At 41.7% G+C, this 144179-nt stretch overlaps 4 protein-coding genes and 1 non-coding gene across 18 annotated transcripts; 3 read left to right on the top strand and 2 right to left on the bottom strand.

Moving 5' to 3' along the window:
• Positions 1 to 3437: 3437 nt before the first annotated feature.
• On the top strand, positions 3438 to 18962 carry U2AF1 (U2 small nuclear RNA auxiliary factor 1). 4 transcript variants are annotated; one of them, XM_033147105.1, is made up of 9 exons: positions 3438 to 3564; positions 5340 to 5427; positions 8109 to 8139; positions 8706 to 8772; positions 12252 to 12301; positions 13589 to 13687; positions 15154 to 15287; positions 15894 to 15986; positions 18693 to 18962. In XM_033147105.1, the coding sequence occupies exons 2-9, from the start codon at positions 5381 to 5383 to the stop codon at positions 18841 to 18843; spliced, it is 672 nt and encodes a 223-aa protein (XP_033002996.1). In that variant the 5' UTR covers positions 3438 to 3564; positions 5340 to 5380; the 3' UTR covers positions 18844 to 18962. The 4 variants fall into 4 exon arrangements, with proteins under 4 accessions (XP_033002996.1, XP_033002994.1, XP_033002995.1 ...); XM_033147103.1 differs by lacking the exons at positions 8109 to 8139; positions 8706 to 8772 and adding an exon at positions 9520 to 9586; XM_033147104.1 differs by lacking the exon at positions 8109 to 8139.
• Positions 18963 to 22142: 3180 nt separating this feature from the next.
• LOC117045746 (cystathionine beta-synthase-like protein) lies at positions 22143 to 60009 on the top strand. 4 transcript variants are annotated; one of them, XM_033147099.1, is made up of 18 exons: positions 22143 to 22263; positions 35303 to 35514; positions 35693 to 35799; positions 36415 to 36549; positions 38917 to 38996; positions 39164 to 39298; positions 40750 to 40819; positions 42770 to 42861; positions 44346 to 44471; positions 45392 to 45476; positions 46724 to 46829; positions 48053 to 48130; positions 50277 to 50411; positions 51709 to 51817; positions 54262 to 54297; positions 56927 to 57011; positions 57121 to 57162; positions 58375 to 60009. In XM_033147099.1, exons 2-18 carry the CDS (start codon positions 35309 to 35311, stop codon positions 58482 to 58484), a joined length of 1737 nt encoding a protein of 578 aa, XP_033002990.1. In that variant the 5' UTR covers positions 22143 to 22263; positions 35303 to 35308; the 3' UTR covers positions 58485 to 60009. The 4 variants fall into 4 exon arrangements, with proteins under 4 accessions (XP_033002990.1, XP_033002991.1, XP_033002992.1 ...); XM_033147100.1 differs by lacking the exon at positions 54262 to 54297 and having other exon boundaries at positions 58375 to 60008; XM_033147101.1 differs by lacking the exon at positions 57121 to 57162 and having other exon boundaries at positions 58375 to 60008.
• Positions 60010 to 65074: 5065 nt separating this feature from the next.
• LOC117045745 (cystathionine beta-synthase-like) lies at positions 65075 to 96626 on the top strand. 3 transcript variants are annotated; one of them, XM_033147096.1, is made up of 16 exons: positions 65075 to 65095; positions 75398 to 75585; positions 80502 to 80608; positions 81290 to 81424; positions 84366 to 84445; positions 85511 to 85642; positions 86456 to 86525; positions 87482 to 87573; positions 87986 to 88117; positions 89356 to 89440; positions 90206 to 90311; positions 91696 to 91770; positions 92771 to 92905; positions 93588 to 93696; positions 94435 to 94519; positions 96044 to 96626. In XM_033147096.1, the coding sequence occupies exons 1-16, from the start codon at positions 65090 to 65092 to the stop codon at positions 96214 to 96216; spliced, it is 1710 nt and encodes a 569-aa protein (XP_033002987.1). In that variant the 5' UTR covers positions 65075 to 65089; the 3' UTR covers positions 96217 to 96626. The 3 variants fall into 3 exon arrangements, with proteins under 3 accessions (XP_033002987.1, XP_033002988.1, XP_033002989.1); XM_033147097.1 differs by lacking the exon at positions 65075 to 65095 and adding an exon at positions 66265 to 66487; XM_033147098.1 differs by lacking the exon at positions 65075 to 65095 and adding an exon at positions 72956 to 72984.
• On the bottom strand, positions 93840 to 93912 carry TRNAK-CUU. The gene has a single exon. It is a non-coding gene; the product is annotated as a tRNA-Lys (tRNA).
• Positions 96627 to 108874: 12248 nt separating the features above from the next.
• PKNOX1 (PBX/knotted 1 homeobox 1) lies at positions 108875 to 135423 on the bottom strand. Of its 6 annotated transcripts, none has more exons than XM_033147091.1 (13): positions 135284 to 135423; positions 126358 to 126448; positions 124283 to 124370; positions 120939 to 121066; positions 119868 to 120039; positions 117232 to 117402; positions 116836 to 116913; positions 114708 to 114807; positions 113813 to 113910; positions 113581 to 113709; positions 111194 to 111270; positions 110403 to 110575; positions 108875 to 109336 (listed from the first exon to the last, which is right to left on the bottom strand). In XM_033147091.1, the coding sequence occupies exons 3-13, from the start codon at positions 124331 to 124333 to the stop codon at positions 109125 to 109127; spliced, it is 1389 nt and encodes a 462-aa protein (XP_033002982.1). In that variant the 5' UTR covers positions 124334 to 124370; positions 126358 to 126448; positions 135284 to 135423; the 3' UTR covers positions 108875 to 109124. The 6 variants fall into 6 exon arrangements, with proteins under 6 accessions (XP_033002982.1, XP_033002980.1, XP_033002983.1 ...); XM_033147089.1 differs by having other exon boundaries at positions 120939 to 121069; positions 135284 to 135420; XM_033147092.1 differs by lacking the exon at positions 126358 to 126448.
• Positions 135424 to 144179: the final 8756 nt, after the last annotated feature.

Raw genomic sequence — 144179 nt, 5'->3', positions numbered from 1 at the left:
GCTTTGGCTGACCCGCATAGGCTTTTACACTTCACTAAACCTATCACTATTCTAAGCTTTTCCTAAGCTATCAGACCCTGCACTGCCAAATCTTCCGCAATGCTAAGGCTAACTAAATCTATACGCGCCAAATCTTCCGCAATCGAAGCCTATGCTAAACTAAAACTATCTAAACCTTTACCGATAGATCTTCCGCAAACTAAAACCTAGCTAAATCTGCACACGCTTCCAACCCGTCCAACCCTTCCAACCCGTTCCCCAAAAATCCCTTAAACTAAACTGAACTAATAGAACTAATATTAGAAAGACCCTAATAATACTGAACTGAATTGAATGCCTAAGGCGGGGAGCCGCAGCCTTTTATTGACAACCAAGTGCAACGTCACGATCGATATATTTACCAATAGAAACGCTGTTGCTGCCCCCAAAAAAAGGCGGGAAGCAGAATAAACGATCATTGACAAATTCAAACCTCTGGAACTAAACTTTTAGGCGGAGTAATCTCAGTGGCAAAATGCCCACTGAGTCTTACTTTTACTTTCACTTTAAAACGGAAGGATACGTAAAATAGTACATAAATAACATCAACTTAAAACAAATAATCATGGGTTCAAAGGAACCCACGAAGTGTATTCCCACACTGTACTGCATTTATTTTAAGACAGTGAATTCCACAAGATAACTATGGTTTGTATGAAGAAACCATCTGTGCTTTGTGATGGTTTTTCCTTTTATATCTTAAAAAAGCAGGAAATTGGGGTGCAGTAGTGGAGGAAGCAGCTCAAAGCATGACATACCATGGAACACAGCAAGGTTTGGTGCTCAGGATATGTCTTCCGCCTCCACAGTCTGAGGGCTCATCCACACCTAGCTTTTGCCCTATGCTTTCTAGGCACGGAACCATGCTTTCCCAGTCCATGTCTGAGCACTTATTTCCCCAGGAAAACCCGCTTTCACGCTAAATCAGAACAACTGGCAATCTGGGTTTTTTTTTTGTTTTTTTGCAGAATTGCTTTCAATGGTAAAGAGCAGGTTTTGTGGAGTAAGCACAGGGGCAAAAAAATAAAAAGCACTTGGATAAGCCCAGGCACAGTATGCCTCTGAATGCCACTGGCTGGGAATCACAAGTGGAGAGAGTGCTTTTGCACTCAGGTCCTGTTCTAGCCTAGTGCCAGGTTGATAAAGGCTGCTGCATTCATTACAGCCCATCTAAAACTCTTGATTTCCTGCCTGCACATACAGTACTTCTCCGGGAGAAGTTGCTTCTTTTTACCACTGGAGGGAGTAACAGTCATATAAATGTAACACTGAGTTAAATTTTACTTCTCAGCAGTTATGGTGCACCTTTTTATCTCCACCCACCCCTCAACTTAAATTCTCGCTTAAGACTGAAATTCCACATACACTTACACAGGAGGAAGTCCAACTGAATTTAATAGAATGGGTTACTTCTGATCAGCATGCACATGATTTTATGGTCAAAACAAAATATAAAATCAAAAAAATCCTTCCAGTAGCACCTTAGAGACCAACTAAGTTTGTTCTTGATCTCTAAGGTGCTACTGGAAGGATTTTTTGATCTTATATTTTGTTTTGAGTATGGCAGACCAACACGGCTACCTACCTGTAAATGATTTTATGGTGTAACTTACTGAATTACTTCTTGGTTCAGGAGTTTTGTGGGTTCCTCCCTTCTCAATGTGGCAATTCCTTGTGATCGCATATCCCGTCATACTACAATAGTTTTACACAAATTCAGCATGAGAGTCATATTTATGCCAATTAGGAAAGAACACTGTAGCTTGACAAAAGCATGTTCCCTGATAACAGTAATGTGAATGCAAGGTATGTGGGTGGGCTGGTTAGCTCTCCTGCTCCCATTTTCCTCTCTGTAGATGTGCACCCAAGATTATGTTCTTCCAACCTGCCAGACTGTGGGTATTTATTGTCAGATGTTTCTCATGCATTCAAGTTTTTTGGCAGTGTCCTCACAACATCATCAAAATGCCAGCCCTTATTTCCCCACCAAATTTAATCCAGATTTGCAATTTCTGGAGGAAATCCAGCAGCAGCCAGCATGGTCCTGTATCAGTCACAAAGCCACCTTGTTGGAGTGGGTTTTGTTTAAAAAAACCTGGTTGCAAAACTGCTGAAGAAAGTTTTGAGCTGATAAAACAACAGGCTGCCCATACATTTTATCCTGTCCAGCTGATGTTTCCATGGATGATCAAGCCCCCAAAGTGTTAATCTGACTTGACCCTGTTAGGTGAGATTTGTGATCTCACTATAACAAGAGTGGTCCCTCCTCACCCAGGATGGATGAACTCGGGAAGAGGCAGGGTCTGTACTAGGAAAGAGTAGTGTCTGCTCTCACCTGCTTAAGACTATCATTAGCAGACGGAGGTCATGCTTCCGGCATGTGGCAAAGTATGACAGTTAAGAATGTCCTTGGAAGACATTCTTGGGGGGGGGGGTCAACAGAAGGTTACAGGGACCCTTTGTCAAACAGAAGCAGCTTTTGGTATTAGCTTACTGAACCCTCTTGGCAGATTGGCAGGATAAGTGTTGTGCAAATCGGCTTTCAATTGTTTTACCGAACCCCACTCTCTGGCACAATGATTAAGTAAACATAATTTCATTTTTTGTTCACTGTCTGTATAAAATCCCTCCTGCTGCCATCACCTACCATTTGTAGAGAGATCAGTAGGAGTGAAACCAGAGATGAGCCAAAAATCTTACATTAAAAAGCAACTTTTTTTTTTAATTCTTCGGGACCACCTTCCCACATATCATGTAAGGATAGCTAAGATGATTTACCTTACAGAGCTGCTGGAAAGATTACATCTAAAGGCAGATTACCCTCCGTTTCTGGTAGATCACCCCCTCCCTTGCGCAGAACCGCATGCTATTAGCTTCTTCACCAGCCTGTGTCCACCCAAAAAAAGTCCCCCCCCCCCAACCGCACTGCGGATCTCAAAATGCAGTTCAGGCTAACGAAATTTTAAAGTATTTCTATCGTCACCTTCACACAACGCATTCTAGGGCTTTTTCCTGCCCGGTTTCAAATGCAAATACAGACATTTCCTTGAAACGGGGTACAGTTGCAGCAGCAAAGACCGGAGTCTAATCTGATTCCTTCCCAAATAAACTTTTATTTAATAATGGAACCAAGTACTGTATGGAGGAATGAGTGACAAACCGAGACACGGCAGCTAGGAGCGACTGCACCTATTGCGAAATCTCCGGTGGTGGGCGTATCCTGAATGGCGATGGAAGAAGAACCAAGGGGGGAGGGGGAGAAGCCAAGTCACCCCGCGCTGGCGCATGGCGGAGACAGCTGCACCAGGCGCGTGCGCGAAGCCTTTCCCCGCAGCCCCTGCTTTTCGCGCTGATTGGTCACCGGCGCTTGAGCGTTGCAGCGGCTGGCGGGCGGCGAGGCCGTTTCCGGCGCGGGGTTGTGACGTCTTAAGCGGGGTGCCGAGGTGTCCGCCGGGCGGCCGGGCAGGGCAGCTTGTGGGAGATGGCGGAGTATCTGGCCTCCATCTTCGGTACCGAGAAAGACAAGTGAGTGGGTTCTTCCTCCCCCTGGCCTGCCCTCTCTCTCTCTCCAAGGGTGGGGTCCGGCCTACGTGAACGCCCGTCGCTTGCGGGGTGGGTGAGGAGGGTGACGGGGCCTGTGTCAGCGCCCTGGCGGGGGCCATTCCTAACAATGGTTTCCCACGAGGAGCCCTTTTTTTCTCGCTCTCTCGTGCGCGTGCGCGGTTCTTGGCCGTAGAAGCCTCGAGCGCGCGAAACCTTCAGCCCTTGTTCCGTTGCTGGTGCTGCAAAGTGGCTGCCTCGTGCAAGCCGAAGAGGCGCTCCCTATTGGACCTTGGCGGGCGGCAGGGCGCGCCACTTCCTTCCCTCACGACCCGAGGGAGGGAGAGCGCGCGCGTCTGCCCGCCCGCCAACAGCCTAGGGGGGCGCGCTCCTTTCCGGAAAAGACCTGATGGCGGGCTCACGACTGCGAGGAATCCCCAGATATGGTCCCGTCCCCCCGCCGCTCTCCTCTCCTCTTGGTTTTCCTCATGAGTTGAATGGGGAAGGGGGTTGGGGATGGGGAAGGGCCGGCGCTGCCAAAATGGTCGGTCAGGATCGCCGCTGAAGATCTCGTGGGGGAAATCCCCCCTGAGTGTCTCCGAGACGTAGCGCTTTCTCATCACGCCTAAGGAGTTTTGAAGGGGCGCAGAGTTTGTTTTGTTAGTGCAGCTACAGCCTCAGTAGAATTGTTCAAGCTGGCTTTCATGATCACACTCAAATAAATAAATAAATAAATAAACAAACATATTTTTTTTAAAAAAGGTACACGAGGTAGAAAACTAGACATAATATTTTAAAGGAGGAGGGTTGTAGCCCTTTGAGCTGGGGACATCTGCCTTCCACTCCACTTTTTTGTTCACAGGGAGAGGAGGAAAGCAGGTCTCTATCTAAGCGGAAGAAGCTACTTTGCTCACTACTAAACTTCATGTCCATGCGCTGATACTGGGAGGAGGCAGTAAATTTGAATTTCCTAATTGGGCAGAAACAGTAAAAACCAGACCATGCAGCATGTTCTATTTTACTCTGATTGAAAGCCATTTGTGGGAGCAGCTTATTACTATGCTACCGAAGTTAGTGCAGCACTGAGCAACCGAATGTCTCCAACTTGCAGACAACAGTGCAGAAAACTCATTATCATATGTATACAAGTGTTGTCACATGCCTGCCAAAACTGCTTTTTTTCAACTTTTCTATGGTGTGGAAATAAAGCAGCTGATATTATCTGCATTTCACAGCTATGATATGAATGTTCCCACCCCATCTACTATCCAACATGCCCTAGTAGTGGACAAATGGAGGGAGGAGAAAGTGCCATAGGTTGAGGCAGAGCACCTGCTTGTTTTATAGATGGTCCCAGGTTCAATCCCTAGCCTAGCATGTCCAGATTGGGCTGGGAAAAGACTACTGAGTGAAGACAATGGTGAACTCTAGTAATTGACAAGGATGCACATCTGCCCTCAGACCCCAACTTAAAGCATTCACCATCCTCAATTTTAGTGAAGGCGATACTTTGAAACAGCCAATATCAATTGTAGTTGAATCATTGCTAAAATAGATACGAACTAGCACAGGAACGGAGAACACCTCTTCTAGACCCCAGGACTCCACTGGCCATGCCTTGGCTGGCTCTGCTTCACAATTCAAGTGCTTTTGCCTGGCCAGAGTGTATTCTTTTGATTAATAAGCTTAGCTATAACTCCATAACTAGTTTGTATAGAAATTGTTTCAATTGATACAATTTTTGTTTCTTTTGGTTTTAGAGTCAACTGTTCTTTTTACTTCAAAATCGGAGCATGCCGTCATGGAGACCGGTGTTCTCGCTTGCACAATAAACCAACATTCAGCCAGGTTGGTGTAATTTTTTTTGGTAGAAGTCTTACATCCAATGCAGCCATGACTTTCAGAGCTCCAATCTGTGATTGTTAAATCTGAGAAACTATAAAAGGTATCATGTATATATTTGTTGATTTGTCCTTGAGTTGCTATTCATTTCTTTTACCAGCCCTTTGAAATTTGAAATATTTTTTTTAAAACTTTAATGGTTGCAGAATTTTTTCCATAATTTTTCCAATATTAGATGTCAGCCAGTGGTAACCTCCTGGGAAATATTTAGCAACTATATAGCTGGGGTTTTTATTTTAAAAATGGGCCAAATTCTCTCTTGTAAACCAGGGATAGCCAAAATGGTGTACTCCATGTGTTGTAGTGCGACTGCCATAGTCCTTGAGCACTGGGCACTACTTCCTTGGCAGGAGTAATGGGAGTTGAAATCTATAACAACTTGGAGGACACCATGTTGATTGCCCCTTGATGTAAGTGTGCATGTTTTCAAATTTAACCAAAATGCCCTGACGAGGCGATTCTGTGAAATAGAAAAAATGCACATATCCTTACATTCTAAGAGACAATGGCATTTGCAGATGTCTTCTCTACTAATTTATATTTCCAAATATGGCATGTGTGGAATTAAGAGCAGTCCCTATAAAATGAATGGGGGTTGTGTAACAGTATAAGAGCAGCATAATCAGTTTTAAAAAATTTAAAGTACCGGGTAGTTTGAGAATATAAGGGTTCCCAAACTGTTGTTCACAAACCATCAGTGATCCATAAGCTTCATTCAGGTGGTCCATGGTGTGCCTGTAAAAAGACAATGAAAAATCATGCCGCATTTAGCCCAGTGCGTTATAATTGCTACAGTGGGCAGAGAAAAGGTTAAGTGGTCCACCAAGACCCTAAGCCATTTTCATGTGGTCTTTGAACCACTGGGTTAGCCTGTACAGATTAAAGCTGGTTGGGATGCTCACATTCAGTTTGGTTGCTACAGTTTTGTTTAATTTATTTTTGAACTCTAATTTTATTTTTAAAAATATCCAAGCTCCCTTATATCTTACCCTGCTCATCTACTTTCAAATAGTTAAGACTGACATAGTCAAAATACAAAACAAATAACTTCACCAACTTTAATTATTAAGCATGAAGTAAAGTAGGAACAGGCAGTAAGGGAGAATGTGTTCACAGAATGACTGCTTGGGCAGCTCTTAAAGCTAAACTCATAGCATGCTGTTGAATGTAGTAAGACTTTTATGAGAGTACATGTAGAAGAGCAGACTGGAATAGTTTGGAACAATAGCTTGTTTTATACTTTGATCCACCTAGTACATTGGTACCTCGGGTTACAGATGCTTCAGGTTACAGGCTCCGCTAACCCCGAAATAGTACCTTGGGTTAAAAACTGCTTCAGGATGAGAACAGAAATCGGGCAGCGGTGGCGTGGCGGCAGCGGGAGGCCCCATTAGCTAAAGTGGTGCTTCGGGTTAAGAATGATTTCAGGTTAAGAACGGACCTCTGGAACGAATTAAGTATATAACCAGAAGTACCACTGTATATGTGCCATAATATTGTTGTGATCCACCAATATAACACCATAGTTTTATGCTCCACTGATGCCAAGAATTTGCATGTCCTCTCCTGAATATTTAATTGTAGTAAATCAGGAGCTGAATTGAGCTGTGGTATCTGCATTTATTTGAACTTTGTAATAAGAATGCCAGAGCAGATGATTAAATGTGGCAAGCTTTTGTGGATTGTAGTTTAGGGTGAATTCCAATAGCTTCTGTGAATGGAATCAACTTAACATGATTTTAGCATCCTGCCTTCTGTGCAGCCCTCCTTGTGCCCTCATAATCTGCTCCAGAGTGTTGGTGAGGGGACCTGGAGTGAAGCTGGGGTTATGGGGAAGAAGAGGAAGCAGGGACCCTGTTGTGCACTTGCACAGTGTTGAATTTCACCTTCAGTCAGGGGTTTTTACATCTTTAGTAATGACTGATAGAACAGTTAAGAAATCGTTATTGGGAATCCAGGATTTGCTTGGAAGATTTTAACTTGCATCTTCTAGATGTGGAGGGACAATTTCTGTATCTTGCTTTTTCAATAGAATTTTGATCTTTGACCCTCCATTATGCACACCCCATTTATATATGTGCATTCAAATACTATTTTGCAAATAGGTCAGCTAATCTGATCTGTGACTTAAATTTAAGAGTCTTCTTTCCTGCTTACTTAAACCAAATAATTTGGCTTAATAAATTAATGTCATGTGTTAGGTACTGAACAAACAGTGAATATATATTGTGTTCCTACTGCTACTACTGAAATTGTTTAGTATTTCTATGTGGTTTAAAAGACTACCATGCTGGTTCCTGCCCAGCTTGCACTAAAATAGAATGTTGCAGGTGAGAGAAAGTTGCAAGTACTCTCAATTTGAAATAGGCTAAAAACAGTCAACAAATGTAGATGTATTTTGTCTCTACTGTGGCTAGGGACCAGAGGTTAACACTGGCTGGTTCTATAAAAAACAAAAAAGCTCTGAAAACAATGTTTTCTTTAAATACAATTCATTATATTAAATTTGAATGAAAGCTCATGAAAACTAACATTTTAATTAAGTAACACTGAGCTACTTACACTAATATGGACATTAAAACTCTGAGATATTAGATTACTAACTTAAACATGGTTTGTTTTTTCAGACAACTTGATTTTAAGAAGAACGATACAAATGTAAGGTTTCAAGTCTGCCTGGGCAAATCCTTCAAGTAGAAAGCACAAAGGCTGAAAGGATATTCTTTCTTTAAAGATCTGCAAACTGAACATTTAGAAACTCATATTATTTAAACAGAAGTTCCACCAAGGAAATGCTTGTTTAGAGAAAGTGAAGAATCCTGTTCCTTGTGGCAGTGGCCTTTTGTTAGAAAGGCACTGCATATTGGGGGCACCATGTAACATTTTTATGGCCCTCCATATTTGATAGGATTAAATTCGGACTAAATTTAGGCCCATGCTAATAAGTTACTAAAATAGTATATTGCTAATTCTCCTTCTGGGAGCTGGGCTGAGGATGCCTCCCTTGATAAGCTAATAGTGCAACTTCTTGGTGAAATTAAAACTTGTTTACATAATATGACTGAGCGATATTTCAAAACATGGTGCAAATACAAAAGAAAATAGTGTACCATTTGAATATAATTATATATTAAGCTGTTCGCAAAAAAGTTGTCTCTTTGCAATTGTCTATTATATGCACAGCAGCCAGTAGAATTCCCCTTTTTATTTTTTTTTCCCCGCAGACCATCTTGATTCAAAACATCTATCGTAATCCCCAAAACAGTGCACAGACGGCTGACGGCTCACACTGTAAGTCCCACAGTTGGAGAAATTTTTTTTAAGAATGGTGTTAAAGAGCCCATTCCTAAATATGAGAAAATCATGTTGGCTTCTGAGCTGCTGACATAAAGCTGTTGCAAACAGGACAAGTGACGGAACTCTTACATAATGATCAAGCATTTGTCAAATGCCTATGTTATGTGCAAAAAAAAAAAGATGGTTAAAAATGATTGGGTTTTTTGGTTCAAAACTTCCCATATAAGGACATGAGCATTAAGACATGTTCTTTGTTTATAGTACATCTTAGGCATTTATCAAATGACTTGATATTTTAAAATCTGAAAACATAGGCTTTTTTGCCATATACGGTAAGTGATACTTGGGGATTTTTGGTTCACCTTAACATTCTTAGGCAATAGAGATTTCATAACAGCCTTATTATTGTGTGTTGCAGTGGAATCTAGTTCCTGACAATTTTCAACCTTTCCATATGTTAAGGCTATTTATTGCTTCAGGTTCAAGATTTATGATAATAAAATGCCATTAGATGCATTTTAAATAAATGCAATAATAAGTGTTGTGAGATCTCTATTTTTTTCCTCAATACTAGGGTGGTTCAGAAGGGTCGCAAGTCAAATGGCGCATATTTCCCTCGGGAGAAAATAACATTCTCTCTTTCAGCACTGAGACTCAACTAAAAGTGATCACCACAAGGAAACCAGTTTCTTGTTAAAACTTATTTTCCATAATATAAAGTTGTTGCGTTTTGTATTTCAGACCATTGCCCTCTTGAACATTTACCGTAACCCTCAAAACTCTTCCCAGTCTGCTGACGGTTTGCGCTGTAAGTTCATACAAGTTCCTTCACTGGTTCCCTGGGCTTGATTGTCAGAGCTCAGTGTCAACTGAAGCTGGTCTACCATTTTTAGTTTAATGGAGCAAACTGATCACATTTTATTAAATGTGCCTGAAATTTTTGGTCCTTCACATATCCCATGCCCACCCCACCCACCCCCAAAAACTTGTTTCCTCTGAAACTTTGGCTACCTGCCCATTTTATGAATTTTTTTAAGGGACACATTTTAAAGCTTTCTTGAGCAATGGCGCTCTCTACTCCATCCTTGCCATTGGCCTCCATCATTTTAATGTGCCCTTGATTATATTTAATGTCACATATTACTGTTATCCAAAGGCTAGGTCAACAGCTTATTAACTTAACTCAAGCACTTATCCATCTGTTTACAGATGTTAAAATCACTTTAATTTGATCTCTCTGCATAGGTACGGTTAAAATTCCTTCCTTGCTTTAAAATCTGAAATTATGAACTGATATTCATTTATGGGAAAGTGTGGAGATTGTCTTGAACTAATTCTTAACACTTGTGTAGTTATAAAACTGTGAAAATCTATTTGCCTACTGTACATCAGTAGAATAAGTGATTTCAATGGGTAAATATTTGAGCTAATCTGCAATTTGCTCTTGAAGCAGTTAAACAATGCAATAATTAAATAAATAGTTAAGCACAGTCTGGTATTTACAACACTATTTCTACTAGCACTGCTAAATGATATTTAGTGTAAGGTTCGTATCTGGGCATGTGCTAAAATTTCCACCAATCTGGTATAAGTAATTCATGCTGTAGCTGCATGGTTTGCTGTGAAGCTCTTTTTATTTGTCCAGAATTTACTGGCTGAACAAACACAGCGGCAAGTCTCTTTAAAATGATAGTTCAAATGTAATGTTTAAAATTTGGTGTCAGTTGAGTAATGCTGCTTGAGAAATCAACAGCCTTTTGCTGTTTTAGGAATTGCATGGTTTGTTATAGTTACCTAGCAATTATGTACATTGTTTAACTATTCTGCTCTCCATATATGTCATATAGCATTATCAGTTGTGTCTAGTAGTCGAATTCTGGTGGTGTACTTGTTCAACCTAGTAAAACACCATCACTTAATTTGGTTTGTTTTAGTGTTATGTCTTACAGGGAAATGGTTTTACCAAGTTTTAAAAAATCACATATGGCAACAATTGATATGTGTTGAAAAACCAAAGTAGATTTAAAAAATCTTGTTCATGACTTTCTATTTCTGCTGACAACTGAGAAAACAGTTAGCTACTAAGCTATGTTGATACTTTGGTTTGGGACAGTTTAATCCATTTTTATCAAGCTCATAGTGTATTTTAAATGGGATTTGACATCTGTCAGTCAACATTTAGTTCCTAATTCAATAGTGTCCCTTTAAACTTAACGTAGAGTTATATATGTGGTCATAGTTTAATTGAAAATAGATCCCAGAGTGGATCTCAGCTACTTTTTCTATTCATTAATGGTGGTGGGAAACTGAATTTTGAAAATACCACAGAATTTTCCCATCCTTAAGTATTTTAGATTTATATTTGAAAGGGTAAGATGCTTTCTAGCACTACAGACCACTTAGGGTCAGATAGATATACATATAAAGTTTTAAATGTGCTTAATATTTGCTAAAATGCTATATCCATCAGTTTTTGCCATACATACTGGTTTGAAATTCATATTTATTTAAAACCTCCCCTGTTTATGAACAGGTGGCCTAGATGCCTGCAAATGCATACTTAAGGGCATGGAAATAATATAGCATGACTTACTTTAAGTATTCTGAAAAATGTGAAGACTGAATTAGCTTTTGGAGCAAATTTGGGTTCCTTTCCCCCATCAGTAAGCCTAGTTTTGCTAATTTGAAGGAAGTAGAAACATATTAACTTAATACTGCGTTCAGTAAAGCATATGAATTGTGAACAGCTTAAATTAGCAAACTAATTATAGTGTATGTGGCCAGACTCCAAGGGATGATGCTCTGCTGTTGTAAGGTATTCAGCAACAGAAGTGGGGGGCATTTTTTGTAGTTCCTTTTACCCACTAAAATCCCTACCCCCAAAAAAATCCTGCACCAGAGGATTGGGGAACCCTCAAGCACATTTGAAGGGAGGGAAGCCTGCTTGAGAAAGGAGGATTTGCTGAAAATTTCCTTCTTCCCTGTTCTGTTCAGAGATGCCTTCTGTCAGTAGAGCAACACCTGTTGGATTCCACTGTTTGCTTTTAGAATAATTTTTAAAATGAAATTCCCTTATACAGTATTTTATTTCTCCCCTTATTTGAATCCTAGTACATTCTTCAAAGGCTGTTCATGAAAATCTGGTGCACTAAAATTAAGATAGTTGGAGCTGGGGGAAGTTGCATTTTATATCAGATCAGTTTCCTTAGATTTAAACCATTCTCCATGGAAGTGTGTTATCTATCAGGTTATTGATTAAAACTATTAAGAGATTGTTGTGATTGTTTTTTCTTTAGGGGCTTGGCAGAACTGTTTATGGTCTACTCCTATTGGTTAGCTACATATTATGTATTTTTTACTCCAGTAGACGGCTTCTACTTACTTTTCTACTTACATAAATTATTTTTAATGTGCTCAGAGTCCTTTGCATTGTTTGAGATTAGATTCTAATTGGTATGACTTGGTATTTGCAGGTGCTGTGAGCGATGTTGAAATGCAGGAACATTATGATGAATTCTTTGAGGTATGTTACACTGAGTAATGCTTTGAAAATTTTATATAAATGAGAACATCAAGCACAGTTAACATTATAAGCTTTGAAGTTTATCTTAGAGCAAAAGAAGAACAAAATTATGCCAGATACTCTTCTTCAGCAAGAGGGGAGTATTTGAAATTCTTTGTTCCATAGATTGATTTTAGTAAAGTGTTTCTGCCCAAGTAATGATTCCCTGTAACAAACAATAGATTATGGGAAAACGTAATGAGCAATAGCCACACACCACACAAACCATACACCAAGATTGTATGACACCAGGCATCCAAAAGTTCAAGCTGTGGTTGCAAAGGAAGAATTGGGAAAGTACTTAAACCAGATGTTTTCAACCTTTTTGAGTCCATGGGTCCCTTGAGCAACTACCTTCTTTTTGTGGCACCCCTGTGGGGCTCAGGAGCCCAGTTATGTCACCCCTTGGCTGCAGAGCCAGCAGCCTCTCACCATTTTTCAAACACTCTCCCTTCTGGGGTGTGTCCTCAGTCTCCTCTCTCCTTTATTTGGGAGTCATCCAGGCAGCTGCTGCCACCGCCCTTGTTCTCTGAGCTGCCCCACCCCACCCCAAAGAGAGGTGCCTCCTCACATCACCCCACAGGGGCCTGGGCAGAGGATGCCCCCAGCCTTAGTGGCCCAACGGAGAGTGGCCAAAGGTGAACATGCACCTTACCTTGGGAGGCAGCAGTGGCAGCGGGAGAATTCCCCACCGCTGAACAAAGTCAGGGTAGACCCCTTGAAAGAAATGGGCTTAAATTACTTAATTTTAATTCATTGAATCTGCTCTGAGTGTTAATGACACAGGATATCACCCATTTTATTTTTCAGTCTTCAGTTATTTTAGTTTCAGATGTGTAGTTTAATTTTGAATTCTTACTTGTTAAAAGCTATTTATGTCCTGTCTTTCTGGATACAAATGCTTCCAAAGTGGCTTACAAGTAACATCAAGATGCAGTCTTTGAAGCCGTCATAAACAATATCAACATATAAAATTGTCACGATTTCCCCTACAGGGCAGTTGGTGGTAGATGGGGAAGAGAGCAGTTAGGTCAAACAGGCTCTCAGGTCTGCACCTTCCTGCTTTCTTCTGGAATCCTCCTCATCAAGACAGCTAGTGGTAGATGGCCCTGTGGGGGGAATAGGGATAGAGCCATTGCCAAACCTTATGTTGCCAATAAAAACAGATTAAATGCCAAGTTGGTGATGTATAGGCTTGCTAATTCATTTAGTTTAGATCAAATTAACACCCATTTTTTCTTCATTTAGGAGGTCTTTACAGAGATGGAAGAAAAGTATGGTGAAGTAGAAGAGATGAATGTCTGTGATAATCTTGGAGATCATCTGGTTGGAAATGTATATGTAAAGGTAAGATATAAAAAGTTATAAAAACTGCTGATCAAAATCCTTAAATGTCTTGCTTTGTATATATGAAAAGTAACTATAGGTCTTGAATAGGTAGGCTATGTGTATAGCATAAATATTAATGAATACTTTCAAATGAAACCTGTTAAGCCCAGCAAGAAATGTAAATAAAGAAATGTGGTGAATGAACTAAAATGCTATCTCCCTTTATCTGACTGTCTGCTTCGTTTCTATTTCCCCCCAATATCACATTCCCCATGTCTGTAGACACTTAATCCACTTAATTGTAAAGTGCTACAACAGAGAGACAGTTGTTTGGAACAACTTTTCAGATTGAGATTGAGTTATGGAACTTCTGTACATGTACTGTCCCTTCCCTGAATTTTAGCATTACAAAGTAATTGTGCATAGCTATTTGTTCTTGTATCTTTTTTCCTTTTTTTATTCTCAAAAGTATACACTTAACACCAGGCATTGGTCAGCAGTATAGCTACTTAAACTGGTTGTTAAATTGTGTAATTCTGTCTAGGATTTTCCAACAAGGAGAATGTAGTTTACTAAAATTATTACTGTGACATAGGAAACTATTAGGCAAATCTATGGAACATCTAAGAAAAAAACTAGAAAAAGCAAAATAAAAATAGCCACAAAAGTGCAGTTGGATAGTGAAGTAATGCTGCAAAAAATGACCTAAGTGTTGCTGGTGTATATCTTGGAATAGTAGCTGTCACATCCACTTGAATAAGCAGGGTTTATTCAAATCTTTTCAATTAACACTGGTGAAAACATTTCTCAATTCATTCTTTTCTCGGACAGGCAAAACTAGACACAGATGTGTGCCCCTCTATTTATAAATGTGCTGCTACTCGGACCAATTTTTTTGCTTTTTTTTTTTTTTTTTGCTTTCATATTCCCTTCCCTGACCAATACATTTGGGTCCAAGATACTTTGGTTATTGTTGTCAGAATACAGTACAGTGAAACTGTTTAACTGTATTGTATTGTCAGTCAACTAATGTCAACATTGAATACTGTATCTAACTTTACTACAAACAACTGATACATTTCTATAATGGACAGACTACATTCAGTTTACTTCATATGAACATATATTGGTTCTTTTTTTCCTTTTTAGAAATTTAACAGAGGATTTTTAAAAAAAAGGATTATCAATAAAATTGTAAACATGACAAAAAATGAATGATGTATGAAGAATAATAATACCTTTCAGGGACACATTAAGGATATAATCTTGATTCTAATAAAAGTATATCATGTTCTGAAAGAATTCTGCCCTTATGCTATTGATGTGCTGCTTGTGTCCCCCCCGAAACATGCTTCCTTACTATTCCGCTAAATGAATCTTTTGTGATTTCCTAATTTTCATGTTGGCACTGAGAATCAAGTCAGTTCCTAGTAATATGTAAAAGTGGAGACTTCATTTTTGTAAACTTAACCTTCTTTTTCCAGTTTCGACGTGAAGAAGATGCAGAAAAGGCAGTGATTGACCTGAACAACCGCTGGTTTAATGGGCAGCCGATACATGCAGAGCTCTCTCCTGTGACAGATTTCAGAGAAGCTTGCTGCCGCCAGTATGAAATGGGGTGAGTAAACTGTTTTCTCCTGTCTTCACTTTTGAGTTTATTTTGAAATGCTTTTTTGTGTTAAAAAATCATGAGTGATAGGACACTGCTGCATGGTTTTGAATCCTGATTTGCCCTCTGTGAATGGACATATTCCCTCCATTCACAGAGGGACCTGGGATCCAGCAGAACAAGCTTCCTCAAACTGCCCTCCAGATGTTTTTGACCTACAACTCCCATGATCCTTAGCTAGCAGGACCAGTGGTCAGGGATGATGGGAATTGTAGTCTCAAAATATCTGGAGGTCTGAGTTTGAGGAAGCCTGCAGTAGAGGCTTCTGCTGTAATACAGGATGGGAAGAGCATTTTTTTTAAAAAATTCCCCAGCCCCCTGCAATGCCTCTCAGTTGCTGTCAAGGTTCACCAGCTCAACATAGCAGATTTTAAAGGGGCTGCATGAGGATTAGGAGATCAGCAAGAAAAGCTGCCTTCTTCTGGCAGGAGCATCCTGTTAGTGGAACACCACTCATAGAACGGTCTTGCCAGCAGAAACTTTGTTAGAATGTAAGCCAATAGCATTTCCTTAATCATCATCAAAACCTTGCGTTGTTGTTTTTCCCCCCTCAAGGGAGTGTACACGAGGAGGTTTCTGTAACTTTATGCATTTGAAACCCATTTCTCGAGAATTGCGACGTGAGCTGTATGGCCGCCGCCGCAAGAAGTAAGTGCTTGTTGTTCTTTTATATAAAAAAACTTCAATTTTTAAAAATGTGTGTTTTTCTAAAATGGGAGAACTTGTAGGTAAGCTAGGTGATGCAATACTACCAAATTTGTCACAGCTTATGGAGATGAAGACTGATGCATGTACCAGCAATTCATGGTTTTCAGGTTACTTCCTAACCCATTTCAGTTGACTTTGATCCAAGTAACTAGCAAACAGAAAACTGAATGCAGTGGCTGACAAGCTGAGCTATTAAATGTTGGAGTAATAAATGTGCACTTGTTAAATTACTGATACTGTCCTTTTTCATAAGAATTGTACCTTAGCGCTGATAATGTTGGGCAATAGGGCTTATTTCATGCAGAATACATAAATGTTGCAGTAAGGAGTCTCTTACTGTGTATGGGTGATAGCATGAATTGCTATTGTTATATCCCACCTTTTCCCCTGACAGGGACTCAATGGTGGCTTATGGATAAAAATAAGAATAGCTAAAACATAGGGGGAAATCATTTTAAAAAACAACTAAACATTGACAGAAATATATATAATCTATTACAGTCATACAGATATATTTATTTAATACTGATGTGCAGGTTAGCAAGGCTGGAGGTGATTGATTTTGCAATACAGCACTAGTAAAAAGATTGCATTGGGTTGTAAAGGTGTGAGTTCAAGACTAAAATAAGACAGACTGGTAAAAATGTTGATTTATCAGGACTTCATGCAACTTTAACCACAGGTTGAAGCAGTTCATTCATTAACTTAATTAAAGTGTTCCTGTTCTCCCATCAACACTTCTAAATATATTTGCAAGAGTCTGGTATGCAGTTGCTTTCTCTTAGAGTTGTAAATATGGTATGCATCGGTTGCCTACATATGCTAGCTCTCATAATTCCAGCTGAGGTGGCCTTTTCCCTCCCCAAACTACGACCACAGGGCTAAGGAACATCTTGAGCTAGTGTTGTAACTTGTGTTGAACAGTTTGTTACATAATCCTAATTGGTGCTTATTGTTTAAATATTTCTATGTAAGCAGCTATGTGAGGTTTGGCTAGAAAAGTGATACATAAAGTATCTTTCAATGTTTATTTATTATGCAAGTTTCATTTGAAATCAGTGCTTCATTCTGAAAAAATATATCAGTGAACTTTTTAATCTTTTATTTTCTATCGCCACCTACCGCTGTTTAAAACCAAAAAGCAATCACAAGTGATATCCAAGTATGACTCATTGAAATCAATGGCCTTAAGTTATTGTTATTATTTATTAAATTTCTATACCACCTAAGCTACCATTGAGCAACATCCAGTGTCACACTAGCAGATGCAACATGAGTCCTGTTCCTCCCTTCCTGCTGCAGATCCCATGGGGGGTGGGGGAACAAGTCTCATTTGTGCAAGCAGAAGTGTTGCACAAGCGTGACTCCACAATTGGAAATCAGCCATTGACATCAATGGGTCTGTTCAGAGTTTGACTGACATTGGATAGCACCCGTTTTGTCAACGAAAAGTTAGTCAGTCCCCCAAAGAAATTCCAGGGATTTCTCTGGAATGAGTTTGCACATCTTCCCCATAATGCAAGAGGAAGCTCTATCTGCTTTTCCCAAGTTTAGCTTTATCCACAGCTCTAAAAATACTACTTTTGGGGGATTGGCTCTATTATATAATTATGCCAGAACATGCTGGTTTAAAACCTGAATGGGGCATGGTAGTAGTACATAATTGGGAACTACTTTTTGTCACCTGCTACATGTGCTTGGTAAAATGCTCCTCTCAAGGATAATTCATAATTGAATTTAGGATGTAGTTGCATAAGTTTTGAAATGTTAGAAAAGGATGTTGCAGAATATCACAGCACACAAATTCTGTATTTTCCTAACATCTGGTTACCCTCCTCTACGTGGGACCACTTCCATGAGCTGCTAAATACACAGTAGTATTGATATATAGCATATGCACAGGTTCTTAGATGTGAATCCGATTCTAGCACACAGCATATTGGGACAAAAGTTGTTGGGTCTAGCACTGCTGCCTCTGATGTAGCTCAGCTGGATGATGGCAGGGCCTGGGGGAAGGTAGGAGCCAGGAATGGAAACCAGCAAGGTCTGTGCTGGCACAGCCATTTTAATTATGCTTTCCCTGCAATTAATTGGTGTATGCTGGGGGGCAGGGCTGTAACAATCATGTTTGATATTGTACTTGTATCCTGCCCTAGGGCCTAATGCTGAAATGCAGAAAAGAAATTTTATAAAGAATAAGAATTAGGAAGTGGCAAGAAGGGGGCCACTGAGGGCAGTTAGCTTATTTACATGTTGTTTTCCCAAAGGGTGAAGACATTTACTAAATATTGAAATACTATTTGACCTGTTAAAATTGCCTTTTTATAAATGCCTAATGTATGTGTTCTGTTGTTGCCCTATTCTAATGCAGCTATATTTGGCTGCAAACAAGAGACTCCACGCCCTTCACCTCCAGCCATTTGGAAGAGGGCAATTACTTACCAGGACCAAAGCTCTGGTCTCATAGGTTACTAACAAAAAGTATGGGCAGCAGTTTTAGTATTCAAAAAAGCAGACTCTTGTGTAAAAACCTTGAACAAGTATACATTTTTTTAAGGTTGTATTTGAGCAGTTGTTGCTTACATAGTCTTGATGTAAGGATAAACGTGAGAAAATTTTTCACGGTGCTCATTTTTTTTCTACCAGGCATAGATCCAGGTCAAGGTCCCGTGAACGTCGCTCTAGATCCAGAGATCGTGGTCGTGGAGGTGGAGGAGGCGGTGGTGGTGGTGGTGGTGGTGGCCGAGAGCGTGATAGAAGGCGGTCAAGAGATCGTGAAAGATCTGGACGATTCTGAGCCATGCCATTTCTACCTTATCTGTTAGAAAGTGTTGTAGTTGATTGACCAAACAAGTTCATAATGAAAACTTTTTTTAAAAGATGGGCTTCTGAATAAAAATTTGTAGTGATACAGTTTTCTTTGCGTAACTGATTTCTTATGAAAAAAAATATTTCTTTGACCTTGATGAATGATTTGGGTGGGGCAGGGATTGCTATGTACTGCAGAAGAGCTGGTTTTTATATTTGGATATGCATTAAATTGTTCATGTATATAATACAAAATATTATATACATTAAATTGTGCATAAGCAGTTACTCATTTAAGTTTCCCTCTTTTGTTATGCTGTCTGCTTATTTAGGTTAGCGTAGGCACCTCTCAATGAAAGCTGTGAAGGAGCATTTCTTTACTCTGACAAGATGCTTAGTTATATAAATCTGTATGTTTCTTTGTTACTAAGAAATCTGTGCTCTGTGAATGTGGCATTTACAATAAATCCAGTTTTTGAACTAAAAAATTAAAGCCTATTCTCTAAGCACTCCTGAGTAGTTGCTACTCCAGGCTGTGCCAAAATTCATAGAGTGGAAGCCTATTTCATGGAAGCCTATTTTAGTTAAAGTGTCATATGAAAGCTGAGCTTGGGGGTTTTCTTTATTATAACAAGCTCACAATGAGTTTTAATCTGCAGCTTGGTTGTAAAAGTGCTGAGGCAAATGTGACTTGCAAAGTAGGCTTTTTGTCCAGCCTCAGGAAGAAGTCCGTGAGAGCTGCCAGTTCACCTAAAACAAATGCCACCTTTAGTCATATTTATGAAATTGCATACTGCCCTTAAATTAATTTGTATGCTTCCCCTCAGTCAATTGCTTCCTAAGATCATGAACAATAATATGATGGTTCTAGGACCCAGCAAAGATGTCTGAAAAACAAGTCATGCCAGACCAAACTCCTTTCTTTTGATACGAGTTACAAGCTTGGTGGATCTGGGGAATGCTGTGGATGTAGTGTATCTTGATTTCAATAAGTCTTTTGACAAAGTTGATATGGGCTGGATGAGGTAACTGTTAGGTGGATTTGTAGCTGGCTGGCTGGCCAAACCCAGAGGGCTCACTAATGGTTCCTCGTCAGCCTGGAAAAATGACGTGTGGGGTACCCATAGGGTTCTGTTCTGGGTCTGTTGCTCAACATCTTGAGGGGATGTTCATCAAATTTGCAGGTAACACCAAACTGGGAGGGGTAGCTAATGCTACAGAAGACAGAATCTGATTCAAGATGGCCTTAACAGGTTGAATTTCAGTAGGGAAAAATGTAAGGTTCTACTCTTAGGCAGGAAGAAATATAGGGGTGGGGCACAAATATAAGATGGATGCCTGGCTTGCAGGTCAAAAAAACAAAGGGGCCCACAGATGCCATCCAGACTAAACGCCCACAACATAAACCGGTCAACTGCTTGAATGTACTCTTGAAACTTTGCCTTGCTTTTTAAACACTTTCTTTAAAGCAAAAAATGGTGCTCAATGTGGTTTGTCCATTGACTGTGTGCATTACTATTGCAACTCAATCAGAAAATGCATCTTCACGCTGGGTGCAGATGAAAATCTTCACCAGGGTATCCATTTCACAACGTGTGAAATGTCCCTCGATCCTGCAAGGGCATGTTTCATGGGAAGAGGCGACGCCAATCGACGGGACTCGCAGCAAGAAACGAGCCTACGATGATGAGTCAGCAGTGGCGCTGGTGGCTCCCTCGGCAACGCAGGCTCGCGATGGAGGGGCGCTGCCTCAGGCTTGCTTTTAGCTGCGGCGCAGTGGCTCCGTATCCTCCTTCCCGCGGGAGCCAAAGCGCATCGCCGGGCAACGTAGTCCTGCGTAGGCGCTGATTGCAGCCACGCAGCCCGGCACCCGCGCATCTTGCGCGCCGCGCCGCCGGCTTGAGCTATAGGGAGGAAGCGCGGACTAGCACGCACGCCTCGAGACTTCCGGTGTGATTCGACACCTTCGACTGGCGGCTGCGCAATATGCCTATTCCTTGAAGGGGAAGGCCAGACGCCAGCAGAGTTGTGACTGTTTACAGGAGAGGCGGGCAAGGGCAAGGCGATCGTTTTTTTACTGCTGCTTTTAGTGTGCAAATGTGTGAGAGAGCAGGCTGGAGCAGTGGGAGAGATGAGAAGCAGGGCCCTTTGCATCGCTGCTAAAGCAGCAGCTCCGCCAAGCTCTTCCTGTCTACGAACTCTTCATGCCAGTTCGCCATCATATATATTTTTTAAACAGTATTTAACGTTAAGAGCAAATGTCTGAGTTTGCTTCCCACTCTTTCCTCACCATCACGTTTTGCTTTTGTGTCGTGTCTTTCAGGTTATATAGGCCTGCAGGCTTGAACTAATTTGGTTGTATGTAAACCACTTGAGAGTTTTTTTTGACTGAAGTGTGGGGCACAAATGCTCTAAATAAACAACAATAGGTAATAGCTGCTCTTATTGCAACAGAGATAGCAATTTTAAAACCATACAATCCTGCCACGTGTTAGCATCTCTGCTGAATGTTAGCAGTGTGGTGTTGGAGTAATAAAACTGGTAGCACATTTGCAAAGCTAAGCAGGTTTCGGTATGATATTAAACTGGATGGGGGGGCACTTGTTGAGATTCCTATTGCAGAGGGTTGGACTAATGACCTGTAGGGTCCCTGAGGAGGAACAGTGAATATATATGTGCACTGTCCAAGTCAAGGTGCTTAGTACTCAAGGCTGGGCAGGTTATTTTAGTAGCTGAGGCAAAAAAATCTCACAAGTGCCTCTCCCTGTCAGTAAAAATACAATAAATTAAATTACAAGTTGGTGATTGTTCATGATACCCAGAATTAGCTCCCTACTTAAGCTCCTTTTGTCAGTTGAAGATGCCAGAGGCACGTATCTAAAATCAACGACACATAAGATTCAGAGCTAATTTTAAAAACAAAACACCTAAAGAGAGGGTAGGTTCACATTCACACAGGGGTTGCATTTCAAGCCACATTTACATGGTATATTATTATGAGCAGCTGTGTCTAACTCGAGAGTGTGTGTGTGTGTGTGCGCCAAGGCATCAAAAATAACCCGGAAAGCCAGACTTCAAGCAAAAGAACTGCCGCCCTACAACCTAGCTGAGTTCCCTGTGTCGTAATATTTCCCTTTGCCATGCAGCTCGGAGAAACCATCTGCGCAGGCTGCAGGACTGACACGCCGCCTTCTCATTGGCGGGGTGTGTCCCCCCCTACGCCCCCGCCCTAGCCAATCACCGCCCGCTCTCTTTCCAAAAGATAATGTAGGCTGGGAAAGGCTGCTTGCACACGCCGAGGAACCCACTGCGCGGCTGCATCGGGCGCTGCTTCTCTGCTCTGCTCGGGGGCAGCGTTTCCCATCCACGCAGCTAGCCCGCTGCCCTTTTCTTTCTTTCAGGCACCCAGGTAAGTCTTGGTTTTATCCTCTCCCCGCGATTAGTAAGGAGCGGGATGCGCATCTGATCTAGCGGCAATCAGTGGGGCGAGGAAAGGACGAGGTGCAGGCAGCGCCAGTTCTGACCGCCCCAATCGCTAGAGGACTTCTTTGTTAAGGGTGTGTTTGCCTTGGGCACTTTTTCTCCCCCCCCCCACTCCCCGCCCCGGAGCCTTGGGGGCAGCGCCTGTTTCTTCTCATTCACCTTCCGGTTGCATCATCTAGTTCTCAACAGGTGAACTGGAAGCAGCGCAAAACGGCAGATGATGGGTTTTAATTTATTCTTTCTTGCTTTAGTGAAGGTTGCTTCTGAACGAACTTTATTTCTTTAATTTTTCTTGGTTGGGGGCCAGCCTTCCCTTTCTCTCTCTCCAAGAAACAGCAAAACCCCATTAGGCAATGGAGGGGAAATGCTTACTAGGACAGAGGCAATAATCTATGGTGATGATGATGATGATGATGTTTGTTTAGTCGTGTCCGACTCTTCATGACCCCATGGACCAGAGCACGCCAGGCACTCCTGTCTTCCACTGCCTCCCGCAGTTTGGTCAGACTCATGTTGGTAGCTTCGAGAACCCTGTCCAACCATCTCGTCCTCTGTCGTCCCCTTCTCCTTGTGTCCTCAGTCTTTCCCAACATATACTTCTCATGAAATCCTTTCCCTAGGCTGTGTACATAACCATGCATTTAAAGCACACATGCACAGTCTTGGGAACTGTAGTTTACCCTTCAAAGAGCTACAGTTTCCAATATTCTTTTTTGGGGGGTGATTTAATGTATGGTGTGTACTCACATGGGCATAGCAAGGATTTTTGTTGGGGGAGGGGCAGGCATTTTGTTAGGGAAGGCAGAACCTCAGTTAGCTATGCATTTCTATTGATTTTTATTTATTTAGTTAGTGGGGGCAGCTGCCCCTCCCTGCCTCCTTTTGGCTAAGCCCGTGTGTACACAACCTGTTTCAGTTATTAAAGCAAAATCAATCTGTTTCAGTTATTAAAGCAAAAACAAACCACAAAAATTGGGCAAGGACTATTATAATTTGTGTCCCATTTATGGCCTTGATTGATCATGGTGTGGGATAGGCCTTTGCTCTGCTCCAGCAATCCTCTTTTTATATATTCTAGAAATAGATTTCTTAGGGTGGTACTGACAGTGTGACCCTAAGTAATTTTGCTCTGAAATGAGCTGCACTGAATTCTGTTGGGCTTACTCCCAGGTAGGTGAACGTAAAATGTTCTTAGAGCCGTTTGCACTCCCTATCAGGTGCAGATGTTATGAGTTTCAAAATGCAGTTGCAACATTCATATTGCAGGCCTCCTTAAGCAAAACCCAATTCCAGCCTTATAAGTGAAAATGTGATTGATCTGAAATGCATCATTTAGATGGAGAACATTAACGCTGGATAGAGAATGAGTGTAGTTCTCAGTTCAGTTCTACATTCTGGCCACTATGTAGGAAATGCAAAGCTGAACTTAACTCAAAAGTATAGGACACATTTGAGTCTACATCTTGCTTGAAATGCTTGCTGTTCATGCATGGACATTAGAAACAGGATCTGCCTTGGTTGGGCATCTTGTGCAAACTCAAGTTACAAATGCCTTTTGCAGATACGATGGTTGGAGAGCTTTTCTGAAAGAGTTCAGAGGTCAAAAGATACTGGATATGGTTCTAGTCTGGCAAAATTCCAGAAATTTCTGTGGTTTCCTTTTTCTTAAAGGGATCCGTTCCTACAGTGTTTTTTTCCATTATGCCTGCAAATTCATGATACGAGACTGAATGCTTTACCTTGTGTTGCAGGTATAACCTTTTTGCCCTGGTGAAGCAGTGATCTTAGATACTGCACGTGCTTGATTAGACCAGGATATTTTTGTTGAAATGGGGCAGGCATATTTAGAAGCAATAAGGTACAAAATGTTCCTCAGGGTCCTTTCCAACTATACAATTCTGTGATTCTATGAGCATAAAACAGATGTCCCTGAGGCTTGAAATTCTGTGACTGATTTACAGAGCATTTGTACTTGGCAGTAAGTCCCACTATGTTCTATAGGGGTTGTACCCATATAAGTGTGTCTTAAAAATCATTTGTATGCAGTTACTATAAGTGTAGGGACCCAGGTGTGGGTTAAACCACTGAGCCTAGGGCTTGCCGATCAGAAGGTCGGCAGTTCGAATCCCTGCCACGGGGTGAGCTCCCGTTGCTTGGTCCCAGCTCCTGCCCACCTAGCAGTTCGAAAGCACGTCAAAGTGCAAGTAGATAAATAGGGACCGCTCCAGCGGGAAGGTAAACGGCGTTTCCGTGCGCTGCCCTGGTTCGCCAGAAGCAGCTTTGTCATGCTGGCCACATGACCCGGAAGCTGTCTATGGACAAACGCCGGCTCCCTCGGCCTATAGAGCGAGATGAGCGCCGCAACCCCAGAGTCGGACACGACTGGACCTGATGGTCAGGGGTCTCTTTACCTTTACTATAAGTGTGGGTAAACAAATACTTATGTGGAGGGGAAAACATTTTTAAAGTTTCACACTGTCTTAGAAGTAAAACAGTGAACAGTGCTTTTCCTATACCTGGTTTATTCTTCTGAAGTCTTATTCAGTTTAAAAGATGCACTATCTGAGATAGTGTTTACTCTTGCTAATTATTAAGTTGTTGATGTAATATAGGCAGATTGTATATAACTCTCACATGGATCTTTGAAGATGCAGTTTGGTGAGCATGTGCCTCAGGGAATGACAAAATGAGCTTTCTTGACACACCCATCTCAACTGCATCATTGGAAATGTCCTAAAGACTGAAACTGAAGCTTTGTTCACACCTTCATAATCACACATTCGTTGAACATGTGGAGGGGAAGTGGGATCATCATGCTTGCTAGTTTTGCCACTGGCTGTGCTGAAGGTAAGAATGTGCTCTGAGTGCATGCAACTGGAGGGTCTTCATTTGAAACTCCTGATCTTCAATTCAGATCCTACATTCACACAGAGCTTGTTCTTACCTGTGGGTAAAGGCTGGGGATAAGGCAAGCAGAAACAATCCCGGTCCCTTCTTGTGCATTCAGTGAATGTGTAAATATAAAATGACAGGGCTCATGCACTTTGGGGATAGTCAATTGAAAAAATAGGTGCAGAATATAATAAAAAAAATATTTTGAATACAGATGGGATGGAAATGACTGGAATATTAGTTTGAACATGCTTGTGAATTCTCAGTTTTCAAACAGCACAGGAGCCATGTATGTCAGAATTTTCCACGCTTTTAACATCTCTTCTGTACTTGGGATGAAAGAGAGCCCAGGTGTGTGTGTTTGTGTGGTAATGATAGGTACCTATATTCCAGGCATGTCCAACAGGTAGATCGTGATCTACCAGTAGATCACTCGACATCTGTGGTAGATCAGTGGTAGATCATTGGCTCCCCCCAAAGAAGCTGAACAACTGTGGCTCCCCTAAAAAAACGCAATGTTTTACCTCCTCCCTGAAACAACTCAACAACTTTGACTTGAAACCCCCTCCCCCATGGGCCTTCCTCCTTCCTAAAAAAAAAAGCTCAATATTTTACCTCCTCCCTGAAAAAACTCAACAACTTTGACCTGAATTTCCAAAAAGGGGGTAGATCACTGCCAGTTTTTAACTCTGTGAGTAGATCGCAGTCTCTTGGGAGTTGGCCACCCCTGCTTCAATCTCAAAATCTTTTGATTCCTCTCAAACAAAATGAAAATCCCAGTCTGAGTGGAAGGGATGATAGGTATTCTGTGAAATGGTTTCATGAGTTGCTAGAACATGTTTGTATGATTATTGTAGGTGTTTAAGGGAATTCTATCTTGGGCATAACTTTCCAAATGTGGGTTTAATTGCCTATACCAGTAGATGCAGCGATAGACAAGACACCTTAGCTCAAATACTTTATTAATAGGTTGTGCATGTCCAAAGATTTTTGTGTTGTGGTTTTTGTTCTGTGGTAACTCACTTTCTGGCAAGAGCGTGTAATTGCTGTCTTTATGCCAACAAGCATTCACATGTGTAAGGTAATATAACTGCCATCTTTAACATTGTAAAGATAACAGACATAGATATAACAAGGTTTGAAGATGAAGATGAAAAAACAAGGTTGAACAGGATTTGTTTCTTTTTTGATAATTTAAATCCTTTGATAAGTAATATGGCTTGCTGGTGAGATGCTTTAGGGTGTGTTTGGCTTTTGTTTGGGCCCCTCCAGACTGCTGTTTGTTTATTTTATGGGTGTTTTCTGCAATGTGACATCAACACAATAGTACATTCATAGTGGATTTATCCTGGGCCATCCACAGATCATTCTGCTTCATTAGTTGTTCTGCAGTTCTTCCCCAATGTTACTGCATTATTGCCTTCTGGAGGAGCTATAACAACAACAAAGCCCCCAGAACATGTGTGCTATGAAAAGTCACAGGATTTTAGCAGGAAATGTAATAGGGGCATGCACCTATTACAAATGCAGCAGTGTGGTCACTTCAGAGCTTTGTGGGCACAAATGGTATTCATAGAACCATAGCTTTAAATTGTGGTACCCAGAACTGGACACAGTATTCCAGGTGTGGTCTGACCAAGGCAGAATAGAGTGGTACTGTACTATTACTTCCCTTGATCTGGACACCATACTTCTCTTGATGTAGCTAAATAGCATTAGCTTGTCTTGCTGTTACATCACATTGTTGACTCAGGTTAAGCTTGAGTATAAAAGCCCTGATAACATCATGAAAACCCCATCATAAGGTATGCTCAACATCTGTTGAGGCCGTTTTTATGAAACTTCACTGCTGAGTAAAGTCAGACTTCGGCTTTCAAGATAGTCACTAGTTTGTCAGTTCATGATTTCACTACAAACTGATTGAACTGTTTCTTTATTTTGGAAGTAGTTTATGTGTGCCAAAAGATCAGAGTTCTTTCTACTGTTGCAGCATTACACTGTAAAAGTCACTTATGGCCCCGTCTTTTCAATAACTGTTCCAAAATGGACTGCACTGAATTTCTGACTTTTCTCTCCGTCCATACATATATCAAAGTGGGTAGGTGGGTGGGCTGCCTCATTCAGTTCAATATAGAAGGGAGGTAAGCTTTTTTGAATACCCATCAGAGCATGTCTGTTGTCCCTTTTCTCACCCAGAATTGCTCCCTCCATAAAATGAGATAAGCTTTGTGGGTGGTGTACCTGCATGAAAGTGTGAGAGTACGCGCACAGGCTTTTTGCACTTGAAATTGCTGGTTCATATTTGAAAAGATAGAGTGGCTGGGGCAATCCATTCAGATGGACGGGGGCGGGGTATAAATACAATTATCATTATTAAACTAATTATTAAGCATGTTTTCGTTTTCTGTTGGTTTTAATTTTACATGCTACTTTGGTTTTGTATGTCACTTTGAGTTCTATTTTATAAAAAAAGGAAAGACTAAAAAGTGCAAATAATAATAATGTTGTTCAGAGTGTAAATATAAACCTTCTGATTACTTTCTGTAGTAATCCTGTTTCCCTCTCAATTCCCTGATAGCTTAGCAAACTAGTAAACAAGTCATCAAGATAGGGATTGCCTTGTGATGTTTGAGAATGTCAGGATGTTGCTTAATATATTGATTCTGCAAATTCCAGTTATGTCAATACACCATACCCTGGCTCTGTATTTTTTAAAATATTGGCATCAAGTGCTTGCAGCACTACTGCTATCCTGGAGATTTATTAACAGTTACTTGGAGCACACAAGTCATGCTCAAGGTGGCATGTAGCAATGGGAAAATCAATATTTATGCAAATGCATACAAAGACAATTAAAACACCTGTTAAAATATCACTTTTTCAGTTTCTCTGCCAGAAAAATAAACCCGAATGATACAAGTTTTTAAAAACCTGATGAAGTAGATAGAATCTAGGCATCGGGGTTCCAGACACTTGAAGGTTTAGTGGCCTACCTAAAGACAATATTGTAGTTTTTGACACTGCAATGGAGAAATCTCTATCCAAAATGTTGATAAACACAACTTTGCTAAGAGCAGGTTTCTAGTTCAGTTCACCTCCTAGGAAGGAAGGAACATAGAATCGAACTGCAAAGTGACAGTGATGGAGTCCATATCACTGACCTCATTCGCATCTGAGGAGAGTTAAAGTACTATTGAGATTATTATTTTTTTAAAGGATTTGCTGTTATTTGGAGTCTGTTTTGAAATGTGTGGCTTAATCTGAGGACCTTATTAATGTGAAATATCTGAAGTTGCTAAAGGGCCATTAGATTTTTGGCATCAAATTCCCCACCTTTTCTGACAACCCTCATAATGGGCAGGCCAGGAACATCGAGAGGTAACGTAGAAGCAGGCCCATGCAGAGCTTGCTTGAAGCCTGGGGCTGGAGTCTTGTTCAAATAAAGAACAGAACAAAAAAGCAGCTGATTCCTGGCAGGAGGCCCTGCCAGACCCGGGTGCCCCCACCCCTCTTCATGGAAGAGTCACGAAATTCCATCCTTTCGGCGCCATATAATTGAATCTTCCACCCCAAAATGTTCCTGGCAGCAGGCTTGGTGGTTCTTTTCACATTTCCATGGCCCACTAGTGCTAACTTGCCTTGCCCTGCCTCTTGAAGCCCAGCTTCCCACCCAATTAGCATCTTTGCTACGTGATGTGTGATCTGGGGGTTTCCCCACAAAAGTATCTTAAAAGCTTTTATTCTCATCTTACTTATATTAGGGAAGTGAACCTCCAGGGGTAACAGGAAATAAATAAAAACCTAAAATATTCTACAAAGATAGGCCAAGGCTGGGCAAAGTTCAGGCTTGTATCAGATATACCGTATCCCCCCCCCCCCCCGTGTATAACACAAGCCCATGCATAAGTCGACCCTTATTTTTGGTAGCCCAAAATCAAGAGATTTTAAAAAAGGTGGTTGAGGTTTTTTGGAGGAAGTTGCAAGAACAGTTGTTGAGCTTCTTTTGTAAGTTCACTGAGCTGTTTTTCGACGATCCCCCGCTCTGGCTGACGGAACTGGTGCCGTAACTCGCCGCGTACCGACACTCACCACATACTCTTCCTAAGCCAGGAAGAGCGGGGGAGTGGCTTCCTTGCCGACATTTCCCACCCACCTGCCAAAGTTGGCCCATAAGGGGTGAGGGAGATAGGAATCTGGCCAACCCCTGCTTTAGGAGATGAAGAACACATAATTTATTGAGAAGAAGAGAGGTTTGGATTTGATATCCCGCTTTATCACTACCCGAAGGAGTCTCAAAACGGCTAACATTCTCCTTTCCCTTCTTCCCCCACAACAAACACTCTGTGAGGTGAGTGGGGCTGAGAGACTTCAAAGAAGTGTGACTAGCCCAAGGTCACCCAGCAGCTGCATGTGGAGGAGTGGAGACATGAACCCGGTTCACCAGATTGCGAGACTACCACTCTTAACCACTACACCACACTGGCTTTTGTGCATTTGTGCATTAAAAAAGTGTGAACACTAGGAAGATTTAAGGTAAACAACCTGCAAAAGATTCCAGAATGCAGTGTTCCATCTTGTTATTTTCTTTAGGAGATTTGTGTGTAAAGCTTTTCTTCTGGGCACACCCTCTCCAGTCATTACAGAGCCCAATATTGTTTTCAGAGTTTGAGATTTCCTTTTCTCAAACTACCAAACAGAGTTACATCTGTGAGTCAACAGTGGGCTAGCTTTGACTTGAGACTTTATCTAGAAATGGAAAGCAGGCGATTTTCTTCCACGATGAACTGGATTTGTGACGCACCACTTAATCAAATAAATACAGCCACACAAGGCAAATTCCATTTCCGAGAAGGAGTGGTTGGTACATAAGCATTTCTGCCAAAGTATGCTCCACCCCAAGGTTTAAAGCAGAGCTTTCCAATCTTTTCATGACGGTGACTTTTTTAGAAGTTCATGAAGGTGACACTTTTTAGACATGCATCATTTCACCATGCAGTAATTCAGTTTTGCTTCATTTTGCGACACAGTAGTTCAGTTTTTCTAGCAAACCAGAGGTTAAACTATTCCCTTTCCAACCCCTAGAGGAGCGTGGGGCATGTTCGCATGACGCACCTACACACTAACATGCCGCAACACACAGTTCGGAAAGTTTAAAGGGATACACAATTCAAGCTGTACCGTTCCAAGATGCAAAATGGGAAATCACATCTTGGGATGGTCTCCAACAATGAAGTTTTGAAAATCCCAGCACATAAAACTAGCACATCAGAGCAAGTCCTACCTATCACTTTTGTCTCAGATGCAATACTTTCCTACAAGCAGGGACAGGCCTGTTAAACTACTCACCTACTAATTTTTAACATGCGCCTTGTGCTGAATTTAGCATAGACTGAAGGTCCTGTAAAATTGTGCCATCTTGCTGCCTTGCTGCCACACACACCTAAAGCCTTAGGCTGATCCCTAGTGTGATCAGCAAGAGGCTTTTGTTCAGCCCTTCCCTATTAAAGCCCCTCAGCTACTTGTTACGATTTGCTTGTCTTTCTATGATTCTCCTCTCTGTGCTAGACACACACAGTTCCTTTCTGATAGACACTTGTTTTCTGTACTCCTGACCATCTTTGTTCTCCTTGTCTGAACCCATCCCATCATTTTTTAAATGCATCACTCAGAACTAGACAGTTCTCCAGGCGAAGTTTGACTAGTGCAGAATAAACAAAATAAAAAAAATTCCTTCCAGTAGCACCTTAGAGACCAACTAAGTTTGTTCTTGGTATGAGCTTTCGTGTGCATGCACACTTCTTCAGATACACTGAAGTGCAGAATAAAATGCAGCTATTACTTTCTGTTTCCTGGAAACAATCTGTTAACCCAGCCTGCTGTGGCATTAGCCGCTTTGCAGCTGTGTCACGCTGCTGACTCATGTTCAGCACTGACCACCCTGAGATAATTTTCACATGTCAAGACACTATACCCAATCCTATACCTATGTATCTTATTTCGAAATCATTTACAGTAATTACCTCAGTGAAGATATTTGCATTGGACACATATTTTTAAAGGAATTCAATTATATATATTTAAAATCCCACTTTTTTAGCCAAGAAAGACTCCCAAAACAGCTAAGGATTCTCGCACAGACAGAGATAGATGGTGCCCTCAGGATTACAATCTTAAAAGACACAGAACAAAGTGAAAATGGATTGGGAGGCAGGAGGAAATAATTGAACAGTTTCAAGTTCTTAGTTACAGTTTTTTCTAACAGAGCATGTACCCAAGATGTGAGATGGAACAGTTCAAAGAGAGGAGGCACTAAAAGTTGCTGCAATCTTAGCTGCATCAATAGGTAGATTCTGCAATGCTGCTCCATCCTCCTCCTCCAGTCTGATGTTAATCATAGAGCTGGTAGGGACCACCCGGGTCATCTAGTCCAACCCCCTGCAATGCAGGAATATTTTGCTCGAATCCACAACCCTGAGATTCATGCTGAGTGAGTTGTCCTGGGAGCCCAGCAGTCAGGTAACAGTTTTGCGGGCTGTTTCTTTTCATTTTTCCTGTACAGTTTCACGCTTTTCTATATATCGGGCCCCAGGACAGTGGAGGGCAGGGAAATGCTTTAATTTCTCATCTCTCTCTCCTCCCCGCCCAGCCCAGTTTATTTCTCTCCCCTGCTTCCACGTTGCTACTTCTTGCTGCAGAGCGTTGCATGCAGTGCCAGGATAATATCGTAAATACCAACAAGATTTTGGAACGACTCCCAGGCTCCTTAATATAACTGATTAACCTTAGGAAATAGATATCCCAAATCTGTTTGGCAAGACCCATGCTTTTAGTGGAGCTGAGATCACACACCCTTAAGGCTATAAATGTCATGCAAAGTGTGATGACCGGCTTCTGTACACTGATTATTGAATGCCACTCAAGTGGGTGTTGCATAATCTTGGCACGCATAAGGCATTACTATGAAGTAACTGAGATCCTCCTAGTATCATTTGCAACTGCAATGGAAGTCATAGGGCATAAACAGAAGATGGATATAGAAGGGTCTATATCAGGGACAGGGAACCCGGTGCCCTCCAGGTATTGCTGGAGCCCAGTTGCCATTACCTCCAGCCATCATGGCTAGTGGTTGGGGATGATGGGAGCTGGAATCCAACAAAATCTGGAGAGCTACAGGTATATATAGAAGTACACTGTCCTGACCTGCACCTGGACCAATGAGGGCAAACAACTGGGTTTTAATTATATACAGCAATACTCCCCACTAACTATGACTTCTGTTCTGTGCTTGTCTTCACCCGTTTGGAGCAATGTGATATATCTACCCCCCATTCCTCCTTAAAAACCTTTGACTGATGCTTTGTATTCAAAATGAGCCAGGTGCCAGGCACATTTTGCACCTATCAGCCACTTGCAACCAAGTGAAGATACCTGGGTGCCAGGATGGTGTCTGACATCTCCATCACCTGGAGGTGCATTCCTGGGGATCCTTAGATCTAGACCAGGGGTCCCCAAACTAACACCCAGGGGCTGGATGTGGCCCAATCGCCTTCTAAATGCGGCCCACGGACGTTCTGGGAATCAGCGTGTTTTTACATGAGTAGAATGTGTCCTTTTATTTAAAATGCATCTCTGGGTTATTTGTGGGGCATAGGAATTCTGAGGGACAGTGGACCGGCCCCCGGCTGAAAAAGTTTGCTGACCCCTGTTCTAGACTGTTTTCACACACTCATACCACATCTTGTATAATTCTATCAGTTACATTTTATCTGCATAATCGGAATGAATTTCAGGAACCAAAATGTTTTTTCTGTGCAGCAGGAACAGAGAAACACCATGATAGTGGTAATTGTTGTCGCTTGTCTCCACCTACCCCACCCCACTGCCCTGCTCACAGTTGTGAAGAATAGTCCTACGTTATGAATAGTCCGTGCTACCATTAAGAAAAAGAAATGGGAATAGGCCAATATATATGTGGACGGTCCCTGGGTCAAGGGACTTACCTTCTTTAAGTGCTCAGAGCTCTTAACCTAGCTCAAGGTTGCCATCTGAACTAGCCAGATGTTTAACTCATAATCAGTCACAGCCAGTGATTGCAAAATAAGACTTTTCACAAATGTTGAAATACGATTCAACTTGCCAATCCAGTGGGCTTCTGTATAGAGAGAATATGATGGGGTGAGGTGTGTCTTGCCACAGGCAACAGAATGTCTTGTGCCAGTTTAAACTGTCTCAGTATTCTTTTGGCAACTGGCAAGTTAATGTTACCCAAGGTGTGGAGCATCAGGTGTGGGCCCTGAATGTGCCTCTTTCTCTCTGGCCCTCTGAACACTACCCAGACCACACCCCCACTGGATCCTTTTCGCACCCTGGTGTTTTATGCTTGGCTAGAGTGTGGCCTTGAACTTGGGTGATGTCTCGTGCTTCTCTGGATGGAAGATACAGAGGTGTGTGTAAACTAACCTGCTGTTCAGAGGAAAAATTTACATCAGTTGTTCCATCTACGGTTTCCTCTGACCCTGCCCTGCCACTAGAGTCTGGCCCGCAGATATTTGCCCAGAAGGAAATGTGACCATCATGTTGGAAAAGGTCTCTTCCCTCCCCTCCTTACTCTAGAAGAGTTGTGCACTTTTTTATTCAAAGCAAGCTCAAGGTCTTTCACAACAGCTTTAATCTAGAGCTCTGGTTTTGGAATTGGCAACTGTTACGTGGGAAAATGCGGAAGCTTTTTAGTGGATCTGGAATTTAGGAATTTGTAGGCTCACCCATCCTGTTGCTTGTCGCTCTAAGACTTGGGTCTGCAAATATCTATTCAGGTAAAATTTGTTCTTAAGGTTGCAACTTCTCCTTGGCAGAAGGGGGCCCTTTTATGACAGAAGGATACTAGCCGCCTGTGATCTTGCTTCTGAATCAGCGCAAATGGGCGTTGAGAGGTAGCGAGAAGAGGATGCTGCCAAATTATCAATGTCTGCTGAAAATTATGGAGTCAATCTCTAGAAATACACCAATTCTAGAAGACTCCAGTTAATGTCTTGTTTGGGAGTACGGTATTTTGTGCACTTTATTATTTGTCCAGGGGCAGCATTTCCTGATACACTTGAAGTTTCTAGTTCTAGATTTTCCGGCCTTTCAGGCTTTGATGTTGCTGCTGATTGTTTATTGATATAACTGGGCCTTTTAACCTCTTGTTTCCTGAGATCTTGGAGAAAAACATTGCCTGCTGCGTGTAGTATAATAAGGGAAATAACATTTTCTTTCAGGTCACATATTATAGGACAATTTGCAAGATGATCATGGTTGCTGGAAGGCAAGGTTACAACACTTGGCCATTTTTAGGGCAAGTAAGGAGGCTGGGGGTCATGGTAGAGATACAAAACTCTACCTGGTGTGGAGAAAGTGAATAGAGAGACATTTTACTCCATCGTACTGTTACACCTGAGAAAATCCAATGAAGCTGAAGGTCAGAGGTTTGGGGACAGACAAAAATAAATACTTTTTCACGCAGTCCGTAGTTATCTATGTAACTCACTGTCACAAGATGTAGTAAGGGGATTAGACAAGTTCATGGGGCTTAAGGTGATCATGGCTCCTTGTTATGATGGCTATGCACTACATCCACTGCTGGGGCTCCGGGGAGATTGCTGTTTGTGCCCAGGTTCTGCTTTGGAGCTTCTAGTTTTGGCATCTAGTTAACCATGGTGAGAACAAGATGGTGGACTACACGAGCCATTGGCCTGATCCATCAGGGCTCTTCTTCTGTTCTGTTCAATATTGGGAACTATGTGATCAGAACCAAGGTATGGAAATGAATTCCAGATGAACTAGTCTAGAATTTTTAAGAGCTGTGGAAGCTGCTTCCCTCCCCCTTAATTTACTGAGATGTTCCTGATGCCGCTTCTCGGAATGGATTCCATTCGACTTCCAAGTACGACTAACTAGTACTGGGCTAGATGAATCAATTGTCTCACATACAGTAAGGGCATGTCATTTTAGGTGGTAAAACTTAATTTTTTGACAATTACTGTATTTTGCCTAATGGCGAGTGAAAATTTCATTAGTCCCTTTCTTCCCTTGAGGTCGCAATGCCATCGTTTCCCACAGAAGCTGGGATGGACACCTTGGCTTGCTCTCACTTCTCAGCCAGCTGCACACCCAATGGAATTCCGGAGAAGGAGCCTTGCAACTCCCCAGAGAAGGAGAGGAAGTGGATCAGGCCTGACATTCCAAGCAAGTGTACCTGGGAGCTTGGGAAATCTCCTTCTGAGTCGCCCCATCGCCATGTTGCAAGGTAAGCTGCCATTCAATAGAACCACAAACTGAGGTCTGATTAGCTTTGGTAGTTAGAATCCAGTGCCCTCGTTTGGTTTGATACTTTGCAAGCCATGTTCAGGTGCTGTTGGATATGGCTGTGGGGTTTACAGTTGTTTCCCATCCCTGCCCTATGCTCCTGTGTCTTTCTGGTTTAGATCCGAGACTCCAAAAATTATGCCAGACATCCTCAAGAAGATTGGCGATACTCCCTTGGTGCGAATCAACAAAATTGGGAAGCTCTTTGGACTTAAATGTGAACTTTGTAAGTATCTTCTGGTTAGTTGGAGTTGTAAATGCAAACATTTGTGCCATCGCCATTATCAAGAAGGACCAGTTTAACCAGGAATTTGGTTGTGTTTGCTGTAAACGTGGCTTGACTGTAATGCCACTGGTCGGTTCAAAAGAGAAATACAGCATTGGGCTGATTCAGAGCTGACTTCAGAGCTGATATCTCAAAAGCCTTTTGTTTTGTCACCTTCTGTGTTAAATTATATTTCTTTAATTTTACTTCTGTCATTTGTAGACTGCCCAATTGACAATGTCCTCTGAATTCACATAAACCAGAAACAATAAAAAGAAGCCCAGGAAAATAAAATGTAAATAAGCACAGTAGAGAACTAACTAATTAAATAAACTAGTAGTGTCAAAATGATACCAAATGAATAGTTAGTGGGTGTTGTCTTCAACGGGGTGTCAAGGAAGTGGGGAGCTATTGCTCCACCATGTGTGTATTTGTGCACCCAGTGAGGCTATAAATTGGCCAGGTGCATTTCCCCCCTGAAAGATGGATAGACATTAAAAGCTGATGTGTTCCCTCTTTTTGATAAACAGAAAAAAAAATAAAACCTAGTTGAAACATAGTCTTTGTGCTTTCCAGTGGCAAAATGTGAGTTTTTCAATGCTGGAGGGAGTGTGAAAGACCGAATCAGCCTAAGGATGGTAGAAGATGCTGAAAGGGATGGGATTCTGAAACCTGGAGATACCATTATCGAACCAACATCAGGAAACACAGGTATGGTTGCTTGGGAATGAGAGCAATTGTAGTGTGACTCTGGGCTGTGTTGATGGGCATAGCAGTAATGCAGACAAGAGGATAATAGGACATGGATTGCTGAACAGTTATCTGGGGAGCTTTATTTCTCCCCAAAATGGAAGCATCATGATGGATATGAGAACATTAAGGATGTACTTAATGCTCTCCCATTGAAGTCAGTGAGATAATAAAGCAGTATCTCTGGTGTAAAGTCATGGAGCTCTTTGTGTTTACCAAGCTGAAGGAGAAACACTGTCGGAGCTAGTTTTTCCAACAGTTTACCTTTTAGAATCTATGTTCTCTTGCCTTTTTTTTATTTTAAGGAAACTCATCCTTCTTTTAACAATTTCCAGTCCTCTATTAGATTATGCTTTCAACAGAGCTGTGGAACATTACTCATTCATATAGACACAATGTGATATCACATCCAGAGGAGAAAACAAGTCTGGGGGAAAGCTTTAGTTGTCCTTATATGCTGGTACAGTATAATGGTTAAGAGCATGAACTATGAGCTGGAAGGTCCCTTGTGTGAATCACATTAATTCAGCCTTGAATTTACTTGATAGCTTTTACTGAGTCTCTGTCAGGCACACACACACACCCCATCATCATGTTATATAAACAGCAAATGTCGCCTGTTCCTTTTCACTGAAAGCCTTGGAAGCTGTTACATCAAAGTGTTGTTTGAAAGTCCAAGGACTGATGATGCGGTTTAATTGATCAGAAGTTGTTCAAGCGCCTTTGAATTCTTAAGTTCCTTGATGCTCCGCTTAACACTCAGCAGTCAAGTCCCATTGTGATGTCAGAGAAGCTAAACCAATGGTAGCCAGAGCTGCCATGACACCCCTGGCTGCCGAGACACACTGTCAAATCAGAGCTGATTGGCATCAAGAAATGAGGGTCATGCAGAGAGGAAGAAATGGATTGGGCGGTTGCAAGACTGAAGAAATCAGTGAACACAGAGAAGCTTTTAAAGGGGAACAGAACCATGATCTGTTGTAATGATGGGGCCTAAACTAATCTGTAACACTGGAGCATTGTAAGGATTACTGAGCAATGTATATGAACAGATAGCTTTTCCTACCTAAATGGTAAGCAGTCTTATTGGATTAGCTTTTCACTCTTCTCTTGGGAAGAGTCTTGCATTATTTCGCAAACATATTAGAACATCAAGACTGCTATTGTTAAGAGATGCCAAAGATCACACTGTTCTTTTTAAGTTCTAAACTGTACCTCTTGCTCTCCTACACTCTCAGAAAACACAGACCGCTCTGTTGTGGTTCTGTTCTGCACAGGCCAAGTTTAGAGTGTTATCATGATTGTTGTTACGTACAAGTGGACACAAAACTTCACAGCAGGCAGTTGTCCTTGTAGTTGAAACAGCCTTAGTTTTTACAGTGAATGTATTGAATGCTTTCTCGCCAATCTCTGAAATAGTACCTTCCAGTGGTTAGTGATATTGCCCCCTGGTGTCTGGGGGAAAATATGAAGCAGGATGTAATCCTAAACTGCCATGTGTGTTGGGAGAGAAGCATACAGTGGTACCTCAGGTTACAGACACTTCAGGTTACAGATTCTGCTAACCCAGAAATAACGTTTCAGGTTAAGAACTTTGCTTCAGGATAAGAACAGAAATCGTGCTCTGGTGGCGCATCGGGAGGTCCCATTAGCTAAAGTGGTGTTTATATGCCAATAAAGGTGTTGAATTGAATTGAAGCTAAAGTGATGCTTCAGGTTAAGAACAGTTTCAGGTTAAGAACGGACCCCCAGAACGAATTAAGTTCTTAATCTGAGGTACCACTGTACATACAACTAGAAGTGTCTTGAAAGCTTTTTAAACTACAACCAGAAACTTGGCTAAACAGGCAGTCTTCTTGTTAATATAAAAATGGCTTGTTCTGTCTATCAGTATGAGTACCCTGTTGGTCCAGAATGCCAGGGCATACGTTTCAGGTATGTCATAACTCAGTGGTGCTCTGACTACAGAAGGTCTCAGGTTCAATCCATGGCATCTCTAGAAAAGACTGGAAAAGGTTCCTTTCTGAATACCTGGAGAAACATATCAGTTGGTGTAGACCTGCCTTCCCCAAACTGGTACCCTCTCTGATGTTTTGAACCACAACTCCCATTATCTTTGACCATTGACCATGGTGGCTGGGACTGTTAGTAACTCTAGTCAAAAACATCTGCAGACCACTAGCTTGAGGAAGACCGATATAGACAGTACTATACGAGATAGGAAACTAGTTGGACTCTGTATAAGGCTGGTTTCTATGGTCCTGCAAGTAAAGAGTTTTAAAATATAAATGTGTGGCTTCCTTCAGTGATGCATTTCCTTGGTTCCAGGGATCGGACTGGCTTTGGCAGCTGCAGTGAAAGGCTACCGCTGTATCATCGTCATGCCAGAGAAAATGAGCATGGAGAAGGTCAGAGCTGCTTGTCATTTCAGATGCTTACAGATCGTCACATGTTGTGTAATTGGTTAACTGGGACATCGTTAATACATAGTGAAAGCCACTCAAAGTCTTACAGCTTAAAGTTTAATTTCCCCATTGCATTTCACAAATTTTCTCCCTCTTTTTTTTGAAATCAGGTGGATGTTCTGCGAGCTCTTGGGGCAGAAATTGTGAGGACTCCAACTACTGCTAGATTTGACTCTCCAGAATCTCATGTTGGCGTGGCGTGGAGACTGAAAAATGAAATCCCTAATTCCCACATATTGGATCAGGTAAAGAGGCAGAAGGAGAGAAGTACTTCAGTGGAATACAGTCCTTTTCATTCATCCTTCTAATATCTCAATGAAGCTGATAAGTTATGATTCCCAATTCTCAGACAAAGGGATGGAAAGGTCTCTGCCTGAAACCCAGGAACAATATAGACCAGTCTTCCCTGATTTGGTGCCTTCCAAGTATTTTGGACTACTCATCCCATCAACATCAGTTGGCATGACTAATGGTCAGTTATGATTGGAGCTGTAGTCCAAAACGTTTGGAGTGGCACAGGTTGGGAAAGGCTGAAGTAGACAATACTGAGCTAATAGAACCAATGGCTTGTTTCATTATAAGTCAGCTTCCTATATAATCTTAAGTCAATTGGACTAAAGTTAATTGCACTTAACTTGTCCTCCAACTCACACACAATTGTCATCCTGTGGGTGGGGCTGTGTTGTGGGCTAGTTAGCCACTGAAGAGGAGCAATCATTGGTGGTACGTAAGGAGCATGAACACCTCTATACAGTAGTAGTAGTAGTAAAAATAATAATTAAGTGGTGCTGAGATCATAATTGGAACTCCCTTCCTATTGCTATCTGATAGGTGCCTTCACTGTATTCTTTTCGATGCCTGCTGAAGACATTTTTATTTAGACAAGTCTTCCCAGGTGTTTAGAAAGTGTGTATGAGTTCTACTTTGTTTTAGTCTATTCTGTTGTGGGTTGAACTTTTGGTATGTTTTGAATTATGGTTATGAACTTTTTAGTGAGAATTTTATTTTATCTTTTTTGTAAACCACTTTACAAAGTCAAGCAGTATATAAATTTTATGAAATAAATAAAATATTAGTACTTTGGCAAAGAAATGCCCCATGTTCTACTCTGGGGGGGGGGGGGTATATCAAGGAACAGGGCCTTCTCAGCAGTGGCCCAAAATTCCAGAAACCAGATCCATGGAAGATCAGGCAGGTGCTATATGTAGAGATTTTCAAGTGGGCTTTGAAGACTTTCGCTCCCTCTCTGTAACTTTCTGGGGATGAGGTAAATTAGACTGTCAAGGTAATGTCCTAAATTGAAACATAGGAAACTCACTTCTACTGAGTCAAGCCACTGGTCATCTAGACCAGTTTTGTCTACTGGCAGCTGTTCTCCATGGTTTCAGGCAGTTTACCCCAGCCCTGTCTCAAAACACCAGGAATTGAACCTGGCTCCTTTTGCATGTGCTCTGTCATTGAGGATTTGGGGTGGTGGGTTGTGTTTACTTTTTAGATTATTATTAAATAGGCTTGCTTTTAATGGTACTTGTAATAGCTGCTTTTTGCTATTGCATACTGCTTTGTGGAAAATGCTTCCTTTAAAAATCGGCTTATAGATTAAACATTTAAGTCCACGTGTGTTCCAGCAACATCCCTCTTTGTAAACTTGCCAGATTGTTGTTTTTCTACATTTTCCTTTCATTTTGCAACATAGTACCGCAACGCCAGCAACCCACTGGCCCATTACGATTCCACGGCTGAGGAGATCCTGCAGCAGTGTGATGGTATGTTGTTAATAATAATAATTTATTATTTATACCCCACGAGAGATAACTAGAGCATGTACCACTCTGGCGAGACAGTCCGCGGGCAGGTAGAGTCTCAGCCTGCGTACCAGATGGAGCTGGAAGACAGCTGCCCTTGATACAGAATTAACCTGCGCCTCCATGGACAGCTGTGAGTCCAAAATGACTCCCAGGCTGCGCACCTGGTCCTTCAGGGGCACAGTTACCTCAGCCGGTGGGTAACCCTTGGGCCGTTCATCCTAGATGCTTTGAGAAAAGAGGGATTCTGGGAAATTGTAGGGCTACTATAGGGCCAGGATGCATAGAGACGTGGCATCAGTGGGTGTCCAACAGCCCTCAAGCTACTTTTCTCCTGCAAGTTTGCCATGCCTGAGAATCATAGAATCATGGAGTTGGAAGGTACCCCAAGGGTCATCTAATCCAGCCCCCTGCAATGCAGGAATCTCAACTAAAGCATCCATGACAGATGGCCATGCAACCTCTACTTAAAAACCTCCAAGGAAGGAGAGTCCACAACCTCCCGAGAAGTGATGTGACATATTTTAATTTGCGTAGTGTTCTAATGGCTGGAACCAAGATGAGGCTTCAACATTGCTATAACTTAGCAAATCCACAGCACATCCCGGTGTATAAAGTATTTTACAACTCTTATCTCAAATTATTCTCACAATAGCTCTCTGTGGCTGGTTAGGCTCAGTGCCAATTAACACGTTGCAGCAAAGCAGATGTACTACCATGTACAGTGGTGCCTCGCAAGACGAAATTAATTCGTTCTGCGAGTCGTTTCGTATTGCGAAAAATTCGTCTTGCAAAGCACGACCATAGGAATGCATAGGAATTTAATTCCCATAGGAATGCATTGAAATTTTCGTCTTGCGAAGCACGACCATAGAAAAATTTGTCTTGCGAGTCACCCTTTCGTTAGCGAATGCCTTTCGTCTAGCGAGTTTTTCATTGTGCGAGGCATTCGTCTTGCGACGTACCACTGTATTTGTGTCACTGGGTAAAATAGAGACATGTCTGCTTCACACATTATCAAGTATATCCTAAATGGAGCATTGCATGAGTGTGGGGTGGACCTGCCACATCCACAACATGTGAACCAGTAGTTGAAGACAGTGCTTTACCTAAAACCATTGCTGGAGCTTTGTGCCAGATCAAAGATTTAGATAATGGTTTCCCATCTTGAAAGCCCGTATCTATAGCTGTAAATGAAAATCTAATAGATCCATAGATAAAGGATTATTGTTTCATTTGTTTATGTATTACATGCCCTAGGCTTTCAGGACCTGGCAGGCCAGACAGATTAGTAAATAAATAAATATCTGGCATTTGCATTCACATAATCCTTGGATTCTCTTATGTTTTTGTAATTAATCTGGGCTCCAGTTGATGTTTTGGGGAACAATTCTATGAGATTTCTGTATTGTATGGGGTTGGAGTAGGTCATGTTCACAGTACAGTCATACCTTAGATCCCGAACGCCCTGGAACTTTGACGTTTTGGCTCCCGAACGCCACAACCCCGGAAGTGATTGTTCCGGTTTGTGAATGTTCTTTTGGAACACGAACGTCCGACGGGGCTTCTGCGGCTTCTGATTGGCTGCAGGACCTTCCTGCAGCCAATCAGAAGCCACGCTTTGGTTTCCGAATGTTTTGGAAGTCGAACGGACCTCTGGAACGGATTTCATTTGACTTCCAAGGTACGACTGTGTAACCTATTGCATTTTTTGCATTTGCTGCCTTAAGGGCCAGTAGAGGGAGCTCCCACATAGCATTTTTGTTTTATTAAATGTTTGTCTTCTGCCTGTGCCATACTGAGGCAAAACCCTTATACTAGAATTGGCTAAAAGACTGTATCCATTCAGATTTGTGTCTTTCATTCTTTTTGGCCACTTCAACTGTACATATGTTTCTGCTTCTCTGATAGGTAATGTAGACATGATTGTAGCTGGAGCGGGTACGGGAGGCACCATCACTGGCATTGCCCGAAAACTAAAGGAGAAATGCCCAGAATGCAAAGTAAGTCTCCCAGGCTAGGGCATCTCAATCACTGCTTCATCGTTTTTCATTGTTTATGGGTTTGTGTGATCCCGAGCCTTATTGGGGTATAGGGAGTCTCATGAGCCTTGTGTTTTCTTCACCCTGTTGCATTATCTCTGTTTGTCAAGCCTTCTGTTCTCGTGTTCCAGGATGGGCCCAGGCAGACAGGCATTTCTGCCCTTAAAGCAGGCACTGGGACCTGTGAGACAGAGTTCTCACGACCAGAGTTTGCTTCCATTCTGTTCCACGGCTTCAGGGGTGACAGCCTTCACCATGCACACAGATCTGCCCCCAAAATGGAGCTCATTAACAGTCATGGTGCCTGGGAAAAGCACTGTTGTTGCCATGATGACATGGATTGCCACCAGCTATATCACTGATTGCTGCCTGTTCACTTGCTGTTTGCATTTTTATCCTCATTTGTGTATGTCTAAGGGAAGTTGGGGCTACTTGCACGGGCAGAACGTTCTTATGTAGACCAGCTCATTATGTTCACGTTAAGCATTCTTGATGCAAGAGTGTCCTTTGTACTGTTGCACACCTTGTGTACAGCAGTCTGGTCATCACTTATTCCTTATCCTTAACTATGCACCTGGAAGCCCATAAGGGAAAAGAAGTTCGGGAACGATTCTGAGCAGAAAACCAGCTGTCAAGGATAGGGTCGGGTACACTCTAGAGCCAGTCGCCTTGGCATGGATGTTGAAATCATCCAAAACCAACAGTCCAGGGGGTCCTCAACACCAGCCCTTAGACCAGCTGTCAGTTCAGGCAGGGAGATTGTAGCTAGGTGGGCAGTAAACCAACAGAATCCCTAGTTTATTCTGATTGCCCAAAGCCAGGAGCACAAACTCTAAATCAACCCCCCGAACTAGACAGAAATTCTTATACTTTTAAAAATTTGGACAGAATTGTGTGAAATTTGCCAGCTAGGTCACCCCTTTGGAGACTGTGAATACTACCAATTTTCAGAAAGATATTTCAAAGAATCTAATAATTTTATTGTGTCCAACATAGGCATTTCATCCTCACAGGAAACAGAATACTTAGCAGAATCTTAAGAGTAATAAAACACGCTGGACATCTTGTATCCTGTACTGTGATTCCTTACAAAATTATTTGAGTGATAGAGATGTATGTCACTGAGCACATAATATCATGTTTCCATCTGTATCACCTGTTGGGGTTATATATATGTAATGAGAGCCAGCATCTGAATGGGATCCAGAGCATACTTGTTGACATTCACCCTTTTACTAAGCCAAACGAAAGCAGTGTAGGAGCAAGCAAGTTTTTTTTCATGTGCTTTAAAAGCAATGATTGACATCAGGTTTGGTGTTTTCCAAGTTTTAATGACGGGAAAAACATCTCTGCGATGCCACAACAATTTTGATTTGCCATGACTGATTTAAAAATGCTGTTTTTGATAGCCAAACACTGACTCAATGCTAAAAACTCTCTTCCAGATTATAGGTGTTGATCCCGAAGGATCCATTCTTGCAGAGCCTGAAGGACTAAATAATACAGACACGACAACTTATGAAGTGGAAGGGATTGGATACGACTTCATCCCCACTGTTCTGGACAGATCAGTAAGTCAGGCTCCTTACTCCCTTTTCCTTTCCCCTCATGTGCAGGCCTTGCAGTCCCTTTACTGCTGAACACATCTTGCTGCCGTGTCCATAATTCTTATGTCTTTGTGAAACGCCGTTTTTGCATCTGATTTCCTGCTGTGAACTTAATCATGCTTCCTCAGGAAATGCATAGACACTGTGTGTTTAGCTTTGCTTTCCAAGTTTTCCTATGACCTTTTTCATAGCTCCTCATCAATCTTTGTCCTTATTTCCCTGTGGCTACATTCCTTGCAGGCAGAGCAAATAATAGAGCTCAGAAATGCATATGCAAATGTGCCTAATTTTTTCCCATTGAGCAGTAGAAAATCTGTGGATGTAGTCGGCTGCCTTCTGCTGACTCAGACCATTGGTCTATCTAGTTCAGGCACCCCCAAACTCGGCCCTCCATATGTTTTGGGACTACAACTCCCATCATCCCTAGCTAACAAGATCAGTGGTCAGGGATGATGGGAACTGTAGTCCCAAAACATCTGGAGGGCCAATTTTGAGGGTGCCTGATCTAGTTCAATATAGTCTACACTGGCAATTGCTCTCCAGGGTTTTTGGGCAGGAGTGTTTAGTAGCTGTACCCAAAGATGCGAAGGATTAAATATAAACACCCACCATTGAAATGCACAACAAAACAACCCCATTAATACATCACGGCAGTTGAAACAGGAGACTGAGGAGATTAAGGGGATGCCTTTATATGTGGGCAGCAGGAAGACAGTTTCCAGACTTCTTCCAATTTTGTGGCAGTGGACCCAAGAATCTGCCACTAGAATCCATGTCTTCTCTCCCACACTGAATTTCTTGGGCTTAGTATTGACTTAAGGGCCCAAGTGGAGAGACAGGTTCAAGGCTTCATGTTGTTTTTGTTTCCTCGCCCTTTCTTTCAGTTGGTGGACAAATGGTACAAGTGTAATGATGAAGAATCTTTTGCCTGTGCGCGCATGTTAATCAGAGATGAAGGATTGCTGTGTGGTAAGTGCTTTCTGAGGGGTATATTTGTATTTGTGGAGAATTCAGTACTCAAGGTGACAGTAACAGTTGAGAAGGAACCTCTTTGCTCTCGAGACCAAGTCATACTTTCCTATTTGTCACACTAGTGGATCACCGGTATATGAGTACCAGTTTGGTAGCTTTTGAAAAAATAAAAACAGCAGCAGACCGTTGTGAGGGGAGTATTCTTAATTGCCTGCATAGGCCTGGCAGAATAGAAAAGTTTTCCGCAGGCATTCAAAAGTTGGCACAGAAGGCACCCGTTGTTCAGACATTAGAAGACAATGTCACTTCTTTTAGAATATATATCCAATTAAGCACCTGCAACTGTACCTGTAGTTGCTTCTCGGCTTCAGCACACAATAAAGGCAGCTCTAGTTATAGAGCCCTTTTTCATTTTAAATTTTTTATTTAAAACAAAGATAAAACAACTACATACAGTCAGAGAATCATCTCTGGATACTCCACAGAGCTTTGTCAAAGCGTTTATGCTAAAATCATCACAATCTTAACAAACACAAAAAGATGCATTGTAACCTCCATGGCTTGGTGGTTCCAACTGAACATTTCCATGAAAGGAATGAGTCTTTGCTGCTATTTGCTGGCTCTTGCAGGACACCAAGCTTTTCTGAACAGAAAGAATGATGAAATGACTGCTTGGGTTGTTTTCTTCCCTCCAACACCGCTGTTGCCTGTATGATACACATACCAGTCTTGGTTATAATATGGCAGTAACAGAAAGGCAATCTTGAGAAGGAAAGGCAAAAGATTCAGTTAGAAATGTCAGCTCAAAGGTGCTGATTTTTTTTTTGCCAACATTTTTACATAACTCCATTACACCATTTAACAAGATTGAATGCATTTCTGGGAACAAGTTGTGAGATAGTGGCTTGCACCAGGCTGGTCTATTTAATGATACTCATCTTATCCTGGGGCGAGTAGGGATATGTCCTTTTTAGTTATTGATAGATGAGCACTTTGGGGCACTTCTGTTGTTTGAATACTTGTTGTGCTGTATGTATTTTATGAATTGTAAGTCACTTTGAGGCAACTTTTTATGGGAAAATTTATGAGATGATGATGATGATAATGATAATGAGTACTTTGTTAATGATCAGGTTGCTAGGACCTCCGGCTCTCCCACCATTCTTTGTCTCCTTTTACATCTGCATTTTCAAAATGGCTTCCATGCCATTTTGATGGTGTCTGTGTCCTCTGTCTTCTGTCAGGTGGCAGCTCAGGCAGTGCTATGTCTGTTGCCGTCAAGGCTGCCAAAGAGCTGAAAGAAGGCCAGCGCTGTGTTGTCATCCTTCCGGATTCTGTCAGGAATTACATGTAAGTAGGTGTCTTATTTCTCTGTTCCTGACGCTGACTGTGAGGTAGGGGACCCTGCCTGCACAACTAGCACTGCCCATTTGGCATTTCACCTCTGAATGTGATGGTGGCAGCTGCATGGCTAACTGGCTCCAGCACCGCTGCTGTAGTGTATGAAGGGAAGCTAACTTGCAAATAATAATAATGATGATGATGGTGATGATGAATAATTTATACCCTGCCCATCTGGTGGCTGGGTTTCCCCAGCCACTCTGAGCGGCTCCCGACAGAATAGTAAAAACACAATAAAACATCAAACATTAAAAACTTTGCTAAACTTCAGATGTCTTCTAAAAGTCAGACAGTTGTTTATTTCCTTGACATCTGATAGGAGGGCGTTCCATACGGTGGGTGCCACTACAGAGAAGGCCCTCTGCCTGGTTCCCTGTAACCTCACTTCTCTCAGTGAGGGAACTGCCAGAAGGCCCTCGGTGCTAGACCTCAGTGTCTGGGCTGAACGATGGGGGTGGAGATGCTCCTTCAGGAATACTGGGCCGAGGCCGTTTAGGGCTTTAAAGGTCAGCACCAACACTTTGAATTGTGCTCGGAAACATACTGGGAGTCAATGTATGTCTTTCAGGTCCAGTGTTATATGGTCTCGGTGGCCACTCCCAGTCACCAGTCTCGCTGCCGCATTCTGGATTCATTGTAGTTTCCAGGTCACCTTCAAAGGTAGCCCCACGTAGAGAGCATTGCAGTAGTTCAAGTGGGAGATAACAGAGGATGGGCACTTGAAGTTACGGCATCTCAGATGAGGCCCGCCCTCTCACACTCACTGCCATTGCCCCTGTGCTCCCCACCCTCCTCAAGCTCACTCACTCTGAGAGACTGTCACTGTTTCAGTGACTTTCTTGGGTCTGGACCCACCTCTGCCAGTTTTTTACCCATCCTTCCCACTGCCACTTTCATGCCCTAGCCCAGCCATGTTGACTTCTCCCTTGCAGGACTGGTGCCTGTGTCACAGCCCAGTTTGACCTGTGGGTGAGCCAGTCTGATTATATTCTCCTTATGTAGACTTTTACAACTGTCTCACTGAGAACCAAGCATATTAAAAGAGAGGTGTTGATTCTACGTGCAAGCTATGAAATGTTATGCCGCGTCATCCTTTACAGCTTATTTGCTTTTAAGGCAGGTATAACCTAAATTGCTACTTGTGACTTGTTTCGTTTCTTGATTGCTTCCAGGTCCAAGTTTTTGAATGACAAATGGATGACCCAAAAAGGCTTCATGAAAGAAGAAGATGACATTATTAACAAGCCCTGGTGAGGTGACCATGCCTAAGGCTTAGTAAAAAAAAACCACCCTTAAGTTAAAATATTTTTTCTAATAATGATAGTTAAGTCTGCACAAGCTAACTTCATAGATATGTCCAGAATTAATGTTGCTTTGGATAATTGCTGCTGTTAAAGTTATCTGCCCCTCCCCCTGCAAACACCTACCTCTACCTCAGTCATAAATATTAAAATGGCATCCTAGTGCCTTGTTGGCATTACTCAGCTTTAACTAGGGAGTTTATAGGGCAATGTTTATTGGGTACTAGTTCTAGTATAATCCATTTGCAAATTGTGGGGGGAAATTAAGGGTACATTTCTTGCCAGTGTGGTGTAGTGGTTAAGACCAGTGGACTCGTAATCTGGTGAACCAGGTTCGTTTCCCTGCTCTTCCACATGCAGCTGCTGGGTGACCTTGGGCTAGTCACACTTTTTTGAAGTCTAAACAAAATAAAATAGAAAATAGAAAATCCTTCCAGTAGCACCTTCGGGACCAACTAAGTTTGTTATTGGTATGAGCTTTCATGTGCATGCACACTTCTTCAGACTACCGCAGACCAACACGGCTACCTACTTCTCTGAAGTCTCTCAGCCTCACTCACCTCACAGAGTGTTGTGGAGGAAGAAGGGAAAGGAGATTGTTAGCCGCTTTGAGACTCCTTAGGGTAGTGATAAAGCGGGATATCAAATCTAAACTCTTCTTCTTCTTCTTCTTCTTCTTCTTCTTTTCTTAAATTCTCTTAATTTTCCCTCTACTTTTGCTGTGATCATTATGCATGGAGGAAGTGAAATTGAGAAGAATGTCAGTGACTTGGCAAAGTCTGAACACAGGTCTCCAAGATGCAGTAACATTACAACTCATATTGTCCACACTGACCCTCTCTAGGCTCTGGAAATATGTTCGTATTTAAGATACAATTCCAGCTGTACTAAACTAGGCATCAGATTTTGATTTCCAGAGGAATGGCCATGTTAATCTGTTGTAGCAAAAAAGGTGCTTTTGGCACCATATAGGCCAACGGGTTTATTGTGGCATAAGCTTTCATGGACTCAGCCCTACTTTATCAAATCCATGAAGTGCTAACCACAGTTGGCAGGTGTGTGTGTGAGAGAGGCACGCAAACAAACACACAGCGACTGTGAAGAGTACTGGCTATGGAAATTCTAAGTCAGGCTTAAGACACACAGTGACCCTTCACAACAGCAGTAGTTTGTGATAACCCGATAATCCAGATTTTATTATTGTGGTAGGATTGCTGTGTTATTGTCAGCTACTGCTGTTGTGAATGGCCACTTTGCTTAAACTGCATAGGATTGTCACAGGCTGTCCTTTTTGCATTCCATGGCTGCTACTTCTATTTCTCTTTTTCCCTATGTCCACCTGCGTATATTCATATAGTCGTATCTCCGTTTACGTAACCCTCTGGTTACGTAAACTTCGGGATGTGTGGGTGGCAAACCAGGAAGCATTATACCAGTTTTGCCACACATGCGCAGAAGCGGTCCTCAGGTTGCGAAAAGCTTGGGATCCGACCGGACCTCCAGAACAGATCCCGTCCGCAACCGGAGGTACCAGTGTGTGTGTGTGTGTGTGTGTGTGTGTACACACACAGACACACACATTGCTAACTGAGGATAACTCTGTGTGTGTCTAATACAGGTAGACTATAATCACAAGAGCTTGTGTAATTAAAAAAAAAAACTCGATAAGTCATTCAGGTGGCACAAGACTCTTTAAAATGTTGATGGTTAACTCTTTTCAAATAGGGAGAGTTTTTTTGTTTTGTTTTTTTACTATTTGTCCTGGCTCTGAGCATCCATACAGTCTCATTTGAGCCAAAACACATCATGTGGTGAAAGGTTACTCCAGCCAGCATGGCCAGTCATCAGGAATGATGAAAGTTGCATGCTGTAAACATCAATCCATCCTAAAGACAAGCACGTGCTCCCTGAACAACCTTTTCTGTTAGTAGGACAGAGGGCACTTAAATACAGTAATTGGCTCCTTGAGCATTTTCAGGAAAAGCTGACATTAAGGTACAAACTACTAATATGCAACTGTTTCTCAGTCCTTGAATTGCTTGTGTAAAATCCTGGGTGGAGAGTGATTTTATATTTGTTTTGTTTATTTTCCTAGGTGGTGGCACTTGAAAGTTCAGGAATTGTGTCTCTCTGCTCCCCTGACAGTACTACCAAGCGTTACCTGTGAAAAGACCATTGAAATACTCAGAGAAAAGGGATTTGACCAAGTACCTGTTGTTGATGAATCTGGGTATGTGTAGATTTTCATCCCTTCCAAGTATACCCAGTTTCTAAATGTATATTTAGTATCTAGGTGCACACACATAGTCATTCCTGCCATTTGGTTTCATCCACCCCATTTCATGATCCCATCTAGTTTGCTTCTCTGAATTTTCAACTATGAGCCTTTGCCTACATTTTGCTCACCAGAATCAATCCCCTGGTACAAAAAGTCTCCTGAAATTAGTTGGATGAATGATCAGGCCCCTGATTAGAGACCAATTTGGAGCGAAACCTCCCACCTTCTCTTTTGTTTTTCTATCCCTGTGTTATATAGGACATCAACAAAGATTTTTGATTGTCACTTCCGTCACAGGTGTGGCTTTTTAAAATCCTCTCTTAAAATCATGGTATGGTTTATTACCTTTTGAGGGCCTGAGTCATCTGCTTCAAATGACCCATAAAAGAATTAACTGAGCCTAAATTGCATCTTAGTCCTGAAGTCACCAGGTATGAAATAGGCCAGTGGGATGGTCAGCATTGCAGGTGGGTCAGACAGGGACAAGTTGCAATGCAGGCAGGATGTTCACTCCCAAAGGTTCATCCCAGTTAACAAACGGAAGCTAAACGAGGTTTATTCTGTGAGTCTCACATCATTTGCATTGAAGGCAGTGCAGGCAAAAGAAAGGCCAACTTTATCTAACACACAATTTTATCCAAATTGTACAGACTGGGAAACTGGGGAAGTGATGACTGAGAAAGACGCATCATCTTTGAACTTTCTGTTTATAGCAACAAGGCTTTTTACGTTATCCGAAAGCAACTGTGCATAACTAGTTCATCATAAGTCTTTGTCTAAGCATATAGCTTTGCAAGAAAATCCAGCAAAGCAAGTTGCTCTGGGTGTTGTACATAAATGGAAAAATGACTCAAATTTAATAATAATAAAATGACGATAAGATAATAATTATAATAATCTATACTGTGGTACGCATTCCTGCAGTGTATTATTATTATTATTAATTATTATTCCTCTTCAGGGTTTATAGCACACATTTTTTGGAAGGGGAGCAATTAGGAAAGGGAAGACGGTAAGCAGGGAAAGTTCCTCATCCCTTCCATGCCAGTTCTCCACAATTAAACTCCTTCCTCCAGTGGTTTATAAAGAAAATGGTGTTGGGGTGCTATTAAATAGAACCCATAAGGATTCCGCACGCCCCTGAATTCAAATTGAGAGGGATTCTGTAAATATTGGCCTAAAACATTAAACATAAAAAAGGAAAGAACCCACAACTCGAAAACTGTGTCTGATACCTTCTTCTTTTCAGATTGATTTTGGGAATGGTTACCCTTGGCAACATGCTTTCTTCACTGCTTGCTGGTAAAGTGCAGCCATCAGACCAAGTCAGCAAAGTAATCTACAAGCAGTTCAAAAAGGTATCAAAGTCTTCTGGTGTCTCTTGTCCCTTTCCCCCAATCCGCACCATTGCTGGCGGGCGGAAAGAGTTTTTTTGACAAGGGGGAGGTCGTTTGACTAAAATGTATGATGCACATTAAGGAAATTATACACAGTTGCACACGGTTTTAGATGCTGTTTTGCTGTAGGGTTTTTCACATGCTACACGGAACACACAGGCACAGGCAATCTCTACACGTTTGCAAGGGCATGTGTGAAAAAGTGAACGCAGCTCAACTGCTATGTACTCTTCGAACATTACATGTGAACAGTGGTACATATACTGATCAACTTCTGCGTAACACGATACTGTACCTATGAACACCCCTTATGAAATCCGGATATGCATATTTTGTGAGAAAACACATGTATTTAAAATGCAAATGTTAATGTTTTTAAAATATTTTACCTATTTGTGAAAACCCAGGGGTAATTTGTATGCCGCTGAATAGCATTTGCTGGAAATCACAGCTGGGAAGAGTGTTGCGGCCTCCAGGCCCTGCTTGCAGGCTTCCCACAGGCATCTTATTGGCTACTGTGAGAACAGGATGCTGGACTAGATGGGCCATTGGCCTGATCCAGCAGGCTCCTCTTATGTTCTTAACAGGCTCCATCTGTACTATACAGTTAAAGCACCATACACACCACTTTAATCAGTCTTAGCTTCCCCCAAAGCAATTTGGAAACTGTACAGCACCTTGGTTCTCGAATGTAATCCATTCCGGAAGTCCGTTCGACTTCCAAAAGCATTTGAAAACCAAGGCGTGGCTTCCGATTGGCTGCAGGAGATTCCTGCACTCAGTCGGAAGCCGCGTCAGACGTTTGGTTTCCAAAAGACGTTCGCAAACCAGAACACTCACTTTGGGGTTTGCGGCATATTTGGGGTTTACAAGTACCAAGGCGTTTGAGAACCAAGGTACGACTGTGGTTTGTTAAGGATGTTGAGAGTTGTTAAGAGACTTCCATTCCCCCTCACAGCTACAATTACCAGAGTGGTTTAACAGTCATTCCCTCTTCCCAGGGAACTGGGAATTGTCGCTCTGTGAGGGAACTAAGGATCTCCTAACAACAGGGTAAAAAGATACTCTACATTTTCTTTTAAAAATCTGATAAAAACGTAAGACACAGAGCAGTATGTTAGCACAGCAGCTGTCAGGATACATTTAGCCCACTCCAAGTCAAACAATTTAGCCTATACACGCGTACCTTGGATCCTGAACTCCTTGGCACTTGGACATTTGGGCTCCCAAATGCCGCAAACCCGGAGGTGAGTGTTCCAGTTTGCGAACGTTTTTTGGAATCCAAATGTCCAACGGGGCTTCCATGGCTTCCAATTGGCTGCTTTAGTTTCCAAACGTTTTGGAAGTCGAACGGACTTCCAGAACAGATTCTGTTCAACTTCCAAGGTACAACTGTACAGGCCTGGGGGAAATGACTGAACCCTGAAGAAGGGCAAACATGCCTAGCAATTCATGCTAGTAATATTTTAACACAACACTGATAAATAGGGACAGTTGGAGAGTATGTTAGTCCCATTTTGATTTTGGTCTCAAGAGTTTGAGTCTTCCCGGTGGATAATGAGACTCTTGGCATCTGGTGTTGTAATTTTTTTGCAGGCACAATAGTTTCCTGCAGGATTTTGGCAGCTGTTTCATGAGCAGTATTAGGATGGCTGGATCCACAGAGCCTTGTTTGGAGGCGAATGCAAACTATGTTAAAGTAAAACCAAGATGCAACACTTTGGGTAAAATTACCATTAAAAGCTTGTTTGCAGCACACAGCTGAAATAGACAGCTACATACTCTGTGAAACTGCAGCTGCAATCTTGTGCACGTTTACTCGGGGGTGGGGAGCATAAATCCAATTAAACTAGTGACAGTATTGTAGTTTACTTTGGTCAATGTCAGTGAAATGTTCTGCCTCTTCTCTAAATAGGAAGCATGGACATCCATGGGGGGCAGCCCTCCCCCCCGGATGAACCATAACCCTCAGATTCTGGGCTTTTATTTTTGTAAAAAGCATTTGTAGCAGCTGAGATGAGAGGCAAATTGTGCCGGCACAATTCTCAAAATATATTGTGAGAAACTGCTCTTGAATCTCTGTTTTTTACTTTGCCTCACCCTGAAAAGTATCCTGCAGACGCACATAACGGGAAGAGCTGCACTTTACAGCTTGTCACAATCCTAAGCAAATCTGCCCAGAAGCTGGTCTCCACTGAGTTCCTTAAGACTTACTTGAAACCTAAGAGAACTTACATGCAAACCAATGTGTACCTTAAGAGACACTTCTACTTTGCTTCAAACTAATGTTTTAGCAAATATATTTTCTAATTGTTAAAATTCTGAGGCTAAAACGGCACCTAACCACTTCATGTTTTCGACTAATGCTTCATGGTCACATTAAATGAATTTAATTTCTTCCCTAGCTATCAATTGAATCATCGTGCAAAATGTATAATCTGGTGCGTAATTAAGCAATGTAGCTTCTCTCCTCTCTTATGTGTAGCTGGTGTTCTTACGGTGGAGGGGCCCATGTTGCCTAGTGGCAAATAGCAAGGTCACATAACCTGTCTGCAGTCAACTACCACACTAAAAAAAAGAGAGAGAGCTTCTGACGCTGGGAGAAAATGGTCCTTTTGGACTGGAGGCCAGCTGCTTCTGCAGCCAAACATTCATCCCAAGGTTGAGGGATTGGGGGAGAAGGATGCAACTGGGTTTAAAGATGTTATGCTGTTTGCCTCTGGATGAAAAATTCAAACCCTGTATTGTTTGTTCCTTTTTGTGGCTAAAGCCAGGGCTGTGGGCGTTCTGCCCTTGTGCCATACAAACTTGGCAAAATAAACAGATGTTACATGAATTGCAGAATTTATTCAGGTTGCAGAATTTTTGCCTTTGCATGGAATGTTGAAACAAAATTAAAAAAAAATTCCTTCCAGTAGCACCTTAGAGACCAACTAAGTTTGTTCTTGGTATGAGCTTTCGTGTGCATGCACACTCCTTCAGATACACCCAACACCTTCAACATGGAATGTTGATTATCCTGGCACAGAATTTTAATCTGTACTGTTACTTTTTAGAAAGTACAGAGTAAACTCAGCCCTGGCTGTAGTTCCTGGTTCTTTAGTGACAATTTCTGGGGACTGTCTTCCTTTCTTCTCTGTGCTCAAACATTGTTGCCTGGAGTGACCCTCTTTCATACAATTCCTTTACTCTGTAACCAACATTACCACTAATAATTTTATTCTTTTTTAAAAGATTGCTAACATGCTATAAAGAAATGTGATAAAATGGCTTTCTTTTTAAAATTTTGAACCATAGACTCTGTCAATCTACTTTAGATGTTTTGTCACTGAAAGAGAAAATCTTGAACAGCCTTATTATAGAAGAAAATTATTGGGTATGCTTACTGTTCATTCGGTTGGTTTGATTGGGACACTGAGTTGTTCCAGTAAACCAAGAAAGGGTTCTTTCCATTAAGTTAAGATACAATCGCTCCTAAATTTATAGTATTATATTACATTTAAAGTTACGAAATCCTGATGGCCTTTTGTAAGCATAGATCATGATTGATTGCCATAATGGTATTGGTGATTAAAGAGTGCAGGAAGGCTCCTGTGAGTATAAATTGAAAGCAACTGAATTAAAACACAGCGCTGTTGTGCTTAGTGCCTCTATTCTTGCTCTGTCAGCTTCCCTCTCTTAGACTTAAAAAATCTTATTTCCTACTGAATTGACAAGTACCAGCATTCTTGGCTCACAAGCCTAGAATCTAGGACAATAATGATGATGGGCAGAAAACGTAGATTTTGTGTGCCTAAAAGAGTGTTTCGGAGGACATTGTTTCAAGCCAAGTTGGTGTGGATAAAATTGCCAGCTTTATAGACTACAGCGATAAGTCCCTGGTTTCTATTATGTGAGACTGAAGAAAGGCCAAAGGAGTACCACAGCCTCCTGTCCTCTTCTCCTGTTGTACCTGAGCAGCCTTATTTTGAGGACTGGACTAATCTCAGTTGTGTTTCACAGGTTCACAGTTATAATGAGTTGGCTCCAAAGAACTGTAAGTGGAAGGGAAATGCCTGCTAGTGACCTTCCAGAAAAGCCTGTACAGGAGTTTGTGTGCTTCTGTGATAGGTTTTGTGGCACAAGAGATTGCACAAGCTCTTGTTCAAGTGGAACAATGTGTTCACTTTTCTCACATGGTGCTCTTAAGCTTAAAGCTTGGTGAAAAGCTGGGATGGGGAGACTGTGGCCCTCCAGGTGTTTCGGGTGGCAGCTCCCATCTGCCACCATTATGGCCAATGGTGAAGGATGATGGGCGTTGTCAGTCACAGGTTCCCCATTTCTGGTGTAAAGCAATAATTTCATTTGGATGTTGGCCACAAAATACAGGCAGCTTAGATAGCGCCTTTTTTCATTCTGCAGGTTTCTTTTGATGGATAATACAGGAGCCATAGTATTTTCTGTTTTCCCACAGCTCACATCAATAGCAATGCATTTATATCACAACTCTTGAAGTCCAACTCCCTGTCAAAGTGAGATATCTGCTACTGCAGCGTCTGTGATACTTGGCCATCATCTAGACTTTACTTAAGTTGCCTGGGTATTCATTGTTTTGCTGGCCTATATTGCTAGGAATGAAAAGCAATATCCCCGTGGGGAAATTCAGTTCTGGAATATGGACTTGCACTTTGTTTCTACTGAATGGCTTTTTATAGTTTTTCTCACACCTCTTATTTTGTCCCAAATCGCCTCCTTATTGCCAGAGTTGGAAAATAAACCACTAGTAAAGGTGTGTGTTTCTGAACCTGCAGTTGCTGTGCTTAAGCAGAGAGAACACGTGGCTCTCATTGGGTTTTTAAATTACCATGCTCTACAGAAATTTTTTTCTTTCATTCCACTTCTCTTTAAAACGCCAACATTTAACATGAGCACACACACACTGGAAAATAAAGATTCATACGATAACTGGCATATCACGATACAAATACTACTTTCAAAAGCTTGTTGGAAAAGCACTGGGATTGGGGTGCTTATCTATCAATACTTGTAAGGCTATATGCAATTGCTTTTAAAGGCTGTTTCTCTTTGCAGATTCGTCTGCAGGACAACTTGGGGAAGCTCTCCCATATTTTGGAAATCGATCATTTTGCTCTGGTGGTGCACGAACAGATTCAGTGTAAGTAGAAGACCTGGCATGAATCCCACTGTCTCTGTCACACTCCCCGTTGGCAACATAGCATATAATAGCCGTTAATGTCAGTGAGAATCTTCTGTGTCTTATATAGGGCACATGAAGGGGCCACAGGATTTTCTCCACACATATGAGGGTAAGAAATAAGGTATGCTAGTGGAGGCTAAGATTTTCACTATGCCAGTTCTGGGTTAGGCAGGGGAAGTACCCAGTATATACATACCCTGACCTCCAATTTCTTTGGTGCGTCTCCAAGAGTACAATGTTTCATGATACGAGTAAGTGTTTGCAGAATCCAGCCTCATATGCTGTTGCATTGCTAACTTAGTTGCAATCTTCCCTGAGGTGAAAATCAACAATTTCTCACCTGCTGGAGTCCTCCTTTTGTAATTTGGGTTGCCTTTCTCCAACAGAGCCCTTGGTCTGTTGGTGCCTTAGTTGGTGAATGTAGACCGGGGGATAGTGGTTTTTATTTTAACTGAGGTGTAAGGAGACAGAGGACTTCAACTATAAAACTCCTGCATTTGAAATAGGACTAGGCAGAGCACAATGGCTCTATCCAGGGACACCTCTTGTGTTTGTGCTCTGAAGGACTTAGTTCGAAGATGACAGGCTTGGAGGCCCAACCCTACTTACCTAGCACTAAGCCCCATTGAATTTAGTAGGATTTACTTCTGAGTGAATGTGAGCAAGCATGATGGTTAGACATGTAGCTATGCCTCTGTCAACATAAAAAGCTTTAAAAAAAATATGCTGTGGAACAAGCAGAAAGGCTGGTGCCTCAACAACTGAAAAATACACTTCATGCAAGGCAAAAGCTACAGTGCCTTGCTCCATTTAGCTATGAAATGCTCCTTGCTTAGTGCTCTTTGTGTAGAACATTGGGTTGGGGTTAAGATGACGGGGTCAGGCAAATTGCTCTTAGGAGGTGATAGCAATCCCATATTCTTCTTTCGCTTCCTCAAAAATGCCTGTTGTTTGGTGCACTGACACCATATTGACTTTAACTGAGTGCTAACACTGCAGTGCCAACAGCGTAGGCAGGACCAGTTACCAGGAGCAGAAGGAAGGAAGCCATCCTCTCCCCTTGTACTGATCTTGAGAATGCCTTGTGTCAATGGCAAGCTAGGATCTGCCTACTATACTTTAATTTCGGTTGCTTTTTTTGGTTTTGTAGTTTTTAATTAGTTTTATAGAGGGAAAAGTACATATATTTTCAATAACCAAAACATACACAGTGCAAGAGAAGATACTCATGCCTTGAGACACAAGTAGTAGTTTGAAAATTGTGTATGTTAGGGTTTGGTTCCTCAACTCATGCCTTGTCATGTTCTTCTCCCCTCTGTAGATCACAGCAATGGCCAATCCAGCAAAAAGCAAATGGTCTTTGGTGTTGTCACAGCAATCGACTTACTCAACTTTGTGACTGCCCAGGAACGACTAAGAAAGGCAACCTAATTTCAAGAAGCACATTGGTGGCAGCTGCTTCAGTAGCTTTTAGGGTTTTAAGTATCTATTTTTTTTTCCTTCCCGTTTTTGTTAAGACAATCTCCATTTGATTATTATTTTTTATCTAACCAAATAAACCAAACATCATTAGTGGAACCACATGGGTTGTAAGCAAGGCTCTGCAGTCATAACTTCCAGTATATTAAGGAGCACACTGAAAAAAGTAATCCAAACTGAATTTATAGTAGTCACCAGGATCGCTGCTGTTCAGTGAGAGGTTGTCTCCTCCACAAAGATTGGTTCTCTTTTGCTATGATACAGCTGAGCTGGAGAACCCAGAACTGAGGAACTAGCAATAATGGCTGGGGTGACCAAACCGTTAATATCTCTGATAGTGGCCACATGGGGTTCTCCCCAAAGCACACCGTTCCTGCTTTCATGAGTGCAATGTACCTTCAAACTCTTCCTCACTAGTGTTGCAGGCTTGGGAGGCCTAGGTGCAACCTTAGTCATCTCATTCACATTACAAACCACCTAGGTGTCGAGGCTGCTGTCTTCTGTACCGAAAACACACAAAATAACATCCAGGCCTTCAGTCCTCCCTTACTAGATGTTTGATATCTTCTTCCACACTCTGGGTAAATTGTGAAGATGGGGCAGGGCAAGGAAATAATTCGACACTGCTTTTTCACTTGTAAGTGGGTACAGCGTTTTTTCAGCTGCACTGCAAATTATCTCTTTGTGTTGCCAATTTACAGTCTGGATTATTGTCTGCACATCGCTCGTAAGGTAAACAGATGTACAGCAGCAACATCAAAGAACATTAAATTCTCCGTTGCTTTAGGTCATTGACTCCGCCAGGTGTAATACGGAGAGTGTTTATTTCCATTAATTTATTTCCTTGGCCAGTTTGGCTAATAGACTATTGAACACCAAAATTATTCTATAATTGCCGCCCTTTGTAGGCCAAAGAAAGTTTAACAAATTCCCTAATCTTTCATGGAAAGTTTTAATGATGATTCTTAGCTAGACGTATGTCTGCATTTGTTACATTGTGTTGCTTTATGCCAGCTTCCGTTCTACTTTGCACATGAGTAAGCTAATGTTGTGTTGTGTTTGGTTTGGGGTGTTTCATGTCACACCCCTTACTGGAAACACATTTGGCTCTTCATTTACTCAGGTGAATTTGTTTAATTGAATTGATGTCGTTTTCCCTTCTGCAACTTCCTCTAATTTTCACTGGAAATTTTTAAGAAACATGATACAGATACTGTGATTTATTTGGGGTTTTTTTTGCCGTTCTATCTATACTTGTGTTTTATGTCAGAAAACCCTCTTGCTACAATCAAACATTCAGTGAAATGTGCATAACAACATTGGTTTCATGTAGAAAACTTGGATTTATATATAAAACTTAACTCTAGATGCTTTCATAAGTGTAAATTAAGTTTGGTCCAGTTTATAGCAGATGAAATATCCATTGTCCAATATTTTGTTCAGTATTGTAATCAGCAAGCATTAGCATTTCAGCATTCTAAAAAATTTGTTCCAAAAAAGCTAAATAAAAATTATTTCATTTCTGACAAACTAACTAGACTGCATAGTTTGTTATTATCGTTATCATCATTTATTTTCTTGTCTTTGAAGTACTTCTGACTGCAGACTCCAGAGGGAGTGAATCACAGTCATCCTTTGTTGAGGGGCAGGGATGCATGGATCCAGTGTCCCCTCCCTATTCTCCTACTGGTCAGCAGCAGTGTAAGAGATCATGGCACCAATCGTATTTTTGGAGGCAGTTTTCAGTCCGGCACAAACTTCAACCAGGCCCTGTGTCTGGTTTGTGCTGGAGTCTTTAACAACAAGCAGGGTTGGGTATCCAGAAAAGGATATCCATATGCCCATATACATGAAATCTGAAATGGAAGCTAATTCTTGCTTGTGCGGTTATAATACTGGTTGTAGCAATGTCTGGTCTGCCAAGTTGGGAGTACATTACTGTGAAGGTGGGTTTTTTTTTTTAAATTAAATTAGTCCAAGTCTTTAGAAATTGATCCTGGAGCCCTTAATCTGGTGGGATTGACAGAGGTACATATGGTATTGCCTCTATCTTTGGCGGATGTGCATCATGCTCCTAATGTATTTGCACTAATGCAGATCACTCAGCTTGGGTGGGTGTTAAATGGTGCATCCTTGGAGGAGGATGTACACCAGACCATGAATTGTTCCCAAAGTGACCTTGATCTTCATGTTTACAAAACCAGAGAGGAGGCCGGCTTTATAAACTGTTGTACCACAGCATCTCTGCACTCTAACTGGATTTCTTCATGCAGTATTTCCTTCCGTTTCTTGAACATCTCCACGAGGGGGATGTTGGAACTGCTTGCAGCCACAAATTGGTTTTGTGGGTCAGGAGTAGTGGGCAGACTTCAGGATTGTTTAGGGCTACTTTACTTTTTTTTTAAAAAAAGTAGAACCCGAAGATTGGCCAACCTGAGCCATATCTAAGAAACATGCAGTCAGAATGAAATAAGATAATGCATTGGAGTTCATTCTGAACCTAGGAATTAGTTTTCAGTACTGGACTTAAGGTCTTTTCACGTGTAAATCCACTCCTGATTAACTTTTGCAGCAGCCTAGTTTATTTCTTTTGTTAAGACAGCTGACTCAGTAACACTTTGCTGATTGCTTGAAAATTCACCAGGTATCGACCAGCAGACCCTGATCTACATTCTGCCCCCTCCCTATCTTAGGTGCACTGAGATTTTAAAATGGTTGGTTTATCCTTTCCTTTTTAGGAAAATAGGGTCCAGTTGGATGGAGATGGGGCCAGATGGGGCCTTTTTTTTTTTAATCAGTCAGCACATCAGCTGACTGATTAAAAACGAGGCTGCCCTCATTCACCCTATTGCAGGTAGGTGAAACAATAGGGTTAAGTTGAGCACAGTGTGTTCTGTGCTGTACTTGTTCTGTAGATAAATAGAGGACTTCAGTCCACAGCATTACTTTCATAAGTAATAAATATCCCCTTAGAAAAATAGTTCTGTGTCTTTACCTTTCAATTACTGGGTTGCCTGAGGAGACAAAGTTTAAAAAGATTACAAGTCTTTCCCCAAACCACCAGGAGTTCTTTCAATAGAGGTGCAATTAATGGAGAAAAATATATTTAAATTTTGTAACTGAATGCCACAATGATTAATATGGCAAGCCTTTTCAAAACCACCACCACCACCTACCTATATTTGTGGCACAGTTGCTGGGAAAGTTTCATCTACATGAGGAAAAGAGGGTGGGCGCGATTCTTTTAAAAGTGAAGCGCCATTCTGCCCTCCCATCGAAGATTTCCCCTTCTGCCACCATACCACCTAGCAAATCAACTGATGGCTTCAAGGAGCTCCCCATGGTGTGCAATATATATTGTTACACGCCACCCCAATCTCCAAAACTGCAAGATTCCAGACACTTACCCAGGGTTCATGTTTACTTTTGGAAGTGAGGCACAGTGGAGACTATGATGTCTTTAGGACATAGAATTTATTTATGCATATATACAACCTGAGCCTATGATGGAGGAGTTCACAGCATTAGCAAACCAAGAGATCTGGCATGGCTCTCCCTCTGCCTGCTGCTTTGCTTCTAGGTCACATCACTCCTCGACTCTGGTTTTTGTCCTCACTATCTGGGAGTTGAGGGAGGAGCCCCACCCATTTGCCATCTCCTACAGAGACACTTAATTCCCCTTAATGGCACATTATCACCTCAGAGGAAGCTAGCCTGGCTTGACTGGATTTTAACATTTGCTGGATCCAGCGATTGGAGGGGACTAGCACCCACAAACTCCTAACAACCAAGACATCTGTACCCAGATGTACAAACAAACAGCAAAATACAGTTTCCTTGTAGAAAATTAACAGACAAGTTAGAAAAGACATTGGGACACACACAATCATAAACAGATAATAAAACACAATTACACGTTTAACCCCCTTAATGGTATACCACCCAGGGTATCACCTCACTGGAAGCTACCTTGGCTTGATTAGATTTTAACACTTGCTGGATCCAGGGATTAGAGGGGTATGGCGCCTGTCTTAACACCCCAAACCTTGATTAAATTCTAACATTTGCTAGATACGCAGATTGGAGAGATCAGGCACCCACAAATTCAGAACACTATATATCAGCCTACCAGTAGGTGACATTTATTTGTACAATAAAAACAGATCTCTTGTCATTCAGTTCCAAAATTAATTCAAAACTGATAGGGTTCGAAGCTTATGAAGGTGGTTAAGTGCACAGAGTATAGCAGTGTGTGTGCGTTTGTGTGTGTGTGTGTGTGTGTGTGTGTGCATGCGCCCTTGGACTCTAATCTGTACCTTAACTGTAGTTTTATGGCTTATGGTCTAAGAGCCTTGAAGAATCAAAAGGAAAGAAGCAATTACACAGGGCATGTGCAAAAAGTCCACCTGAAGCCTGTCCTCTTTGGATTTAATCTAGAATAAGACAGCAAAAGGGGTAGTAAAAATTCACAGGCATAAAATGTGGCCATTATTAGCCATGAGACTAAACAGAACTTCCAGGCAGTATCCAAAGCTCCCATTCTTGTTAAAAAGAAATAAGGTGGCATTATCATCACAACAAATCTGAAAAGTTGCCCTTCTTGCTCATTAGCTAGCATATGTTTGAGTAGCAGCCTTCTAACAGCCTACAGTTTTACTGTATATTGTCTGTTTCCGCCCACTGTTCCCACACTCAAGGTGATATGCCAGTTGTGGTAAGTGGTATTTCTTATTCTATCTTAGGTTACATTAGCAGCATCGCACTATCTATACTGAATGGCTCAGGCCACACGCAAAGTACTGTTCTCACTTCTAAGTTCCGTATTTTGTGAACGATTTTGACAAACTAAGGTGTCCAGAAGTGGATGACTAGCATGGTCTGGAAATCAAGTCCTATATGGAACAGTTGAAAGAGCTGGATATGTTTAGCGTGAAGAGAAGAGAAGATCAAGGGGAAACATGACAGCAGTCCTCTGATATCTGAAGCATTGTTAAAGATGCAGAAGATATGTTGCTTCACAGGGCAGGACTAAAGCCCATGGGTGGGAACTGCAAGAAAGTGAAGTGCAGTTTGACATTGGGGGGGAAAGCTATTTGGCGAAGGAACAGACTACATTGAGAAGTGCTCTCTATGCAAGGAAAATGGTTATAATTTTCATTAGACTACTTGGGAGGCAAGTCATTACACACAATGACAAAAACAAGATCAGTGTCCCGTAATGGGTTAGAACTGGTTGTGTGTGTTTTCAAGGAACGAGCTCTAGATGGCCTAATGCAGACATCCTTAAAGTAGCCTTACATTCTGTCTTCTCTGTTCGTGAGAGGTGATCCTTCCCAAACTTTTTAAATTCAGGTTGTCCCCATGTCTCCTGGCAGAGGCTCTGTGCCTTGAACAATAGGCCAAAATGCAAGAGGTGAGGCTTTGCCACCCCAGCAATTCCCTAGAGAGCCAGTGTGGTGTAGTGGTTAAGAGCAGTAGACTCGTAATCTGGTGAACCAGGTTTGCATCTCCGCTCCTCCACATGCAGCTGCTGGGTGACCTTGAGCCAGTCACACTTCTTTGAAGTCTCTCAGCCTCACTCACCTCACAGTGTTTGTTGTGGGGGAGGAAGGGAAAGGAGAATGTTAGCCGCTTTGAGACTCCTTTGGGTAGTGATAAAGCGGGATATCAAATCCAAACTCCTCCTCCTCCTCCTCCTCCTCTTCTTCTGTTAGGAGTTTTTGCCTGCCTGTTAAAGGCTTGCCAGAAAGAGGTGGCTGTCCTGTTCATAATGCAGTCTTCTCGAGACTTGGGTACCCAGATGTTGCAGGATTACAGTCACCATCAGCTCTAGCCCACATGGCCATTAGTCAAAGATGATGGAACTTAAATATTGAAGGACTTAAAGTTGGGGAGGAGTATTCCAATGCATGAAACACCCCAACAGTTAGTTTTCTTTCTGGCAGCTTTGATGCCAGTGGAAGTTCTGAACACACCCAACCCTCCAGGGAACAGAAATGACAACACGATTGCAAATGTTAAATGACATGCTAGTTATATTCACATGATCTTGCTTCTCCCTTGCCATCAATTCTGGGCTGTTTGCATTTTACAGCTTGTTGGTTATGTAAAAGAAAGATAAGGGTTATATAACCTTACAACACAATTTTTACTGTTATGCATAAAAATACCTTGTGGGAGGTGTGTATGAACCTATGAACTCCACGCCCTACATACTTCCTTTAGACATACGGTATTTCCACCGACATAAAGTGGAATGGATAGTAGCAATCAACAGCCCTCTCTTTTAAAGTCATCTTGGTAGGGGCACATCACTGCCTCCTGTGGAAGTGAGTTCCACAGTTTAACGGTGTGCTCTGTGAAGAAGTACAATAACACTTTTATCATCTTCACAGTATGCTGCAGGTTCCTGTTATTCTGGTGGAAGGGAGGGGCTACATGGCAGCAGCTGGGGGAACCAGAACCCAAAGACTACATGGGAGACAAGCCACTATACATAAACTCATAGATCTGCAAAGCTGGGAGGAATCCCAAGGGTCATCTAGCCCAACCCCACAATGCAGGTATCACAGCTAAAGAATCCGTGACAGAATCTGTTTAAAAAATCTCCACTGACGGAGAGTCAACCACCTTCCATAGTAGTCTGTTCTCAATGTCAGAAAGTTCTTCCCAATGTTTAATTGGAATCTCCTCTCCTGCAATTTGAATCCATGATGCTGTATAGTCTCTACACAATTTTTGTGTTAACCCTTCAGGATGAATGCTCAGTAAAAAGGCTATCTGGAAGAGAGCACTATCAAGACGCTACCTTTTAAAAGTTAACAGAAATTGGCTTTGTTGTTCAGTCGTTCAGTCGTGTCCGACTCTTCGTGACGCCATGGACCAGAGCATGCCAGACACGCCTATCCTCCATTGCCTCCCGCAGTTTGGCCAAACTCATGCCAGTCGCTTCGAGAACACTGTCCAACCATCTCATCTTCCGTCATCCCCTTCTCCTCGTGCCTTCCATCTTTCCCAAATCAGGGTCTTTTCCAGGGAGTCTTCTCATGAGGTGGCCAAAGTACTGGAGCCTCAACTTCAGGATCTGCCCTTCCAGTGAGCACTCAGGGCTGATTTCTTTAAGGATGGATAAGTTTGATCTTTTTGCAGTCCATGGAACTCTCAAGAGTCTCCTCCAGCACCATAATTCAAAAGCATCAATTCTTTGGCGATCAGCCTTCTTTATGGTCCAGCTCTCACTTCCATACATTACTACTGGGGAAATTGGCTAAAACAAAATAAAAAAATAACGAAAGCTCATACCAAGAACAAACTTAGTTGGTCTCTAAGGTGCTACTGGAAGGATTTTTTCATTTTTTCATTATTATTTTTTACTATGGCAGACCACACAGCTACCTACCTGTAACAGAAATTGGCTAGTCTTGGTTGTTTCTCATGTTATCTGAAGCACATTCACTTGAACAGAGATGGTTCTAACACAGGGCTTTTTTCAGCTGGAACTCAGTTCTGTCACCTCTCAGGCGGCAACTGCCGTTATGAGCGAACAAGGGCAGTGTTCATGGTGAGCTCCAGCACTTTTTCTAGACATATAACACTGGTTCTACAATGTCAGGGAGCGAAACAGGCAAACGGGGGCTGCTGAGTAGAGCAGTATGGATAGGGTTCTCTCTCTTCTAGAACTTTTGTGTTCTCTCGCAATCAAGATTGACTGAACTTAAGTATGAGAACGAGTGCTGGGAAAATATTCATATCCCACTTGCAGCTTGATCCTCAGTGCAACCTGGAGTGTAATTGTACTTTGAATACGAATAAACAGATGTGGGTCAAGAGGAGCCAATCATTGTCCTTTGAGCAGTGTTCTTAGCAGGCTTATCAGCTTCCTGGATCATAGACACAGATATAACTGAGCAGTCCAAAGCATTAAAGGCTCTCACAGCAAGCAAGCTGACAGACAGGTGAGTCGTCCTTTCTGATAACTCAGTGCTTAGGTTCACCCTTTTAATGGATTTAGTATCATTTGTGCTGATTCACTTATGTCTGTGGCTTTTTCCTTTTCTTGCTTGATTGATGTTAACCGATTATCTGACATTTGAAGAGGTGGATGAGATTGCAAAATGAGCATTTTTTATGCAAGTTACTGAAAAGTAATCTAGAAGTTCCAGGATTTTCATTTACAGGTAGGTAGCTGTGTTCGTCTGCCATAGTCAAAACAAAATAAAAAAATTCCTTCCAGTAGCACCTTAGAGACCAACTAAGTTAGTTCTTGGTATGAGCTTTCGTGTGCATGCACACTTCTTCATATTAGGACTACCAGATGAGGAAACTAGGAAAGTTTGCCAAATCCCCTTTATTATGCTAAACCCTTCTTTATTATTTTACTTGAAATAACTTGGGGGATTTCTGCAGAAAATAAATAAATATTATTGCTCCTCAAAGTTGTTATCACATATCCCTATAATTAAAATAATCAGTTTATTACCTCTAAAGCTACCGGTACTTAAACATTAACAAAGGCTTCCTGTGAAACTATTTGAATCTTTTAACTGCCTTCCAAGTGTCTTCCATATCTGTTAATATAATATAGCACTCTTCCCATCACCTCCACCTTGTAATTTCTTATCATTTCATTCTTTGCTATGAAGAAATTGCATTGTGTATTTGCACATGGATCTGTACCTTAAATATCTAAACGTAGGAGACGATAGACAAATTTTGGAAAACACAAGAGTTGTTTAAAACCACCAAACCATTGCAAACATGGGGAAAGGATGCGTGCTGTACAGAAACCAGCTAACAAAATCAGAGGGAGACAGGCTGTTTATTGTAAATAGTTGCCATTGCAAGATGCCACAAGCAAATTTATCAGATTATTTAGGCAACTCAGCCCAAACATGGCAGCCATCAGATATCAAGTTGCAATGCATTATTTTAAAAATGAAGTGTTATTAAATTTTACTTCAAAAATATTTCCATTGAGGAAGTATACAAAGAGCAACAAACAATGTATAGTGTACAAAACTGTCCAATTCTTCCTGGGAGCAAATTTGTGCTACAAGGAAATTAAGTGGATCTTCTCTGGTAAGTATGGGGAAGGCATTCTTTGAAAGTAGAAGGTGGCAGTGTCTCCCAGACAGATAACTCAGAGAAATAATCAGGGAGGCTAAAACTTATCTTAAGATAGTGGTAAAACTGAGAAAACTCTGTGGCCTATGTAGCACATAGCTGTCCCAAGACCCTTTGGTTTGTCTTTTTAATACAGTACACTGCCTTGTTTCACTACAAGAAACAGCTTCTAAAACCTTAAGGGAGAAGGACCTCACACTTATTTTTCACTTGTTCCAAAAAACTTTTTTTTTTTTAGCGGGAGTGAGGTTTACATTTTTGTAAGGTGTACAAAAAATGCATGTACTGAAGCAAAATGTTCATAAAAATGCACATATTAGTGGCAATAGCGTGCAATAATTCATTATATTAGGGGAAATGGTTTGGCAAAAATGAGTGTATTAGAGGAAATGGCATACAAACTTGTGTACGTTAGGATAAATTCACGCTACAAGCCTGATAAGCTTTTATAAGGAGTTTTTGTATTACAAAAGGAATTATGAGCTGATGTGGAAATGTGGCGAACTGAACTTAAAATGGGAAATGGTGAGAAACGGAGGGAATCAGAAATGGACAGATTTGCCCATACCTATTTGCCAGAGGCGAGACTGTGGAAGACTTTCTTAGTGGCTGGTTATTTGCTACCCACTGCAGGTTGGATGGGAATAGGTAGCCAGTTTGTTCAATAGGTGGCCAGACTTCTGCATGTGATGAAGCTGTGGCATTCCATGTGCTTAGTTGTGAGTTACCAATTGCAATGTGGACAATTACAAACTTGAACAAATTAACTGACTCGCCTTCCAAACTACGTTTGCCCTTAAGCATACCATATGCTTGTGCATCTGCTTTGTTGTTGTTCAGTTGTTCAGTCGTGTCCGACTCTTCGTGACCCCATGGACCAGAGCATGCCAGGCACGCCTATCTTTCACTGCCTCCCGCAGTTTGGCTAAACTCATGCTAGTCGCTTCAAGAACACTGTCCACTGTTATTATACAAATAACCCTAAGCATCTGCTTAGGGTTATTTATATAATTGTACCCTCAATGTGAACAATGGAATGAACTTTCATTGGTAGATATTTTTTTTAAAAAAGTATTTACATTGATTCGGAGTTGTTTTTTGTTTTGTAAAAAGTATTTAGCACATGCCTTAAAAGTTTGGCTCAAGTTTTATGAAATCACATGTCCTGGATTGGGTAATAGACCAATAATATTCAAATATTTCAGACCCACAACTCACCTTTAACTTCTACCTACAAGATGAGGCACAATTTTAATTTTTTTTTTTTTTTACTATTTATGTCCATCTTTTCCCTAGTTTGTGTGAGCTGTTCTGACCAAATTCACACCGCCACCATGCGATTTCTGTTCTCATCCTGGGGCAAGGTTCTTAACCAGAGGCACTACCGTGTTTCCCCAAAAATAAGACACTGTCTTATATTTTTTTCCCCTCAAGAAAGCACACTATGGCTTATTTTCAGGGGATGTCTTATTTTAACCGCTCTGCGTCAGTACACTGCATAGCCACGCCTATCTAGGCCGTCTTAAGGGAGGCGCCGCATCACTATGTCTTATTTTTGGGATATGTCTTATTTTCAGGGTATGGCTTATATTGCGCAAATGCATAGAAATCCCGCTACGGCTTATTTTATGGGTATGGCTTAATTTCGGGGAAACACGGTACTTCCGGATTAGCAGAGTCTGTAACCCGAAGTGTTTGTAACCCGAGATACCACTGTCATATATGCTGCTGCAAAGCCTCCCCTCCCCTCTCCCCACCCCATCATGGCATACCCAATGCTTTACTCCCCCCCCCCCCAAAGATAAATGATTCTGGCCTTCTCAACCCTCCCAGGCCCAGCACAACTTTGTTTGCAAACATTCTGCTTTGTGTCCCCTGTGGTTAGTTTTCTGGTTAAGAAAGCCAGCTACTGAGAATACTTAAGCTTATCTCTGCTTTGTGCATAAGTAGTGACTTTGCTCACAGCTCCCCTGGATTAATTTTCTACATTAGGCAGCCACTAGTTTCCACCAAGAAAGCTGATAGATCCAAAATGAGAACAGCCACTTCCAAACTATTTTAAAAGCATCCTTCAAGGTGCAAATCTAGGATCGCCTCTTGGCGCTGCATTTAGCTACTTGTGTAACACACCAAGAAATTATCCAGAGGATCAAATGCTGAGGTTGTACTGCTTTGTTATGACTGGGGTGAGGTAAGAGGCATCTTGAAGATGCAGTATTCAACTAAGGAAAGCTTACCTTTGAGTAGACATGCATAAGATAGCAGAACTCTGGAAAATTACCAGACGTCTTGCAAAGGTTGGATGTAATCCTCACCTTTGACCATTGCCCATTGCAGAGAGGTGTGTCTCCAGCCATTTCCTGGTTGCTTGAGCTGTTTCTGGCTGCTACACCTTTAAAAAAATGTGACTAATATAATGTCAACATTAGTTATCAGACCTAGTATTGCAAGAAGTCAGTCTTGGGTGGATATTTTTAGCTCTCTCTCTCTCTTTTAAACCAAGGGCTTGCTGACAAGAACATGCTCATAATCTGGTTTGTATCACATATGAAAATTAAAAACAACAACAACTATATCTTTTACTTGGAGAGATATGTAATTTTAAATGAGGGATAGCTCAGACTTCACAACCTATGCTGGTCATAATTGGTCCTGACAGCTATGTAGAATGAGGAAGGAACTGCCCAAGCACACAGGAGCAATCTCCGAAACAGAGGCAACTGGAAGATGGAACATGTACTTGGTGATAACATGCTATCTGCAAAGAGAATTGCAAAGTAGGCTGATGGCTGCTGCAGGTGACTGTGAGGGGTGTGTCAAATACACCTGTGACTTGCTCTGTAGAGCAAAGGGTTGTATCTGCTGCACCTTTCACTACATTAGTTCTGAGAGGTCAGGATCTGAGAGAGAGAGAGAGAGAGAGAGAGAGAATGTGTGTGTTCCGGAGTGCGTTGCACTTTGAAAACCAGGGAACAGCGCCAAATGTCATAAACACCAGCATACCGGTACTTACTGTGCCATTATGCAGTGTCACTCCCATGCCCTGATTGTGCTTTTGATATGTGGCAAATACACAACTGATACAGCATTTAAACACACAGACTGGTTTTCCCCAGTGCACAGTCAATGTTCATCTGATGCCTGAATTTCCAGCAGTTAATTTAGTTTAATTTGATCTTGCAAAGATGTGGCATATTTTGGATATAGTAGACGCCTTTCCTTTTAGTGCTATCCTATGCATGTTTACTCAGAAACAAGTCCCACTTCAAAAGGAGTTATTCCCCGATAAATGCACATCAATATCACTGCAATCCCAGCCAGGCTTCACCTATCCTTATTGTCTGGATAAACCAGTGGTTAAAATAAATTGAAAGATAGTTTACTTATATTACACTAGTAGCCTTGTACCTGACATTGTTTGGGAACTCTGGTAAACAAAAATATTGGAGCAGTTTAGCAAGGTTCAGTCTGCCATCTTGATTAAAAATAGCATCCAGCTGCATCCAAACAGAGACAAAAACCAGTTCCTTGATCTCAGGAACCATTGTGCAAAATTTTGTTATGACATCTTCAGAGGTGTCCAGCTGCATAGCAAATAAACAGAAACAACTTTCTAAAATATATAGTAAATTATTTTTTAGAACTATCCTCAATACTGAACTGGGTTCTTTGGAGACGATTCCTTTAGTGATGGTGCCACCACAGCAGAAGGCCCTACTCATCGTTGTTCCCAATCTGACCACTGAGCCTTTGGAGCAAGGCTCCCTCATATAACCTTGGTACTGTATATGAATGCTCACTTTGGAGAAGCTGTTCACTAAAGTAATCTGGGCCATGACCATATACCGTATGTCTTTAGATGTTAAAGCCAGCACCTTGAGGCAGAGGGCCAGAGCTGTCAACCTTCCTTTTTTTTGCATTGGGAAACGGCCATAGCTGTCAACTTGCCCTTTTTTGCAATGGGAAATGGCGCTGGAATAAGGGAATTTCTCACAAAAAAGGGGAAGTTGACAGCAATGCAGAGGGCCTGCCCTGTGGAATGCCCTCCCATCAGATGTCAAGGAAATAAACAACTATCTAACCTTTAGAAGGAAGTTTTTAATGTTTGATGTTCTATTGTGCTTTTAATTCTGTTGGGAGCCACCCAGAGTGGCTGGGGAAACCCAGCCAGATAGGCGGGGTATAAATAATTTATTATTATTATTATTATTATTATTATTATTATTATTATTATTACTATTATTATTATCAGGAACAAAGGGAAAGCCATTGTAATTCTTTTGACACAATTGCTACATTGCTCCCATTGGCTCATTTCCACCAGGTAGTGTGCGGCCACACTTTGCACTAATTGAAATTTCCAAATGCTCTTCAAAGGCAGCCTTATGTAAAACAGCAAGTAGGCCAGGGAGATTGCCAAGGCATGAATCACAGAAGCAAGCAGCAAAAGGAAGATAGGCTTTGTATAGCCAGGCAACCCCCATACTAGTATACTTCCGTGTTCCTATAGAGTTCCTCAAATGACATCACTCACAATCGGCTTCATGATCACAGACCTGTGATAATCAAAATTGACTGAGTCCTATACATGTTGTGGCAGTTGTGCCACCTGGCAAACTGCCGAGCAATTATCACTTGGCAGAGTTTCGGTGGCGTTTTACACCTGTGATCCCAAGTTAGGATTCGAAAAGAGGGCAATGACTTCGCACCTGAGTTCATTAAAGGCGTATGAGGTATAATCTGCCTTCTGTTTCTCACATGGGCTTCTGCATGGACTCTGCGCCTCGCTAAAAGCCTCAGTAGCACTGCGAGGCGGAAGTATGGGGAAATGAAGGATGACGCCATTGCGAAAAAGTGGTGTCAATGGGATTTCCCATCCGACTCCCCCGGAAGCAAATACTAGCTTCAAAGGAGGGATGCCCCAGGACCAAGGACCATGATAAGAGAAGAAAGGGTTAAACTCCCCTTCCATGCCTGCCAAAGTTCCCATCAATTATTAGTTCCCAGCTGACACAAACTGCCTTTGGATGGAAAAGCTGCATATTAAATCCTAAAATACACTAAAGTCTTTGGCCCTTAGTTTATTGGACCCAAAGGCTTTTTTTTTTCTTTGATAGACACAGTTAAAATGTTGAGCTAAGTAAAGTAAGACACTTTTTCCAGAAGTGGGAAGGTGGGGTAACCTTTTTCCTAAATTACAAATAATAACATTTTTTGGGGAAAAAATAGCAAGAGGTATGACTCTTAGGAAATTGCTCAAGCAAAATCAAGCTTGGTTGTACACAGGTTTGCTTGTTCCCTGGATTAGCATGACCAGCCAAAAGTCAGGGTAAGTATCCAAAATGGAAGCTGCATTCTTAGATTTCAGGCCTTGGCAGCCTTCTTTCTAAATGCAACAGATGTGAAGAATGGGATGGAATTGCTCTATTGAAAGAATTGCTCCTTGGCATGTCAAAACCTTCACGAAAGGGTGAACTATCCCTTATTTTCAAGCTTTTGAAGCACCTTCAAATTGTATAGCTTTTAAGCAATTAAGGTTGTTGATACCCTGTAAATATGCCGTTGGTTGTACCTTGGTCCTGTTGAAGTCAATAACCTGCATTTACTTCAGATTTAACCGTAGTCTGACCCTTTTAGATATTTCTTAATCAAACCTTTGAACTCAGGATGAAGTGAATTGTGGAAAACACAAGATAATCTTGAAGACGTCTCTCAGAGCATTGCAGCTCTCTATCTAGCCGGTCACTCAGGACCATGGAACCTGGTTGAATTCACAAGTGTTTGCAGTTGAGAATGGCATTCTTGGTAGAGATTATTTCCAGGAGGGCAGCTGTATTAGTCTGTTGCAGCACAAAGCAAGAAACAGTCCTGTGGCAGTTTAAAGATGAACACATTTACTATGGCATAAACTTTGTGTGGACTACAGTCCACTAGATCTGATGCATAAATTGTTTTGCTGAGTAAACATACATAGTTGTTTGTTTTGTTTTGTTTTTGAGATGGGGGCAAGATCAGTTGTGAAGTCATAAGGAAAGGAAATGCAGAAAGTGCAGAGGCAATTCATTTACACCAGTAACTGCAATACTGTATTAAAAAACCAGCAGGATAACTTTTTAACTGTAGCTGAAAGTGGCAAAACCTAGAACAAAGGAAGTTCTCTGGAAAGTTGCAATGTGAAAGTACGAAATTGCAATTCATTAAGAGGGACAGTTGTGGGGTTTATTGGTTTGTTAGTTATTTAGTTAGCTAGTTTTCAAAAAAAAATATCATGCTACACATGTTAATTTGCTTACTAATGCTAGGTTATCTAGATTATCAACAACTGTTTTGTGAATAATTAGTGTTAATTATGTAATTATGACCATCCTGTTACTTTCTGCATTCACTTCTCTTTGGCCTCACTGTTAGTGTTTACAATCTCTGCCCCCCCCCCAAAAAAAAACCAGAGTTTGTGCTTCTGGGATATCATCATCATCATTCTTTATTCGACCGTCAGTCAGGGGGGGGAAACATTTATCCATACAAAATTAAAACATCTAGAGGAACTTTAGAGTAAAACATAGCCAACACTAACATGAAGCTATACAGATAAACCCATGTCAATGCAATCAATTTTAGTCTTATGATGCTTAAGAGCTAGAAAAAGAAATTTGGCCACCGATGAAGCTGTTTTCCCCGTAACATTATTCAACAAATATAAAACCTGTCTTTCACTGGATAGAGAGCTAAGTTGAGATAAGAGTGGGGCTAGAAGATTTTGCCTGAAATCTGTATAGAAAGGGCAGCTCAAGAGAATATGTTCGGTGGACTCTACCTCTCCCAGGGCACAATGACAAGTTCTCTGGGCGTATGGGACTCCCCTATACCTTCCCCACAATACTGCAGATTCGAGGACAATTATTCTAGCCGCTGTGAGGGATCTACGGTATTCCACATAGTGGATTTCCACAAATAAGGAGCTGGTGTAACCTGATAGATCTGCTCCCCCAGGAACATCCCTGGTTTCACAAGGGCTATGTCCTCTTGTCCAGCAATATCACTCAGTCTCTGGGAGATCACAGCTCTGGCTTGACTATATGTCATAGACTCCAGGTAAAGATGTGACAATCCACAGGCCTGTACTTCATTTATGATCTCCCTTTCCCACGATGTTTGGAAATCATCCCTCAGTATCAAGGGGGCCATACCCACTGGTTTAAAGCATAATTTGAGTCATAGCCAAAGCTTCGCCTTCAAGGCCACATACCGAAAAGCTTGGCAGCCAACCTCTAATCTCATGACCGCACCCGCTACGGAAGGGGGGACTTCTGGGATATCACTTAATGAATTTGATGAAGTCGATTGTAGTCTGCAGAAGCTTATACACAATAAATTTGTTCATCTTTAAGATGCCACAGGGCTCTGTATTGTAAAGAGGAAACTCATAGCAAATGTGAAGAACTGAAGTGATTTGACAGGATGGCAATTCACTGTGGCTGCCATGCAATTGAGTTCCATAGAGTTTTGCCAGAGTCTAGGCTTGAATTTCTGGCTTGTGAGATTATTGGGCCTGGTCACATTCATTAATGTTCAGCTGTTTTAGAAAAATAATAATTTACTACTTTCTTTTTCAAAGGCGGCATGCCAGAAATTGTAACAAATACATTAATAAGCACATATCTGACACTTCACCCCCCCCATTAGAGTTGAAGAACTGAACTTATTTATTCATATGCTTCCCCCACTTTCCTCTCTTTCTGTAGGTGATGATGGCTTCTGTGTTCACATCCAATAAAACCATCAGGGTTTGCCCTTTCCTCAATGGAGATATCGAAAACCCAGAGACCAAAACTAACAACAGCAACACATGGATTCGTCCCAATTTGCCCAGCAGATGTACATGGAAACCAGGAAAATCCATCTCAGAGTCACCTCACAGCTGTGTACCTATGTAAGTAGCATTTAGAATTTTAAAAAATTCCTCTCAATGTCCACTCCCACCTTGAGTGGTTCCTGCTAAATATATAATGTAAGAATCACAAAGCAGATATTTATAAGTAGTCTTGTGAGCATATTAAAGTATACTTTAGTCTCAGCTCAGAGATTCAACATGGTGTGGTTTTCCTGCTTTCCCCCCAATCTAGTTTATTTGGATTTTCACACTATTACTAGCGAATAGTACAGTCCCTTATTCCCACTCCCCACTCCTAGATTCCCTCCCTCCCACTCCCCACTCTCTTTTTTTAGCTACAATATTTTCATCATTGATATTCAATTGTTCAACATGCTATACAGTACTTAAGCTGCATACATATATTCTATACCTGTATATGTACATGTACATCTGGTTACACACCTGAGTAAACCAAATACAAAATCACCTATATAAGCCTTTGGCAACCTGGTGCCCTCCAGATGTTTTGGACTATCATTTGCATCACAGTTTAAAAACATCTGGAGGGCACCAGGTTGGTACTATACTAATGTTCTGGTCATTTCCTTCTGAGCCTAATTTGTCCACACGATGGCTTCTTATTCTTAGTTGGTTCTCAGCTTTTGAATGACAAAATGAAGACATTGTGAAGTGTACCATGAACCTTTTTCAGATTCCCATGATGAGCATACATGCTTTCCATTGCATGTTGGTCCCCCAAGGCTTTCTTCAGATTTGAGGGGCCCTGGTCAGAGTATCTTTGGGTGGGCCTACTCCTCTGTCAGTGAACCCAGGTCAGGCTTAACTGCCAGTGGTAGCAGTTTCCCAAGTATTCCTGTGTTGACTGGGCCTAGCTACTCTTTCAATTCCTCACTCTGCTCCAAGGTGGTGCTGGGTCAAGGACATTGTGGGGAATTAAAAAGGTGATGAGATCCCGCAGCCTGGTGCTGCTTGGAGTTCTGGTCCCTTCCCCCCCCCAAAAAAATTGAGGGGCAGACATCTGCAGTGTGATCTGCCAGGGTGCTGGAACCCCAGAAGTCACTCAAGAATGGGAGGTGTTGATGGCAACCCCCTGTGAACCACATTTATTATGATGGGGAAAGCAAGAAAAAACACCCTACGTCTCTAGACTGGGAGACTTGGAAATGCTGAGATGACCACCCAAGTCACTGAAACCAGAGCTTTTATGGTTGTGTTCGTGCTCCCATTTACTGTGCATTCACTGCATTTCCATTGCTGGAGTTTTATTCCACGTTCACACAACTCTTCAGAATGCATACCTGTCCTGCACTTTGTTGTGAAATACTGCTGTTCAAAGCATTGTATCTCAAGCCAGCTTTACATCGTTTGGAGTCCTTAAGCAGTTCCTAATTCATCTCCAGCCAAGGTGTGAATACCTTTGCATAAGGTAAATACACCTCCTTCCCCTCAGCAAACATCAACGAAGCCACACTAACATGAACAGCTGGGAGGGGGTGCTCTAAGGCAGTAATGTGGACAAGTCCCACATTTGAAAGAGATTTAGAAGAGCAGCTGCAGTGTGGCACAGACTCATTCTCATCTGAGTTGCAAAATGCAAACAGTAATGAGTGGCACCCTTAAGGCTTCCCTCTAATCTGTCTTTCATGGTAGCTGGTTTGTGTGAAATGATAATGGCTATTCACTGCGTAAGCAAAAGAGCAGTAAATCTGTTTTGAAATTGCTCGGGGAGGTGATCTGTCTGAGAGCAGAGCTGCGGCGTCCCCTATCACAGAACCACCTGCACCAGCAGTTTGGAAGTAGTGCTTAGTTCAGCTTTTCCACAGATGAAAAAGGCTGTTAGAAGTAGTTCTCAAAGGCCAGAAGCACTTCTGGGGGTCCTGTTTGTTTCATAACAAAGGGAATTGGAGAAAACAGCATTTTGGGCAAAAGGGCTGATTTATCCTCTCAATCTGACATAAATGAATTAATTACATTTTGGAACAATTATGAAGAGGCTTTATAAATAAAAGAAGACATTCCTTCCATGTCAACAGATAAGGTAGCATCGGTTGTTGCAATGTGCTCTTTTCACAATATAACTGGTGCACCTTCTTGCAACTGCCCAGTTCGCCAAAGAGCAGTAGCTTATTTCCATCTCACAACTCAAACAAAACCAAAGCAAATTGTTGGGGGGGGGGTATGAAATCCTCTTGCTTCTGCCAAGCTCTACAAACCACCATCAAATTTAGCAACACCAAAGTATTACCTAGCTGTCCATTGTAAGGATTTTTTTATTTAAAAAATCATTAAACTATAAGAGAGGAAGGCCGAAGAAAGAAACCCTGTTCTTCTTTATTAAATGTGTAGGGTGTTCAAGAACTCTATGCGTCACCAAGTAAAACAGTTTTCTGCTCGAACCTGTGTAAGATAACATAGATCTGTAACCGAATGCTTCCTGTAGTAAAATGAGTTAATGATAAGCAGAAGGATTTAGAAGTCATTGGGGATATCCTGGTGACTTGTTTGTTTAAAATGTTGGCTCTATCTCTTTTAAGTACTATATGTCCTGTTAAAGCATCATAAATCTCCAGACATACCTACCTAGCTCTGGTGGGGGGCGGGGGGGGGGGGGCGGGCGATTCTCTCAAGGAAGCACTTCTCTTTTGGATGATCACTTTTCACTGCTAAGCAATATATCATTGCTGGGGAAAGTGGAATTATTTCACCATGATGAAGGGATATTGTGATCTGAAGCAGTTTGTGGGATGTGAGAGTTGCATGAGAACCATAAGCACTTGGGGGAATATCTCAGGTACGATTAATATCAGTTTAAAACATTGTTCATTTTTCTTGATAATTTTGCCAATTAGAAAACTATTTTGTCCAAGAGTTCACTTTGCGTTCTTCTCTGTCTGGAAAACTCGTCACCGCTGAATGTTGCTCCTTTCTCATACATAAATGAAAACTACATGTAGCTGAGGCAGTTTCAAAGTAAATTCCAGTCCCTTAAGAATATTCCAAAGCGTTGAATTCAAAGAAAAGCCCCTAGAGGGAGCTCTTTTACCTATTCTCTAAGAAGCTGTGCAGTGCCAAATTTATGGGATTGGAAAACTCTAAAAAAGGCCTGATGATCCACACCTCTTGGATTAATTTGCTGTCCACCCAATCTTGCATTTCTCCAGATGTTCAACCAGAGCTTACACAGATCAAAATGGTCATTTTCAACCTGTATTTTGAGAGGAAAGTACTTATCTAAATACCCATGAAAGGGTTGTAGCTGAGCAGTAGAGCATTATTATTATTATTATTATTATTATTATTATTATTATTATTATTATTAAATTACATTTGCATACTAGGCAGCCCATACTATGCAGACCAGCTTCCTGTGTTCTTATAATAAGCATTTAAGTGTAGCCAGTGTGGTGTAGTGGTTAAGAGTGGTAGACTCATAATCTGGTGAACCGGGTTCGCGTCTCAGCTGCTGGATGACTTTGGGCTAGTCACACTTCTTTGAAGTCTCTCAGCCCCACTCACCTCACAGAGTGTTTGTTTAGGGGGAGGAAGGGAAAGGAGAATGTTAGCTGCTTTGAGACTCCTTCGGGTAGTGATAAAATGGGATATCAAATCCAAACTCCTCCTCCTCCTCCTCCTCTTCTTCTATTTAAGTACACAGAATCACAGAATTGTAAAGTTGGAAGGGAACCAAAGGGTCATTTAGGCCAACCCTCTGCAATACATATTTTGAGAGCATTAAAAAAAAAAAAGATTCATGTGGAACTAGAACTGGAAAAGCTATGAGTAAAAACATGCAAATGTTGCGTGGAATTGAAATAACTATAGTCACCTATCCCTATCCTGAAGTCCAGCCTAGCAGTGAGACTGTGCGTTCTCTGTAGAGGCCAGCTCCATTCTGAGCTGCTCACATGTGCCTGCCACATAACCCATTGATCAGGTGCTCCATAGGCACACATTGCTACCCTGCATGCAGCCAGGTGTACATGCTTTGAGCTCCTCTGTTCAACAGAAGGATCCTGATTGGGCCAGGATCCCTTTTCATCTAGAGGAGCTCTATAGGTGTCTTTACCTACGGATGCTTAACTCCAGTGCTTTTTTTCTGATGGGACGCAGGGGTATGCATACCCCTAAACATTTTGTGAATCTAAGTATTTCAATAAGAGTAGGAAAATGAAAGTACCCCTAAACTTTTTTTATATATATAGAAAAAAAGCACTGCTTAACCCTTTTCAGCCAGCAGCAGGGATGCTGCTCACACACATATACACACACTCTTAGGGATGGGGAAGAAATTCAGTTTGGTTCACATTTAAAGTGGAACCTACGTCACACCTTAGTTTCTGAAACAGTGCACAACTTGAAAAATAGCCATCCTTCAAAATTCGCACCTAGCCAAATTTTTCAATTCCACACTACAGCCAAGGAATGTGTACAAAAATGCATTATACAAAGGGAAATTGCTGTTTTAAAATGTGTATATTAGACAAAAACTACATGCCAAAATGTGTACATTAGGATATTTTTTTCACAAAAACACTGGTGAATTTTCATGAGGATTTTTTTTAAACCACAATTGTTGTGGAAATGTGGAAAATGGAAGATGGGGGGGGGGATTAAGAGAAACTAAAACTGACAGGTTCTCCCATCCCTATCCACCACACATACTGTACTCATAATGCACACACAAATGTATTTTGAAGACCATAAAATCATCGTGAATGATGATCAGTATAGTATTATCTCTTTCTAGATGTAACCTGCCCTGAGACCTTATGGTGAACAGAGATTTTTGAAATTTTAAATGTTATAGAAATGCTGAAACAAATAAACAAACAAGTTCCTCAAATGTTGCCGTGTGGCTCTTAGTCGTTAATCTATAAAAATATTTATTTTGAAACTCCACAAAAAAAGAACATTCCTTAAATTCTTCCATTTTGTTCTTTCTCCTAATGCAGTCCAAAAGAACCAAAGATTCTGTCATCTATTTTGGAGAAAATTGGACACACCCCTCTGGTCCGTGTCAACAAGATTTCAAAAGCCCATGGGCTGAAGTGTGAGCTCTGTGAGTGTCCTTTTGCTTCCATTCCACTTGACAGATTTATTTTCACATTGCTGTGTTACAGGAGTTCAAAGTGTCAGTGATGAAAAAAGGGGTTATTTAAGCATGATAGACCCTACTAAGGAATGATTTGTGCAGAATGCTGGGAAATGGAGGTAAATGGGTACTTCTGGAGCTGCTGAAAGTGGGCTTTGAGCCCTTTCAGTTAAGACCTACCCTTACTTGTATGACATCAAGTGAAGGCTGAGTGGGTGTGGATTCCCCCCCCCCCAAAAAGGCTCATGGACCAAATGAGGAAGCCTGGAGGTCCAAGATTGGCACACAAGCTAGAGGGCCCCTGCTCTTGATTTACACATAACAATATTTTGCAGTGCTAACTGAGATCAGAGGTAAATGAATCTAGAGAAGGGAATCAAAGCCTTATTACAAATAGTTTATTTTTAGCCACAATAAGGGCTATTGGCTGCTTTGGGAATTGTTATGGGTCTCCCAAAACTTCTCAGCACCCTTAACAAACTGCGCTTCCCAGGGTACTTAGGGGGTTCTTAGTGCTATGATACTGCTCTAGGGGACCAGTGTCTTAAAAAACAAAAAACAAAATTACTTCTTAGAAAACGTGATAACAATAGTAATAAGGGATCTTCAGTCCATGTTCTCATGTGTGAGCTTGATGTGAAATTCCAGTGGCCAAGTGTGAGTATTTCAATGCTGGAGGAAGTGTCAAAGACCGAATGTCCTTGAGGATGATAGAAGATGCAGAAAAAGCTGGTACTCTGAAACCAGGAGACACACTCATTGAGCCTACTTCAGGAAACACAGGTGAGGAGAAGCAAATAGCTTTTGTGCTATTTAAAACAGCCTTTCCACACGATAAAATACAACCTTTGTTTTATCTTTAACATTACATTTTGTGCCAGTACTAGGATCATCCACCTCCATAGAATGGATGCAGGGTGGGGTGGGGGAGCAGCTCTGCTACATGAATCCCCTTGACACAAATGCCCTGCTTGTCTTTGCTCATTTTCTCCCATTATTATTATTATTGAAATATGTGCGCTTTGGAGCTGGTGAAGTGGTGCACACATTTCTACAACAGCTTTAAAGGACATTTTAAAATAACCACAAATTTAAAAATAGGAAAGGTTCACAAATGGAGATTTCTCCATGGGACAAGGTCTGCAATGCTTTAAGAGCCGTATGAAGATGTCTGTGAGTTGTCACTGCTGCATATACAGGCAGCAGGTTCATTTAGGCTTTATGTAGCAAAGAATTAGGTAAACCAGAATTAAACTTTTTTCTTAAGTTCACCCCAAAGTGATTTTTAAATATGCACACATAATATATACATGCATGCATACATAATTATATGAATACTGTATATGCATTCTGGGTAAATGCACCCAAAGGATCTATTCTCCAGTTCTTCAGTCTAAAGTGTGAGAAGACCCAGTTGGCAGGTCAGTGTGTCTCCTCGTGCTTCCCAAAGGGATTACGTTCTCAATCCTATTCATTTTGTTCTGCCCTGGCATGCTGAATGAGATCACTGTGAGGAGGAGGAGGAGGAGGAGGCACAAGATGGAGCCTCCCCTTGTGATCTCTGTGCACTTCAGCAGGTCTCTCACTTCACCCAGTGGAAATCAGTGTGTGTTGCTCCTGTGCTTGGTGTTGTATTCCTGAACGTTTCTTTGATCTTGGTCAAATATAGCAGCCGTTTCTATAAAACTCCATTGAGGACAGGATATGGAAACTCCAGGGTGGTGGGCAAATCTACCCCCATTATTCCCCATAGCAGAGAAATCCATGGTTCATTTCTGAATCCGCTTTGCTTCTCCTCTTGCACTGACACCTAATGCTAAAGCCCCAGTCGGCCTCCTCATCTCAATGAGCGACAGCTGCCTCCACCACTCGTTCCCAATGAAACCTGAGTGCACAGCAGAAGCACACTGCAAACTAGTCATGGGAAGGGCTTAACATCTGTGCCGTTTTTGTTCTGCGCGCACACAGATTAGGTGCAATTTGCTTTCATGTCCAATACTATAGGAAACACAATTATCCCCTTTGTTTCTGCTTTGCTTGTTAGAAAGAGACTACTCCAATCTCCCCCCCCCACCCCGTAAGCATGCAGCAAGGCTTTATGATCTCATCAACCTTACTCCACCGAGTCTTGAAAAACATAAACCGTTCTTTTATGCTTCTCAGGGTTCCAATTTATTCAGATCAAAGAGCTACAGAAGTCTCTGTGCAGTCATAGGGTGGACCGGTGGCCATCTTGAAAAGTGTAATTGAGCAACCCCTATGGCTCTAGTCAACAATTTTCTGGTATTAGAAATCATACCAGACCCTGCTTAGCTTTGCAAATGCGCTAGCAGTTTTATTGCTGTGCCACAACTTGTCTATCTAAAAGTAAGGGCTTGAAATGGACCAAGATCTTGCCTAGGACTTGGGCACTGCTCTGCTTCCCCTCTGTCGTTATGTTCTTCTCTCATAGGGAAGACAGGAGGGGGCATGATGTCTGAACAATTGCCTCCTTCCCTACAGACCTCTCCATGTGTTAAGGTCAACAGAGGGGGACCCATTTGTTAGTTCCACCAGTTCCACCTCCTTCAGAAGTCCATGAAGTGGTGGTCTGGGAGGGGGCATTCTCTGTGGCAGCCCCTTAGTTGTGGAATTCCCTCCCCACAGAGGTGTTTGTGGCTTTTTCACTATACAGTTGTACCTTGGTGCTGAATGCCTTGGAACTTGTACGTTTCGGCTCCTGAACAATGGAAAACCAGAAGTGAGTGTTCCGGTTTTTGAACCATTTTCAGAAGCCGAAGGTCCGGCGCAGCTTCTGCAGCTTCCGATTGGCTGCAGGACACTCCTGCAGCCAATCGGAAGCCACGCCTTGGTTTTCGAACAGTTCTGGGAGTCAAACAGACTCCCAGAATGCATTCTGTTTGAGAACCAAGGTACGATTGTACATCTTTCAGTGAATGCTGAAGACCTACCTCTTTACCCTGACCTTTGACACTTGAGATGTGTGCTTTCAGAACCTACCCTATTTTGTAATCTGTTTTAATTCTCGTAACTTGACTTGGGACCTGCTGGTGAAGAGCAGGTAATAAAGTTGATGATAATAATGATAATGATGGTAGAATAATAATGATGATGATGATGATGATGATGATGATGTCTTTCGAGGAAACCCAGTGGGGTGGCTTTAACTAAGCAGTCAGCAGGGCAGATGGGAGAAAGGGCAACTGAACTTCTTGTGTTCTGATTTGCTTCAGAACTCACTGCACCTTCTTCCTGCCCGATCCACTCTGCTCAGGTTTACTTTCACACCCACACCATACATTCAAAGCACACGGCTTCCCAAAAAGAATCCTGGGAAGTACAGTGTATCCCTCACAGAATACAATACCTAGTGCTCTTAAACTACAACCCCCAGGTTTCTTTTTGCTACAAATGCACGTGGAATGTGCTTTCAATGTATGGTGTGGGTCTAGATCCAGTGTCGCATCATGTTGATGCTATACTGGTGCAAAAGCCAGCTTGCTTCATCCTGTCTTAATGTTCTCCGGCTACAAATATCAAAGATCCTCAATGGGATACTTTCAAGACCTGTTCCCTGATTTCATTTCTTCAAAAAGTGAAGAGTTGAAAGTTGCTCAGTTTAGAAGTGGGAAAGAGAGGAGGTTGGAAACATCTGCTTATCTTGCTACTGTTGAATAACTCCTCTATTTGTCTTGTTTTTGTTTCCTTCATACTTATCCACCAGGGATTGGAATTGCCCTGGCAGCTGCAGTGAAGGGCTATCGCTGCATCATTGTAATGCCAGAGAAAATGAGCATGGAGAAGGTGAGAGAGAGAGAGAGAGGAGAGAGAGAGAGAGAGAGAGAGAGTCCTCCTGACTGATTAAACATAAGTGGCCCCAGCCATGGTCAAAGTCTGTTTTGATTTGAGCTGTCATGGTTTCTTCCATCCTAATGCTTCATAAAAGGAAAACTAGCCAACCCTGTGTGTTTGAGGGGCTGTTGCAAGTGGTTATCTGCTGATCCTTAGCGCCTCACAGAACATAGTGAAGCCGCTGCCGGGTTAGAGTATCACCATTACAGATAACTTGAAATTATTAGATGTAAAAAGCTGCCATGTACTATGTCAAAGGTTGCACTCCAAATACCAGTTATACCAGAGTGCAGGAGGAATCGCACTCATGGGTTTCCTTGAGCTCCAGGGCAAACAGATGGTTCAGAGTTTATTTTCATGCTGGGCGCAGTAGCTTCATGTGTTGCACATCTCCATGATGCCCACACAACTGCCCCCAATGTGGAAGTCAGTGGGGAAGCAAGTGTCGCCCTCGTGGAGCTGGGAAATGAGGCCCAGTGATTTCTTATGGTGTCGATTATGCTGAATTTATCAGTGTAATTTCAATGATGTTGTAGCAGAACTGTGTGGTCGTTTCTTTGCATGTGCAGAATTGAACTCCTTGTTTGAAATGAATGGAAAAGCCTCCACAAAGAAGAGCTTTGTGAGGATGTTGGGATGCATTTGGGACCTTGGATCTGAGTAGTTATCTTCAGGGAAACTCATGCTGCAGTCCCATTCACATTTTCTGGAAATCAGTCCCATACATTGTACTTCTACATGCATAAGTATAGGGACTGCATTGTCACTGTGAACCAGCATAAATCTTGGTACTCTGCCTTGTGGTGGCTACAGTTAAACCAGCAGTGGTATGGGGGAGTAATACGTTGCTGCTTTTAATTAACTTTTTCTTTTTTTTTACTTGCTTGCCTGACCTTTGAGATGGGCCGAAATTTAAATTAAAAACCTTTAAATATGGATTGTATATGCTGTGCATTTCTTTTTTCTTGTGAAAGACTTGGAGGCTGGAAATCTGGAGTTTACCTTTCGCCCCTCCAGGTGGATATCCTGAGAGCCCTCGGGGCTGAGATCGTAAGAACTCCCTGCACGAGATACGACGCCCCAGAATCAAATGTCCGTGTTGCTTGGAAACTGAAAAATGAAATCCCAAACTCACATATTTTGGATCAGGTAATATATTCCTTATTGAAGTGCCTTGATTGAATTACTTGATTTTAAAAAAGAACAACTTCTACCTGTCTAATTTGTTGACACTAGCCTGTGATTCAAAAATATTTGATATCTAATGCGTACCTTTTTTAAAAAAATGTCACAGCTTCTTAGTAAACATAGTTTGCTTACCCTTGTTTCAGGCATTTGGCACTAGGAGTAAAACAAAGAAGCTCGCAGCCTATTGATACACACATCCATGTTTGCTCTCTGATCTTGCTAAACTTGGCGGGGGTGGGAACTAAACTGTTCATTCTAGGCATCATTTCTTCTGTTTCCAATGTTAAGGTTGTTATTTGTTCAACTTGAGTGAAAAGAGTTCAGGATGAGGAAGAGCTACAGAGCAGCTGGTCTCTCAGCTGATCTGATAAGGGCCCTGCTGCCACTCTCTGTCTCTCTCTGTGCTGCAGCCAAAATGATCTCATGCGCTGCTTGTGAACTTCCCAGAGGCATCTTGCAGACCATTTTGTTCTGGTCTGGCAAGGCATTTCTTTCCTAGAGTCTTCATGGTTATTATCTGTCTGCTTTCTCTACAGCAGGGGCGGCTAACTCCCAAGAGACTGCAATCTACTCACAGAGTTAAAAACTGGCAGTGATCTACCCCCTTTTTTGGTTCAAGTCAAAGTTGTTGAGCTTTTTTTTTAGGAAGGAGGTAAAATGTTGAGCTTTTCTTAGGGGAGCCACCTGTTGGACATGCCTGCTCTACAGTGTTGCATTTGACCCCATCCATTTGACAGTAACTTTCCCTTTCTTCTGTTCCCTTTACAACAATAGTACAGAAATCCAAGCAACCCGCTGGCGCACTATGACACCACAGCTGAGGAGATTCTGGAGCAATGTGACGGTATAATTATTTTAGGGATATTCATGCTGCTCAGCTTATGTTATTTTACAAAGATGTCTTTAGAAATGGTCGTGGATATAACCACCGTTGCCTGTTCTCACATATTGAATATATGAAGTTTTACACAGAGCACACTCATTGAAAGGAATGAACATGACTAAGAGAGGCCCATTAGTTTCAATGAGTCTACTCTGTGTGCAAAATTAGTTGAGGTGCAGATTACTAGCTTGTGGTTATTGCCTTTTACAGTGAAATGTATTAGGGCCACAATCAAATATATGCTTAAGACTCAATGGATTTGCTTACAATTATCTAACCCTGATAGTTTATTAATTCCACAGTTCCACGAGCATGGGTGACAACTTAAATAAAATATGGGGGGGGGGAGGCAGGTAAGTCCCCGCCCACATAATTGACCACAAGACGCGGCACACACACCATTTGAATGGCAATGCCCATCAACTTTTTTTGAGGAGGATAGCCCCCTCAAGTATTTACCAGCAGGGGCAACCCATTGCTTCTAATGGTGTGTTTACATGGTGCCAGCTTCCCCACTGCCTCTCCTCTTTCCCTCCTGGTAAGCAGTAGCAGCAATTACTCACTCACCGGAAAGTCATGTAAGTGCTGCCATCCCAACATGCAGTGGTAATTGCACAAACATAAAAGGAAACAGTTCTTTAAAAGTTCCTAGTTAAGAGCTAATACAATTTCATGCAGCTGCTGGCTTACTCTGGTGTATCACACAGTAAAAATGTAAAGTACCGGTATGATGGGCAGGCTCCATTCCCTCGAGCCTGCACTGCAAAAACACACCAGGAAGTTGTAGCCAATGAACAACAGTTTATCTTAATTAAAGCTTCTTAATCCTAAATGCTTGTGTTTTATTTAGAGCTATGCATTTTGGAGCTTGGGGAAAGGTATTCTGTCTGTCTGATTGATTGATTCTCCCACTGCAGGCAAAGTTGATATGTTTGTGGCTGGAGCTGGAACAGGAGGCAGCATCTCTGGAATTGCCAGAAAGATGAAAGAGAAATGTCCTGAATGCAAAGTAGGTGAAAAGGCTTGTTTGGCTTGGCCCAGACACCCAGGCCCATGGGAACATCATTCATGCCATCAGGGACCATCAGGGCCTGGGGAGGAGGTCCAACACAAGCCAACTTCTTGCTTCAGCAAGGAGATTGTACGGACATACATTTGATTCCCCAAGTGTGCCAGACTCTTTCTGCTCCTGAAGGAGTTGCAAATACCAGATGCACACAGCTAAAATCTTATGCGCAGTCACCGCGGTCTCACACAGTAGCATCTACATGTGCCCCTCAAACCTAAGCCTCGGCCTGACCAGGCAAGTGCAGTTTCCCCTTTGCTTGAGGGTTCCAAGGGCGAGATACTCATTTTTGTGTGAAGTTGTTGGTTGTTCCTTTAATTTTTTTAAATTAATTTTTTTTAATTTTCCTTCACAGATTGTTGGAGTGGATCCTGATGGCTCCATTGTGGCCCTGCCCAGCTCACTGAACACAGTATCAGCAGAGGATACAACAATGGAGGTGGAAGGGATTGGGCACGACTTTCTCCCAACTGTCCTTGACAGAGCTGTAAGTGGCAGGAGATAGAGAGGTGTCATTTGACTCTGAATGAAAATTTTCAGAATCACATGAGGTGCATTAAAAGTTGCTGAGGGTGGTTGATTCTTTGGCTAGGTACATGGCAGCTGCTTAAGACAAGGCCATTTCCCACTGCTGCATTTGAAGTCGCATTTGCACATTGCTGTTCACACTAGAGCAGGCATAGGCAAACTCCGGCCCTCCAGATGGTTTGAGACTACAATTCCCATCATCCCTGATCACTGGTCCTTTTAGCTAGGGATGATGGGAATTGTAGTTCCAAAACATCTGGAGGGCCGGAGTTTGCCTATGCCTGCACTAGAGTCTTCCCCAAACCCCCACCCTTTAGTCATGAAGTTGTCATCCACGCATGTGCTGTCATCTGTATATGAGCAACAGTTGTCTAATGTACACATCTCAGCTTAACTGTGAAGTGAATGTAGCTTCCGTTTTCAAATTAAACGGAAGTTGATTCGAGGAAAAGCACATCAAAGTGCAGTATTTCTCAAGAAACTACAGGATAGATATGGATTCTGGCTAATTTCATGTGCAAGTGGCTTCAAATACCAGCAGTGGGAGCGCACTGGAACCAGAGTTGAATGGTAGCAACGTCCACGGCCCTAGTACTCACTATCATCCAGCAAAAGTCATAGGAGAGACTCTGCTGCAGCATCTCATATAACTTTTAATCATAAATTGAAGGGAAGTGGCCTGAAATTGATTAAAACAGCAGTGTACTGTATTAACACTGCAGCCAGAGGGTGATGATAGGCAACATTGTGGTGCTTTTTAAAAGCTGCCTGATCCTGTCCACATTTACTCAGAAGTAAATTTCACTGGCTTTGATGGGACTTAATCTCAAGTACCGTATGTGCATTGGATTGCAGCCTAGCTGAAAATGCTTTGAGAGAGGCATACTTCTCAAAAGATTTTTGTCCCTCCGATAACAAACGTTTTCCAGATTTTTTGGGAGCGGGGGAAACACACACCAGAAAAACCTGTTTGCTGCAGGTGAGAATGTATTTGTATATCCCACCTTATCTTTGAAATGCTAAGGAAAGTTAAAAACAGATATAACTAAGCTTACTGAAAGGGGAAAAGAATGACCTTTTTTGAAACTGCCCTCAAGAATCTGTTGGTTCTCTGCCCCCATCCCATTACGTGTAGCAGAGGTGCAAGTCCCAAAGGCCCCTGAAACCTTAAAACTCCATATTTTGTTTCTTTTCTAGGTGATAGATCAGTGGTACAAGAGCAATGACAAGGAATCCTTTCTTATGGCACGAAGACTGATTAGAGAGGAGGGCTTGCTCTGTGGTAAGCATTGCTGAAGATCCATTGTTTAAATCGTGCCCTTTGCAAAAAAAAAAATGGCAAATGACTTCTTGGAAAGCATTGTTCAGAGTCTGAGCAGAAAGGTTACCCAAGGAACCAATTCGTAGTCTGATTTAAGGGGCCTTTCACACAATCCTTATTGGCATTTTAAAAGCTACTCTAGATTAGGGGTGAGCAGAAGGTAGATCAGGATCTGCTGCAATGCCTTCTGACGTGCATTTGTTCAACAATAGCAACAACAATAACTGGGCTCTCTCTCACACACCCTTGCCCAGTATTTTGCAATTTATGGGCCACGGTGCTGCCGGGCGAAGGTGTACTTTTTGGGCACGAAATGGGGTGAAGTGGATTTTTGTGTGACAGTATTGAACTCATCTCTGGTGCCGAAAACAGAAGGGGACCCAGTTCCTTAATTCTAGGTGCATGATCTCCACCCCTGCCTCCCTCACCTATTCCCCCCTTCATCAACTCCAGTTGGTGAATCTTGGGGTTCAAATTTTTAAAAAGAGTAGATTCTGCAAGTTTGGTATCTGCTCACCTCTGAGCTTAGAACTCTACTGTCTGAGAAAGACATTTATCCTTGATTTTTTTAAAAATGCAACAACACCACTGAACACTAGCAGGGCTGCCTTCTTGCATCAGTTCCCCACCATTGGCTCAGGAGGGCACCAAGTTGGAGATGGCTGTATCTAAGTCATTGTTTAATTGTTGCTCATTGAGTAGTAATCTCTTTTTTTCCTGTGTCAGGGGGCAGCTCAGGCAGTGCCATGTCTGTGGCTGTGAAAGCTGCGAAGCATCTGAAAGAGGGTCAGCGCTGTGTTGTCCTCCTGCCTGACTCTGTAAGGAACTACATGTAAGAGACAATCCCTTCTTTCATTTCTGCTCTCCTGTCTACAGAAGCCCCTGGGTCGAAGAGGAAGATTCTGTGAGGATAGTAAAAGAATGTGAGCTGTTGCTCTCATACTACGTTAACAGCAGTGAGGAAACTGTCAACAAAGAAGCAGGAAGCGAGTTTTATGAGGGCCTAATTCTGTTGATACCAGATACTTGTAAATCACTAGACATAAAATTACTTTCAGTTCAGTGATGTGGAGGAGAATGAAAAAAGACAACTCCTGTTATTGTTACATTATCACATGGATAGTGTTATGAAAATTTTATAGCTCTCAGCAGAAGAAACAGAAGTCTTGCAAGTCATATCAACTGTTATGGATTTTAGTATATGGTTCACACCCAGCCCAAGTTTTTCTAGAATGACTCTTGGGGCCTTTCCACACTTATCATTTCTAGTGGTCTAGTTGTGTATGTGTGTGGATTGTTTTTGGCATGCTGCCACACGACATTGGCATCATTCAACTTGTATTCCGGCATAATGAACTCCAAAAACCCGCTTTTCCTTCTACCACAAAAACCATGACATTTGTGAAAGATTCAGAATAGATACTCAGTATCTTCATTGGTGCGGTGTTTGTACAAGCATAGTCCCTGTTTCTGTGTGGAGGGATTGTGAATTGGTGGGTATGGTTTGGGGGACATCTGTTTTGTACCACTTTCCTCCTACCTGTGGAAGATATCAGTTTGAAAACTCAGTTCAGAGGAAAGATATAGGCGGCTAGAGGCCATGGTACTGAGTCAAAGTACTGCCAATGACAGCATGCATTATTAGATGCAGACAAAACTTCATCGCAATATCCAGGTCTGCAATAGCTCTGGCAGGTATGCAGTTCCTCTTTTAATATCCTATAATCCCACAAGATTAGAATTCTGGAATGCTAAGTACTTTGTACACACAGAAAAAGCTGCAAAAGGAATACCCTCATGCGGAGGCTCATAACTCTGGTGTTTATTGGCTGGAGGACCATAAGTGGTGTGACTATGGCCACAGAACATTTCTCCATTGCTGCACAACCCGCCATTCATGTGGGAAGGAAAACCCACACTCACTCTATAATAACAGCGACATGTGACCAAAGCTGCAGACAAATGCCTTCAAATCCACTCTTTTAAATGGCAAATCAAACAGCAACTATGTCACTATTAATGGCAAGTGCGGAAAGTCCCTTAATGTTGGGTGTTCAACTCAGGGCAACTTAAAGATGCTTACATTCTATGAGTGCCTGAAGGTTAGGAAATGGTGGTTAAGGTAGATTGGTTCTGAAACATAGGCTAGTCCTGTAATGGGTGCTTGGATGCAACACCAAAGTCTAGCACAAGGTCTCTGTCTTTATTATCTCTAGGTCTAAATTTTTGAACGACAAATGGATGGTCAAGAATGGATTTCTAAAAGAAGATGTTGAAGAGCATCATCCTTGGTATGGCTCAGAGTCGCTACGCCTGTTAATTTTGCCTGACATAAAGTAAAAGGAATCTGAATGGTAGGGCAGGAGAAAGCGAAGACTGTTAGTTTGTATCAGTGATAAAAATATGCCTTAATGCTTTCACTTTTAAAAAATGGAGTCCGAAATAGCTTTTTGTTGATGAAATCCAGATGCGCTCAGTGGGTAGATCGCAGACTGCAGCTAAGCCTTTTTGATCCATCATGATTTGCATTACACGCTCTGCCTAATTCTCTTCTGTGCTTTGCCATGCAGCATGCACAAGGACAGGTGTATTATGAAGCATAAGGATAGTTGGGCTGGCGAATATTTTTTGTCCCAGTGTTACATCCTTGCAGATGGGACCATGTTGGAAAACGTCAGGCCTGGCTCCAGATTTTGGAGGCGCTGGACACAGTATTCCTCTCCAGCGCCCTAGTGCCTGCCATGCGAGCCCCCACAGGCATTGTGGTACCTGCCAGCCTCTCCCTTGTGTTCATTTCTGGGCTTCCGTGCCAGTGGCACTGTAAGAAGCCGGGAGCAGAGCTGCTGCCCAAGTAAGTGAGTCCAGTTCTGAGCGTCAAGGGTGATGCTGTAATGGGCTAGGAGCCAAGAGATTTCTTGCCCAATGCAGCACCTGTACTAAGTGAGTTAGTATGTAAGCAGGAGGAGGGAGACTGGTGGTGGTGGGTAAAACCAGGCATCAGTCCCAGTGAGCCCTGCCAGTGGGTCCTGGAAAATGCCCCACTATGCCAGGTGCTGGGCCTGGAAAATATAATGTAGGAATCAGTCCTAAATAGTTTGCTGGGCTGCAAACCATTTCCTTAAGTCCTTTCAAAATTTATATACCGTATGTGTGTGTAGAAGACACAGAGCAGACTGCTGGGGTTTAACACCACTTGCTGTCCTTCCTCTCTCTCTCTCTCTCTCTCTCTCTCTCTCTCTCTCTCTCTCTCTCTCTCTCTCTCTCTCTCTCTCCCCCCCCCCCCGGTGATAGGTGGTGGACTATCAAGGTGCAGAAGCTAAGCCTCTTAGCCCCTCTGACTCTCCTCCCAGATGTGAACTGTCAAAAGGCCATTGAAATCCTTCGTGAGAAGGCGTACGACCAGGCACCGGTTGTTGCAGAATCAGGGTAAATCTCTTATTCTAACAGTCAGTATAGTCTTCAGGAGAATTCCACAGTTTTTACCGTATAAGGCACTAATGAGAAACAGCCTATCATTGACATAATGACTGAAATCTTTAAAGAAACACTTGGAGTAATATGGGCCTTAGCCAATCTATTGCAAGGACAGTGCCTACACATGAAGGATTCCTGTAGGCTTAGCACCAGGCATTGCTGCTTTGTGGTTTGGCAAGGAGGCAAAGCCTCAAACTCCTCCTCCCTCTTGTGCCACCCTCCCCACACAGCTGGCATAGGGAAGAGCTATGTCACTCTCAAGAGCTATGTCACATCCACTTTGGTTCAAAGGACCTAGAACTCTTATTGATGGTGTGTTATTGAAAAGCTTCCTTTGAGAGTTTGTGACTTTTGGAGCATTTTCAAAGTGCCCAGTTATGTTCAGTATTGGCCTACCACCAGTCAAGCTGAATAGGGGCATTGGTACTGGTCTAATTTTAAAAGTGGCAACCTTGCATGCCACTGAGCCACAGCAGATGTTGCAGAAAGTGAACTCCCCACCCCACCCAACTTGTCCCGTGTCTTCTCTGTATATGCATGAACTGCTGGAGCTCTCATCTCTGTGTTGTGAAAATTCAACTGCATTCATTTTGCTTTTTTTAAAAAAACCAAACAACTGTGTGTTTTCTTGAAGACTCATCTTGGGGATGGTAACTCTGAGCAACATCCTCTCCTCCGTCCTGGCAGGAACTGCCCAGTTCTCAGACCCAGTGATGAAGGTCATGTATCAGCAGTTTTCCAAGGTAATCTGTGCCCAGTACCTGTTTTGGAGTTTTTGCCTAGGGCAAAGGATGAGGATGGGAGATACATGAAATAAGAGTGAAAGCTGAGTTAGAAAGGACCCCAAGGATCATCTAGACCAACGCCCTGCAATACAGGAATCTTTTGCCCAACATGGGGATTGAACCCATGACCCTGAGATTAAGAGTCTCATGCTCTACCAACTAAGCTAAGGAGGCAATTTCAAAACACTGGAGGTGCCAGGGAATGAACCCAGGATATGAGTATTCTGGGTAGGTTCAAGTAGGTTGTCATCTTGAGATCTTGCCTCATTTAAGATGGTTCTGTTGCTACAGCACTATAGGACAGGGATGGGGATCTCGTGGCCCTTTGGATGTTTCTAGACTACAACTATCATCCCTGACCATTGGCCATGCTGACTGGAGCTGGTGGGAGTTGGAGTCCATCCACATCTGGAGAACCACGGGCTCCCCAGCCTTCCATAGAGGAAGTAACACAGAAGCAGGATCCTTCATGCCAAGACACTGCTGGAACATCTTTTCTCCCCCAAGAAAACTGAGGTGGGGTGTAGGTCATCTAAGCACAACCTCAGAGGGAACAAGGAGTACTTGACATTAAGTGTCCATCTCATACCTTACATCTTCCATGTGGTTCCAGCAGTATGTCACCACTTTATGTAAACTGAGTCCTAGATGTCTAGTAACAATTTGAATCGCTTTTTGTTTGGGACTTTACTACAGATTAGCCTGGATGATACCCTTGGAAAGCTTTCACACATCCTGGAAAATGATCATTTTGCTATTGTTGTGCATGAGCTGGAGCAATGTAAGTAGCTTTTCCAGTAAAAATAAAAATGTCATACTACCTGTACTAATTGTGTGTATATATACATACACACACATACACACCTAGAGATGACCTAATATGCCCTTCAAACCATGAAATAGATATACATGAAAGGCATTACATTATATATTAGTATATTAGTTTACCATTTATTAATTTATTTATTGCATTTATAGCATAGCCCAGCTTTTTTCCAAGGAGCTCAAGGTAGCATTGTAGACATCTGCAAAGGAAAGCCTATATGTTTTGGCTTTCCTTTACAGACATCCATGCCTAATATGTGGACACTGGAGGTGGTGCCACGTGCCTCGTGTGGCTGGGCGCACGGCCAGCTCCAACAGCTCCATTTTATGGACAAAGGCGACTTCACGTTTGTCTAAATTCCAACAAGCCTCCATCCATTGCATTTGAGAGATGCCCACAGTTCAGATTTTAATGGCCATCTAATGCTTAGGATCAACCACACAGGGTGGGAGTGACCTTTCAGGTATGCGGGTCCCAAGCTGATTGGGGTGGGATTGTTAACACCATAAAGAGAGCCCTGCTGCATCAGCCCAAAGGCACCCTGGGCAGCATCCTGTTCTCCCAGTGGACAGCCAGATGCCTATCAGAAGCCCACAAACAGGACCCAATGGCAATAGCATCCTCTACAGCTGTTTTTCCCAGCTACTGGCCTCCAGGGCTTTTTTCCATTTGGAACTGAGTTCCTGCACCTCCTTGTCACGTTGCGGCACCTCGTTGGTGCGTTCCGGCAGTTCTGTAGTGTTGGGGTGCCATCCCCCTGATGACATTTGGGGTCATGTGGCCAGAGGCAGAGCTTTCTGCTCCGGCACCCGGAGCGGCACACATGCTGTGACCCAGGGGCGGGGCTAGCCACCCATGGGGACAGGGTGAGCATCCCAGGGGGGCGGGGCAGTGATGTCACCCCCCTCAGGGATGACACCTGGGACCACACCTACTGCACCCCCTTCCTCTGCTAGTTCATGTGGCACCTTTGGGGGGGGGAGCCCTGAACATAGCCATTGTGGCTAGTAGTCTTTTCTTCTGAGAATTTGTCTAAGCCTATTTTAAAGGCATCCTAGCTGGTAGCGATCAATCCTTCCATACTTTAACTGTGAACTGTGTGAATAAGTACTTCCTTTTGCATGTCCTGAATCTCCAGCATTCAGCTTCATTTCACAGCATGGTGAGAGGGAGAAAAACTTCTATTTGTCCATCTTCTCCCCAACGTTCATAATTGGACAGTGGTATGAAGGAAAAAGTTTCCAGATGCCACAAACAAAGATAACATTTCCTCATGGGCAGGGCTTTTTTTCAGGGGGAACTCAGTTCTGGCACCTCTCAGGTGGGCTCCATTGCCATTCTAAGAGAACGAGGGAGGTGTTCATGGTGAGATCCAGCGCCTCTTTTTCTAGAAAAATAGCACTGCTTGTGGGTTTCTTTGAGTGCTACTCTGGAAGCGTCAACAGTATGTAATCTTCCTTCATTTATGTCTTCTTCCAGACAATGCAGATGGCAGCTCCTTCATGAAACAGATGGTATTTGGTGTGGTCACAGCTGTTGATCTTCTCAGCTTTGTCACCCCCAAAAACAAGACCCAGGAACGAAGAGATGTGACACTCGAATCAGATTCTTCTGAAAGAATTTTCTCCATGGCAGAATCTGTGGAGAAATAGCAGAAGATCTTTAAGTATATGGTTTTGTTTTCAAGTATGGCTTTCTATTTTAGAATTAGCTTTGTATTTAGTATAGTATTATACTAGTATCTAGTATTTCTATTTTAATTTGCCTAGCTGTTCTTGGTCTGCTATGTTCATAGCCATGCTCATCCTAAATGCCACCAAGGGAAATAATTTGGGATCAGGATGATTGGACAAGATCACTTACAATTAAAATAAGCAGCTATTCTTTGATAGCATGTTAAAAAAAATAAGATTCTTGGGAGGAAGCCATAGACTAAATGGATTCTCCTGTGAGGGTGCCTTGTTGCCTTGATTTTTATCTGACATTTTGTTGTTTGCATTAACATTGACTGGTAAATGCATTTCAAAATCTGCTGGCAGAGCAATAAAGAAATACTACAGATGCAAAGGCTGCCTGACTTGATTGTAGAACTGACAATAATACTGTTTGCCTGTACAAGGGAAGTGTGAACTGGGACTGTACAGATGGTTGAATGTCTCTAAGCCCCCTTTTCCTCAGAGAACGCCTTCCTGCTGTTATGGCTGAATCCTGGAGGTGTATGCTGCTGCAACTCACTGCTGCATCAACCTCTTAGAACATTTTTGACCAAGAAAGGTTCCTGGGCATAGGAGACCACATGCATACCAATGGTTCTTACCTCTAAGAGTCTGACAGTCATAGAACTGCCATAGCAGGGTAGGGCTTAAGGAGATCTGATTCTGGTAAAGATAAACAGTCACATGTTGATGACTTCTGTAACCCACCTATGAATATCAGTTTGGGGAAATACAGTCTCGATAGGTGAGTCCCAAGGGCCAGATACAGATACTTGGAGGACCTCATTTGCCCCCCCTGGTCTGAGGTTCCTCATCCCTGCCTTATAGGAACTACCTATGAAGCACAATAGCGACTAGATTACGTCAATCTAGACACCAAAATTAGTTGTAATTAAGTCCCATTGAGAGTAATTTGTATCTGCCTTCACATCGAATGGAAATTTGAAAGCAGCTTATAATTACATTTAATTGACCTTTCTTGCAACCCAAAGTGTTATATTCAGTTCATAATGGTGACTCCACCCCCCTCAATATAGCAGAAAACAGAACAGATGATTTTAATTCCGCAGAAGTTCATAAAGCAGAGCAGTAAACAGTAGACTTGCACTCTTAAGTGCATAGCATCAGAACTACTTAGCTATATAATGACAGTCTCTAATGTAGCTTTCTGTCTTTGAGTAGACTGCAGAAACGGGGGCCGTGATCTACTTCCCGTTGCTCAGTCCCACCTTTTTGTGAAGTTGAGGAACTTCCTTTAGCAGAAAGAAAGCTGAATTCAACAGCTATACTGGCCATTGATTATTGTGCACCTTTTCATCTGCGATTTGTCTGTACCCTTTTCCTTTTTTTGTATGTAGTTTTTCCTAACCAAGCACTTTACCCTGTGAACAAAGATGGGGGTTTAAGATGCTCTGAACAAGCTGCTGTGCATGTGCAAGCCAGCATTAGATCCCACTGCACAGCGAAAATGCTCACCCACGAAGCACTCAACCACATGTGATGTTTATAACTAGATTCCACTGTAGATTGGTTGGGGATGGGGAATGACTGGCCCATACAAGTAAGGAGGCCAATCAGGGCCGTCTTAGGGAGATCGGCCGCCGTGGCGCGGCGATCCCTCCAGCGCCCCCGGCGTGCTGCCTCTCCGCTGCCTCCCTCCCACGCTTGCCGTCCCTCGGGAGGGGGGTGGGTGAGTGGGGGATGAGGGGGGTGGCTCTGGAGTGGTGTGGGGCTCTGCGCGCCCTTCCAGTGCTCCCGGGACAGGAAGCGAGGGTGGCTGGCTTGCAGCCCGCCTGGGACCGGCATGGGCGGCAGCGGCTGAGCCGCCGGCGCGCAAGCGCCCGGCCGACAGCTCATCTGTGGGGGGGGGTTGGGGAGGGGGCACCCGGTATGCCGGGGGGCTCGCGGGGGCGCCCCTGGGGGGGCCGGCGCGCCGCGCCACTAGCCCCTATGGGTGAGACTGCCCTGAGGCCAGTTGTCGATACTATACGCATATACCTATATGATACTATCTCAGGGGAACCTATCACAGAGTAGATATGGGTACACTCTCCCCTCCATCTCTCAGTATGGGCAGAAATGCTTATCTGCATCTTGTATGCCACCACATGGGTTTTGCTCAATACGATAGTAGTTGTATAAAACATCCATTTGCATGCATGGATCTCTGGACTGAGCCCACCAACAGACTGTTCCAGTGTAACATTTCCCATGCATGAAAATTCAGATATTTTAAAATGAGGGTCACTGAATGCAGCTCATGTGGATGCTGTTTACAGCAAAATGGCACTACATATTTTTGCCTGGCTAGACAATCAAGACTTCTAGGAATTAGAAGTTGGCATGCTTATGAAAGTGATTCACAGACATGGCAGGAATTTATGCAATCATTTTAATGGGAGCTTAACTACGTCTCAAAGTACGCACATGAAAATCGGTGACATCGCTGACAGAGTGCTCCTTACAATGGTACCGACACCACAATAGCCAGGTTAATTAGAAAAGCCTTTTGTATTGCTGGCTAGACACAAACAAAAGATAATTACACGTGTTCATTCATTGTGCAATATGTGAACAGATATTCCCTTTTGTGTTTTTAAAAATCCTGGCTCTTATTTTCACCAGATATCCTGTTAATTTTTTATTCCAATGTATTAACAGTTCAGTATTCACCAACACATTCCTCTCACAGACCTACAGCTCCCAGAGTTCTCTGGGAAGAGAGACTGGCTGTTAAACCACTTTGAGAATTGCAGCTCTGTGATGGTAATAGTGGTCTTTGAAGAACTCTCAGCAACCTTAGCAAACTTCTATTCCCAAGATTCTTTGGGGAAAGCTACGACTGTTTAAAGTGGGATTATACAGCTTAAATGTACGGTGTAGACTTGTCTAGGCTCAGAGTGTTTCTTTATGGGCTAAACCAGACAGTATAAGAGAAATCACATAAGGAAAGTGGGATGAAAGTATAGATGGTGAGTTTGTCACGTAGTTTGGCCAGAGCAGAATCACTATGATTATTTTCAGAATTACCGGTACAGCCTGTTCACTCACTGTCTGCTATTTGCAAAGGGATCAATTGACGCTTCTCTCCATTTTGAATAGGAGGCATTGGGGAGTGATTATAACTGGGAGCATGGTGGGGGCATAAGTTTAGGGACTCCTTCCTTCAAGCCAACAGCCCAGGACAGCCTTACGTGCTCCACTGTGCAGGGCCAACTACATGACAAACACCAAGCTTTGCTTGACCCAAGGCCATGAGACAAGCTCATTTCTCCCTCATCCAGGCAATCTTTTGTGATTCAACCCAGTCACAGGAATGGGGCAAATGTTAACTAGGTAAGGGCATGGTGTGAGGTTTGCAGTTAAAATAGGAACATGCTTAGCAGGTAGAAGCAGATTTTAAGCAGGTTAGCCCACATTTTTCCTGTCAAGTAAAAAATAAAAAAGTCATTGCTGCCTTGTCGCCTGACATTTATTGCCCATTCTAAACTGTGGACTGACGTGTAATTCCACGTGTACAAAATGTTAAAATGTTGTTGCGGAATGGCAGGCTATTCTGAAGAGGATAAATGCCAGTGCATTTGTAATGTGCCAACCTGCATCTTGCCTTGTCCCTTGCTGCTCAATAAGCAACAGTGACCCAGCTGCCAGTAACTGACCATAGCAGCTCCATGCCACCCATTGAGCCACTTCCATTCCCCCCGATAAAACGAGGGTAGTAAAACCTACTTCTTAATCAAGGCGCTTATATAGATTATCTTGTCTCCATTTTTTTACCCGTATAAAGAAAATTTGGACATGTTTGGCAAGGGTTTAAGGAACTATGGAATAGTAAACAAGGGACAATTAACTATAGTCCTATACTTTTATGAGAAAGTACTATTTGACTCAAAATGGGATTCCTATTAGTAATCATCAGAGGCTCATTTTTTGTTATTTTATGTCATTATTGTTTAGAATAAAGATTATCTGTCAAAAATGTACTCATTATTGTTACAGGATGTACTTCCATTAAATGTAAGAAGCTTTCTTATATAGATAAATAGAGAGGATCCCAGCTGTTAGAATGCAAATTGTAAATGCTTTCTGCTTACATAATTTGGAATATAAAAACTTTTGACAATAAATAATACTACAATAAAAGACCCACTGGTAATATATTAGAAAGGGCTCTTAGCTCCTCCCAGCTGTTCAGGTTTATGGGTTTTCCCTCTGTTGTGACATTATAAATAGCATACCTTCCAGTTGAACAGCTACTGAAGAAATATCACTACCTGGGGAGCAAACCATTTGCAACACCCACACCTGAAGCCGATCCAGGTAAACTAAAGTTATTTCCCCTTTTCATAGATCAGCTAAGCATTTGACCCAATAAAAGTTAGAAATGTGTTTGCTGTTTTTAAGAAATAGAAAGAGCTGCACAAGATCCTTCCTTCCTTCTGCAGTAACAGGTTTTTAACAGAATGTTACTGATTTTTAGCACTCCTCAAATTTTATGAAGCTAAAGCTTGGAAATTTAATACATTTTAAAACTGCACTAATACACACACACACACACACACCCCAGCAGGAACGAGGCCTATTGCAATGTGCTATGTAATGAGTGTTTGTGCCCCTGGTGTGAGAAAATGCTATGTAAATTGGTATTCTACTGAGAGAGGGCATTAGCTCTGTATTTAAAAAGGCAAACTTGGGCAAGATAATAGAAAGCAATGAATGAGCAAAAATTGCTATGCTGCTAAAAGGGCCTCTTTGCATTTGATCCAGAGTAATGAAGCCTGAGCACTTCCTCTGCCTGCTGCTGAGCTGCTGCTTCCTACAAAATGGTGACTGCAAGCATCACAGGCCAGACTGTAGTGCTGTTCTCTGCCTAGCTTGTCCTGACAATCACAAAGCCGTGACTAGTGAGGACCAGTGCTGTCCGCGCTGCATCCCTCAGTGCAAGTGCCCTGCGTTTCTGAAGAAATATTGTATCGAGGAAGGCTACGAAGATGGCATCCTTCTCCTGGGACAGTCTGTGATTATTGACTTTGGGACCCGAAAGTGTACATGTGGAGAAGATCATAACATTGCCTGCGCTTCCACTTGCCCGAAGATTTCTCCAGCTTGCAAGCATATAGGAAGACCCCAGGATGGCTGTGAAATGTGTGCTTGTCCCATTGATGATGAAAATTTTGTACCTGCTGGTGAAGTCATTGAAAGAGAATGTAAAATTTGTAAGTGTCCCCCAAACGGGGGGCAGCTTCAGTGCACCTTAACCTCTAAATGCTCGCTAGAGTAAAAAGTGCCCTGTATCGTGGGAGCTGGGTGGTGGTAGTTCCATAGCATTACTAAATAAGCATCTTGGTCTTTTAGGGAATACAGTAGTAGAATTTTAGCTTTGAGAGGGACCCTTGAGGGTTATCTAGTTCAGTGCCAGAATCTTAAAGCTACATCAGCTCTCATGAATGTGACCGAACTTTTCCTAAGAATTAAAAAGTTACATAATATATGGTATTATTTTAATAAAAATAATAATAAAGATTGGAGTTGAAATGTGTTTGGATCCTTACTTACATCATTATTTGGTTGAGGCAAATATGGGAAATGCTTGGAATTTTGAAAAATAAGTGTGATAATAATGGTTAATAACATATTATATGCATAAATGAGGAGATCTTGGCATACCCAAATGGGATGCAGTTGCTAAGTGGAGCCATTAATTGGCCTTCTGTAAAAGCAAAAATGGCAAGGTTTTAGTTTGGCATATTTTTATTTTTTGCAATTATTGTTATGATAGCATGCCCCAATCCAGTGAGGGGGGTCATAACTATTGTGTATTCATTCTCTTCATATTATCTACAAAAGTACAGTATATAAATTGCTTGGGTATAATGGATAAAGGGAAAGTTCTTCTCCCTCTGTCAAAAATGCTAGAACTTAGCATCAAATGAAATTTCATTGCCGGGGTATTCTGAACCAGCAAAAATATTTCTCCACACAACACAGAATTCATTTATGAAATTCACTGCTAAAAGTTGTAGTGATTATCATTAGCTTAAAGGGAATTAGAAGCGGATTAAACAAATTCATGGAAGATGGAGCTATCAACAGCTGCTTTGAATAATGCTAAATGGGGTCCTTACATTAGGGATGGGTCACCTGTGGCCCCCCAGATGCTACAGAAGTCCATCTCCTAGTGGCCAGGACACTCAAGAGTTTGTTGCATTTCACATATGCTAAAGTGAACAGCGAAGCAATCAGCACTATAGTGGCACCTAGTGACAGTAAGCAAGTACAGTATGAAATCACTGACAAAGGGGGACAGCACATCACCATCCATGCATTCCATACAATAAGAAAACGCCAGGAAGAGAACCCCCAAATGCTTGTGGACAAGATATCAAAGTACAAAACCAAAAAAAGCAGCTGCACATATTGAATGCATGCACTCATCTTAAAGCTGCTGCTTATGCATCCTTCTTCTGAGTTAACAAAATGGGTTCATACCAACACGAAACACTACAAGGTTTGAGTACAGCAAGAAGCAAGTTGAGAATGACTTCGCTGCGCTGGCTTTCTGACGTTGGCTTCTGTATCATAACCATCTCTACTATTTCTCCTTGGTAAAGTTTTTTTTTTTTTAAACAAACAATGTTTAAATGCCTCAGTGTTTCTCCCTTCCCAATCTATTCAGATATTTCCTATTGTTTTAAACCACCGCCTTCTGCCTCTCAGGGTTAGTCCCTTCATGCTCCCATGCCACAACCACGGCTGTTGTGTAACCTGCCTTCTCTTTTACTCCCCTGCCCTGCCTTCATGAAAATCCAGGATGCTACAGAGCAAATATAGCATTACAATATTAAATAAGCTATCTATGACAAAGAAATAAAAATTTAAAAGCAAGGGCGTTTGATTCTCAGTGCTGCATCTGCACAAATGTTCAGTAAGTGGTGACTCTCAAGTATCTTAGTAACAGGTCCCATAAGAGTATTTTGTTTCAATATTTTATCCACATAGCTACTACCATTTCTCTTGGGAGGGAGTCAGTATTCTACAAATATTGTGCCTGAAACCATATACAATTACCTGGTGGTGTCATTAAACTCACTGGGGCTTAACTTCTTAGTAGATATGCATAAAATTGCCCTGTTATGATCCTAATTGGAAATTTTAAAAAACTAGCTTGGGATGGGGTAGGATCTTCTAAATGGTCTTTTGAAAGGACTTAAAAGTTTGATATTCCTTTAACTTTTATTTCGTAACAACAAAGAGAGGAAATATTTTGAACTAATTCATTGCATAGCCTTTCATTAAGCTTGTCTACAATTAAAAACACAACATTCCCAGATCAGTAAGAATGTTGCATTTTTGCTCCTATAATCTAAATAATGACTTGTGTAAAGAAACATGCAAAATATTTTCCAACTTAAAGACCTGGGGAAGCATTTCCAAACAAAACTGATGTATAAAAGAAAAACAAAACTGATAACTGCATTATAGAGTACTGAAACAGGAACACAGTAATGTGACAATTCACCTTAATTAAAGCAATTTGAAACTTTACTTTTAAAACACAAAGTGAAGAAATCATGCTTTGAGTTCAGAGGTTTCATGTAAAACACATTGATGAATCATAATTATTTTGCCATGCTGGTTCAAATATTTCATTAAATGACAAAACAAACTGAACAACTAAGTTTATCAGAGTTTAGATTTTAAAGATTGTCAGTTATGAAGATAAAATATTTCCTGATACAACTGAAGACATGTTTTTTCTTTCTCTGCCAAAATACAGACTCTACTAACAAATGTCAAGTACCCAAAACAGAAGGATTAGATACAGTAACTTTTTTAGAAATGGGGCTCCAATGACTTATTTTGCAGACAAAACCCATAATCATTCATCCTACGTAGGTTATGGACCTCAAAGTCTAGCGTGCTTTCCTTTATATTTCCTGCATCAACAAATCAATACTTAAATATGCTATAAAGAGTTTACTTTATATAATGCTGTTATCACAGACAGACAAGTACTTGTAACAGAAGTTGTCATTGATCTATATAATTGCCACAATCCAAAGGAGTGGGCATATGAATGAGTTGGAACCACACACACAGTCAAAAGCCTTTTCTAGTTGTCACTGAAGCAAAAGTCTCCTCAAAATGTTAAACAAGTTTAGTAAAATGTAATTTGGGTTTGGTAAACACAATCTACTTCCACTTGTAATGGCATTCCAATCATCAGTAATATCCAATATGTTTCAAAGAGAAAGTAAAGCACATTAAGTATTGAGAAATGGATGCTTCTACCAAATGTGATACATGTAACTGAACACACCATGATTGGCTGATGCAGCCTGAATCTCATCATGAATCCTGGATGAGTGGTCCACTTCTGGGTTCCTTTGTAGAGATACTACCTCATTAAAGTGATACTAACTTTCCTACAGTTGAACTGGAAATCCCAAAACATCTTTTGTACCTTTCTCTTGTACTACAAGAATTTTAAAAACATGTCCTTTTGACCATACATGGCCGGGCTACAGTGCTATCCCACTTCTGCCCTGTTTTTGCACATTAATGGCATAGCAAGCATACAACTAGTTCTGGACACCTACTGTAGAGTTTATTTTTCTTAACTGTGCGTGGCATTCAACTGAGTTTTACTCAGAGGAGACCTGTTGAAGGTAAGGACATGATGACTAAGGTAGGTCCATTCGTTTCATAAAGTTTGACTCTGAGTGAAACTAGAACACCATTCTGTTTTGGTGGATCAGTTTACTATCTCAGGAGAAGGATGCCAATACATACACCAGTCATAAATAATAGCACCATTATAAGACACATCAAAGTAAACTATGCTAATTCATCTAATGCAATGATTGAAAATGATTACTTAGCTCACATGTATTTGGATATCGAGTTTTGAAGAGTTTAAATTCTTCCTAAATCCCTCAATGCTTTTCCAAACATTTCTGTGAATAAGAGAAAATTTCAAGGTATCTGGGCAGAGCTGCAATTTCTAGCTGAGTGCTGTTATAACTGTTCCAACCAACTGCAGTGAAACTAAACAAAAATACAACTCGGCAAGGAAAGGCAGAGCATTTGCCACCTCCCAGTTTCAGGTATATCAAGAATTTGCTTGTGCTGACGGGTGGAAGACCCATGTCCAGAACTCAGCAGAAAGTTGGAGTTCAAACCCAGAATCATCAAACTGATATCCATCCCCATGATACTGATGATTTGTTTAATGTGGGATTGTTTTGTCTTCACAGAAGTCACAGCATATTAGTTACTAGCTCACATGCTCCAAATTTGACATTTCTAGATCTGTTAACCATGGCTGTGAGAACAGACATGTCCAAATGAATTTAACATTAAAATATATATTTCAGAGGCTATGAAATAAATGAAGAATGGTTTGGTTTCCTTTTGTTAAATAAGCCTGCATACAGGTGAGGCCTCTCTTTGAAATTCAACAGCATTCGGCTGATTTGTATTTTAAAAGGGCATACGGTGGCCGATATAAACTCGTGTCATGTGGGAAATGCTTTGCACAGTAAACTGTTTGCATGCAAGTAGCCCATCACAGTGGTTTTAATCCCTACAGCCCAAACTGGGGGGGGGGGGAATCCCAAAAGGGTGAGAGCAGATCCAAGTGTGAGCTGCAACTCAACTCTGTCTTGTACTTAAAATGGCAGCATTCTACCACCTGCAAATATGTCTTGGGTACTCCATTCTACATAACTTTGCCCCAAATCTCCTTTTCACTTTCAGAAAGCCTGCTTTTGCTCTGAATTACATTACAAGCATTTCAAGTCTAGGCGTTTTACAAATGAAAAGCAAATGTTGCTTTGGGTCTTTCTCTTGCTAACACTTTCTAATATCTGGAAGAGAGAGTGGAAATATGCAGATAAAACAGGGAAACGTTTTTGTAAAAGTAAAAAGGGGGAGGGTTGTATGAAGTGCGACTGAAAAAAGTCAAGAAAGGGTGCTATCCTAGGTAACTGTTTTAAAAGCCATTAAAACACAATGAACAAACTAACATTGAGCTATGGTACGTTCAGATGCACAAATGTTCATTGCATTTTATTAGCTTTCAGTGGTGGTGTTTAAATGTTGTGGTTTTAATGAGGCTTGGTATTATTCTTATATAAACTAGCTACGTTATACTAACGTTTCCCCAAACAAACCTCTTGTAAACATTTTTTCACATCTTAACACTGTTCAGAAAATTTCAAAAAGCCTGAAAGAGAAATTATGGGTTAGCCCAACTTTCACACAACTGTAAAAGTGAGTGTGGTGTCTATCTAGGCTTTATGCGAAGCGCTTCAGAACATTCTTGATCTAAGGTTGTCATCTCTCGGCTGTCTCCTTGCTTTGTATTCGTAGCTTTCTAAGGCTGTATTCTTCCTCCCCTTGTGAAGCTATGGAGATCACAGCACTCTTGTCTGCTGCCTTGCTTATCTGGCGATCAGGAGAGTACCTATGGAATATGAGATGACATGTACTTTGTAAAGTGGGCCTATTTGAGCATTAATTGTAGTAGTGTGGTTGTCAATGAAAAAAACACTTCTGTATAGTAGGGACTGGTTTAACATAACATCTCAGATCTTGTGGTGTCTATACCAGTGCTAAGCTACCTGAACAGGCAAATAATGATGGCATAGAGACATCACTCACCCAGGCCATGCTTGTGGGGAATTGATTATGGATCGTAAAAGAACCTCTATCAAGGAGCTAGAACCATGCTGTTACCATAACATTTGGATTGGGTCTGATATAGCCTAGAGGTAACAGAATAAAAATATAATTTGTTCTTCCCAAATTCACTTACCTATACAGGAAAATAGGGCTTGTTGAGAGGTGCCAACTCTTTTTAAAGCCCACCCAAAAACCCCAGGGAAACAAATTCTTTGAAGGCTTTGTTGAATCAGGATTTCCAACCAAGCTAATTTATCGCATTCAGCTGGAGATAAATCTGGATTTTGTTGGTGCAGATAACGTCACCCAGTTCCTCCAAATAGCTAACCAAGCCTACAGGGCCTATTATCTAAAGCAAGCAACGGGAAAATACCAACTCCCAGTAGTGTCAGCGGCAGTACACACAAGACTGTTAAAAAACTCAAGAGGTATGGGGTGGGGAGCTAATGAAATTTATGGTGAAGGCTAATTTATCATCACTGTTTTTGAGTGTTGAATGATATAGTTAGTATGTTGAAGCATTGCTGAGATTGTGCAAGTAAGGTTGTGCTTGAGAAATTCATTTTTATCTTAACCTTATCACATACTTTGGCTATAAAAAACAACAAACAATTGGGAAGTGGCAATAGCGTGGAGGCAAGATGTATCACAGTTCAGAGGCTAATATCCACGTTCTGTCAACAGATGCGAATGTACTGCTATAGATTTTATCTTGATTATAAGGCAAGATTGTGGGTTTTTACTCCCTATGCATACCGATTGATCAAATTGCTTGAGAAACAGGTTTCAATATAGACTGAAATGTAACATTAGTTTATACAGAATACAAATCAATGCTTAACAATAACCAAGACCCCATTAAGGACTGGGTCCTTCACACATCACCACTTTATGCCACAATAGGCTGTACCACTATGGGATAGCAGAGATCCATAGAATATGACATAGGCATGTTTATTCAATTTGGACTGTTTTCATAACCTTCCAAATAGGAGTACTAAACATTTTTCTCATGCTCAATACAGTCATCATCCCAATTCTTAGAGAATTTATAAAAATATTTTACTTCAATAACCTGATAAGGTAAAAATAAGTGTTTTATAGCAAATTATGAACAGACTCACTAGCTATGAGTAGAGCTGCTAAGTTGCAATCCAGAAATCCCCCTTGTACCATTAAATCTACCACTGTATTGGGACACTCACTGCTTCTTTTGCCCATTCCACTTTCTTTGTTGCCCTCCCCGCCATCTCAACCCAACATATTTCAAGTAGGATTCCAGCATGCCACAGGGCAGGTGGATAAAACGACAAGTAGCAGCTGTGTCAGTGACAAATTGCAAAGGTACAGGGGGAATCTAGGGTTTCCATCGAACGACTAAATGAGAAATTAAGTTCATTTTAAATGCCATACATTCGTAACTGACTCACACACTTCCATTTTCTTTTATGTGTTTTGTTGCCCATTTCAGACTGGCAGGTTTTGTTTTTTTTAAGGTGCAGAAGCATCTTTCAAATCTACATGGCTAACTTCATAAACAAATCCCAAACACTAGTCTGACATGCTTTACATTTACATTGTTAAACCACCTAGAGTAATCTTAAAATGACAGGACTAATTGCATAACTCTCCAGGAGACTGAAGTACTTTCAAATTCTCCCACCAGGGCAATTTCATGTGTCACAAAACTGCAGCAGAGATGATGATAGACAACAGCAACCATGGAGTTAGATGATTGTGTGATGGGTATATATTAAACCCATGCTAATGTAAAATTAACTCACCCACGAAACATCTATCATCTTTTCCCCAGGACTGCAGTCCTATGACCCCCCCATTCCCTTAAGGGAATCTGGGATCAATTTTGTGAGTGAAAAAATTACCCTGAGAAAATAATGGGGTGATTATGTTTTCTCTCTTTCTCTCTTAAATTACTAGAATTTCAAAACCAAAACCAAAAACAACACATTTGAAAGAAGTTGCTGCACCTGTAAAGACGCTCTTTAAGCCGACTATGAAATACAAAAAGTGCACTCTTCTATATCTACATATAAAACATATTAGAAATAAAACTTGTGTAAAATGTTTGCTGTGCAAACTATAAAAAGTCAGTCAGTCTATTGTTTTTCCTATATATTTAGGCCAGATTCTCTTGCTTCCTATTGCAGAGAATCACTGTTATCCAAGACCAGCCCACTGATGTTTGTGGTTGAGAGGTCTGCTCCGTCATCTTCAGTGCTGTCCACAGATTCATCCTCACTTTGCCCTGCCATCATGACTTGCTGAACAGCCAAAGTAGTACCATCAGACGAAAGTGATTGCAGACTGTCTACATTCATGTTGACTGGGGCTGTAATTGTTACAACGGCTCCTGAGAATGGGGAGGAAAAACAAGGGTACAGTTGGAACAACAATTCAATTCTTTTATAAGATCCACAGTTCTTACTCTGAAAAACCTATTAATGAAAAGCCAACAATCTAAAAATTAAAAGTGAATGAAAGTTGAATAAGCTATTTGAATTATCTTTCTCCATACAAGTAATTTCGAAACAGAGATGTCAGTTTTAGTCTATTGAGATTTCTGAGTTTTGAACATCTTGGAACACGTTTCTCATTTAACTTAATAAACAGGAGGTTTGTACTTTTAAAGTTGGACTGCCAATAAAAAGCAATATCAAAGCTGTTAACTTTTAAGGCTACAATCCTATATACAATTACCTGAGGACAAGCCCCAGTGAACAAAGTGGAACTTGCTTCTGAATAAACATGTGTGAGGCTGAAAGTGTGTACCAGACACAGGCATGTTTAACCACATTGAGCCATTACAGACCTCTGTTTATATGAATGGTGCCAATACATAGGAGGGCAAAATAATCATGTGATCCATGAAGAACTGCTGCTATGCTAAGGGCATGTTCCTAATTGCCTGATCAGTGCTGATGGAGGGAGCTACAACTGGGTAGAGGTGTCCCTCTACTTGACTCTGGTGGGCTCCACTGGCTGCAGAGGCCCATGCTGAAAGCACAGCTGATTGGGCAGTTACCTCCAGCAGTATTGCCACTGGTGGTAACTAGTATAGACCCCCCAAACAGGGTGCTACAGTGCTGAAGCAGGGATGGGGATGAACCTGATGGATCCTGATGGGCCAGAAAAGAGGCCCAATTCAGACCCACCCCCTGCTGCACCAGCCTGGAGCTGGCACGGCAGAAGAGGAAACTGCCCCCAAGTCTGCTTCGACAGTGTGAGCAGCAGTGTTTCGAGTTGGGGGGTTAGAATTGCTCTGAAATCCATTTACTTCAAGGGGTTATTTTTACTAGAGGGATTGCACCCCTTTCATTCATACAAACTGTTTTGCAAAATTGTCTGACAGGCTCAGGAGAGTCTCTAAAACATCCAGTTTGCAAAGAGTAAATAAAGTAGCTAAGGAATCTGCTCACCATCTGACATTGTAAGTTCATTTGATTGATGCTGAGCTACTCCTGATGCAATGGAGTCTGGCCAGAACCTTTGAACTGGTCGGTTTTGAGCTGTTTTTTTCTTTGTTTTGGGAGTTTCAGAACAGCTGGAGTCCAACATTGGCTGAAGAATTCGTCTTCTAGCATTGATAAACCTAAAATGACCAAAAATGAATCTTATGAACACATCCGTAAAATTAGACTCTCTATACCCAAGCACAGTGCTAAGCAGGAACACACACACACTTGGCTGGTACAAAGGGAGTATGATTCTGCTGCCTTTGGGTGTGGTAGAGAGTACCCTGCAGGGAGCTTTCTGACCTACTGAAATTCAGTGCTTAGCAGGATTGCCTCCACACAACATTAGTCAGTGTGAAGGGAGGGTGATTCTGCTTGGTCCAGGTGCTCCTTGTTTCTCCTGTCCTGTCAATGGAGAGGAGTGGGGAAACAATCACTTTGCTAGCCCTTTGTTCAGATCTTCCCAAAGCACAGAACGTGGGCCTGATAAAGTGGTACCAAAATGCAAATCCTGCACAAGGGATTCTCACAGCTGGGCAGGACAATACGCCTGTCAATCATGTGGCATACTCACTTGTCAAGGATGATTCCAGTAAGGATTGGGCCCATGGCCCATGACCACCTCTGCCCTACATCAATCACATCCAGTTTTAGCTTTACATAGCAGCCCAAAGGAAAATGCTGTATATTTTTATGTGACTTTTCAAAATAGGTGAATTTTGTAACAAAAATGTGGCATATTTGTTGTATCTTACCAGTTGTTAACCTGAAGTAATGTCAGATTGGTTTGTGCTGCTATCTGTTTTTTCTCATCCTCTGTTGGATATGGATGCTACAGACAGGAAGGGGGATGGAAAAGGTATAAGAACTCGCTTTTTGACTCTTTAAAGATATGCAATAAGCACAATACAAAAAAATCTGCAACCATAAAGCAAAATGAATACAATTTAGTGCAGGATTAATTCTATACTAATTAGATAATTTCTGACTAGATAAACTAAATTTTGACAACATACATCACAATGATTTCATATGTGTTGATTGAAATTTTCATTGTTTTATGTAATATGTTGATTTTATGACACTGATTACAGATAATAATTTATTACTCCAATAATGCAAGGAACATTATTATTTAGACTCCTACTTCTGTAAACTTAAAATACTCACTGCTATTACAAAAATCAATGCATTCTCATCCCTAGTACTCCAATTTCTATAGTCTCTGGCGCTAGTTCCCAGAAAAAAATTATTCACAGGTAAGGAATTGAAAAAGACTGTAAGGGAAAGGAAATCTACAATAACTTCAAGGATTCTGTCACCTGCAGGAATCTCCATACCCTTTTTCCTCTGTACTTTTTTAATAAAAAACCCTTTAGTCTCAATTTTTTGTTGCTATATTAACTTTTATGAAATCATAAAATGAATTAACCAGTTTCCCCCAGATGTAATGAATGTATTCCCCCCCCCCCCCCCAGAATTCTCACAGAAAATTTAAATTCCCTATCTTTTCAGCATATTAGCTGGCAGATCGATCTTTGCTGATATCCCTGATACATTGACAGTTACTGGCCCAGTTTAGTCATAACTGATAAGACAATTAGTAACTGGGTGCAATATAAACTGAGATTGTTAAAATGCTTAGCACAGTAACAGAAGAAGTATATAGTAAACTGTACACTGTCAAGCATTTATTATTTAAATGGGTTCAATAAAAAACATTCCCTCCCAGGAAAAAAAGAAGGCAAGTGCTAGCTTCAGAACATCTTTAACCTAGTTCTGTGCAAATCTAATATCCAAAGAGGTCATGAAACCTAAAAGAAAGCCAAAAAGGGCTTCAACATCAACCTTCAAAAGATAACCTGGTTGACTACTACATGATTTTTTAAAATGAATTAACAATATAACTTTATCCTTAAATGTCCATGTGGGGGAAGGGATTATTTTCCCAGCTGTCCTTGCTAGACAGCATGATCCTTGGGGAATACAGCATGTGATAAAGCTGGATTTACCACATTGTGTCATATGGTAGGGATGAAATACCGTGTGGAGTTAAATAAAAGCATTACCAATTAAAAATCTACAAGAGAAACATAGCTATTTCTAGTACTATCTATAATGTACTTAGTATAGTAATTCTAGTAATTTATCAGGAACTGTTAAGAATTAATACAGACCCAATTTTTTCTCCTTTCAGTATCATAAGATGCTACGCAGTACAGTTCAAAAGGGAATACTGAACCACATATTACATTTAGCTGTGTAGAAAATTCAAGCTATTTTAATACATTTAGATGAAGCCACCAGCACTGGTAGCTTGTTACATATATTGCTCTATCTGCCAGAGCTGAAAATACTGCTGCCCAAACATTACAATTCGAGGGGATTGAGTATAATAATTTTGATCATGAGTACATGGACTGTGGAGCGTTCCTTTTGAGCGTTCCTCCCCTACCTCCAAAAACATACAGCCAAAGGGACTGATTTTTTTTTATTTTTTTTTACAAATGTACATATAACATGTGAATTAAGAAGAAAACCTGTAAAAAATTTATCTGAAGAAGTGTGGATGCACACGAAAGCTCATACCAAGAACAAACTTATTTGGTCTCTAAGGTGCTACTGGAAAGAATTTTTTATTTTATTTTGTAAAAACTTTTGTCTGACCTTTCAGATCATAATGTAACTGACTATGTATGTAGGTATTACAGGAAACATGCGTGGCCCTAAGCTAACAAGGCCCCTTTTGAGAGTGTGGAGTGCATTTACTAAGGCAATCTGCACAAAGAAACATGGTGCTGCGTTCTAGCCCCCTAGGAACTGTTCAGATTAACAGAGATATAAATATATCCCTCAAAGGACTACTGTTCAAGGGAGCACAGGATTAAAAAATAATCCTCAGCATGATGTAATAAAACCAAAAATATCTCAAAAATTTAAGATCCCAAGGTTATATAATAGACATCTACTGAATTTGGGCCTGATTCAGCTCTAATATACCAAGTTAATATATTCAGAGTAGGTCTATAGAAACTGGATAGTTAAAAGCTTCAGATTTTGCCGAAACATTTCCCTCTCATGCAGATACCAGCAGAAATTATCAGAACAGTAGTGATTCCCAAATCACTGTGATCTACCTTACCCCTATGTGCTGAAAAAGCCAAGACCTCATCACATTTGTAGCATGCTTTGGAAGAACTCCTCTTTTATTTTTTGATGACCCGTCATCTTGATGCAAGATGCTTAAATCTTGGTTTAATTGTAACTGGAGCTGCACAGAGATTCAGAAGTAGCAGGCAGTTACTAACACACCATAATATCATGGTTTTTTAAAATATATTTCACTAAAATAATGCTTATAATATAAAACAAACCTGTGAATTCTGGATCCTGATGGTTCCAGGTGACAAAGCTTGTGTCACTACTTGACCTTGAGGCGTGACCACAGTCACTGGCTGATACACCGTACCACCTTAAAAGAATATTATAGCAATATTACACTACAGCAAAGGCACAGCATGATGACAACATTTTCATGTAGATGTCATTAAACAAAGAAAACGATAAAACTATTCACACAACACGCAAAACTTACTTCAAAACTTCGCTATAATTTTAAATTTGCTATAATTTTACATAAGCTTGTTTGTTTGTTTTTAAAAAGAAGAACAGACAATTTCATTTGATTCACCTTTCCATACAGCCATTATTGTGAAGATGCTAGGCCAGCTGGTTGCATAATAATTTGCATTAAATAATATAAAATAATAATGTTTTCATCAGCAGCCATTATTATTATTTATTAAATTTGCATACTGCCCTTCATCCAAAGATCCCAGGGCTATTCACAATGGAAAAATAAAAAATGAGGACACAAAACACTTAATAAAACAAACATTCCACATGGCTGCTTCAATAGGAGAGCCATAAACATGGCCCATTTCATTGGCTTAGCTCCTTCCCTCCCATAACTGTCTGCTTCAGTCAACCTGGTCATTTTATCAGTTATTTTTTATGCATTTGTACTGAATGTTTTCAATTTTCCTCATCCTTCCCCATCCTCCCCACCCCCTTTTTATACCATGCCTACCTGCTTATATGCCATTATTTTAAATTGTAAATGACCTTGACTGCATAGGCAGAAAGGCGGCATATAAACATAGTAATAAAAAAAAATCACCTGAAGAATTCCCTTTTTTAGCCACTTAACAGACACAAACTACATCTATGATTAGTGCAGTGTTTGAATTTTTATTCAGTGCTTCCTACCTGCAACGGTTGCCATAGTTACATTTCCCTGCTGCAAGGCTGATGCAGGTACCATAATCCCCTGGGGACTGAGCGTACCTGTGATGGCACTTTGAATTGGCTAGAAATAGTAAACAACAAAAATTACATGAACTTATAACAAAGGATGCTCCTATCACTTTAAGTTGAAATGGTACTGTACCAAATATGAGATGTTCAAAACATAATGATGATATCACCACTACCAACCAGTATGATCAAAAACAATGATGAAACTAATATGAGAAGGAAATTCAATGAAAGGAGGTGGTAAATAACCTAGATATTTCAGTTTGACAGTACAGTCATACCTCGGGTTACAGCCGCTTCAGGTTGTGCAATTTCGGGTTGTACACTGCACCGAACCCAGAAGTACCGGAACCGGTTACTTCTGTGTTTCGCCACTCGGCGCTCGCACTTTGCGCATGTACAGAAGCGCTGAATTGCAACCCGCGCATGCACAGACGTGGCGCTGCGGGTTGCAAACGTGCCTCCCGCATGGATCATGTTTGCAACCCGAGCGTCCACTGTATGTTGTGTTTATATTTGGTTTTCCAAATGTGGGTTTTCTTCTCCACATTGAACCATCTATCAGAATATAGAATAGATGCAAATTCCAGATCAGAAGTAACCCAGCTGACAGTGCTTATCCCATTTAATATTAGGCTAGTCACATGCTACTGTAATCAAAGTGCTTGTAAAAGAGACAATTGGTAAATTTTAGTCACTGCACTCCATATTTAGGAATTGTTATTCTACAATAATTTAGAATATCCCAACATTTCAAAAGTAAATAATAGGTTATGCAAATATGCTTATGGCTGCAACCCTATTACCTGGAAGCAGGTCTTACTGAACTCATTGGGACTTCAGAACACGACTTGTTTAGAATTGTGTTATAAGTAAAATAAATATGGCAACCACATGTACATTCAGAATATATATAACACTGTATTGTTGGGGATGAAATTCTAGCCCTTCTAAAGTTAATGGCATGAATCCTCACAATTAAATATGGTCAATATTTCATTTGTTTTCCACAGGAAATGCAAAGTTTCAAGCACTTAAAATTTGAACTTTTCGGATCTTTTGCAAACTTAAAATTTAAAATTTATCTGATTTATTGAGATATCAGTCAAATCCACAGGTAAGTCTAGATGACAATGCAATTTACAATTAGTACACTGACATGGGGCTGGCATGATGGATGCAATGAAACACAATGAACAAGTTCAAAAACATACACCAATATCTTAATAGTAATCGTGATTAACTTAATTTATGCCATGGAACTTGTGAGCAGATGTTGTCTGACTGGCTTCTAGGAGAGCTCTCACGGTATGAATGGTGAATGTAGCCATATGCTAAAGTTTTGAGAGGTGTGCTCTGAAATTATAGAAGTTCTGATGGCATTTTGACTTATGTTCGAGGAAAAGAGAGGGAATGAACAAGATATGAAATTATCTACCAACTTCTGTTCCTCCACTTACTAGCAATTCAGATTCAAAAATATAATACTTCTGTGTAGCAGTTGTTGGTTTTTTACACTTTCCAATAAATTAAACAAAACAGAGTGCCTGTATGGACACATTTTTCATTACAGGTGTTATGTATAGGAGGGCCCATAGCTCAATGGTAGAGCAAATATTTTCCAAATGGTTCCAGGCTTAAAGTCTGGTATCTCCATAAAAGGATATAAAGTATCAGGTACCTGCCAAACAGAGCAAACAATTCTGAGTCCAAGAGATCTAAATTTGTATAACACAGCTTTGTATGTTCATTGGGTCTCCCTCCCCAGCAAGAAATGGAGCATTCCGTGACTGAAGTAGCAGGTGAATAGCTACTGCTCTCCATGTGGATCTCTCAGCTGGGCCCTTATGTGCATGGAATGCAGGCTGTGGGATGTGAGGAGCTTTATTTTATGTCCTGAAGACTTGTGTATGTGACGAGAGAGCAATCACAGAACCCTATTTCTACATTCAGATCACCACTTGCTTGGATGGGGCCATTATCTACAATGAGATGAACAAAGCCAACCCCAAAATTAGGCTAAGGAGGTAGTGCCAAAGAGGTGCAATGATAATCGTGTCATTTTTGCTCTACTGCTCACATTTTCTGGTGACTCTTTCCATGAAGACAGCTGCTCCAGCAAATCCAAGCTATCTCTATCATGTTTAAAGTTGCTGGACTGCAGACAAAGAGTTGATAGATTATGATCATTCTTTAAGAATTACATTTCCATGTACGTGACTACTAAGAAAAAGGGAGATCTTATCTTATAATCTTAACAATATCACAAATCTTTAAAAATGTCTAGCTTGCCAGTCACAGATCATCTATTTGTAAATTGCATGGTTTACAAATTCAACCAATATTAACATAGTAATTTATATTTTATCTACTCTTTCTTTGTTTTTAAAACTAATCTTACCTATCCTGAGTCTTTGGGATAACGCAGATTATAAATCAAATAAAGAAAATATATTTCAGTTAGCATGAAAGGTACCTGGGGTTGTACAGGTGAATAAGGACTCCCAGATTCTCCACTTAGCAGAGTTTCACTGTTCATTTTCGTTTTCAGACAGGCAATATAGCGACTACAGAAATCCTTACAGAGCTCATTAACTTTTTCTAGCTCAAGCAGATGAATTCGTAGAACCTGAATTGCCTTTACCATCTAAAAGAGGAAAAAGAGAAAGAATTCAGAGACAAGTAAAAAAGAAAACCTATGAAAACAAACATTTGCATATGTCGTTTACAGTGTGCTAAATTGTTCAATATATGTTCAAGCTACTTTTTTGCTTATTTTCAACAGGGCTGTTTATAATTATTGTTGCCTTCTCCTACCCAGATATTGTCTCAATGTGGGAAACTGTGTACTGTACACTGTTAATTGCTTACACAAAACTGGGAACTGCCCACAGCATGTATAGGCTACATTTTTCTACACAGATCAGATTTGTGCAGATTATCATGTATGATGCAGCCCTCCTATTTGGTCCATCTTTTCCATTTTTCTTCTTGTACAAGGCTACAAGTTTCCAATGGACAACATGCAGAGATTTTCACATACCCAACTTCCTTATGATAAGTAGTTGAGCTTATCAGAGATAGCAATATGCATTACCTTCAAGTGTCAACTCAAGTACAATCAGATGTGCATTTGGCACAAAGCCAACCACTCAATTTATTTTACTTGTTAAGAAAATGCAGCCTCAGAGTGGCTTATACTTACGGAATAAAAATACAATAATTAAAACATAAAATTACATGATGATGCAATCTACAATCAGTGGCAGACAAAAAAGTGGGAAAGAATCAGGAGTAATCAACACTAAAAGCAGAAAAGGCATAAAAGAATAAAAGCTCTGAGTAAAAAGGAATCACAAAGAGCACAATGAAAATCCACTTGCACAACAGGACTTCTGGTTTCTCATCTTTATCGACTGCAGCTGCCCACACACCCCAAGAACCTTGAGCAGATTTTGAGGCTGTGTGGAAGGATAGAGGAAAGTAGAAGCCAGGGGCATAGCTAGCTGCTCCGGCACCCGGAGCAGAGGGGGTGGCGTGGCGTGGCGAGCTGCCCACAGAGTCCGCCTGGCGGTCGCAAGCCCCATGCTGCCATTTTGGGCAGCGCAGGGCCCTGAGCCACCGCGTCAGGAGAGACGCATGGCTTGGGTGCACTGCAGGCCAGGCCCCGCGGTAAGTGCCCCCCCCCGCGCAGTGTGCCATTTTATCACCCCTTCAGGGATGACACCCGAGGCGGTTCGCACCCCCCACACCCCCGCTTCCTACACCCCTGGTAGAAGCCATATTCCACAAATGGATGTTCACACAAAGGGGAGAGTTCAATAAGCAGACTGCATCTCTGAATGGGTTCTTTGCCTGGTCACTACCTGCCTCATATCAGATGGCAGTGGTACCAGGAGAAGGGCCTCTGGAGATAAGCTCAATATTCAGGCAGCACCTCAGTTGCCAGAATCAGCAGGCACAAAATATCATGACGTTTCCTCTTAAGTAACTACATGCACAGCAATGAGCCAATCAGGGTTCTGAACATATTAAATCAAATGGTTTGTTGAGATGCAAACCACAAATACCAGCTGGGTGGGTGGGGAGAGAGGAGGAGAATGGAAGGAATTGAGGAGAGTAGTGGAGGAGGACAGAAAATTAATGCAAACAACCAAAACCCTACAAACAAGAACATCTGACTCACTGGAAAACGTATAGATATGTCAAAAGAGTCTCATGGAGCAGATAAATTAACTAAAAACAAACAACTATGTAAAAAAGAAGAAGCTAGCTGAGTTGATACCGTTCCATAAGGCACACTTTTTTTCCTTCTAAAAAATAAGTGGAAATATCTGTGCGTCTTATGGAGCGAATGGTGGTCCCTGGAGCTGAATTGTCCAGGGGCCAAAAGAGGATCATGCTTTTTATTTTACAAAGAGAAAAGGGGTGTTGAAAGGACCCCGCTCAGCAGCTGATCAGCAAGAGATCCGGAGAGAGATAAGAGTCCCGGCTCCCTTTCAGCCCCGCCCTCCTTTGTTGAATGTGCTGCAGAGGGAGGCTATTTGTTTCCCCAGCAACATGTGACTGGCTGATTAGATTATCTGTCTGGAAACTGTAGAAAGGGCTCCCTTTCCTTTAGCAGCTGCAGAAATGTGAGTTAAACCCCATAAAAACAGGGCTTTTCCTCTTTGCTTTTCCCCCTTTGCAAAAGGAGCTTTGCTTTTCCCCCTTTGCAAAAAAACCCTGCAAAACTTTTAGCTGATCCTGAAGAAACCAGGGCTTTTCCCTTTGCAAAAAAGCTGCAAAACTTTTAGCTGATCCTCAAAAAAACCAGGGCTTTTAGAGGAGGAAAACCAGAAAAATATTTTTTTTCTTGTTTCCTCCTCTAAAAACGAGGTGCGCCCTATGGTCCGGTGCATCCTATGGAGCGAAAAATACGGTAATTTGCTATGTGATGGAGGAGCTTCTGACACTAATTCTGACAGCGAATTTACAGCTACCGAGGGCTGTAAATTTCAACTTCTTTTAGTGGACATTTCACAATTCAGTATTCTCAGTATCAATTTACTTTTTTCAAATATAAAGATTTTATAAATAAATTGAAATCTTCTCTAAAATGTTTTTACTTACTAGATTATCTGTTTCTGGATCTTCACAAAAAAATGGTTTTCCTTCCTTCTCCTGCTTCCTAACAAAGTTTTCAATATCTACATCAAAACTTGCAGACGTTGTGCCTTCTGATCCTTGTGTGGATTGTTCACATTTTTCAAATAATAGTGCTAATAGGGGGAACAGTGGATGTCTAGGAATAAAAAGACAAGCAAATTGTAGGTCTGTGGAAATGTCTATGTGCAAGTCAGTTTGATGAAAAGTTCTGAGCAATCTGGACATTGCATATATACAATCCTATTATTTTCGATTATTACATTATTATCACAGAAAGAAAGTTTAGACAAATATATAAAACTACATACAAAGACAATAAAAAGCTTTGCCCTGAGACGCGGATCACAATCCTGAACACTTGAGTATGTTTAAACACAACAGAAGTTAGCAGAATTTACTACACAAGCCTTCTGCCCTCAATAGGGCTTTGTCTCTTGTAAATGTATAAATTTTAGTCTTAAGCATGAAAACATGTATTAACCATCTCACAGTAATTAGAAAAACCCCAAACGTATGAACTTCTTGACAAGTTACAATACATTGGCTGATTTAAGTTTAGGCCTCGTCTTCTAAACTTATTCTACTTTCTGAGTACCCCAACCTATCACCAACCTCCCCAGCTGCACTGATATGTGCAACAAACTTTGGACTAGGCATTAATTCAATACTGGTATTAGGAAGGGAAAACTGAACAAGTTATATTTGACACCTCCTAAAACCACAAATGGGAAAACAGCATTAGTACAAAGTAGCACCTTTTCCCAAGTCAATGAATGGGGGAGCAGTTACCCCTACAAATCTAGTGAGAATATTCTAGAGGACTCTAATCCCACCCATGGCTTGGCTGGTGAGGGGGAAAATATGCATCAGCCTCAAGACCTTTTAATGTCTAGAAGAGTGCGTGCCCCCTTCCACATGTTCCATGTCCCCTACACACACAAGCACCACCCCATGATTTGAGAACCACCCCATGACCTACTAAAGAGAATGATACATTTTACTACTAGGAACAGTTCATCTTGTGAATACTGCTACCTGTAAATAGCCTGCTTATCTGCATCCATCGGAGTCTGGGACTCTACCGGGGAAGGACTCAGTCCTCCTGCATCTGCTTCCAAGCAGTTTGGATCCTGCTCAGTTTTTAATTCTGTTACTACTTGCATCTGCTGGAAAAGAAAGATGCTTTATATTGCCAACAGCATAGATTCACAACTAAATGGTTCATTTCTAAGCAAAGAGAAAGCCAAAGGCCTAGTAAGTTGCCAGAAGGTTGGTATGACTTGGCAACCATACAAAAAGAACAAGCATTTAACAAACAACTCATTTAATCCTTGCAACATTTGGAGGCAGGAAGATAGTAGAAAGGTCACTACAAGTTTGACTCCCATTAGTAGGTTTCTTTTAGTCAATTGTCTGTTACAGAATCCTGCATTTCATAAGCTATTTTTGGATAAAGCTGCACATACACTGCTTCAATAAAAATCACTTTAAGAAAGCAGACCTTGAAAACATCTGCAATAGCAAAAATGTCATTTGCAAACAGAAATTTATCATTAGAAATAATTCTGTATGCTACACATTTACTTGAAAACTCAATAGAGCTCATTTATAATTAAGAATGTTTAAGATTTCAGGCTTTATTTTAGGCTCTAGAGTGCATATAATTCTTCAGAGATATTGCAAAGGAGGGACCATTTCACAATTATTGTATGAAAAGCATATAGCTTGATTTTTAGGTGTTTCAATATTAAATGTTAAATGTTTCTCAGTTTGTTCTGTACTGAATATAAATAAGGACTTTTGTATATATGTTAAAGAGTTTGTGGGGGGGAAATACAAGAAAGATCCAATATATCTAGTTTTTGATAGGAAGTTGCAGTTTATTATGAATTAGACTAGTCTTCAGTAAGGTCAATAAAACAATCTATGGTCACAATATTGTCTTCTATCTGTGAAATCTGGGGAGATACTAACTCCTAGCTGCAGCTCTGCACCATGCCCTCCTACTCTTGTGGAAGACCTGGATAGGTTAAAGGACTACTGCTTCACAATTTGGACAAAGTGAACATTATGTTCAAATGCTATTACCCATCTTGTAACAACAACAACAACAACAACAACAACAACAACAACAACAACAACAACAACAACAACAACAACAACAACTTTTTATTTATACCCTGCCCTTCCCGATTTAAAAACCGGGCTCAGGGTGGCTAACAACAAATATAAAACATTGATTAAAAACGACTTTAAAAACAGCTTAAAAACAGCATAAAATACAACATAAATGTGGCATCCATTTCAATAAAATTCAAAAAATTCAGGGTCATTTTTTAAGGAAAAAACTAGTTCAGTAAACACCAAGTGATCGCCAGGGCTAACTGGCCAAGTTGGTCCTGCTAGGGCCAGCAAAGAGACCAGGGAAGAGTTTAAATGTGGGGTCCCAGATTTGAAATTTGAAAAATCAAGAGATAGCTAAGTAAGTTGTGAAACCATTAAGAGCAATGCCAAATGAATGCAAGAAGGCGCTATTTGGGTGCTTTTTCTGGAGTTGTTGAACAAAGCTAAGCATATATAAAATCAAAAGTAAACTAAGGATGGAATCCTATGCACTCTTACCTCAATAGAACTTACAACTGAACATATATATGATTGCAGTGTAAGTAGTTTACAAATTTCAGGGGATAGTACAATAGTCACTGTATACTAAAAAAAAAAAAAAAGCCACACTGGAATCACCTAGAAATTTGCTTATGGCCACATGCTGTGATATGGTGGCTACCCAAACGTATTTCTCTAAAGTCAACTGATACAACTAAGCAAGTAAAAAAAAGACAACATAACCTCATCAGGTGCCTAGACGCTTCTCCCCATCCCCACCCCTCATTTATTCAACAAAATAACTGCTAACAGTCAAAATAACACATAGATAAGTACAACATTATATGGTTGACAACCCAAGCGGCTAACCAAGTTCAAGTTTGATAGCAACGTTTAGGCAATATTTCACAAAATAATTGTTTGTGTACGTGTGTGTGGGGGGGGGGCCTAAATGACAAAACAAAATAAAACCTGGTTCAGCAAGTTTAGAGCAGAAGCTCAGTGGTTGAACACATGGACTGTATGCAGAAGATCCCAGCACTGCCAGTTAAAAGCATCAGATAACAAGTGATGGGAGCTATCTTTGTCCGACACCCTGGAGAGTTGTCTCAGTCATAATAGGCTGTACTGGGCCTATTCTGGCATGCTCTGTGGTATGCTCTCCCCAGGAATAGATGCCTAGAGTCTTCTTCGTTAATCTTTAGGCATCATGCTAAGTCCTTTTTCTTTAGCCAGGTCTTTGGTTAATTAATGTTACCTCCTACGGTGATGCTTAGCTTTGAGTGGGGTAGGTAGGACTTGTCCCTATTAGTATAATGCTAGATAAGCAATTTATGTATGCTTTGTATTGTTCATAGTTTTATATTTTTTCTGGTTTTGAATTGCTTTAATGTATTTTACCTTGGCAAGTCACTTTGAAAATTTTTACAATATAATGCGACTGGTAAATGTAATAACAATAATCAAGGAATCAATCCTAAATAATTTTTGCTTCTGAAAATTCCGTTGTTTCCTACCTTTCTAGGAAGCAGCTTAAGGAGCACTAGAAAATGGGCAAAGGGAAAGCCAGTGGCATGGCTTAGGTACCATATCAAAATAACAGCAGGGGAAAAGTAATATAGACTGGACAGAAGTAGTTTCATGTCTTGGGCGCCATAATTATTTAACATATTATTTTTACCTGCTATGATGCTGTCAGGGAACTGCCACGTGGCCCGCTGAGGGGACCTGACGGACTGTTGGGATACAGGGAGCCCCCAACACCAACTGAGCAGCAGTACCTCTTCCAGCGCGAAAAGCAGCCACACCTCCAGTGGGGAGGAAGGGGAAGGGGCCAGCCGGGCGAGGACAGGGCTTGGAGATGCTGCGGAGAGCCCCAGCGCCTCATCCAGCCAGGAGCAGCAAACAGTGAGTCTGGTGGGGAGATGGCTTGGGGATGTTTCAGAGACCCTGCACTCACCTCGCTCGGCTGGTCAGGAGGGAGGCACGCCATTTCTGCCGCCCCAATTGCGCAGAGGGGTGAAATGCAAAGAGGGTAGGAGGAGACTTGGAGTGCCAAAGTTCTTATGCTGGGGAAAGAGCCGGAAGGGGCCACTCCCGGATTCTGCTAGTGACTGAGAATGACATGTACTTGTAGCTCTGCACTGTAAATAGCTTGCACAATAAACCTGTAAACAGAGAGGTTGGGCTCCTGCCTCGTTACTCGTGAGACACCACCCCTCGGACCTTACAGATGCACTTCACATTTTTCATTTTTTATTTAAAAATGTTCTTACTTGTTGCCCATCTTGATAGTTGTCTATACTTAATGTCTGCGTTGCCATCATGGTTACTTAGGGTTCTTATAAAGTCAAATCATCATACCTTAGGGGGGAAACCCAAAAAGGTTAGTATTTTTACAGGATGTTATCAAATACAAAATACATAACTGACATCTGCATGTGCAGCAGCAGAATAGGACAGGGGTCAGCAACCTTTTTCAGCCGTGGGCCGGTCCACTGTCCCTCAGACCGTGTGGGGGGCCGGGCTATATTTTGGGGGGGGGGGTGAACGAATTCCTATGCCCCACAAATAACTCAGAGATGCATTTTAAATAAAAGGACACATTCTACTCATGTAAAAACACACTGATTCCCGGACCGTCCATGGGCCGGACTGAGAAGGCAATTGGGCCGGATCCAGCCCACGGGCCTTAGGTTGCCTACCCTGGAATGAGGGCAGAGGGGATTGAGAATGCAATCATATGTATTTGCTACACCAGCCTAGAAGATTTCAGGAATGTTCTCAAATCCTTTTTGACAAACGCAGTCAATATGACTACTGTATTTAAATCATATTTGCCAGAAAAAGTGATAAATGCAATACTGTATGGTTAGCCACTTGATCTTGCTCTTTATCGCAATGAAGAGTTGCACAACAAACGCACAACTAAAATCACAAGTTAGTGGCACAAAATAAATGATCGAACTTTTATATACGAATATCATATAGTGGTTTCACTAGCAAAAATAAAAATGTAAAAAGGGGTATACGACAAAAGAATGCAGGACAATCAACAATGCAAACCCATTGTGAAAAATTTTGTTTTTCAAAATATTCCCTCTTAAGGAATATTTGATACTGGTCACAGTCAGAAGACCAGATGACACATACCCTGAAGTTAGATCTCTTTTTTAAATTTGGGGATTATAAAGAAAGTTGAAAATCATCTAGTAGCTGTGCTAAGGAACAATTATGATAATTTTAAAAACACATGGAATCTCTCACATAGGACACATATTTTCGGTAGCTGCAACAAGGAATAGCAACTATAAAACTCCTGGCATTTCTCACATAGAACACATATAGCTTTCCTCTTGTGTATATGCTATCTGGAGGTGGTGTCTCTTTGTATGCCAAAGAGAGCATTGAATCCAGCAGGCCAGAAATCCCAAAAGGGGCAGACTCCTCCACATCATCATTGTGGATGGTATTACTAGGCCCCATTAGGAATTTGGTACAGTCAGTGAGCTGCTTCTTTTCTTCCATACATGCTGAGAAACTTTCCCTAATGTGAAGCCCTACAATGTTTTGGAGTACAACAGCTATCAGTCCCAGCCATCATGACCAGTGGTGAGGGATGATGGATGGGTGTTATAGTCTAAAGCAGGCACCCCCAAACTCAGCCCTCCAGCTGTTTTGGGACTACAACTCCCATCGTCCCTAACTAACAGGACCAGTGGTCGGGGATTATGGGAACTGTAGTCCCAAAACAGCTGGAGGGCCGAGTTTGGGGATGCCTGGTCTAAAGCATACTGCAGGAACAGGTTTGGAAAAGTTAATGTAGCATAACCTGTGTAAACTGGGCTGCACAAAAATACAGCCTGGCATCAGTCGTTTCTCCTATACCACAGGGACACTTTTTCTCCTGCTACATACTATATCTGCGTACATTGTAAAGCTTGGTTGTACAACCTGGTTTACAGAGCATAGCTGTCAACTTTCCCTTTTTTGCAGGAAATTCCCTTATTCCAGCGCCATTTACCACTGCAAAAAGGTAAGGTTGACAGCTATGGCCGTTTCCCAATGCAAGAAAAAGGAAGGTTGACAGTTATGTCACAGAGTCCCTATGGATGAAATAAGCAGCCAGTTTAAATGTGTGAATCAGCACACAGATGCAGGCATACACAGCCCTTGAGGATATACATTGTGAAGATATATAATCTGTGCACTAAAAATAGGATGATCACTCACATGATGCATCAGATACTGCAAAAAACATGCAGGAGATGCAACATGGAGACTTTTTACATTAGAAGAGCATAATTTGTTCCCAAATTACTAAGTGCAACTATGCTGGGAGAAGTTTCACCTGAAGAATTTCTGATGGTCAAGTTTATCTTCCTTTGCTTATTTTCATATGCATTTTCAGCAACAAGCAGAGAAGCCTCCATTTTTCTTCCCTAGGCAAGCAAAATAGCATAGAAAGCAAGCAAAAACTTATCATTCCTTTAAAAACTCCTTCCCCACCCTGCACACACACATTTAATGTGGATACGAGTGGGCAACAAGCAAAATGTTGTCAAATGAAAGGTAAAGGACCCCTGACAGTTAAGTCCAGTCGTGAATGACTCATCTCACTTTACTGGCCGAGGGAGCCAACGTTTGTCCGCAGACAGTTTTTCCGGGTCATGTGGCCAGCATGACTAAGCCACTTCTGGCGAAACCAGAGCAGCACACGGAAACGCTGTTTACCTTCCCACCGGAGCGGTACCTTTTTATCTACTTGCACTTTCTGAAGCCACTTTCCCCTTCACTTCTGAGGTTCCCTTTTGCATCCATTTTCACCTTCATCTCCCCGCTGCCTTTGTGCACCCTCTTGCACACAAACCACCACCATGGTAACCTCCTGCATCTTCCTCTTCCCAGACACTTTTACCTTCCATCCCATTATGAAGCTACCACCCCCTTCTATTCTTCAGACCCCTTTCATACCCCTGCTTTTATCTTCAACAGCTTTACCATACCTCTCACTCCCTTGTTTTTTACAACCCCTTTTGCACCTCCATTTTCACCTTCACCCCCTTCTGCCATGGTCACAGCTATTTTGCAAACTGCCTTCTCTTTTGCTCCCCACCTCATTCTGCATGCAAATCCAGGATTGTAATGCAGTACTACTAATCCTCCAAATGGGGCTGCAAGATGACAGCCTTACAGTAACACAAATTATTAGAAACACACCCAAAAATGCGAGCTTTTCGTTGATGTTGGATGTGTATGTATTCTCCTTTCACTATGCAGAGGCGTAGCTAGGGGAGCCACCCTGTGGGGGCAGCACTTACCATGGGGCCTGCAGTGTACCTGAGCCACAAGTCTCTCCTGTGAGTGACACAGTGGCTTGGGCACCTGCAATCTGACCACAAATCTTGAATGAAGAGATCCATAATAGCAGAGTGTAGAAATTTAGATATGGGAACCAAGCTGTGCACACATTATTGCCGAATCATTTCAGATATCATACTTGGCATTCAGCTTGGGCATCTACATATGCTTGCTGAACAAAACAGTAGCAACCCAAATTAAAATTACTTCTTTCCAAGACCTAATCTTGGCAACTCTGAATTCATCAGAACTTAAAGGTACAATTATACACAATTGCACACTAAAATCAAGAAATGTTTTCCATGCAGCAAGCACACAAGCAATATTTCCACTGGGCTATTGCACTGGTAGCCTAAGGATGGAAGAAGCAACACTGCACTACTTCCAGCCTGGGATAGACCAATACAGTGGAAAGTCAACAGCATTTTTATTCACGCAAAGGATTTATAATCCACATTTTGAAAACATGCTCCACAGAGCTCACATCTAAAAATACAAATTTGAAATACAGCATATACACTATTTAAAATAGCAAATTTTAAATACTAAAGCAAAAAAAAAACCCCAACAGTGATAAAACAATAAAGCTCAATGAGACCTGTGTTAATAACCCACTCTGTGTCATTAAAAGACACAGAAAAAATGTCTTCAAGACCTGTTTGAATGACATAAGGCAGGCATGTCCAACAGGTAGATCATGATCCACTGGTAGATCACTGGACGTCTGCGGTAGATCACTGGTAGTTCATTGGCTCCCCCCAAAGAAGCTGAACAACTGTGGCTCCCCTAAAAAAAGCTCAACATTTTACCTCCTCCCTGAAAAAATCTCAACAAAATGGGCCTTCCTCCTTCCTAAAAAAAGCTCAACAACCCCCAAAAAGGGAGTAGATCACTGCCAGTTTTTAACTCTGTGAGTAGATCACATTCTCTTGGGAGTTGGCCACCCCTGACATAAGGGATAGAGTCTGCCTTATCTTAAACTTCTTATCAGCCTGGTTGGCTTTTGGCAGTGAGTACCTGAGTCTACATCCCAATCCCAAAGAAGGGCAGTGCCAAAGAATGCTCCAACTACCGCACAATTGCACTCATTTCACACACTAGCAAGGTTATGCTTAAAATTCTACAAGGCAGGCTTAAGCAGTATGTGGACCGAGAACTCCCAGAAGTGCAAGCTGGATTTCAAAGGGGCAGAGGAACCAGAGACCAAATTGCAAACATGCGCTGGATTATGGAGAAAGCTAGAGTTCCAGAAAAACATCTACTTCTGCTTCATTCACTACGCAAAAGCATTTGGCTGTGTCGACCACAGCAAACTATGGCAAGTTCTTAAAGAAATGGGAGTGCCGAATCACCTCATTTGTCTCCTGAGAAATCTCTATGTGGGACAAGAAGCTACAGTTAGAACTGGATATGGAACAACTGACTGGTTCAAAATTGAGAAAGGAGTACGACAAGGCTGTATATTGTCTCCCTTGCTTATTTAACTTATATGCAGAATTCATAATGCGAAAGGCTGGGCTGGATGAATCCCAAGCCGGAATCAAGATTGCCAGAAGAAATATCAACCATCTCAGATATGCTGATGAGACAACCTTGATGGCAGAAAGTGAGGAGGAATTAAAGAACCTTTTAATGAGGGTGAAAGAAGAGAGCGCAAAATATGGTCTGAAGCTCAACATCAAAAAAACTAAGATAATGGCCACTGGTCCCATCACCTCCTGGCAAATAGAAGGGGAAGAAATGGAGGCAGTGAGAGATTTTACTTTCTTGGGCTCCATGATCACTGCAGATGGAGACAGCAGTCACGAAATTAAAAGATGCCTGCTTCTTGGGAGGAAAGCAATGACAAACCTAGACAGCATCTTAAAAAGCAGAGACATCACCTTGCCAACAAAGGTCCGTATAGTTAAAGCTATGGTTTTCCCAGTAGTAATGTATGGAAGTGAGAGCTGGACCATAAAGAAGGCTGATCGCCGAAGAATTGATGCTTTTGAATTATGGTGCTGGAGGAGACTCTTGAGAGTCCCATGGACTGCAAAAAAATCAAACTTATCCATCCTTAAAGAAATCAGCCCTGAGTGCTCACTGGAAGGACAGATCCTGAAGTTGAGGCTCCAGTAATTTGGCCACCTCATGAGAAGAGAAGACTCCCTAGAAAAGACCGATGCTGGGAAAGATGGAGGGCACAAGAAGGGGACGACACAGGATGAGATGGTTGGACAGTGTTCTCAAAGTGACTAGCATGAGTTTGGCCAAACTGCGGGAGGCAGTGAAAGATAGGTGTGCCTGCCGTGCTCTGGTCTATGGGGTCACGAAGAGTTGGACACGACTGGACTGAACAACAACAACAACCTGAGTAGGCCCTTTAATTTTGATTTCCTTGTGTGGGCAGGCTAGCATGGTTCATAGAATCAAAGAATTATAGACTTCCGGCTGGCGACGCCATAGTGGGTGGTCGGGGCTGCTTCGGCTGCGAGGCGCCCGATCCATCCCGGGGGTTAGGAGCCCCGCAACCGCAAAGCGGGGCTCCGGTTGGGGTGCGGGAAGAGCGTCCCGCACCCTGGGCTCCCCGGCTGCGCCCACGGAGGCTCCGAACCCTTCCCTTGCCCCCCCTGTAAAGGGGGAGTGGGGGTGAAGGGACAACGGAGCCGGGCTTACGGGGATATGCCCCAACCGGGATGTAAATGCGGCGACAAAGCCCGCGGTGAGCGTCTTAGTTCTACCTTTGAAGAATGGAGCCAAAGGAACCCGGTGGTCGTGAGTAACTAATTTGACCAGAAATCGAGCTTTTGGAACGATCCGGGGGGAAGGAGAAAGGCAGCCTGCCTCCTTCCCTTCGAGTTAAAGAAGCTAACCAATTTGAGCAACTGCTGCTACAGGACTGCTACAATGTGCTTAAAATTGATACATGAGACTGGCAAACTTTTTTCTTGGGAAGTAAATTAGTGGAAAATATCTCCATTTAAAGTTGCGGTATCTGCGCTCCAGTTTAGGAAAATGGCGATGAACAGAGAGGCAGGAGTAGAAATTTGATACCCACTTCCTCCCCCTCTACCAGTATGCTGGGCTTCGTCCTTGAACTGGTACTGAACTCTGGACTAACGGACGAACAGAGGCTCACTGCTTTGAAGGTGGAACTGCTGTACAGGAAAGTCAAAGTCTTGTGTGGGGGTCTGAAAGAGAACCAATTGCCCACAGAGGAGGCTTTTAAAACTTTTAACACTTTGGAAGAAAGTCTTGCCAAAGAGCTGAGAGGATGTCTGGGAAGATGGAGAGAAATGAGTGAGCTACTTCGGAGAAGAAACTCGCCTTTTGGGGGTGGCAGTCCCAAGGCGACGGTAAGATTTGTTATATCCAGTCCCCGAGGTGTGAGCTCGGGGGCCAGGGACAGAGAATTATGGTTTTTACAAGAAGAAAAGGAATGCTACAAAGAACCGGAGAAGCTGAGAGACGACGAGATGGACATCCTGGAGCTCATGGCAAGGAGAGTTTTGGACTGTGCCTGGATCTGTGGACGCTTGGAGAGGGAAGCCACAGGGAAATTCAGTGTTGATGCCACCAGGAGAAGAATAATGGACAGAGGGGGTGTGGGGTGAAACACTAAGTAAAATTTGAAGCAGCCTGTCATGGAATTTCGAAATCGGAGGGTGAATACTGTCAACAATCTTTCTGTTTTATTTTTTGTTTGAATATGAAAGGAGATATTTTGAGTTACTATGTTATTAGCAGCAGTTTAAAGGATAGAAGAGATAGATATGATATAAATGATTGGTGAAGATTTTAATGGAAGAAGAATTATGATGAGATATTACTACGAGGATGTATTGTTAGTTAAATGTTGAATATATAATTGTGTGTAACTATATAATTGAATTTGAATTTCAGGAGAAATGGTTATAAAATAGATTAAGGATATGAACTCGAAGGAGAAAGGGCAGGGGAAGTCAATGGTCAAGATATGGAAATAGAAATTTTCTTTTTAAAGAAAAGATGCAACAAGAAAACTTGACACTGTTTGTATTTGTTTTATCAATGTATTCGTTTTGTACTTGTTTAATTGTAGGTGTGGGTGTGGGTATATGTTGTTATAAGAAAAAGGTCAATAAATTCTTATAAAAAAAAAAGAATCAAAGAATTATAGAGCTGGAAGGGACCCTGAGGGCCATCTAGTCAAACTTCCTGCAATGCAGGAATCTCAACTTGATCACACGTGAAAGATGGCCATCCAACTTCTGCTTAAAAACCTCCAGAGAAGAAGAGTCCACCACCTCTTGTGAGAGTCTATTCCACTGTTGAATAGCTCTTACTGTGAGAAAGTTGTAACTGATGTTTAGTTGGAATATCCTTTCTTATAACATGAATGCATTGGTTCAGGTCCTAGCCTGCAGAGCAGGAGAAAACAAGCTTGCTCCATCTTCCATGTGATAGCCCTTTCTATATACATTAGGACCTCAGGTTACGTACGCTTCAGGTTACATACTCCGCTAACCCAGAAATAACGCTTCAGGTTAAGAACTTTGCTTCAGGATAAGAAAAAAAAACTGTGCTCTGGCGGCGCAGCGGCAGCGGGAGATCTCATTAGCTAAAGTGGTGCTTCAGGTTAAGAACAGTTTCAGGTTAAGAACAGACCTCCAGAACAAATTAAGTTTTTAACCCGAGGTACCACTGTATTATGTTGGAAGCCACCCAGAGCAGCTGGGGCAACCCAGTCAAATGGGTGGGGTACAAAATTATTATTATTGAAGATGGCTATCATATCTCCAACTCTACAATTCTGTGATTCCTCTCAAATCTTCTCTTTACCTGGCTAAACATATCTAATTCCCTCAACTGTTCCTCATAAGGCTTGGTTTCCAGACCCTTTATCATGGTTACCCTCCTCTGCACACATTCCATCTTGTAAATATCTTTCTTAAATTGTGCTGCACAGAACTTGACACAGTATTCCAGGTGTGGTCAGGACTATTACTTCCCTAGATCTAGTCACTATAATTCTGTTGTTGCAGCCTAGAACACTATTTGCTTCCTTTGCTACTACATTACACTGTTGACTCATGTTAAGTTTGTGGTCTACTGAGACCCCTAGAGCCTTTTCACATATATTACTGGTAATCCAGGTGGCCCCCATCTTAAATTTGTGCAGCTGGTTCTTCCTACCTAAGTGTTCACTCACTGTTATGGAGGGAATCCTGTTTATTTTCTTCCAAGACGTTTAAATTCAGTGTGTTGCTACATCTGATCTGAGATCTACCTAAGTGTAGAACCTTACATTTGTCCCTAATGAAATTCATTCTTTTAGTTTGGGCCCAGTTCTTCAATCTGTTAAAGTAATCATGAATCCAGATTCTATATTCAGCTGTATTGGCTACCCCTCCCAGTTTGATGTCATCTGCAAATTTGATGAGCACCCCAACACCTTCATCCAAGTCATTTACAGTATAAAGATGTTGAACAATGGACCTAGAGAGAACCCTGCGGCCCCTTCCTTGTCCCTTTTTTTGATGAGGAATCGTTAGTGAGCAGCTACAAATTCACCCAACAGTTACCACGTCCAGCCCACATTTTTAAAAACTTTTTTTTACATGATAACATGCTGGCAACCAAGGTAATTGGTACAAATTTGGTGCAATCTGTTCTGACCTCCTAGCCCCAACTAGTAACAGGGTAGCCATATTTTGCACTGCTTAAGTTTCTAAACCATCTCCAAATGCTGCCTCATGTTCATTAACATAATCTGTACTGTGTGGTACAAGAACATAGTGAGTCAAGTTCTGACCTCTCTAGATAAGGTCATAGTTTGTATACCCGCCTCAACTGATTAAAGAGCATTCCCAGCTACTAAGGTTATGTGCATACTGGCAACAGCAACACCAGTCTCATTTCCCAGTACAGGAGCATCTTTTGCAAGTATTTCACTTGGCTCAATTTATATGCAAATCTGAGCTAGTTTTGCATACCAATCTTTCAGAATCTAGTGTCCTTCAGAATGACTTTATTCTCTTTATTCATGTGAGTCATGACCAAATGTCAATGTTTACTTATTAAACTTATAGCCAGGGCTCTCTACATATTTTTGTAATGCGACTCACAAGTCCAGAATTAAATATCCTGAGAATCTTAGTTTCCCTTAAAAATAGGACATTTCTGTTAGGTTTGCAAAGATAGGCTTGAAAGTACCTTATATAGACAATTCTTGCTGACGTTGATGGAACAGCTGAACAAGATTGCCAGAGTGCATTTCAAATGGATTTCTTAATGTGTCTAGCACGCTCTCCCCCCAAAGTAACCAAGAAAATTACACAAAATTAGCAAATCTGTTACATTTGTTTGATTTATACATGTCAAGAGATCAGCCCTTTTTGCCACAGAATATACATTTATTTATATACAGAATTCTTGTATGTTGGTTTAGCACAAAACATGCATACTTCCACTTATACCACAGAACTAGTAAGAATTGTAGACAAGGGCAACACAGCCAGTTGCAGATCGTCAGCTTGGTGAGGAAATTTCTCCTAGCCTCTGAATCTGAGTGCCTGCAAATCAGCACTTATCCTTTAAAATTTGGTGCTTTTCTTAAATCCCAGCACTGTGGTGTTACATATACAGGTACTGCTTCCTCCTGGTTTTTCAAAAATGAATTGAAGGGATGCCCAAGAGAGGCTCTGAAGCAAATTTTTCTTTAATGTGTTTTTAAAAGACAGCCATTACCATTTAAATCATTTTATTTCTTGGTTTCTTGATTAATGCATTTGAACACTGGAACCTGAACAGGGTTTTAGGCAATGACCTTGTGCAATAATGGTGAACTGGCACCTCATGATGTTTACCAACATCATAACCAAGCTGAGCCTGGAGAACATGATCACACACACTTTTTTTTTTAAAGTGGTACTTGCATCAAGGAAAATGTCATACTTTCCCAGTTCTGTCAGAAGTTGGCACTTGCACTTTCAATGCCAGTTCCAAAGATATCATCTCCTATATACAGCCAAGTGAAAAACTGCTAACATTTACTCAGGGGACAGGTGGATGATCTGTTGTTTTAGTCCTTTCTATCGTGTATGGGTGTATTTACGTCTCCACCACTATTTTTTTAAGGTGAAATATATATTCCTGGCTTTCGTTAAGACTGAAGGCAGGTCACTAAGCAAACATCTGGAAGGGAAAGAAAGGCTCAGAAACCAGGAGGCGGCAAAACGCCTCACGTTTATTAGTAACAACCGGGTTACACATAACAACAATTCCCATGGATTTTCCCAACACTTAACAACGCTGCGTACCCGCCCGCCCCCCTCCGCCGCGGTTTGTGAAGTGAGGAAAAGGAGGGTTGTTTGAAACGACGAAGAAAGCCTCTTCCCTCACGGAGAGGGAGCCCGAACCGCACTCGAGGAAGCAAACGGACGCTCGGGGCGACCACCAAGCAGCTGCCACAACCCCCCGGCTCTCCCGAGTCCACAGCGCAAGAATGTCCCCGAAAATGGCCCCCTTTTAAATACCGCCCTCCGCGCCGCCTCGCGCCACAAACAGCTGTTGCCCTTTCCCTCCCCCCATACCTACTCCACCCCCTGAGGCGCGCGACACCTTCCCCTTCCACGGAATGAGCGCGCGCGCGCACGCGCCGCCTCCTACAAAAGCCAACGGCCAGTCGGCGGCTGTTCCAGAAATTTCCTCACTCCCCCCCCTCCCCTCCTTTTCCTCGCGCCTGCCTGCCGACGCCCCTAACCCCCCCGCCTCCGGGTAGGTTACGGTGCGGATGCCCCCGCCCCGCTATTCCGTATGGCGGGCTCGCCTCCCCCCACTCTGCCCCACATCCCCGGGCCTGCTTGCGCGGAGGAGCCAAGACGGCCGACAGCGGCGGCGGGCGCGCCGTGATGGATGGCTGGCTAGGAGCAGGTTTGAGTGACAGCGCTTACCTGGGTGCCAATCTTCGTCACACTGACAAGCGGCTGCAGCAATCGGGACCCGCACCGCCGCGACGCGCGTCACCACGCACACACGGCCTCATCCAATCGCCTGCCGCGCCACGCCGGACGCCACCGCGCTGCACCAGGCGTCTCATCAATATTCAGCGAGGGAGCGGGGCACGTCGTGTTTTTAGATACGCCCACCGCGACGCACGCCTCGGTGAAGGGGCGGAGCGGTGGCAAAGGTGCCGCCCTCTCGGGCCTCTGCGCGCGGCCGCAGCATGCTCATGAATACTCATGAAGTGGGCGGGGGGCGCCACGCACCTTTTTTCGGACGCCCTTTCCCGCTTCCTTTAGTTTGGTCTGGAGGGACTCGGAGGTGGAAGGGGCGGCTGTGGCGGCGGCGCGCGTGGGGAGTCGTCGGCAAAAGGCTCCGTCCCTTGGGAGCCATTTAGCCCACAGGCCGAAGCCGCGCGTGACGTCAGCTGCCTTTCCCTCAATGGCCGAGGCGAGCCCCGTGGGCCAAGAACGAGATGCGAGGTGAGCCCTTGGCTGACCAGTGCCTTTAGGAAGCCGTGATGAACTCTTCACAAGCAACCCTTCGTGTTATTATCTCACTTACCCTACTTAAGAGGTGGATGAGCTCTAAAACAGTAATTTTTCAGTAAAAAATGGAGAAGCAAAACAGGCGCAAATCTCTCCCCCCCCCCCCCCGCGCTTCCAGTATTTTTCACTTTCGGCTTCAGTTATTGGGAAGAAAGCAGTCTCGAGTGGCGATCAGCAGTACGGGACTGTTGGTTGTGACTCTGCCATTCTTTATGCGGATCGTGTTGCTCATTGGGAAGCAAGATCACTGAAAATAGCAGAAGTGTGGAAGGATTGCGGCCCATCTCTCCTGAAAACTCTGGGACTTGAGAGTATATATTAGTAGGCTTGGGCTGCTGTGCCCAGCTGTCTATTCCGATTAAAAACAATGCAACTGTGTTGGATGTTAAAGGCTGTGGGCTAGCAATCCGGCAAACTTTTCAAAATAAAATTGATAACAAAACCTGTATGTTATGTATTAAGAAATCTAAACATTTGTAAAAGAAAAAAATACTGTTGCACCTACAAGACTAGACAACTTATTGTGCCACAAGCTGTGCACAAGACTCTTTCATCAGATAGAAAAATTAGTGCCAAACGTTTTACCACTTGGCTTGGAATATGCCCGATAGCTTACAATGAGTCTAGCACTGCTCATGCTTGCACATGGGCAAAGCCACTTAAAGGGAACAGGTAAATCTTTTTAAACAGGCAGAATTAGAGAATTGCATCCAATGATAGCTTCCAGCTAGCAAACATGCTTCCTGTGTTAGGCAAGCCACTTGGGTTTTACTCACAATTTTTACCCAGTGCAGCCCTTTGGGTCTCCCAAAACCTGCTCTTGGGGGTTGGGAGACCCTCTGGAGCAGTAAGGGATACTAAGGCATAAACAGAAGGTTACAATTGGTAGTGAGAATTAGTGAAAATGGAGTTCCTCTCCTTGCATCAGTTGAAGCCACTATAGAAAACAACCAAGAGTATTTCTCCACAAATTATTGTTGAATATTTATTTACTGTTTTATATGTTCAAGGGCATTATCCCCAAAAGTATGCAGATGATTGCAGACTTTGTGATAGATGAAAATTTATAAATGTGTAGGTACATGGGAGTAACAGTTGTTCAGCTAACCATCTTTAGACTAAGACAGGCAAAACCAGCTGGGTCTTTCGACTCAAGGAAAATTTCAGTATGGCAGTCAGCAACCAGTCCTTGAGAAATTGTTAGGACTAGAGTCAATATCAAAAATAAATCTTTATTTTGATTTTTGTGATGACTTATGGATTTAACCATTCTGTTTGTGATGTTTCTAGGTATCTCACAGTGTTGTAAAGTATCAGAGCAGGTAGCATTTCTACAACAGAGACAGAAAAAATAAGGTCATAAAAACATAGCCACTTTTAAAATAACTCCCTGTTGGCTTAACTCCCAGCTACCAAATGCCCGTCCAAATGAAAAAGGGCTGGCATTGCTTTTGGAAAATGCTTGAGCTTTGGCGAAACTCCAAAGGAGAGGAGAAGCAGTTGCTGTGATTGCCTCTCCAGGTGTCCTTGACCTTCATAAGTTTTGTACAGCTGATATTGCAATAAAGGCCATCTTAGTAGGTCTGAATTATCAAGAAAAAAAGGCAAAAGAGTTAAGTGCAGTTTCTACTTAGCTAATGGTTGCAAATTTTTGCATTTAAGTCCTGTTTTAAAGCTTTTGAGCCTCCATGAACTATTGGGATATAAATATAAAGTGCTATACAACCAAATATCCACTGGGAGTAGATACATTGATCTCAATTGGTCTACTATGAGTAAGACTTAGTTGGATGTCACCCATAATAAGTCACACATTTCCTCTTTATTTTAAGTCTCTTGGTCACTGTCATGTTTAACAGGTGGTGCTAACAGCTGCTGTTCACCAATGCCACCTTGGTCATACATAATGTGCATAGTAAATACTTGCAATACCTTCTTCCAAATGCAGAAGGAAACCACCGTGTCTTTTGATGAGGGCTGGGGACAAAATAATTCCACCAAAAACTTTGTGAAACGGATCCAGTGTCATGACCCCACCACCACAAAAAAAGTATTTTGTTAAGTCATACTGCTAATTAGTTAATACATTTTCTTAGGGGTAAGTTCCCTTTAACTCAATTGTTAAACCTCTGACTCCCCTACAAATTATTGCATGGGGCACCTTTTAAGCCTTTGGTTTTGCATTTTTGCATTACATTCCTTTTTTAAAAAGAAACAGAAAAAAAATCAAGTGTAAAAAAGGTTTCCCATAGTATTTCAGGTTTAAAAACAGGATTGCATGGAATGGTACATTGTGTTTTCTATACTTTTTAAAAAGTCTTCAATCACTGCCCTTTGTTTGGAAGGTATTTAACTGCACTTCTCAAGTGAACAGTTGTAAGGACAGTCTGTAAAAAAAATTTCCTTTAGATATTCAGTGGCTGTCCATTATATGTTACTTCTTCTGCTTGGGATTCTTTTCTCTAAGCATGTCTGCTTACGTCTCCATGTTCTGGTAATAACACAAATGACTAATGATTTAGCTGCAAGTACTAGGGGGAACTGTTTCCCACTGTAATTCTGGTTCTATTCTGGAGAACAAGCTGCTGTCTTGTCTGGTAGAGCAGTCAGAATATGTAGCACATTTTTAACTAAAGCACGAAAGAGCCAAGTGTGAATAATGGGGTTACTATGTAGTCATGACAGCAGAATGCTGACATGATACTCAAGAGACCAATGGACATGGGGCCAGAGTTTCACTAGAAATCATGTCTTTTACTGGTTAATTACTGAAGGATTCCCATGAAGGAAGGGAGAAAGAAAAGGGAGGATTAAGACACAGTTGATCAGCAAACTTCAGTTTCTAAGGAAGAGAAAGGAAGTTTGTAGCAAGGTGGAGAAAGATTTAGACTGAGTAAATTATTTAAAGAGAAGGAAACAATTGTTAGCCATTTATTCTGTCTGAATCTCAGGAAGGAGGCTGTTTCAGGGAGGCGAGGTGAACATAGCATGTGGTTTACTGCCATTTAACAACAAAAAATCATGATGATGAATTGAAACAACCCATTTCAAAGTGAGTGATGTGTATTATAAATGATCAGCCTCATTCTGAACCAGCACAGTTTTGATTGGCTTAAAAGACTGTGACAATCGCCTTCCTGCCATGCAATAAACATTATGGCTGCAAGATCCACATTTTAAACTGGGCCAGATTAAAGCTGGTAGGAGTCCTAGGGTACAATTTAAATGGAAGTCCTTGTGACATACAACAACAACAACAACAAAAACTTCATTTGCAGTAGAGAAAAATACTGGAACACTGGATCTAGATCAGAGATGTGCCTTCCCAGATATTGGTGGGCTATAGCTCTCATCACCCCTGACTGTTGGTCATGCTAGTTGGGGCTGAAGAGAGTGAAAGGAGGGTCACAAGCTCCCCATTCCTGGATAAAAAGCTTTATTCCTCTTCCAGTTTCCTCCTAGCCCCACACCAGCTCAAAGCCTCTTCACTAGCTACGTTAAAAAAAAATCACTGAAAAATGCTTTAATGAAAAGAAAATGATTTTATGGTAGATTCTTTCTCTCTCATATGTGTGTGTGTGTGTGTAAATTTTTTATCAAATTTTCTGTATTACAATTTCAAATACTCACATTCTTAAAATATCAATGATTCTTTCACTCTTCTGGGCTACAGCATTGCTATGCTTAATTCTGCTAGAAGGTATTCTATGGATAGAGGAACAGCAGCTTTTCTAGGGCGCATAAAGAGCCAGAGAAAGGTTTGCTGCATGGTTGCCTTGGTATGCGCTACAAAGTGCTTAATCTAGCCCTTAAATTGTCTAAATTGAGGGTCATTTGGGCAATCTTTTTTGCAGGCTTCTTGATTACAAATGAACTTTCCCCTACGCCATGTGAACTTCCTTTCTTCCTGTTCCTTTGATCTTCTCCAGGGCTGAATAGGAGAGTGAGCACTTCCAGATGAACAGTGGGCTTTGTTTCCTTAAGGGTTACATTTAGGAAAGTTTGAAAGTTGCTTCCCGGATTGTGGGAAACTCGTTGTGGTACAGCTTTAGGAAAGTTGGGCCAAATTTTTAGATATACATCGCATACACCGCAAGGTACTGGCAGCATAATGGCTTTGCTCCTACACAATAGGGGAGCAAAGATATACTGCAAGAACTCCCTTCTTATTCTGGAAATCCACTGATTTCATTCTATGGTGGGGGGGACGACTACCCCAAGACCCTATCCAGGAAGCTGACAAGAATTATTTAGTTTTCATGTGGATCCAGTGATAATAGTTATAACATGTTGAGTGGGCAATTTAATGGTCACATAACGCTTATGGCAGGCCTTTGTACAAACTTATTGGAACTGTGGGGATTCTGATCACAAAAAGGGCCTTCCTTCCCTTTCCCTTTTCCCCTTTGGTGTTCGTGTATTTTAGATTGTAAACCTGTGGCAGAGACTGTCTTGTTTTAACTGAATGTATGTAAGTGCTCTAAGGAAGCCTTTTTAGCTGAAGTGTAGGGCACAAGTGCTTAAAACAAATTAAAAGGGGCCTCTGCTGAGCCAAGTTTTCCTCTATAGTTACTTTCTCAGTCAAGCTGTTAAAATAACAAGAAAGAAGTGTAAGTTAACTGTCTTGCTGGTCTGATACAATGTAACACAAACAAAGAACACTTTATCAGATCAATACTAATATTTTCTGGCTGTTACAATTCTGTGCACTGTAACATAAGAAATACGCATGGGGAACATGCTTGGCTTTTCCTTAGAAGTCAATGGATGAGTATAATAATGATTTTAATTGAACTGGAATTGTAATAAAAGGGCTTTTACAAGTTTGTAAATAAAAATGGAGACATGTTTCCATCATGTATGACATTAAACAATTCTCTTTCCTTTGGCTTAATTCTTTTGTGGGTGAAATGTTTTGGTTTGAACTGTTTAATTTGTCTTCTATAATTTTATTCATTTTATTCATTAATTTATGCACTACTTGGTTGAATTAAAAACAACCTCAGAACTGTTTACAAAAAGAATAAAACAATGACATTATCAGCAAAAATAGTTTAAAACTATGTAAAACGTTTAGAAAATGATTAAAACCAACAAGCTGAAAACAGGTAAAAACACATGTCAATATTTTGCATATATGGATAGGTTTGCCTAAACAAAAATGCATAAATTGTATTATTATTTTGCAACATACCATGCGTCCATATGGTGAAGGGTGTGGAAGAATACTTGTGAATGAAAAAAATAAAAATAAAGTCATCCTCAAATATTTGAAGGGTTGTCACATAGATTATGGGAAACAGGGTTTTCTGTTGCTTCAGAGGGTGGGCTTCAAATTGCCAGAAAAGTGTTTTTAGAATAACTTAGTATGAGTTGTTTGTCAGTGAAGCAGACTCTTGGAACGTACTCTTTTTTTGTTAAACATTTTAAAGCACAGCTTGGATGGCAACTTGAATGGCATACTGGAGTAGTTGGGGATTTCCTGCAGTGATAGAGGGTTGGGCTAGATGAGGCTTAGGCAAACTCGACCCTACAGATGTTTTGGGACTACAACTCCCATCATCCCTAGTTAACAGGACCAGTGGTCAGAGATGATTGGAATTGTAATCTCAAAACACCTGGAGGTCCGAGTTTGCCTATTCCTGGGCTAGATGAGCTTCAAGGGCCTTCCCTCTCTTATTCGAAACCTATGAGAATCATTTATATTGACACCATTGGTACATGAAATTCCAGTGGCTGCTTTCTTCATGCCTGGAAGACACAATTTCCCCTGCCACAAACCTGCACCAAAACCAGTTACTGTGGATAATGCATCCTGAGCCCATCCCATAATCCTCTTTTGCTATGCTGCACAGGAAGTACCATATACACACTCCATCTCAACCAATGAATGCTCCAATGTGCTGTCGAATTCCTTCATGCTTTAGGAAAACCCTTGCATTGGAGTTAAAAGCATTTCCCGCTAGAAATATTTTTCTGCTTGAGGCTATATTGAAATGTGTGATGGATCCCTCTAATCATTTTGATGGGAAAAGCTTAACAGTATGTAAATTATTTTTGACAAACACTTTATTTACATAGTCACGGGTGGCGCTGTGGTCTAAACCACTGAGCCTAGGGCTTGCCGATCAGAAGGTCAGCAGTTCGAATCCTGTGATGGGGTGAGCTCCTGTTGCTCAGTCCTTGCTCCTGCCAACCTAGCAGTTTGAAAGCACGTCAAAGTGCAAGTAGGTAAATAGGTACCGCTCCAGCAGGAAAGTAAACGGCATTTCTGTGCACTGCTCTGAAGAAGAAGAAGAAGAAGAGTTTGGATTTGATATCCCGCTTTTCACTACCCGAAGGAGTCTCAAAGCGGCTAACATTCTCCTTTCCCTTCCTCCCCCACAACAAACACTCTGTGAGGTGAGTGGGGCTGAGAGACTTCAGAGAAGTGTGACTAGCCCAAGGTCACCCAGCAGCTGCATGTGGAGGAGTGGAGACGCGAACCCGGTTCCCCAGATAACGAGTCTACCGCTCTTAACCACTACACCACACTGGCTCTCTGGTTCGCCAGAAGTGGCTTAGTCATGCTGGCCACATGACCCGGAAGCTGTACAACGGCTCCCTCAGCCAGTAAAGTGAGATGAGTGCCGCAACCCCAGAGTCATCCGTGACTGGACCTAACGGTCAGGGGTCCCATTACCTTTACCTAATGTTCTATTACATTAGTGTGGAAGTGATGTAATTAATTTTTATGTTATCTATGTAAAACTGTCCATTAGGTTCAGTAACCTAATTATGTTGGGAATTGTGTTTGGTCTTGATAAATGTTCTCGAAAGAATGAAGAGCAGAATCTTAAGACCAGAGTTCTCATGCATAGCAGTGCCTGGTAAAGTGAGCTGGGAAAGCTAAAATTTCAACTCTGAATTCAAAGTGGCATTGCGGAAGATATTCGTTCAGCACTGGCACCTCCAAGCAAAGGCTCATCCATTTCTGGAAGGTGTGGCTAGATGGATCAATGGTCTGCTTACTTTAAGTCAGCTTCCTATGATTTACCTCCTGGTCTCTGTTGGCTATAGTGTGGAACCAGAAGTAGTTTGCTTGTAACTGAAAGATCAAAGTGCCCATTTTTTGTGGGTTTTTTTTTTTTGGGGGGGGAGACAATTATGAAAGAATTTTCTCCACCCACAGCAGCCATGTAAGAAAAACTGGGCTACAAAAACCAGGAGAGTAAAAGAAGTAGGCCAAGCCATGCATTCAGTGAAAGTTGTGAGCCGCTTTGGAGCTCTAAAACAAACAAACAAAAGCACATATGATACAAAGCAAGTGATAAAAAGCTTGGTTTAAAATAATTAATGGGTATTACACTTGTCCTTTGGGTTCTGGGGTCGTCAAGTTGTTAAATCTTTTAAAATCTTGAGAATTCCTAATGGTCAGGGTTGCAAATGGGTTTTTTTAGTTGATAAAGCTGGAATAAAGTACGCAGCATACAATATATTCTTTTGATAAAAATGTAATACGTTAACTTATTTGGGTGGCATTTAATATGTAGTAGAGATGTGAATGAAGTGCAAGTGTCAGAATAATCAACTGGGGGGGGGGAATGGCCAGAAAGCCGTTATCTATTAATATGATTTTGTAATGGTTGCACAGACAGAACAAATTATCTGAGCAGCTGTGAACTTGGTTTATTTTGTCAACTGTAACCAATAAGTTCCATAAATACTCCAAAATATCTGGAGTTGTAGTAATAAAAGTCATATTCTGCATGCGCTGTCTTGTGCTAGTCGTAGCAGAGAATTCAGTTGCATTATACTGCTTCTGTCTCTAGGGTTTATTTCACATAATCCTGCTTTATGAGCAATATAAGTGAAAACAGTCGAACTCTCCCACCCCCCTTTCTGCTATGCTGCTCCTTGTAACTGGAATGTCTCTGCTCATAAAAATAAATGTGCTTCTGCTTCCTGATATATTTTATATATGAGAAGATTGAAACAAGCCCACTCACAGTGTGTAGTGTTTAATATTAAATCATTCTTACTGATAACCCCCCCCCCTGACTTTTTTGGTAGGAAGGTTTTCTTTAAATACATTTTTTCAATAATAATAATAATAATAATAATAATAATAATAATAATAATAATAATAATGTGCTAGAGGTAGTATTCTTGGTAGTGACTTTGGAGACAAGTACTCAGGTGCCCAAAACAATACTGATAAATAACCTTGAGCCCCGTTCAATAAAGCTGCAGAATACCTTTCTTATAATGCTATATGCCAAATTTTAACGTTGCAAACCCCATTCCTACTAACCTTGTG

This window comes from Lacerta agilis, chromosome 4, assembly GCF_009819535.1.
Source record: "Lacerta agilis isolate rLacAgi1 chromosome 4, rLacAgi1.pri, whole genome shotgun sequence".
NCBI lineage: Eukaryota > Metazoa > Chordata > Lepidosauria > Squamata > Lacertidae > Lacerta > Lacerta agilis.
Note: the sequence above shows the minus strand (reverse complement) of the source record. Positions and strands in the feature narration are given on the sequence as shown.

Coding starts and splice junctions, on each gene's coding strand:
- U2AF1 (XM_033147103.1), top strand. CDS start 3,521: ATGGCGGAGTATCTGGCCTCCATCTTCGGTACCGAGAAAGACAA. Junction 13,688..15,153: donor TTGGAAATGTATATGTAAAG/GTAAGATATAAA, acceptor TTCTTTTTCCAG/TTTCGACGTGAAGAAGATGC. Junction 15,987..18,692: donor TATGGCCGCCGCCGCAAGAA/GTAAGTGCTTGT, acceptor TTTTTCTACCAG/GCATAGATCCAGGTCAAGGT.
- LOC117045746 (XM_033147099.1), top strand. CDS start 35,309: ATGCCATCGTTTCCCACAGAAGCTGGGATGGACACCTTGGCTTGCTCT. Junction 35,800..36,414: donor TGGACTTAAATGTGAACTTT/GTAAGTATCTTC, acceptor TGTGCTTTCCAG/TGGCAAAATGTGAGTTTTTC. Junction 38,997..39,163: donor AGAAAATGAGCATGGAGAAG/GTCAGAGCTGCT, acceptor TTTTGAAATCAG/GTGGATGTTCTGCGAGCTCT.
- LOC117045745 (XM_033147096.1), top strand. Junction 84,446..85,510: donor AGAAAATGAGCATGGAGAAG/GTGAGAGAGAGA, acceptor TCGCCCCTCCAG/GTGGATATCCTGAGAGCCCT. Junction 87,574..87,985: donor AGAAATGTCCTGAATGCAAA/GTAGGTGAAAAG, acceptor TTTCCTTCACAG/ATTGTTGGAGTGGATCCTGA.
- PKNOX1 (XM_033147090.1), bottom strand. CDS start 124,333: ATGATGGCAACGCAGACATTAAGTATAGACAACTATCAAGATGGGCAA. Junction 117,403..119,867: donor ATCCAGAAACAGATAATCTA/GTAAGTAAAAAC, acceptor TTCCTCTTTTAG/ATGGTAAAGGCAATTCAGGT. Junction 113,911..114,707: donor AACTATGGCAACCGTTGCAG/GTAGGAAGCACT, acceptor TATTCTTTTAAG/GTGGTACGGTGTATCAGCCA.